This window comes from Eretmochelys imbricata, chromosome 9 (genome assembly GCF_965152235.1).
Source record: "Eretmochelys imbricata isolate rEreImb1 chromosome 9, rEreImb1.hap1, whole genome shotgun sequence".
NCBI classification, from domain to species: domain Eukaryota; kingdom Metazoa; phylum Chordata; order Testudines; family Cheloniidae; genus Eretmochelys; species Eretmochelys imbricata.
In genome coordinates, this window is record NC_135580.1 from 68,088,192 (window position 1) to 68,232,370 (window position 144,179).

The window sequence follows — 144,179 nt, forward strand, 5'->3', positions numbered from 1 at the left end:
GGCAGAACAGGAGCATTCCATGTTAATGATTTTCTCTTTGTTCCTAACATGGAGCAGCATGCTCAGCTGTCAGATACTTCCCGGAGCTTTGAAAGGGGAGGGGGTGCATGTTTGCAGGGCAGCAGAGATCAAAGCAGTGAGCAGAGTGATCATGGCAGGCATTGTGGGATACTGGCGGAAGCCAGTTATGTCGACAAAACAAACAGTGGTGTCTACACTGTTGCTTTGTCGCTTTAACTTTGCCAAAAAAGCTTATGCATCTCCTTGAGGTGGGTTTATTTTGCTGGCAAAACACCAGAATTTTGCCACCAAAAGTTGTGTACACACCTCCACTCTTGTCAGCAAAAGGCAGCTTTTGTCAACAAAACATGTAGTGTAGACAAGGCCTCTTATTCTGGAAGTGAAAAATCCACACCCTTGAGCAGAAGTTAAGCCACCCTAACCCCCAGTGTAGACAGCACTGGGTTGATGGAAGAATTTTTACGTCAACCGAGTTGCTGCCTCTCAAGAACGTGGACTGTTTACACCGATGGAAGAACCCCTCCTATCAACGTAGGTAATGTTTACACTGAGGTGCTACAGAGCTGCAGCTGTACCGGTGTAGCATTTTAAGTGTAGACAAGCACTATAGGATCAGGCCAAGGTTTCTTCATTGATTATCCACTTTACTATTTGAGGGAGAGAATTTTTCTATTATAACTTCTATTGTATTTACTTTACCCCACCCTGATACTGCATTGTTAAAGCATTTTACTTTTGTAGATGCAATAGTGATGTCAAAAGCTTCGTGTTTCCATCTTGTTCTGTTTCTTTTGAAAATCTTCCATATCTGTTTTTCTAAAAAATGAATACAAATCATGAACTTTTGAAACCATGATATAAGCCAGCAAACTTCAAGTATGAGATAATTTCAGGTGCCTAAGGAAGGGAGGTAGGAGATTGGGAATGGGTACAATCAGGGTCCAGTCATGCTTAATGGATTTTTTTTTTAAGTAGTTCTATTGGAAGGAAACGTAAAATCTCAAGAGTGAAAAATTAGGAATCAACAAGTACGGTAATTAATACACATCCTCACATCTCACTCCACATTGATTTCCAAGAAAAAGCCTAGTTTTGTTAGCAACATCTGTAAGCACAGACTCCATTAATCCTCTCTAACCACACTGTATTTTAAATGCACATGATGTTCTTAAGAAAAGATGCATTGATCAAAACTGGTTAAATACGAGTTTGTCAACCTGATCTCCTAGAACTGCTATTGGGTGGTGGTGCAGTGTGCAGCGTACTAAATTTAATTGTTGGTGTTTGACTTTATAATTTTAGTCCCGAGTTAGGCCTATTATCTCCACTTTATTTTAATACTTTGTCTTACACGTTGACGTTTTTCCCCCTTGCTGCATGTAAACTGACCTTGTTCATTTTTTCCATGTTCCCATGATTCTGACCTCTTGCTCCTTTTAACTTTCCTAGCTAATTGTCTTCAATTTGTTTTCACTGTACATCTAACCTTGTTTGAGGACTGCCTTTTTGACATCTTACAGGAAATCTCTTTGCTCTGATCTATGTATTGTCTGACTTGTGTGAAATTGAATGTAAAGAATTAGTTAAGTGCTTCACATTCACAGTAAATGTCTCCTTCATTTGAACTGGAACTTTACAAATCCAGAGCTAATATGTCCTGGAATCTGCACCCTTTAGAACAGGGGTCGGCAACCTATGGCATGCGTGCCAAAGACGGCACGCGAGCCAATTTTTAATGGCACGCTGCTGCCTGCCGGGGATGGCAGACAGTAGCGTGCTATTAAAAAATCCTGCCTGGCCCGGCCTGCTCTTCTCCAACCCCCCCCGCCCCACTCTCTCCTTGCAGGGCAGGCAAGCTTCCCCCCTCTCCCCGCCTCTTCCCCCAGCGTGCTGAGTTCCTGCCCCTCCTTCTTTCCCTCCCTTCAGCCTATCAGCTGGCGGCTCTTGCTACGGAGAGGGAGAGGGACAAGCAGAGCTGCAGCATGCTCGTGCTCTCTGCTCCGGGGACCTTGGTGAAGAGCTTGGAATCAGCATATCCCCTCCAGTCCCCTGCCGTGAGCCGCTCAGGGCAGGGGGCTTGGAGCACCCCCACGACCCCAGCCCTCTGCCCTGACTCCTGCACACACACACCCATTATCCCCCAGCTAACGTACCTGTTTCTCATTACTTTCCTATAGCCATCTGGCCTTGCCCCATCACACCTTAGACAATATGTCTACACAGTGGCAAAAAAACAACAACCCTGTGACAGTGACTCTCAGAGCCCAGGTCAACTGATTCATGATTGCCCTGTGGGCTAAAAATAGGAGTGTAAATGTTAGGACCCCGGGCTCTAAAATCTAACCAAGGGGGAATGTCTCAGAGCCCAAACATGTACAGTGCTATTTTTATCCCCAAAGCATAAGCTTTTGGGGGTTTGTTTTTCTTCCATTTGATCTTCAGAAATTATGGTCTTCTCTGATATCACCTTCTCTCTGTGCTCTGGCACCCTGAAGAGCTGATCTATATTTCCTTCCAATACAGAGATGGTCAGTTTCCTGGTAATGCCATCAGGGGAATTTCAAGCTAATTAATGGATATCTTTGTGAGGAAAAAATCTTCCACAAATTATGAGCTCTGTTATTAGCACACTTCTGTCAGTCTTCCACCGTTCTGATTTTGAGAACCAAAGCTGTGCTTGCACACTACTCTATCCACTCCATTGTTGTCCTCCCCAAACTTGGTGTTGCAGTCCGCCATTACCAAGTAGATGTCATGCTTAGTAATATTGTCTGCCAGAGTTTGTAGGCAATTGTAGAGTTGATCTTTGATCCATCATCATAACATTCCCTGACAAACGGTGTACAATTGTCACGTTCATGTGTCATGTTCTGAAACTTGGTGAGAGCAATCGGCCATTAATTGGCTACCAGTCTGAGTGACTCTCCTGCTTTAGAAGTCATAATAAATGTTACTCTCTCTGAGCGGCAACCATATTGCCTCCCCAACTATAACAGAGCTTTGTTTTGTTTTTATAGTATTTTAAAATCTATATATGTGCACAGTATATATCCACAGGTGTTTGTGTTTATATTTATATATAGTTATTTAGAGGTTCAAAGCAATAATACAATGAATACTATTACGATTTTAAGAATGACTTTGTACTTATTGATTTCCAAAATTAAAATATCTGGGTTTTTTTTTTTGGTTCGTTTTTTAAATAACTTTTTTGTTTAGGGGATAGTGCAGTATTTTTACCTGTCATGTTTGAGACAGACCTGTTATGCTCCTTTGTTCCCTCTGAAAAGGAAAACTGGGCTTCTCCTATTTAAAATTCGTAAGATAAATCAGCTTTCCAAATTGCCTTAATTGATTTTTTTTATACACTGCCCAATCAATGTTTCTAATCAGTTACTGTCTTATCTACTTGTTACAGTAGTTTATAAAGGAAGACAAAGAAAATCATGTTTAAAGTGCTCAAGGCTTCATATGTTCTTTTATGTGTGTCATAGACATCTCTACTTAATTTGTACAACCTAAAACAATTTTTAAAATCCAAAACCTAGTGCTCAGTTCAGTGTTTTTCACCCTCTCTAACTAGTTTTGAGTTTTGATAGTTTCCGATCCCAGACATCTTATGTCATAACCTGAACAATATAGTTAGTCAAAAATCAAAGTAGCATGTATTTGAAGATCAACATGCATAGTATTGATTTGATTTATTTTTAATTAGTTGAATGCCTCCAGATGATAGCGATAACAGTCTATGAAGCCACAAATGCTGAATGATCAAGTTAATTAATAGAGAGCAATGGATGAATATAACAAGGTTGACAAAAGCTTGTTTTTCCACCCTCATTTGGGGATGGGGAGGAGAAACTGTATGAAAAGAGAAGTGCTGGAGTACCTTGAAAGGTAATGAAATTCAAAATGTGTGTTATAGGAACTGGTCAGTATTGAAATATTGTAGTGGGGAAAGAGCCCAATTGTGGAGAATATTCTCATGCAGAAGCATTGAGACTTTCTCCTTCAGATCGCTTGTGTCCATGACTCCTGCTATCTCTTTGTAGTTAACTAACCCTGAGTATCTGCCTTTTCTGACCATCCCCATTTTGCTATTCTATGCCCACTCGTGTTCAAGACCACATATTGCTGCCTCCATCATCCCAGTGAAGTGATTCAGATGCCTTTTAGAACTGGACATACTTTATTCTCAATTGACAAGGGCATTTTTGACAACACCAGGAAGAAGTTCCAGCAGCAGCAATCCAATTTGGGTAACCTGTCCAGCAGTGCAGAGTATTAACAAGTCCATTTCACTTGACTTTTAAGTTCTGCCCTACATCTATTTAAATAAACTATGTCTGGATCAAGAAGTATTTTGGAAGAATAGACACACAAATAATTTCTACGGGGAAATGATTACAGAGAAGTTAGAATTGCTGACATTCAAAGGGGTTGCTTTGAGGTCAATCTGCTTGAAGAGGTTGAGAACCTTTTCTCTACTCCAAGAAATTCATGGAGTGCAAGAGTCTCTTCAGTAAAAGAGGTGATTGATAGACCTCAAGACATACTAGGTCAAATCCACATACGTTATGCTGGCACTGTAGTACAGCAGTAGGGGTATTGGAATGGTTCACTTGAATATATTCATGGTTTTTTTTGTTTTTTTTTTCTTCTTTTTTAAGAGTCATTCTCATCCTATCTGTTAATGATTCTAGTATGTCACTAGATAAGTGCATCAAATTTACTGGGCAAACGGAAGAGCCCCCTCTGTCCTGTGTATGGGCTTGGCTTGTGTTGTATAACCTGCGGTGCATACCAACAGATAACTGGACTTGACTCCGGGCCAGTGAGCAACTCTTAAGTGAGTTCAACATGCTTGTGCATCTGGACTAGGGTGACCAGATAGCAAGTGTGAAAAATTGGGACAGAGGGTTGGGAGGTAATAGGCACCTAAGTAAGAAAAAGCCCCATATATCAGGACTGTCCCTATAAAATCAGGACATCTGGTCAGTCTAATCTGGACTTATTTATTGCCAGAGGAATTAGATTTTCACTTGTACACTTTTAAAAATTGCATCTCATGGTTAAAGTGGCAAGGTTAACGTCAATTTTGTCCAATGCTATTCTTTCTTAAAAAGAACCATTACATTTACGATGACTTCATTCCTGGCACCTTTTTATTAATATCAGACCATGCAGTATAAAAAAGCAAAACAATTAGTTGTTCTATGCACACATATTGACAGCTTTTTTTCAATATGCCCATATATGATGGCAAATCCTGCCAAGAAAAAAAACTAACTTTCTTCTGAATTAAGTTACATAGAGAGAAGGAAATTGGCTTCTGTTAAGAAAGTAGATAATTAAGTTGCTACCGGTGATTGAGGAGTAAGGTCCAGTCTTTGCTAGAAAAGATTTGCTAGTATACCTGTGCTGTTTTTGCTGGTATAGCTTAAACCATAAATATTCACCAGACCAGGGGCTTAAACTTGGATCAACCACAACCTAGGGGAGCCACTAATCTACAGAGGCATTTTTATACTGCTTGGCCCAATGACTATTGAAATGTTTTATACAAAGTGGAATAGCTTCAACAGAAGACGCTGATAGAGGCCTTTTCCAGAATACCTTATACCCTGTGATCAGGGCATATCTAGGTATGTGGGGACCTGGATTCAAATGGAGTAGGGAGTTGAACCTGGGTCTCAACCATCCCAGGTGAGTTTCCCAACAACTGAGTTAAAAGATATACGAGGGTGTATCTCCTCTTACTAACATTTTGTGAATCTGTCCCTTTTAAAATACTCAAAACCAAAATATTTCAGGTCCAGTAAAGTTTTATTCAAACCCAAAATTGATGTTTTGTGTTTTTTTTTTCAATTTGCTAGCATTTTTTGGATTTGATTTTTGGTGGTGGTTGGTTGTTCTGAGTTTGTTTGAAACTGCCAGTGAACCAAAAAAAGTCTTATTTATTATTCTATATATCATGACCCTTCTCATGTATATAGGGAAATGAACCTAATTTTCCTGGTGAAATTTCAAACCAACTATGCCTACCTGTGTTCCTCCTCAGTTTCAATAAGTTACAATTTGCTACTTTATCTTGCGGCCTAAGCAATTATGTAGTGTTAAGTGTGCTGTTAAAAACTGCAGTGTTCTACCACAGAGCTGGCTGCATCACAATGCTGAGTTAAGTGACCTGATGTATTCTGTACAAAAATGTTGTACAGAGAAGTTAAGTTTGAGAATTGCACATGAAAGGTGTTATGGGTAAAAATGTCCATATTTTAACAACAAATATGTGTAAGTAAATGCATGCTATTAAGGAGAAATGCATTTGCTTCTTGGGCTTGCTCAGCTGTCAGTGGAGATGCTGGGGGAAATTTACAGGGATTGGGAACAAGGGGAGGAGAGATGTAGCACAATAATCAGCATTTTCTTTTTGTAGTTTGTTGTACTAATAATAGGTCAAGGTTGAAGACAGATGTGTTCGTTCTTCTGCAATTATATGTGCAACCAAAAACCAGTTTTGCTAACTCTTGTGGTTTTTTCATGAGTCATGTGATATTTTTGCATCTGTCTTAAAGTCCTGGCTGCTAGAGTCATGTGAATACACCAAAATATCAGCTTTCATTTAAAAAAAAAAGTTAAGTGTCTGGCTTACACAGTTGTGGAAAGAATCCAAATGCAAATAAAAAGGACCGAAAATTTATTATTTTTAAAATCCCCCTGAGTTTTGTGTCAGTCCCATGCTTTTGGGGAGTGATGCATGATGTTAGAGGTTTGAAATTGACAATATTGGAACAGAGAGACAAGAACAAAGGAAGCTTACAGATATCACTGCAACAGAAACTGTTAGCATATGCTGTCTTGAACTGGGAAAGTACAATAAATAAATAAATAAAATAAATATTCTTCTGAGAATGTTGCCTGCTTCTGACTCTGCACCGGGCTAGGGGGAATGAGAAATACTCAAGTTTCCGTGCAACAACAAATTCTTTAAAGAGGGCACATAAGGTTCTTTGTACAATGGTATTGATATTGTACAGAAGTGTACTTCCAAAAGTAAAGCCAGGCATCCTGACAGTAATGCTCCTTTCTGGTAAATCATACCTCATATTAGTCAAAAAGAACATGTCACTTTAAACTGGTTTCAATGTAACTATTTTTTTTAAAGTATGGTTTCCAGTAATTTCAAAGACAACTTAATCGTATAAAACTCACAGCAAGTTAAAGTACATGAATGTGACAAATGAGCAAACATGAATGATGGCCAATTGAGGGAAGCTGTGCCAGCAGCTCTGCAAATACTGAAGCATGGCACATGGTGTGTCTTGATGAGATAGAGTGTGATGATTTTTAGCAATAAAGAGGGGTGACCGCAAAATGTAATGAGGTGAGAGAGGATCTGGTTTTAATTTCTTTAGATCCTAATCTATTGTTTAAACAACTTCTTCGCATCACATTATGTAAGTATATCTTGTGCACTTCCGTGGTATGGCCCCTTTAGGTGGATGTATATATAAAATGTCTCTAGAATTAATAAAGACCTTAACTATACACAGCACATCTAACAAGTATATCTTTAGATAAATCATTCTAAATCCACAACTATTTTCATACCCATTTGGCTTTGTCTCTGACCCAATGGTATCACATTTTGATATTGTATCCTTAAACCTGAATTCTTCTGTGTTATCACTAATAAAGCTCTTCCTTCTGTTATAAACACACATGCTTCTGTGCTCTTGGACAATGTTACTTGTCTCTTGGGAGTGGGTGCCATTTCACTTATGGCTGTCTTCAGAGTTTTCTGTATATGCTCCCTGATGTTTGTAGAACACTTTGGGATTGATAGATGGTACAATGAAAATATAACTATTTTTAGAATAGAAGAGAAATATATGATGCCCCCATAATGATCCCAAATTAGCCCATCCAACTCTTTGAGACAACCAGCAGGTACATTCTTTTGAAATGCTTTTTCACATAGTAATTGGAGTAGGCTGTCCTTTGAATTCGTATTCATCCTCACTGAATGTGCAGTGCAAAGAAAGAAGTCTTTGTGGGACCTATTAGAAGCTCACTATAGCAAGCAGCTCTTAAATCAACAGTGAAAAATTCCAATAGCAGTACAACTTGAGCATTAAATATAAGGGGATGCAAGCATACGGATAAGCTTTATCTGTTCGTGTTCTTAGTTAAGTAACAGCTGCTTATAGAAGGAGGTACTCTAAATTTCCACATTCTAAAAGAGCCCTATTGTCTGAGAATAAGATGATGACTACTCCTCCACAATCCTCATGGTTTTTGCTCATTTCATGAACAAGTTGATATAGAAGAGATTTGTGAGCTACAGGAATAATGGCTTTGTGTCAGTGATCATATAGTATAGGAAAAAATCCACAAGTTAAGGAAATTATTCATATAAACAGTAAGGAATATTTTTCCCCACAAGGTATGAATTCACTTCACAGCCATCCATGCTCAGGTACATGAAACTACAAGAAGAGCTAAAGGATTCAAGCACCAGCTTCTATACTGTATGGTTAGAGATCAACTGCACTGTCCTAATAGAGAGAGTTGTACATAGACCACCCTCCCTTCACAGATACAACCAGTGTGTCCACGTTCCTGTAGTTAAGAAGCAGTTTATTCTGAGGATAAGAACAGAATACTTGGGACACCTATTGAGGTCAACATTTTAAGTACTAATTCACCACACTCAGTGTCCGTGTTCATAAAACAGTTAAGGGAGGCAATATATTTTCAATGTGAAGTGGCCATTTCTGTAACTCATCCATCAGAAAAAAACTATTACACGCAAGATGGAGGAGCAGCCCAGCTATTAGAAAGAAGTGTTCTATATGAACAGGGTGCAGGAGTTCAGTTAATTGTGTAATGATCCATTCCAAAGTGAGCTCTTTGACTCTTCACAGAAACAGAGAAGAGAAGGTTAGAATCATGTGAGTGTGCTTCTGGTGTATGTATTGGATAAGTCGCCATTCAGTAGTAGTGCCAGGATACAGTCACTTATTGGGCATTTCCCCAGTAGTACAAGGTGGTTTGATTTTCAAATTCAGATGTGCTTGATGTTGAACAAGCTAATAATTATGGTCAAGGTTATCTCTGAGTTCTCCTTTCTTACATCATGTCCATGTCTCCCTTCTGTCAAATCTCTGAATTTCTGTCTGGATTCAGAGTCAAAACTCCTCTTGTGTTTGACTACTTTCTACCAGATCTCACTAACAAGAAACGTTGCATGAAAAATGTCAGCATAAAAGGAGTGTTTCTTGCTGTGAGCCTCTAAACCCCCAGCATCTCGGGCATCCTTTTTTCTTAAAGCACACAGTCGCATAGACAGCAAACAGTTCTTTTTATGGAAAGAGTCCTCTGAACCTGCAGAGAATGGAAGCAACAGAAACTCTAAAATGAGTAATCAGACAAGTGCAGTCTGAAGCTTGATGCTTCGTAAAAGAACTGTTGGAGTTGGTCCACTATTTCTACCTTCACTATAACCCGAAGTTTCCAACTTTCACCCAATCAGTTTCCAGCAGTTTTGTCCCTAGTATGATAGCAGAGCTATCTCTCCCTCCTAAGGAAAAACCACCTACTATCTGTGGGCCATTAACTTTTATTCTTTTAAGGGCATACATTTGTAGTACATCAGGAGCATAACCATAAACAAAATATTTCATTGGTTGGATTCATATCTGAATAATCCAACTAAAGACAAGGTGTGTGAGTTATTTTCCCCTTTATGAAAAATCTGTGTAAATGCATGAATGGAAATATGGATGGCTATGTGTTCTGATGGTTAGACCAAGGAACTTAAGTGTCAGGACTCCTAAATTCTGTTCTTGGTATTGCCACTTGCTCACTGAGATATTTTGGGAAATCAATTAACATTTGTTTGCCCCAGTTTACTAATCTGTAAAATGGTTATTCAGTTCACTTAACTGTTTCACTTTTAACTGGGAAATCTGCTGATTCAGACCTTTCCAGGGGAACCAGTTAAAGCTTGATTAATTCTGAATGAATACCAAAGACTGCTTCTCAGTGGGGAAAGCCATTGCTACATAAGTGGGTTTTTTTAGGTGTGTCTATGTTTGTTTGTTTCTCTACTTCTTTGCTAATATCAATTTTCGGTATTCACAGAAAGTGTGTTCAAGTGCCTTTTCCTGTCTGCTAATATGGTCCTTCTATCTCTCCACAGTAACACTGGACACTGTGAAGGCAGCATGCTCAGTTCTTATAAGGGAATACCTCTTCTCAATGCTGCCGACATGTGAATAGTGACTCCAGTGATAGAAATCTGTTCAGTAAGTTTACAGGCTTGCTGCAGATCAACAGCTCCTGGGACACAGTATATTTCTGAAACTCCTCCAGCTAACTGGGAATGCCACTGTAGTGAGACCAAAGCTCATCCCAATGAAGTGGATGCTAGCACTAGTGATTTGGTCCAATGTATTGTTGATCAGTAGCAAACAAATGTTTTAGATGCAGCTTCTTCTGACAGTGTCTCAGGATTGCATGTATGTTTGGTTCAAGACAAAACATGAACAACTTCAATCTACAGTCAGTTTTGTTCCCTTTTCATTAGGAAAATGGCTTTTTTTAAAAAAAAAAAGATGATAGATGTGTATATGGGAGAACTCAGTTTCTCCTTACATTACAGATAAATGTTTTGTCCTTGTGAAGTTCAGAAATACTGAAATTGGAACTTTCGAGACAGGCCTACACTTCAGCTCTCCATGAGGAAGAGAGAGGCTATTTAACCTAAAAGGGTTTACAGATTCCTTTTTTTTTTTTAACAAGGCCAGCTGAAGAAGAGGTGTTTGTTAGAATGCTTCAATTAGGATAGCTCAGTTAGGAATGCCTTTTTGAAGATGTCTGTTACAAAGGCAGTTGGGCAAATTTTTTTGGCCAAACAGTTGATTTGCTGAAAAATGTAGTTTCAGGTCAACCAATATTATCTGTGAGTTTGGGCTGCATTTGGTGAATAGTTTCAGCTGGAAAAAAAAAAAAGAACTTTTAAAAAAAAGTCGAAATGTTTCAACTTTTAGTTTCAAAACTACTTTATTTAGAAATTTAGCTAGATTTAATGGTTAAAGGGTAATAAGCACCCAGAATGTAACACAACATTTTATTTCAGGTCAAAGCATTTTTGAAAGGTTTCATTTGCCCAAAAATTACTTAGTTTTTTTTTTCATTTGAATGAGAAAATGCCAAAATCTTCCATTTTCAATTGACAAGAATTTTTCCAATCTTATTTTCCATTTCAGCCATCAGCAGAAAGGGACCAAGGAGGCCTCGTTTAAAAAAAAAATAAAATAAAAAGTGAGCACTTCAGCTTCCAAAATTTTAAAAGACAGTGTCTAACATGAGATGGGCAAGGAAGGAGCATGAAATTATGGGCCCCATGTATCAGATTTATATGCTTTAACTCAACAAAATGTGAGTGAATGCATGCACAAACAAAACCAAGAAAAGGAAAAAAAACAAAAAAACAACCACCACAAACTGTGCATTCTTTCCCCATCAGTATTAAAGATTTGTGACTACATGGCAGCATTTACACTGTATGAACTTTATTTCCCAAAAGCATCTGGTTTCCATTTACAAGCTGCATGGAATATTCTTTCTGGAATTAGTTTGTATATTATTAAGATCAATCAGGGAAAGGAATTTTTGCATGAGAATCTATATTAAACTGCTGATTAGTATAGATTATATCCTAATTAAAAAAGAAATTACCAACCCAATAAGGGCTAGTAGGAAGGACTAAGAATTTCTCTCATAAGCATCATCTCTTATTTGTGCCACTATACAGATGAAGTGTTAGGAGAATACAACTGCTTTTTCATCATTGTATTTTTCTAAATTATGTTTAATGATGTTGGGATTAATAATCAACACTAGTAAGCAAAATGCAGTGTGCACAGCTGAATAGATAAAGCCAACTGCAATTTTAAATATTTATACTATGCGTGTTTACCCTTTTAATTTAAGAACAACTAGCCTTTGCATTTTACCTGCTTGATGATTGAGGGAAAATAAAATATAGATCAGCAAATAATTGCTGAACTACGTTATTGCCAAACTGAAAATAGATGAATATATGGACAAATGATCTAGATCCAGTTGAACTATATCCCATGCTAGAAAAGTCAGCATATAGTCTCTATACAAATCTTCTTGTCTAACAAACAAATCACGAACATGATTGTACAATGAAATCTCCATTGTATGGGGTTACACGAAAATGACTCTTGGAGCAAATGCACAAGGCTGATCCTACAAATATTTACACAAACAATTCATTTTAGACTGGAGAATAATGCCATTGGCTTCCTTTGGATATTTTATATGTTTAAGATTTTGCAGGATTAGGTCTCATGTTCCTTGTAATGAAATAGAGAGAACCTGAGAAGACTGCTTTGACTTCAGGCTCCCATTTTCAGGATCTGGACTAAGCAAGCAGCCAAGATTCAGTGGATGTCTCAAGCCATTTTCTTTCCAATATGGAAAGGTTCAGTGCAAAATTGTTTACTTATGCCTACATTAATTATGTATGTCCCGTTTAAGTATGGAATTGGCAAATATTTGAGTCCTAGACAGTACAGATAAGTATTAATCCAGTCAGTGCTTTTTGATTCCCATCTGTGTGTATTTTTTTTTTAAGGCTTAGAACTGCATTCAGTTAGCAATTAATAGGTGTGTAGCAATTAATAGGTGATAACTGAAGCTAGTGTCAACAGACTGAAAAGTATTGTGGTTTGAGAGGCAATTTTGATGTCAATGTATGGTGCTTTGTTTAGATTCACCAAACTGGATAGTTGTGCAAATTCCTTTTATACAATAAGTTCTCTCTGAAAAACTGCTTGACATGAAGAATCAGCTATGTTACAACTTTCAAATCTTTCCAAGAAGCAAGGCCTAGTCATTAGCTTGCTGCTATGGTACCAGCCAGACAATTTATTGTTAAGTGCTTGTCAGTAGAGAAAAATCTGCTTTTTTCTAGCAACTCTCAATGGCACTGACATTTACTCAGAGTAAATCTAACATGGATTGGTTCAGAATACCACAGCATGACAGCCGTGACATTTACTGCTGCCATACTTTGACCAATATTGTGATGATAAGGTCTTGGATATCCCATTGAATTGGTGACATATAATTTCTAACCTAATGGAAAGTCTATTTACTTTTTCACTAAGGCCTAAGAAGAAATTAATTAAGGATCCTTCACTTGCTTCTTGATGTATACGTCATGGAGGGGGCATTAAATTCCGCCCCCCAAACCCATTTCCCCAGATGTTAGAAGTACAAGTTAGTTTCTTTCCTTTCCTTTTAGAGTCTACAAATTTGTTTGCCTCAGGCATGCTAAATTTTTAGATCACTGCATGCTCTCCAGATAGTATGAGATTATTATAAAAAGAAAAGATTATGTACACATTTCATTTTAAAACTCTTCTGCATGGGACCATGAATTGTATATAAATGTCAATGAGCCCCTTTGTGCCTCAGGGTTCCCCTTCTATCATTAACATTTTGATAGTGCTCTGTCTGTCACAGGTGTTGTAAGGCTGTAGTCATTAATGTTTCCAAGGTGCTCTGAAATCTTCTGATAGAAGGTGCTATACAAGTGCCTATTATTCTATTCTTTTATTATCCAAATATTTTCTTTGGTTTTTATTATTGTAAAATGATACAAATAAAACATGCAGTCCCTTCCTACTTGTTTTTTCCCTGCACCAGCACAATATAATAAGCAAACCTACTCCATGAAGAAAAGGAGTACTTGTGGCACCTTAGAGACTAACCAATTTATTTGAGCATAAGCTTTCGTGAGCTACAGCTCACTTCATTGGATGCATTCAGTGGAAAATACAGTGAGGAGATTTATATACACACAGAACATGAAGAAATGGGTGTTTATCATGCACACTGTAAGGAGAGTGATCACTTAAGATGAGCTATTACCAGCAGGAGGGCGGGGGGGGGAGAAAACCCTTTGTAGTGATAATCAAGGTGGGCCATTTCCAGCAGTTAACAAGAAGGTCTGAGGAACAGTGGGGGAATAAACAAGGGGAAATAGTTTTACTTGGTGTAATGACTCAGCCACGCCCAGTCTCTATTCAAGCCTAAGTTAATTGTATCCAATTTGCAAATTAATTCCAATTCAGCAGTCTCTCGTTGGAGTCTGTTTCTGAAGTCTTTTTGTTGAAGAATAGCCACTTTTAGGTCAGAAATCGAGTGACCAGAGAGATTGAAGTGTTCTCCGCCTGGTTTATGAATGTTATAATTCTTAACATCTGATTTGTGTCCATTTATTCTTTTACGTGGAGACTGTCCAGTTTGACCAATGATTAACTTCTCCCCTCATCTTCCTTGGGCCTGCTAACCTTCATTATCTCCATCTCTGACAAACCCACTATGTTTATATTTCCTCCTATCAACTCCTGAAGTCACTCTAACCTTGCAGAAAACACACAAAGTGCCTGTCAGGATCACAGCAGGTCTGGCTGTCTTTGTGCTTGCTTTGGTCTTTGACTTTGGTGAATATCAAAGGAAAGTGTAGGTCCACTATTTAATAGGGAAGGAGAGCTAATAATAGATGACAGCAAGAAGGCTGAGGTATTTAATGCCTAGTTTGCATCATTCTTCATTAAAAAGGTTAATTGTGACCAGATACTTCACACAATTAATGATTATCAAGGGGGAAGGAATGTAAGCCAAAGTAGAGAAAGAAGAGGTTGAAGAATATTTAGATAAATTACATGTATTCAAGTCAGTGGGGCTGTATGAAATAGAGCTTAAGGTACTTAAGGAACTATCTGAAGTAATCTTGGAACCATTAGCAATTTATCTTTGAGAATGCTTGAAGCATAGGGGAGATTCCGGATGACTGTAGAAGGGCAAACATAGTACCTGTCTTTAAAAGAGGAACAAAGAGGACCTGGGGAATTACAGACCAGTCAGCCTAACTTTGATACCTGGAAAGATATTGTAACAAAGTATTTGCCATTTGTAAGCACTTAGAGAATAATAGGGTAATAAGTAATAGCCAACTTTTTTCCTGTTTTTTAAAAACAACAACAACAACAACAATAAAAAACAACAAAAAAACCAGATCATGCCAAACCAGATGAATTTTCCTTCTTTGACAGTGTTACTGGCCTAGTGGATAGTTGTGAAGGAGTAGACATGATGTATCTTGATTTTAGTAAGTCTTTTGATACAGTCCCACATGACATTATCATAGGGAAACTAGGGAAATGTAATCTACATGAAATTACTGTAAAGTGGGCACAAAGCTGGTTGAAAGACCATACTCAGAGTAGTTATCAATCATTCACTCTCAAACTGGGAGGGCATATGTAGTGGGGTCAGTCCTAGTAAATATTTTCATTAACGACCTTGAGAGTGTGCTTCTAAAATGTGCAGAAGACACCAACCTGGGTGGGGTCAAAATGACCTTGACAAATTGGAGAATTGGTCTGAAATCAGCAAGATGGAAAGTCAATAAAGACAAGTGCAAAGTAGCACACTTGGGGAGAAAAAAAATCAAATGGATAACTACAAAATGGGAAATAACTGGGTAGACACTAGTACTGCAGAAAAGGATCTGGGGGTTACTGTGCATCACAAATCGGATGAGTCAACAGTGTGAAGCAGTTGTGAAAAAGACTAATATCATTCTGGGGTGTATTAGAATTATTGTATATAAGACACATGGGGTAACTGGCTTCCTGAGGTACAGCCTCAGATGGAGTATTGTGTTCAGTTCTGGGTGCGGCACTTGAGGAAAGAGGTGGAAAAATTGGAGAAAGAATTCAGAGAAGAACAACCAAAAATGATAAGTTTAGAAAATCTGACCTATGAGGAAAGGTTTAAAAAACTGTGTGCTCATGCTTGAGCAGAGGACTGAGAGGGGACATGATAAGTCTGCAAAGGAGTGTTGGTTGGTTGGTTGGTTATTCTCCATGTCCACTGTTTCTTGTCTTACCTTCAATCAGCTTCATCTGCAGCAAGGGAGATTTAGGTTAAATATTAATGAACAATATCTAACTGTAATGTTGGTTATACACTGGAATAAGGGAGGTTGTTGAATCCTTGTCACTGGAGGTTGGCTGTCAGGGGTGTCAAGGTATACTTGGTCCTGGCTCATTGCAGGGGGCTGGACTGCATGACCTCTCAAAGTCAATGATAGTTCAATCTTTACAGGCCAGACAAATTTGATTGGTCCCAGTTTTTTCTTAGCAGTAAGCAATAGTATATATGTGCCTTATTTTCTAATTTACATGTTCTATGATAAACCAAGTAATAATCTGTTAATGGACATTGTCAGAGATGGGATACTGGACTATATGGATCCTGTGGGGCATTTTCTAGTTTCCTAAGATTTTGAAACTCCAAATATATGTAGTACCAGGTAACTTCAGAATTGCTTTTATACACTTGTTTTGACACACACAGACTAGAATAAAATAAAATTCAACTGCTGACTCTACATGATTGGAAAGGCAGACACCTTCTGTCTTTGGGGAAATTAAATCTGTGCGCAGAAGCATGTTTATAGTTCAAGCTTAATGTCCAAGTTATAAGGTAGTCCGTAAGGCTTGGTAATATCAACTTCTGGATGAGAGAAACAGTCCCAGATTGAATGAATTCCCAAACCCTGTTTATCATGCACAAAGTTAACTCTCTTTCTTTCTGTCCTGCATTGTAACAACCATTAGGTCTCCTTCACATAAAACAGGCTTGGTTTTCTTTTTTCAGCATTTCCTTCTGTACTGTTGTACCTATTGACCTGACTATACTGGAGATCAGTATATAAATGTAGCTCTACTAATGTACCTATAATGGTGCAAACCTCTAATGTAGATTTGCTGCAGTGGTATAAAACAAAGCTTCTGCCATCATGGCTTTACCCCAATTTTAAACTTCCTTGTAAGTTGAAAGGAATTGGAAATAATACATTCAGGGAGTCCTTTGCTCACCTCAGCTTCTTCTGGTTTCTTTTTCTTTTTCTCCTCTTTTCTTCCCACTGAGACTTTTACACAGGATGGCTGTCGGAGACCCTGCTTGTAGCATGAGGTGTCTGTTTTCCCTTTATTTTATCTCATTAGGGTCCATCAGTAATACCCTTCCTCCAAGGCACATCTGTGGAAGTACCTTGTGGTGGGAAGTCACAACACTATAAAAAAGTAACCTGGAAGGTAAAATAGTTTTTGAAGTAGCCATTGTATGTAGAGCTGTGAAGATGATTTCTCGGTTAAAAAAATACTGCTTTATTTTGAATCAGAATATAACCTGAAAATTTTAAAATTCTCAATGAAGGAAAATTCAGACATTTTCAGGTGGATCAAAATGTTTCATTTGGGAGAAAATGGAAATGTTTTAATTTTGACTTATTTTCTGTTATAATATACAATAAAATCAAAACAAATGAATTTCAAAGTAAAAAAGGAAATGTTCTATGTTTTCACCAGATGCTTGTTTCAGAATATGACCTGTTTGACAGAACCACAATTTCATCAGAATTTTTAAGTTACTTTCAATAGCTCTTGTTGTAATCAAATAATTTTAAAATGCATTGGGCCAGAGAGATTCCAGTGGTTAGGGCGTGCACCTGGGCTCTGGGAGACACCAGTTGAATTTCCCCCTCTGCCTGAGGGCGGAAAAAAAGATTAAAACAAGGGTTTCCAAACTCTCAGATAAGTACCCTAATTACTGGACTACAGCGTCATTCTCCTTCTCTCTCTGTCTCTGACTCAATGCGTATTTAATTCTTTAGACACAATGAAACAGTTTCAACAGGAGAGATTCCTGTATCAAAATATCCCATAGTTCCTCTCCCACCCTCATTTTGTGTGGAGTTAGACATGCTCAGAGAATGTCTACCAAATTGGGCCCCATAGGCCAGACAGATGAGCCAATCCTAGTTCCACCTGGTTTGAAGATTGCCTTGGGGTTTAGGCGCTGAGGCTGAAACAAGCCCAGCAGCAGCAGCAACTTAGGTGCCATGGCCTGTTTTAAAGAGAAAATTTAGATGCCAAGGTATTTGAGACACCTACAGGATTAGGCGGCCTCTGAGTAGGTTTTTTAGAATCTCAGTGATACCTAAATTTGGGACTTAGGCACCTAGTCTTTTTGTGGTGCTGGTTCTATAATATCCACCATTCATTTTCATCTTGGGTGTTTCATATCACATTAAGGAAAAGGAAGCAGAGTCCACCTCTTTTCAGAACACAAGTAAATAACTTATACAAGAGTGAGCATTTGAGTAAAATATTGGATACACCCTGTATCTCCTCAAGCACTAAGTCTTTTAATTAGGATGAACTTGATTGTACAGTTACCTGCAAACCAGAAGTGGCAAGTTGGCAGTGGCAAGTGCACTTCTTACCCCGGTATCAGATATCCTATTAGTTCAAGTGGGTTCTAATAAGTCAGGAGGAGCTGGGTCTGTACCCCATCGAGTATAAAGAGTATTGACCTTGCTCTTCAGGAAGAGCACTGGAAGGTTGTTAGGAGCAGCCAAAGTAGGGAGAAGGGATGAATGCAGGGGTGAAAGTAAGTCAAGTGACTTACCGGTTGTCATAAATATAAAGGTTTCAGAGTAACAGCCGTGTTAGTCTGTATTGGTTAGTCTCTAAGGTGCCACAAATAAATATAAAGGGAAGGGTAAACCCCTTTAAAATCCCTCCTGGCCAGAGGAAAACTCCTCTCACCTGTAAAGGGTTAAGAAGCTAAAGGTAACCTCGCTGGCACCTGACCAAAATGACCAATGAGGAGACAAGATACTTTCAAAAGCTGGGAGGAGGGAGAGAAACAAAGGGTCTGTGTGTCTGTCTATATGCTGCTTTTGTCGGGGATAGACCAGGAATGGAGTCTTAGAACTTTTAGTAAGTAATCTAGCTAGGTATGTGTTAGATTATGATTTCTTTAAATGGCTGAGAAAAGAATTGTGCTGAATAGAATAACTATTTCTGTCTGTGTATCTTTTTTGTAACTTAAGGTTTTGCCTAGAGGGATTCTCTATGTTTTGAATCTAATTACCCTGTAAGGTATCTACCATCCTGATTTTACAGAGGGGATTTCTTTACTTCTATTTACTCCTATTTCTATTAAAAGTCTTCTTGTAAGAAAACTGAATGCTTTTTCATTGTTCTCAGATCCAAGGGTTTGGGTCTATAGTCACCTATGCAAATTGGTGAGGTTTTTTATCCAACATTTCCCAGGAAAGGGGGGGGGGGTGCAAGTGTTGGGAGGATTGTTCATTGTTCTTAAGATCCAAGGGTCTGGGTCTGTAGTCACCTAGGCAAATTGGTGAGGCTTTTTACCAAACCTTGTCCAGGAAGTGGGGTGCAAGGTTTTGGGAAGTATTTGGGGGGAAAGACGTTTCCAAACAGCTCTTCCCCAGTAACCAGTATTTGTTTGGTGGTGGTAGCGGCCAATCCAAGGACAAAGGGTGGAATATTTTGTACCTTGGGGAAGTTTTGACCTAAGCTGGTAAAGATAAGCTTAGGAGGTTTTCATGCTGGTCCCCACATCTGTACCCTAGCGTTCAGAGTGGGGGAGGAACCTTGACACCGGTACTCTGGGGCCACCTCTGGGCCCCAGAAGGGGCGGGGCCTAGGGTGGAAGGGGCGGGGTTGAGGGGGTCAAAGCCATCCCCAATCCACCCTGTAAGGTAAGTGCTCCCCTCAACCGGGGTAGCAGCAGCAGCCCGGGGCTCCGGGGGCTATTTAAAGGGCCCGGGGCTCCCCTCTTCTACCGCCCTGGCCCTTTAAATAGCCACTGGAGTCCTGGGGAAGCAGCGGGGCTCCAGCGGCTATTTAAAGGACCGGGGTGGCAGAGGCAGCTGGAGCCCCAGCCCTTTAAATAGCCCCAGGAGCCCCTGCTACCCCAGGGCTCCGGGGGCTATTTAAAGGGCCCGCAGCTCCCCTGCTTCTACCGCCCCTGTCCTTTAAATAGCCGCTGGAGCCCTGGAGTAGCAGCGGTGGGGCTCCAGTGGCTATTTAAAGGGCCCGGGTGGTAGAAGCAGGGGAGCCCCAGGCCCTTTAAATAGCTGCCGGAGCCCTGCCGCCGCTACCCCAGGGCTCCAGCAGCGGGGCTCTGGAGGCAATTTAAAGGGCCTGGGGCTCCAGCCACTGCTGGGAACCCCAGGCCCTTTAAATTGCCCTCTGGGGAAGCCGGGCTGCCCCAGTATGGTGCACCGGCTCTTGCCAGTATGCCGTACCGGGGCGTACCGGCTTACTTTCACCTCTGGATGAATGCAACTTTTACTTGGAGTTAGATTCTTAGTAAAGCTTAATCTTAGCAAGAGGGATATTTTTTTGACTCTCCATTGTGTTTGGACTTTTTGTTTTTGAGCAGCTTGGCAAAGGTACTTGCTTATATCAGACTAGCAAAATATTTAAATATGTAAATAGAAATACATAATCTCAAACGCTACAGGTTCTCAAAGTAAGATTTTTTTTCTAACGATTTGGGTTTATGTTTTGAGAGAGATACATACAAGGAGAAAATAAAAAAAAATTGCTCATTTTTCGATAGACTCCTAGTTCATTAAGAATTAGTGATCTACTAATTTTACATACAATCTTAATGTTAGTTGCAGGTCTCTTCACGCATATTTCTATATAAATGATGACTTGGCTAACTGTCAGAGAAACAGAATGACAAACATCTTCTTAAATTTTGTTTAGAATTGAAATGTTTTTAAACATTCCCAAAGTTCTGTTACAGAATTGCAATACGTTACTTTTAAAAGTGGAATTTCACTATCCATTGTGGAACTGGCCCCACCAGTTCTAAATGTATTATCTGTGCATGGCCAATATCATCAGCATCCACAGAGGCATGCGTAACACAAGAACCAGAGAAAATTGCTTGCGTTCGCTCCCCACCTCTCTGCAACAAAATAGGTCTATGAAAACCTTTGGATATTTCAGCAGTATGAAAATGAGATTATTTTCACGTGGTGTGCAGTAAATAAAAAAGTTTTTTTGATTACGGTAACTGTAGCTTATTCACAGCAGTAAGGACTGTGAACAAACTGTGATAATGTTTGTGAGTATAGGGATGGGTGAAACTGTTGAGGGGAAAAAAGTGACTTTCTCTTTCTCAGTGCTATTTCTACCTCCTGACACATTTAAAGCTTTTGAAATGTTGATTTAACCTATTATGAACCGTTTCCAGAAGCAATTAGATTGCCAGATCTCAGCTAGGATTGAAACCGAAAATACTGAAGCTACATGGAAAAAAAAAAAAAAAAAAAAACCTTTGTGTTCATTCCGGTGGTAAACAAGTAGTGCCAGAAACTTCAAACTTCACAGGAAATTTTCTCACAAGACAGTTAACTACAATTTGCAGATTCAAAGGGTTTGCTTGCTTCAGATAAAAAATGTCTAAGTAACCAAAATTTGTACATCCATACTAACCAAATCCAAATTCAAAACCTTTTGAGCATCACCTGTTGCAACTGTAGATTGAGTTGTCTAAACTCTTTGGGGAATAATTCAAAGTTCTAGCCTTGCAGTCTGAGACCAGAGCTGCTACAATTATGTAGCATTACACATAACTGTTTAGCAACATTTGCAAAAGTTAAGGCACAAAACTGCGCCCTCTCTGAATGTCTGACTCTAAAAACTGAAACAGCATTTCAATGCTTGTATGAATTTGTACTAGATGTTAAAAATGGTTACACCCCACAAGGCTGAAATTACTTTTTCTTCTGATTCCTTGCTTAACTGAGTTTTCCTGAATGTTAAAACTGTTGTGCAAATTGCCAAGAAAACAATTTTTTTCAGGTAATATGACTTCACCTCCCTCTCTCTATTTTCAGACTAACTCTAATCACTGTGCTAAGCTGTGACAGAAGAAGCTATTTAGAATCAGTTTGTCAGACAGCAGTTTTGTTTTAATGGCTCTTTTAAAGTTTGTGAAAAGCCTAGGACAAACTGGGGGTACTTAGGCACTGAAACCCTTTTTTTAGACACTTAAAATAGAGTCTAAAGTTAGCAGTGAGCATTCAGCACCTCTGAAATACAAGCCTCTATTTTTCAGGTGTCTAGATTTCGGCCTCCAAGTTGGGAACATTTAGGCTAGATTTATTTATTTTTTTATTTTTACTTATAAAGAGAATGCAGTTCTGTCACACTCTCTCTCATAAACTGCATTTAAATGGCTTGTGGTGAGCCTCTCTATGACTTTGATGCCTCACTCATACCACAGCTTCATTTGTTAACCAACAGAGCAGGTTGACACCTTATTGCTTCTCATAGTGACACTGAAAAGCTGCTGCTTCCTCAAATACTGAGCTTTGTTGTATTTTTCTATTTTTTTCTTTTTCCCCCAGAACACATTGGACAGCTTGTAGAGATTTTGCTGTATTTTACAGTATGCACATTTTTGATCAAATCTATAAGCTAGACAGCAGCTGTCTTTAAATAGTTAAAATGTTTACGTTTCTGTAACATATGTAGAGCAAATATTCTTTAAAGGGGACTTGTAATAATAAATTATAATAAAGGTTATTATAATGTAATATTCATAACACTGTGGGATTAATAAGCCACCTGCCTTGTTTGTAGGAAAGGTGTGTTTTCTGTGGAACCCATGACTAGGAGTATACATTCGATTCAATAATCTTATTGCATATCAATAGGAATGCTGGTTGGGCGTACACAACTGCCTGAACTATTCTTATAGTGTAAAATGTATCCTGCGTTTCCTAACTTGTGAATGCAAACTCCTGTGGGATTTATGTATGTGAGTAAGTGCCCTACAGTCTATCTGCAATGCCAGTGGACTCAAGTAAATATAATTTCATTTGCAAGAGTGGATCCAGGGCAACAAACCTTCCCAGTAGAGCCCTTGTGTTGGCTCTTAATGGCACAACAGCAAGAGCCTACTTCTTCAGAAAGATGTCAGTGGGTGCTGGGAATGGCACTATAGGCATTCAGAGTGACAGTTGAGAAAAACAAACAAACAAAAGAACAACCTCAGGCAAAGCAGTACTGAACTCTGGTGGGAGAGCTCAAAGGAAACTTATGGCTACTCTGCGTCCCTGATTCAAAGGCCACTAAAGCCAAATAACAGAACTGAACCCGTCAGTAGTACTACTCGAAGTTTCTTTGATAGCAACTACGTAGACCTGATTCACCGCTATGTTACATACACCAACATAAGTGACGAGTGGCTTTAGAATTCCTAATTTTCTAGAAGAAAATTTGGGAGACTACCTCATGGGTTGCTATGGTAAACTGCTTGGAGATTTCTCTGCTGTTTGCACTGTCCATTTGGAATATTAGGGCCCTCTTCCCACAAATACTTGAGTTTCAACTGGCCATGCGTACTCTTTAAACACACACATAAGTATTTTCAGGATCAGGGCCATTTTTTTGCCTGCTGTAGCCCTTCACTCTAGGCTAGAAGAGGCAGTCTGCTGAGGAACATGTCTTGTGTTGCTCAATAACTCCTCTCACTGGTTAAGGGCTGGCATAGAGTCCCTTCAGTACTCTTTGACAAGGAGAAAAAGGGCTTGATGGGGGAGGGGACAGAGGGACCACATCGGAGTTCATCCTTTATAAGAAAGGTAGAATGTTAACAATATAGTTTAAATTCATCGTTAATACTTGATTTATTATTAGCTGTTCTCAACCATTTCTTAATACTAAAGGATAGAAAAAAATCATAACATTTAATTTCAGAAGCCTTCCAAAAAGCAGAGGAATCACATGCAGATAACATATTTTGAAGCTTCTCTTTAAACTGTTCAGATAACATTTTCTTCTTGGCATGAGTTATAACTTCAGTTCCAAGCTGTGTAGTTCATTTTCTAGATGTCAAGAATTAGTTATGTCCTGATGAGGTCTAATTATTTATGAGTTTAAAAAATAACTCTGGCTCAATAAAGTGTGTTGAAGCAAAGGTTACTGTCCTTCATGGTTTAAGATAATCAAATTATACACAGGACAGTGCGGGTAAGGAGAAACAATTATCAGTCATGCAAACACAATTAAAAACAGTTTTGAAGCTTGAAGAACATTTTATTACAGCTTTTAAATAAGAATATTGTCATAATGTACAAAGTTGCTAAATAATCAAACCCCAGTCTATTTACTGTAATCTGTTCACAGATATATTTGCGTGCATTTTCTGTTTGCTCAAATATAGCGTTTGGGGGCTGGGGATGAAATGCCATACTAGTTCTCACATGGAGTTCCAATCGTGCAAGGTAGACACAGGAAGAACTGATGCATAAGATCAACAGCTAATTTGGTCTGAATATTTCTGGGGAGGAAGTATAGGTAAATGTTTGGCACACAGATGTTTGCTAATGAAAAAAAAAGAGAAAATAGTGACTCCAGCAGTTTGTTTACTTGTGTGTCAGTTCAGAATACCCAATTCCATTTAGTTTTATTTAAAATAGTCAAAAAACATAGCTATTCAAAAGCTTTGAGATGTGCAACAGTTTATGTAGTCATGTGACTTTATTTTTGTTCCTATTGACCTTCCTCCAACCTCGTCCCTAATCTTTGCTTGGAACACTGATTGTGGCTTGTCAGGGCAGGATTGTCATGTCAGAGTTTGAACAAAGAGGTTGTAGTCTTGATGATGACCTCTAAGCATTGCTGTGATACAATGAAATAAAAGGTTTCAGAGTAACAGCCGTGTTAGTCTGTATTCACAAAAAGAAAAGGAGTACTTGTGGCACCTTAGAGACTAACCAATTTATTTGAGCATAAGCTTTCGTGAGCTACAGCTCACTTCATCGGATGCATACTGTGGAAAGTGTAGAAGATCTTTTTATACACACAAAGCATGAAAAAATGGGTGTTTACTACTTCAAAACCAGACTCCATCGAGAGACTGTTGAATTGGAATTCATTTGCAAATTGGATACAATTAACTTAGGCTCAAACAGAGACTGGGAGTGGCTAAGTCATTATGCAAGGTAACCTATTTCCCCTTGTTTTTTCCTCCCCCCCCCCCCCGACGTTCTTGTTAAACCCTGGATTTGTGCTGGAAATGGCCCATCTTGATTATCATACACATTGTAAGGAGAGTGATCACTTTAGATAAGCTATTACCAGCAGGAGAGTGGGGTGGGGGGAGAGAAAACCTTTTATAGTGGTAAACACCCATTTTTTCATGCTTTGTGTGTATAAAAAGATCTTCTACACTTTCCACAGTATGCATCCGATGAAGTGATCTGTAGCTCACGAAAGCTTATGCTCAAATAAATTGGTTAGTCTCTAAGGTGCCACAAGTACTCCTTTTCTTTTAATGAAATAAAAGGTGAAGTTCTGCCCTCATTGAAGTCACTGGTAGTTTTACCATTCACTTCTCTGTTGCCAGAATTTTACACGTAGTGACTCAGGTAGGCCTGAGTCTGTTATATGCAAGCTTGTATCAGAGGATTTGACGTTCCTATGAATAAAACCCACCCTCTCTCTCTCTTTTTTTTTTTTTTTTTTTTAAATGTATAGCAATGTTTTATCTGGAAGCTTGTTTTTGTTTTGACTGTTTGGATTTGTTAATTGCATTTTCAGACAGTTCTCACTTTGCCTTAAACTGCTAAGATACTGACTAACTATTTCATATTAGATTGACATGCAGCTGACCCATGTTTCCAGAATAAGTTGTTTAATTTATCTGGCCTATTTAAGGGCATGCATTTTTCTGAGAGTTCAGGGTTCTTTTGTTAAGGGGGAGTGGCAGGCAATGTCTTTAGTGGAGGCATCTTGTCTGAGATGACCGTTGTGACAAAAATCATGTTGCTGTAGAATTTAAAAGGTGTTGTTCATGGCCTAAGCTGCCAATTTAGGCCCTATTTCTTACCCCTCACCCCCACCCCCATCACTTATAATTGGACTAATCAATTTGTTTCTACTTGACATGATTAAATAAAGGCATGCCAGACACTTTCCCCAGAGTTACCAGGGCAGGGTTAACGTATGCAGAGGCCAACAAAGGCCAGGCCACAGAATCAAGGAGCTGTAACCAATTCCTTAATGGGCCCTCCTACTCCTCGCTTTCGTGAATCAAGTAGGTGAGAATCTGGCCACAAATAGTGGCTTAAGTTCAAAGGGAAGTTTATGGGGGGGAACCCCTGTTAAAACTATGGAAGTGTTTGAACTCTGACATTTCCCCTTGGCCACCTTTAAACTGTATTTAAGTGTCCTCATAGCCTCAATGCATTTGAGTTTAATGGTTGCTTAACATACTTGAAGGTATCATGTTATTCCAAAGTGCGTGTTAAATCAAAGTGCGTGTGTAATTGTGATTAGTACTGAACATAAATGATCGCAGATATAATTAAGCTAGTTAAAAGATTAAGAGGATATAACAGTTATCAAAGGAAGCAAGACACTCTTAAAACATTTTTATCACCAACAGTTAGTTCAGGGGGTTGGCCACCATGCTGGCCAAGGGTGGCTTGAAGATGTGAAGTTCAAAGAACTATACTTTGTGACATAAGCTTTTGGAAATACTAAACCCATTCTTTGAACAGCAACCTGACCTCACAGCTGATGAAGGGTATGCAATACATTTTTAAGCCAAGGGGGTGGTCCTATCTGAGGATGGGGCAATGGAATTCACATTTAACTATCTGCAAGTAGCAGGAGGAACAGTGGCTGATAAGTTTGAATAGTAGCCATGTGGCATTTTCCCCTATTCACCTCCTCCATTATTCAGTGTTATAAAGTCTGATTACTCAGGATTTACACAAGTGAACTAAATTTCTCCCTCTGCCAGACCAGAGACCATTTTACAACATTACGAGTTTTTTAATCTTTTCAGTATCTGTATGAGCTTAATTCAAAGTCCTCTGTAAAAAGAATTTGGAGCTCAGAGGATATATCTATATCCAGACATTTGTTTTTAGCACTGCTTTCTGACCATATTTCCAGAGCATAGGTATTTAATCTGTACGTGCTATCCCACAGCTCCACACTTATCCTCTTCAATTTCTGTTTCTGGTGCGAGTCGGAGAACTTAATAACACAGAATTTGTGTATCCAATAGTCTACATTCTAATAATATTCTACAGTTTGATATAAAAAGTTGTATGCAAAATATGCTCCCTTGACGTGGGAGGAAGGAAAAGCAACCACTGTTGGTTTTCATTGCATACTGATACTAAAGTTATTAGAACATAGAGAAAGACCAGCAGAAAGGACAACTGTCCCAGCAGCAGCAAGTTGTTAAGAGGGTGAAAAACTACAGAATTTTTAGTCAGTTAGCACGTTCTTAGATTGTAGCATTAACACTAGAATGTCACAAAGATTAAAGTTCTAGTCAGGATGTGCTTTATCAGCTGCCAGAATCAATTGCTTTTGTACAAAGATCAATGCTGAAAACACACATGCGCCTAGATGTGTGCTCTTAAATCCAGATTTCAGAATCAAGAACAAGTGGCTTTGTACTCAGAGGTGCTGATCACCTGCAGCTCCCAATGACTTAAGTAGTTTTTGTGGGTGCCTCTGGAATTAAAAGAAAATCTGGCTGCTTAATGAACAGTGATTTATTTTAGACAACCAAAAACATTGGCCTAAGGATGCATGTTTTAGAAATACTGAGCACCCACTAATTTAAACAGAGCTGATATGGGTTGAGTTAAAATGTTGTTTATGTAACAAGTGTAACAGCTGCCCTTCATTCAGGTGAAACTTAAGAAAAAATAGTGGTCTCCAAGAAAAGGCATACTGTCAGGAGATCCACTACTTAGGCAGAGGGATTTTAGCATACGAGTGCAAGACAGCACACAGACAGACGCGGCCTGGACAAGCAGTGTGTGTGACCCTGATCCTAAGAGAACCGAAGAAAGTGAGCATGTGTGTCTGGGCAAGCTGGCTTAAGAGGCTTGGGCTGTAAGCAAACAAGCGATCTTCTGTTTGTTTTTTCCAGTGTTTGGGGAAACATGACTGTGTCCGTTCCCTGTAAACAAACAAGATGGCATAAAAAATATGCAAGACTCTCCCATCAGTTTCTTCTCCCTCAGGGCCCAGAGCTATGACCAGCTGCTTGGGTCAGAAAAGGTAACAGGAGTCAATAGGAACTGCAGGTACACAGCACATATGAAAATCAGGTCACAATTGCCAGTTTAATCAGGGAAGAACATTCCCTAGTTATGAATTTTAATTTTTTTTAGAAATGGCATTATATAACTTGGGCAATGTATAACTCTGCCTCTGGTTGACCTGTTCTCATCTTTCATGGTACATGGTAATGAATAACTTGATGTTACAAATTATGCACAGTACTCCATGTAACATTGGTAGTGTAAACCCTGTATTACTGGTGGACTCCAGATTTTATTGGAAATCACCTTCAATCCCCAATGATGATTCCATATTAAGTGAGCTTTACACACTTCTTCCGTACGCTTGTGTTTAATAGGCATGTAACCAGACCAATTCTCCCCACACACCCCTCACCCTGTAGAAGAGTATGTTGTAGATTAGAACCACAGGTATCTTATGGCCCACTTTTCGGTATTCTTTTTGTGGAATGGAAGAATCTAACAAACTTCCATTTTCCTAGGGACCACAAGGGTCATCTAGTCTAATCCCCTGCCAAGCTGTGCAGGATTTGTTGGGTCTAAACCATTCAAGACAGATGACTATCCAACCTCCTTTTGAAAACCTCGCATGAAGGAGTTTCCGCAATCTCTTGAGGCAGTTTGTTCCATTGTGTGGTGCTCTACACGTACAGGGTGACACATACTCCTGGGCAATAGAGAGCACAAGTTATAGGTGCCATGTATGATCTATTTTGATGGCATAAGCACAGTATTGGCAACTCCAAGCATTCAAAAATAAAGAGACTGTATTCAAAATCATGGGATTTAAAAAACAAACAAACAAAACCTTTCAAGTTCTCTATTTGGCTTGTGTTTTTTGTTTTTGTTTTTTAAATCTTTAAGGTATTTTGAGTCATTTTTCAAGTCTTTGTCTGCAACCGGGAGGACTAGAAACCCTTTTTTGGGGGGAGAGGAAAGCTGTCTCTCTCAAACTTAGCTTCATAGACCTCTGATCGAAAAGAAAATATATTCAATATATTTTTAAGAAATGTATTCAAAATATATTCCACAGAAATAACTTCTGTGTATACATGTTAAGGTAGTTATTCATGTCTGTTATCTTAGGAGTTACATTCAGTTAATTTTGGAAACTCTTATTTCTTACCTTTGTGGCTTCCAAGTTAATGCATCTTAGACCTCTAAGTTGTTCAGAAATGAGTATTACACTGAGCTGAGGGCTGGAAAGTGCAACCTTCAGGGGGAAATCCACATTTTTGGATAAAATAGCAAAGGTTTTTTGTGGCAGGTTTTGTGGCAGACACAAAATATGTGTCTGTAGGTGCTCCAAAGTTGAGCATGCCAGGAGTATTCCCTGCCATGATTGGTCACTGGTGCTGGAGGCCTCGACAAAGGTGAAGAATAATGTAATTCAGAACAAAGCTCTGCAATTTCTCCTGGCAGCCACCACCATTTGTGGGCTCTGTGCATATATATGTTGTCATACGTGCACACTGAGTGTCACTAAGGCCGTGTCTATGTTAACAGTGCTACAGTGGCATAGCTTCAGCGCAATTCCTATGGCACTGTAAGCCCATAGTATAGACTCAGAGTAGAGTGATGGAAGAGGCTTATCAATCACTGTAGGAACACCACCTCCCTGAGTTGCAACAGCTAGGTTTATGAAAGCATTCTTCCGTTGACTTAGCTGTGCCTACACTGGGGTTTAGGTTAGTGTGGATATGGCATGCCTGGGTGTTAATTTTTCACACCTGTGAGTGCCTTACCTATGTTAATCTAAGTTTTTATACTAGGCCTCAGTAACTACTTTAACTCGAAGAAGAGAGAATGCAGTGAACTTCTTCTGAGCTGTGAGAAACACGAAGTCAACATTATTTAAAAGGAGTAGCTTTTGCTTTTTTTGCTTTTGTAATTAAAAGCTCCTCTATAACTACTAGACCAAGTGAAAAATCCAACAGGCCACCACGGTCCGAATAGAGAAGTTTTCTGAAAAATAAGATCCATGAGAATGGTATCCTACTTCTACAGGTTGAGAAAATACGTCAATCTAAGCTTATTTCTCTACAGTAGGGTTTTTTTTTAAAAATTATGGGCTTTTGAAGCCATTTTTATGGCAATGCTTTCTGAGTTGGAGTCTTAATCCTTTCTTTTAAAAATATCTCATGCCAAGCATTAAATATCCAACACTTCACATTTAAAAAAAATATTTTTGACAGTTTGCAGGGTGAACTGTTCTTTTTATCCTGTCCTCATATCCTGTTGCTTAGGTAATACACCACTAATGACCTCCCCAGAATTAGTCACAGTTTGGAACTTAGACTGTGGTCTTACAATTTGTCTTCACCCATATAGTTCTTTTATGTAATACTTCAAAACATTTATTTCTTGAAAACCCTCTTGCTCAGCTGTTCAATAGCTTCTACATCTAAGGATGCTGATTTCTTTCCAATCAGTGTTCTGCTACCATTTAGCCTGTCTTTCAGGAAAAGTGAATTAAATTTATTTAAATTAGAGTCTCATTTTCTTACATTGTATCTAATTGAACATTCATTTCATTTCATTTCCTCAAAAATCCTTAAGGATAAGACACAATGTCAGAATATTTGCTTAACTGAATGTTGGGATTATGAGAGAGCCAAAATAAGTTAGTTTTTGGGATTTATTGAGATGCTGCTCAACACATCTTCAGTTAAGTTGAACTACTTGTGTCACTAAGTTTACCCCTTGGTTGTTGACATGATGCAGAGAATTTGTCTAAGTTTTCTGTTCTAGACATAGCAACATTTGTGAATTGTATGACAAAATAGGTGAGGATTGCACTCGGTTACTTATGTAATGCCTATAACAATAGTATCTAGGTGCTGAAGTTCAGCCAAAGGGCATAATTTTCCAGAGGAAAATGGGATTTGATTTGGATTAGCTAGAGTTCATTCACTTGCAATTAAAATGTCTTTTCTTTGGGTTAATAATATAATCCAAACTACTGAATAATCTTGGTAACCAATAATTAGACTGTAGGCACTTTGGGGAAGGGACTTTTGTTTGTGTTTGTAAAACAATGGGACTGGGATCTTGATTGGGTCCTTTAACGGTGCACTTCTTATGGCCTATTGAGATTCATGTCTAGGGAGAGATACCTGGCTTGGAGCACAGGACTGCCAGGAGGGTATTATATATAGAAATCTGATCTTAGTCTGGGTGAGTTCAGATCTAGATGAGGGCTGTAAGGTTTAGTCCGAGGAAGGGTGCTAGCAGACATGCCTTGAGTTAGTTTCTTTATTAATAAACCTGATTCCAAAAGGGAAAATTAAATTGGAAAAAGCATCATTTGTGTGGCATTTGACTAGGAAGACTGTAACCTGGGGCTGTGGACGTACCTGCTGTCAGACTGAGGAAGCCACTGATACAGTTCCTTTGGGTACCACCATAATGTAAATGAGAATAGTAATTGCCTTACTTTCTATGTGAGTGCATGATAAACTGCTCTCACAATCTGTAGATTTATTCTCCAATCTGCTACATATCATTTTTTTTGTTTTATGGATATGGTATGGGTTGGAAGGAGCATCATATAGATGGTACCAGCTGGGGAGCGAAGCCTGATTGGCCCTGTAGTGGCTGCTGAAATTGGTGGAGGGGCAAGAGACTGAGATTCTGGGTACCTGTTGTCCAGCAGATAGTTTAGTTAATTATTAGACTAACTGTCAGCACAGGTGATATAAATTGGAAAAACTGAGTGAACAGGGCAAATGGAGTCAGGTTTTTGTGTGTAATATAATTTCTCCTTGCCTTTATTGTGAGGCTTTTTTTCACTGTGTCTTTGCATGTGTGTGCTTAGTACCATGGCAAACCTAAGTAAGAATCCTTTTAACTTTTTATTAAAGATACAGAAGGAAAATTAATTTACACTTCAAAGGTTTGAAGTAAAGATTTTAACATTTTTGTTCCCTTTCCTTTTAGCGGAAGAATGTCAAATAAGGAGGTTTTCCTTCTAAAAACTGTCTTTTAGATGGTGGTAACTTTCCTTTTTGGGGAAAAGAGGAATGTAGTTGAGATGGGCTGAAGCTATAATTCCATTTCCTAGAAGATAAAACAAGACAAATATTCACAAAAACAGGGGGAAGGGAGGGAGAAGAAAAAACAAAGATAAAAGATGCTGCTGCTTCATTCTCTGGCGTTGAGACTCACTGGGAACCGTACTGCTTGAAAAATACAGGCATCGCACACCATCTTGTTAGCCATTCCAAAACCTGGCAAGCTGGTACGAGCATCGAGCATTGCTATTAGCTTTGCTCACAGCAGTGTTGCAAAATATACAAACGAAGGCAGACCCTTGTTAGACAGAAGGTAAAAGGAGAGGCATAGGAAGAAAAAGAAATAAGGTGGGGAAGAAAAAAGACACACAAAGGGTGGTACTGAGTGAAGGAACAGTCTAACATTCCAGGTGCTGTTTGGGATTGAGTCGAAGCTAGTAGAGGTGAAAGTGTCACGTAGGTCCCTCTCTCTAGGCTGATCTAATCAGGACATTTCTCAGAATCAGGTCCCAATGATGTTCTGGTAGATTGCAGCGTTCCAGCAGATGGTGAGGGTGGCAGCCATGGATGGTGATGTTTGCTCCTTTCCTAGTCACTCTTCTCACACCCAACAGTTGTTCTCAAGCAGGTTTTCTTTTTCTGCTAATTTTCCTGCTAAAGTCTTTTCTTTTTAAGACCCTGGGAAAGGAATGATGAGTGGAACAGACCATTCATTCATTATTTTGCTCATTAGCCATAATTTCCAACACACCAATTTTGGTCCAATGACTTCCATACTTTCCTTGTTTACTAGGCATGATCTTAACGCAGCCCTTGAGTTATAGCCATAGATCTTTTTTTGTTTGGACTAATTTAGTCTGTCTCTGTTTTGCACCTTTTCCCATCAACAGGTGGTATGGTCACTGTGATATTTTATGAATTTCTGCTCAATTTACTGTGGTGCTTACAATTAGGGTAAACTTGCAGGCCCAATTATCTCAACCACATTTTCACTCCCTGGAAGTTACAATATGTGTGTGTGTGTTTAAACATAACTCATGGTGTAGGCTAATATTTTGGTGTCATCTATTGTATTCTGCGACTGGGGAAAAAATCTTGAGAAATGATACATCCAGCAAGCCCTTATGTCCAAGCCGTCTGTTTCCTTAACTTCCAATTTGACTTAGCAGTTGTCACGGAAGCCCTATTCCTGGGTGCTTTGCAAGTTTTCTTGTATACAGCTTACTTTGCAGTATACCACTTGATACCTTTCCATGGGTTTTGAAATTGGTTACATTGTAACCCTTTTATTCTTTTTTATTACTTTCCATTAAAAAAAATCATCATGGCTTTTTAAAGTGTTAATATTTTCTTGAAGATTTGGAGGTTGTCCAAGAAAGCCTGGGGAAGGGGAGGGTTAGGTGCTCCACTCACATTGGTTTCTTTCAATGAGAACTGAGTGCCTAAAATCCCTTAAACCCCTGTTAAAATTACATTTATCCATTTCTGGGCCATGGTGAGAGGAAAATCACACACTATTTTTATTGTAAAATGTTCTGACTATGTTTGGCTAGATGATGAAAGTAAGTGGCTAGAAGTTTGTCAAGTAATTAGTCCAAAGAGCAATGGGCATCTCCCCAAGCTGGAAACTAAAGGCTCGTGGAGAACAAAGTTATGAGATATTGAGGACTTTGACAATTGGGTGGGAAGGCACTGACATGTAAACATATGTGTAGAATTCAGGTATGAAATGTTTGTGGCATATTAGGGAGGCTGAGACAGGCTGACAATTCTGTTAAGTTGCTAATAACACTATTATTATTATTTCTTTGTGTCAGTCACTCCTCAAATGAAGAAAGAATGACCTTCTTTAAAAATCAAAGGGAATTTGTGCTTGTCCACTGAGGAATTATGCAACACTTTTTTTCCGTCTGTGTTACTTCCATTTAGTGCCTGATAAAGGCAACATCACATTTTACTGGAGAATTTTTGGCCACCAAACCAAAAAATATCAACTATTTCCACATCTCTACTCAGGGTACAGGCTATACACAGTCTGATTAGAAGGGAGAAAGCCAGAGCTCCATAACCTGTGTCATAGTACTTGGTTGGATCCTATGTTGAGTGAAGTTCTGGATGGTTCTGAACATCCACTGAGGTAATATTATTACTATGATTGTATCTGTGTTTTTGTTTTTGCCAAGTGATTGCAACATATGACCACCAGGAAGACCTTTGCCATTTATTATGCCATACATCCTAGGAGCCCTAGTCAAGGAGGACCCCAATGTGCTAGGTGATGTACAAATACAGAACAGGAAGATGGACACTGCCTCAAAGAGCTTAGAAAGCCAAGAGATGACCAATGATACAATACAAAAAGATGGGTTCTTAATGTGAAACAATGAGAGAATATTGGTCAGCCTGTCTCAGCCCACCAGTGGTCTAACCTTTGTCAAGTTTATTGTAGGTATGACTGCCTGTACCCCTGTGTTCACTCTTTCACAAGATTATAGTAAATTTTGTATGAAGTATGCCTTGAAGTATCATTTGAAAACTCATAATTTGCTGATCATTATTGTCCTGGTAAAATATGTGTGGCAACTTTGTATGTAAAGTTAAGATTCATCTGTATGATATAACTAAGACATGTTCCAAGTCTGTGGAGTGGTCACAAACCAGTTCCCAAGAGGCAGAAGGCAAGCTGACACCTCAGCCAGATGTCATCAAAATCAAGTGGACCATCACCTGGTTAAGTGGCCACGCTTTGGCAGGAAAGAGGGTGTGGGCAAAAATTCTACATCTTGACAAAGAAACAGCTTGGGGTTCCCATCCACACAGATTTTCTGTCTCCTGAACCTCAGCTGGAGATGATTCTCAAAGAAGAGAAAGAAAGAACTATAAGAGGGGAGAACAGATGCCCCCAATTATTCCTCCCTTTTTCTCTGCCACAACACCTGAAGATCGAAGGAAGCAGCATTATTTTCTATTAATAAGCTTCCTACATTTGTATTAATGAATCTGCCCCTGTGATCCACTAAGCCTTGCAGAACCTTTTCAGTTCACATAGTCACTTGCCCCTTATGGTGAGCAAAGTATTGGGATATGGGTTCTATCGATGGCCCCTGCACTGTTTGGAAACCCCATCCTCTGAAATCCAGCTATTATGTCTGGAATTTTAATTTGGCAACCACTCGTGGGTAGATCCCAATATTTGTTGCCTCACAAACTTGAAATTTTACATGACAGCTCATCAGGGTAAAATTTTCTGGGATGTTGGGGAGGAAAACTAGTCAGGAGTTTGAAAGTTACTGTTCTAAAAATATGTTCCTCTTGCTAACTGATTACTTTAGAGAAAACTTTCTTGGTTCACCATACTTCCAAATTAGCTTTGCTTCAAAATTCCAAGTTTTTTATTGCTGGCCTTGCTGGAAAATCCATTTTTGTGGTTTTGTTTTTTTCTGGGGTGGGGCTGGTTAGCGATATATTGATCCCACACTATATGAAATAGCTAGAGGTTCAGAGCAGGGTGAAATAGAAGGCAAAGGAAATCAGGAGAGAGAACCTGAGAGAAAAAGGAACTGTCCACTTCTCACCAACCCAAGGAAGCAAAGAAGAGAGACCTGAGTTAAATCCTTAACTGTTCAATTCCAAACATTCTAAGGTTTTGGGGTTTTAAAGTACCGAGAATTATTGATGTTTCCTGTTTAGTGTGGTAGTTGCATTCCTCACAAACCTCGATGTGAAGAGTGTTTCAGTGTAGATATTATCTATGCCAATGGGAGGGGTTCTCCCATCTGCATAGGTAATCTACTTCCCAAAGAGGCGGTAGCTAGGTAGATGGAAGAATTCTTCAGCCAGCCTAGTACTGTCTATATGGGGACTTTGTTAAGTTGACCTATGTCTGTCAGACATAGACTAAGCTATATCAATAAGATGTACATGATTTTCTAGGGTAGGCCACCTATCTACAGACCAAAAGGCCAGGTATGACTGCTGAATCCTAGTTTTCAATAACCAGACAATCTGCATTCTTTTTACAGAAACTTGCCAACACAACTTGATTTCTAAGGCTCTGACAGTGGACTTTCCAACCCCAAAGTTCTATGCAAAGGACCTATAGTTGTCTGATGTAGCCTACTTCCATAGGGCAATAGCAACCCACTTCTGAACTAATATGGTTTCCCTGAATAAAATGTTCTGGTGCTGGAGGTTTAGTGCAAGTTCCTCAAGCAGCTCCATGAAGATCAGTTTTCTCATTTGGAAGTTCTGAAGCCACTGCTGGTCATCTCAGGCTTCCAAAGCTGTGTGATTCCCACCCACAGTGCTGGTTCTCCTGCACCAGAAGTAACAGTCCATCCAAGTAATGGCACAGTATGTCCCAGCTTTTACTTTGTGAGCTGAATGAGTAGTAATTGACTCTCAAAGTCAGCTGTCTTAGTGTCAGAAAATTCCATCCAGCATTCACCAATTGCCTACTCCACTAAGTAGTTCCACAGGGAGGAGCAGAACCAGATAATCATCCCATTGTGCCATGTCTTCCACCCAGTTTGGAGCAGTGAGGAGCAAGGTGATCAGGAATTTCCATTGCAAATGTGTGAAGGCGGGGGACAGTACCAACAACCCACAGCAAAGCAATTCCTACAGGGTCTCCGTATGATGTACAGAACCTTGGGATATCACCCATGAAATGGTAGCACTAACATCGTGTAACAGCACCAGAATATGGGTATACATATGTATACAGTGTTATACCCATGTCTAGCACATCATATGTAAACATTCAGTCCAGGTATGGGGAGCATACAATAGCATGTACATGATTCAGTACTCAAGTATACATGCTATTGTAGGCATAACTTATGACTTTCAAAAAACACCATAGGAAATAGAACTCTTACATGCTTTAAATGGCCATTCTTGTAAGCTATGCATTAATTTTTGAACTAATAAAAAGGAGTACAGTAATTTTAAAATTATAGATTGTCTGTATCCAATATCCTATTTAATTTAATGTTTTCATAATCAGTATCCATAGAAAAACAAAGCAATCAAAAGGTTAGAGTATTTTCATTACTTAACCACAAGACCTAGAGAATGTTTTTGCATTAATAGGTATATCATAAATATAAAGGGAAGGGTAAACCCCTTAAAAATACCTCCTGGCCAGAGGCAAAATCCTCTCACCTGTAAAGGGTTAAGAAGCTAAAGGTAATCTCGCTGGCACCTGACCAAAATGACCAATGAGGAGACAAGATACTTTCAAAAGCTGGGAGGAGGGAGAGAAACAAAGGATCTGTGTCTGTCAGTACGCTGCTTTTGCCGGGGATAGACCAGGAATGGAGTCTTAGAACTTTTAGTAAGTAATCTAGCTAGGTATGTGTTAGATTATGATTTCTTAAAATGGCTGAGAAAAGAACTGTGCTGAATAGAATGACTATTTCTGTCTGTGTATCTTTTTTGTAACTTAAGGTGTTGCCTAGAGGGATTCTCTATGTTTTGAATCTAATTACCCTGTAAGGTATCTACCGTCCTGATTTTATAGAGGTGATTCCTTTACTTCTATTTACTTCTATTTCTATTAAAAGTCTTCTTGTAAGAAAACTGAATGCTTTTACATTGTTCTCAGATCCAAGGGTTTGGGTCTGTAGTCACCTATGCAAATTGGTGAGGATTTTTACCAAACCTTTCCCAGGAAGTGGAGTGCAAGGGTTGGGAGGATTTTGGGGGGAAAGACGTGTCCAAACTACGTTTCCCAGTAAACCCAGTTAGAGTTTGGTGGTGGCAGTGGATATTCCAAGGACAAAGGATAAAATTAATTTGTACCTTGGGGAAGTTTTAACCTAAGCTGGTAAAAGTAAGCTTAGGAGGTTTTCATGCAGGTCCCCACATCTGTACGCTAGAGTTCAGAGTGGGGGAGGAACCTTGACAAGGTATATAAAAGCTTTAGAGAGAAGTTGCCATTTTTCAATCAAGTGATAATTACCATAGACTGTGTGTGTTCAGTGATAATTACTGCTTTGATGGCAGAACTCTCAGATGAAACTATATAATTTGATCAAACCAGGAAAGCAGGATTATTAATCATTGACTCTGACGTCATTATGATCTACTGCTTTAGTTTTACTTATGTGTAATTACAGCAAAACAGAACTTCGCTATGTACTTCTCTGCAAAGAAAATATTATCACAGATGTTTCATTTATGGAAATTAAAGTACATTAAGAGAGGTTTAATGACAAGCACGCTGTTAAATACTGTGTTGTGCACCTTCACATATGCAGATTGTATTTCCTACTTACAGGAAGAAATGACTCTTGAAAAGCAGTAGAAAGATTCCTTCCCACCGTCCAACCTAGAGAGCTCTACTTTGATTTGTTTTCCTGATAAGAGTGAGAAGCATTCATTTAGTAGTGTGAAGAATGGGCAAAGTGCTGGCTTGTTGTATCCATGTTTAATCCTTTGATGATCAGTCTGAATTTCTTGATGTAGTACAGTAATGCAAAATGCATTATATTTCATCTGTCAGTAGCCTCTGACCTCCCCACCCCTTGACATCAAGGGATAATGACATGCAAAGTAGGTAAACAACATATGCTTGTTAGATTTCTAGAATTGAAATTGGCATCTGGGGGCGAATAGGGGAGAGGGTGTTAAATATTCCATAGCAGAACTGCTCCTGCTTTGAGTATTTATGCTAGTCAGCTGCCCACAAGAGCTGAATAACATAGTCAGACAGAAGCTTTAAGTTTAGCTTTTTCTATTATCCCCATACAGGAGGGATAATCAATGTGAAGAAATCTTTGTTTTGCATTTCATTTCACGGGTGGCAGCTAGAGAAGCCTGCCAGCTCATGATAAGAGATTGCACTTCCTCAAAATGATCAGAATAAATTATTTTAATGTCTAAGATTTCCCCCCTCCTCTCCCCCCCCCAAAAAAAAAAATAGAAGACCGCTATTCTGGAAGAAATTCAATCCTAGAATTCTACTGCAAAGCAAGGAGAAGGAATGTTAAGAATATATACTGTTTTCTGGCAGTTGCAACTTTCTGCTACCTTTCTGGGACCAGTCAGTTTTCCTTTTGAAACATCAGTTGGTCTATTATTACTGTTGACTGTCACATGAGTCTCGAGGAGTAGAGAGGTTGCGCTGCACAGACAGTCCATGGGATGGCAGGAGAATGGGAGATTTGCTGGGCCCCTGATTGAAAGTGGGCCCAGCAACATGGAGGAATGGAATTGTAGAGGCTCTGGAAGGCATTTTGAAAAATGGGGAACAATCAAGCAAGATCTGAAGATGCGCGAGGACTTTAATCTTTAAAATTTTTGGTTCAAGGAAAGGATCAATACTTGGGGATGTTTATTATACAGCTAGCAAGGGATGTGAAGGGTAACCAGAAGGGTTTCTACAGGTATGTTAGCAACAAGAAGGTGGTCAGGGAAAGTGTGGGACCCTTACCAAATGCGGACGGCAGCTTAGTGACAGATGATGTGGAAAAAGCTGAAGTACACAATGCTTTTTTTGTCTTGGCCTTCACGGACAAGGGCAGCTCCCAAACTGCTGCACTGGGCAACACAGAATGGGGAGTAGGTGAGCAGCTCTTAGTGGTGAAAGGACAGGTTAAGGACTATTTAGAAAAGCTGGACATGCACAAGTCCAGATCTAATGCAGCCAAGAGTGCTGAGGGAGGTGGCTGATGTGATTGCAGAGTCATTGGCCATTATCTTTGAAAATTTGTGGCGATTGGGGGAGGTCCTGGATGATTGGAAAAAGGCAGATATAGTGCCCATATTTTTAAAAGGGAAAAAAGAGAACCCGGGGAACTACAAACCAGTCAGCCTCACTTCAGTCCCCAGCAAAATCATGGAGCAGGTCCTCAAGGAATCCATTTTGAAGCACTTGGAGGAGAGGAAGGCGATCAGGAACAGTCAACATGGATTCACCAAGGGCAAGTCATACCTCACCAACCTGATTGCCTTCTAGGATGAGATAACTGGCTCTGTGGATATGGGAAAGCGGTGGATATGATATATCTTGACTTTAGCAAAGCTTTTGGTATGGTCTCCCACACTATTCTTTCCAGCAAGTTAAAAAAGTATAGATTGGATGAATGGACTGTAACGTAGTGTGACAGGGTCGGGCCAGATGGCTACAGGAGAGTAATTTATTTTTTTCAGCAGGAAAGAGTTTTATTTGCATAACACTTAAAAAGAATCACCAAGAAGAATAAAGCAAAACTATGCAACAAAACAAAAGCAAACGCAAGGTACAGCAGCCTTCAGGAGGGAGAAGTGTTCAGGCTAGCCTGGGCCCAGAGCGGGGGGGCTTCCTCGACGCTCATGGTCTTCCACCCCCTCGAGTTACCTAGTGCCACACCCAATGTCACCGATAATTCCTCTCCTGAGAGTGCCCGACAAGATGGGCACGGCTGCGGGGTGGGCGGTTTGGGGGTGGGGAGACGTACACCCACATGTGATAGGACCCCTCCTAGGAGACAGTGATGACGGTATCCACAGCGGCAATGGCTGGGGCTGGGGTCTCTCGCTCTTCCCCTCAATCAAAGGGTCAGACGGAGGGAACCGGACAGTGTCACCAAGCAGAGAACCTCGGACAGCGCCCACCGCTCCTCGAAGGCGTAAAGGGAGTCGGTGGACGCCGCCCAGAGGAACTCTGCCCAGATATGTGAATGTACTGAGGATCGGAAAACGGCCCTACAGTCGCAGGACGCTTCATTGGCCAACCTCCTCTCTCTGGTTTTATAGACGGCTGTTTTAGCTAGGGCTAGGAGGAGGTTAACCAGGAGATCCCGCGACTTTGTGGGGCCACAGATGGGGAGTGTGTAGATAAAAAGGTGAGGGGAAAAGTGTAGCCAAAAGTGTAATAAAATATTTGTGAGGAGCCAGAAAAGGGGCTGCAGTCTGGCACACTCTAAATATATGTGTGCCAGGGTTTCCCTCACGTTGCAAAAAGGGCAAGTATCCGAGATGGGGGTGAACCGTGTCAAAAACACACCCGTGCTCACAGCTCCGTGGAGGAGCCGCCAACTAATGTCCCCGACAGGCCTCAGGACCAAGGTGGAATACAGGCTGGCCCACCGGGGCTGATCACCCTCCAAAGGTGGCAGGAGGTCCCGCCACTTTGTATCAGGGAGGGACAGCAGGGCGTGAAGGGTGTGAAGCGTGAGTGTGTATAGATGTTTCCGTGGCGCAATTTGGAAGCTGACCGGCTGCAGTTTGTGCAGCCGGCTCTCAGTGAAAGGGTGAGGGGTTTGTTGGGATCTACGGGGTAGGGGCCCAATTGAAAGGTCCGGCGGGCCTGGGGTAGAGGGTGGGCGGGGTGCGCCCTCACGCAGGGCTCGGTTGAGATAAGCCTGAGCAGCGGGCGTCAAGGCAGCCTTCACCTCCTGAAGTACGCGCTGGGGGGTACGAGGTCTGGAGAGCCCCATGTGCCAAGCAAGCATCAGGGGATCCAGCCAGTCTCCCCGGTCGTAGTCCAGGAGGTCTCCGACTCTCGTGACTTCCGCCAGAACTAAACTCTGGCACATCGAGCGGGACTCCGCCACCTGCAGACGAAGCTGGGGGTTGTGCAGCAGGGCTCCACGAGGAGATCTGCACCCATGGTGGCCACCACGGACCTGGTCGTTGAAAACAGTTTCCAGGTCCGGAGGAGGTCCTGGTAGAAGACCGGCAGCCCGGAGAGGTCTCGCGGAAAACCTCTCGGACAAAGATAAAAGAGCTGCCGGTCGTATCGGAGCCCTTGGAAGCGGCGCAGGAAGGCATGCGCCAGTATGCTCCACCTCGAACTACCTGCACTATAAAGGGGCCTCTGCAGGGCCTGGAGGCGGAAGACACAGACCTGAGTGTGCAGACACTTCAGGACCTGCTCTCCTTCCTTCAGGGGTAGATGAAGAACCCCAACAGGGACCCAGTGCAAAGAACCAAAAGAACTCTAGAATTGATGTCCGGAGGTTGGTCAGGAAACCTGGGGCCAGGACCAGGGTGTTGAGCCAGTACCACAGCGTGGACAGGACTAGCTGGTTAAGCACCAGTGCTCTCCCTCGGAAGGAGAGACATCGGAGTAGCCTTGTCCATTTCCGGAGCCGCTCTATCACCCCGCCTTCTAAATTTTGCCAGTTCTTCGGCGGAGAAAGGTGCGTGGCAGAAAGGTAAACTCCTAGGTAGAGCAGTGGACCCGCGCTCCACCGGATGGTCTGAAGCGTGGGTGGGAGGGAGCTCACCCGCCGCCAGTCCCCCACCCCACCAAGCCAGAGCTCTTGACCCAGTTGCCTCAGGCGGAGGAGGCTGCCGAATAGATGGCCTGGCAAGCCTCCACCCATGCCAAGTCCCCCGGATCCTGGACCATGAGGAGCACGTTATCGGCGTACGCCGACAGAACCAGCCGCAGCTTCGGCTCCCGCAGCACCAACCCTGTCAACCTCCTTCGGAGGAGACAGAGGAAGGGCTTGATTGCCAGAGCGTACAGCTGGCCCGAGAGGGGGCACCCCTGCCATACTCCTCGCCCGAAGCTGACCGGTTCGGTCAGGGTCCAGTTGAGCCTAACCAGACACTCCGCAGAAGCGTACAGCACCCGGAGAAAACCCACAAACTGAGGTCCGAATCCAAATGCCTGCAGAGTGCCCAGGAGGTACCCATGGTCCACTCTATCGAACGCCTTCTCCTGATCAATAGACAGGAGGGCGAACGACAGACCATCTCTACGCCTGAGTTCCAAAAGGTCTCGGACTAGAAATAGGTTGTCAAAAATGATGAGGCCCGGGACAGTGTAGGTCTGGTCTGGGTGGATCACGTCCGCCATCACGGACCCTAGCCTCAGTGAGATTGCTTTCGCTACGATTTTGTAGTCCGTGCTAAGGAGCAAGACGGGACGCCAATTTCATAAATCGCGGAGGTCCTTCTTTGGCAACAAGGCGAGCACCGCTCGCCTGCACGAAAGAGGGAGGACCCCGCCCTGCAAAGACTCGGCCCAGACAGTGGCTAGGTCTGGGCCAAGGATGTCCCAGAACACGCGGTAGAACTCCACGGTCAGCCCGTCCATGCCCAGAGATTTATTGGTGGGCATGCAACGGAGGGCTTCCGAGAACTCGGACAGGGTGAGAGGCAGCTGTAGTCGGTCTCAGTCGCCCACGCTGACCGTGGGGAGTTCCTCCCAGAGCACTCTGCAAGCGCCAGAATCAGTCAGATCTGGGGAGAAAAGGCTTGTGAAGAAGTCATGGGCCCTCCCACACATCTCCACTCGATCCATGAGGGGGGTGCCGTCTTCTCCTAGAAGGCAGGTGACGTGTTTCTTGGACCCCCTCATTTTCTCCAGGGCGTAGAAGAAACGGGAGCCGCGATCCATCTCCCGAAGGAGGCGGATGCGAGATCGAACAAAGGCACTTTGGGCCCGATGGTCCTCGAGGGCCCAGAGCTCCTCCTGCTTCTCCCGGCACGCTCTGCAGAGGAACGGGTCCTCGGGGCTGGCGGCCAGACGCCTCTCCATCTCTAAGACCTCCCGTTCCAACTGCTCTATCACTGCATTTCTCCGTTGGCTGGTGCCCTGGGTGTAGTCACGGCAGAGCTTGGTGCACACCTTCCCTAGATCCCACCATCGCTGCGCCGAGGGAAAGGCACACCGCTGCTCTCGCCAGGCCAGCCAGAACTCCCGGAAGGACGTCATGAAGCCCTCATCCTCCAACAGGCTGTTGTTAAAGTGCCAATAGGCCAGCCCCGGCCCCTCTGCACGGAAGGAGGCTGTTATGGTGGCTAGATGGTGATCGGAGAAAGGGGCCCGCCGAATGTTAGAGGAGTGGGCTCGTGAAAGATGGAAACGGGGTAAATAAATACTGTCTAACCGAGAGTGATGTGAACGATGGGCCTCCACCCGGACAAAGGTGAACGTGGAAGTGTCATCTGGGTGGTGGTCATGCCAGACGTCCACTAGGGAGTGATGTTCGACTATTCCTCGGAGAATGTTTGCGGCGGCCAGGCTCAGCTCGGCGGCTGAGCGGTCCTGCTCCTTGAGGGTGGTGTTAAAGTCCCCTCCCAGGACCAGGCACTCGTGAGAATCTAGGGTGCCAAGGGAGTCGGACACCCACTGATAGAATTGCGGCCGCTTCAGGCTCATTGTCGGGGCATAGATGTTAACGAGGTTGACCACGAGCCCCTCCATATGGACTCGGAGATGCAGCAGGTGGCCCGGCACGGCCTCAGTGACCCCTAGCACCTCGGGCCGTAGGTTGGGGGAGAACAGAGTCGCCACTCCAGCTTGTTGAATTTTGAAGTGGCTAAAGTAGACCCCTTCCCCCCACTCCAGCCGCCAGCTGTCCTCGGCGGTCAGATCCGTATGAGTCTCCTGCAGGAAAACCACAGGGTACCCCCTTTCCCGAAGATAAGAGAGCACCTGGGACCTGCGGAGAGGCATCCTACAGCCCCTGCAGTTCAAAGTTGCAATAATGAGAGGCATCATGCAGAGGGCTGGGGGGTGGGGGTTCCTTGTTGGCGGGGGTGTTTGCGGCCCCCAGCAGGTTGCGGAACAATCCGTGACCCATCCCGTAAGTGAGTAAATCATCACGAAAGCTGCGGGCCCGCCCGTAGGCCGCAGCACCGTGCCTTCCTTTCCCTCTACCCTTCTTTATAAGGGCCCTTGTGGCCTGGAGGATTTGATCAAAGTCCCCCCATAGCTGGAGAGCTAGCTGTACCCTGTTGCAGGAGCCACGGATGTCTTCTAAAAACTCCCGCAACGCTTTTCGCAGCTCATGGGGGGGTGGGGTTGCGATTTCCCTGTTATTCCCTGGTGGGGCTCTCGGTGCAGCCTCATGGTCCGCTGAGGCGGGCAGGCAGGGTGCGGACCACGGACGGGGCGTCTGACAGGCTAAAGTTATTAGGTCCGTCTCAAGCCTTGGGGTAGAAGGGGATGGCGGAAGGAAAATTGTAGCTTCTAATGGGTTGCGGCAGGAAAATGCAAAGGCTGCTCCTTGGGGGGGATCTGCAAAAAAAGGAAAAGAAATGACCCCAGGGGCGGCAATAGCATTGCAGGAGGAGGTGGATTGGGCAGGAACAGGGGTGGGGGTGGGGGCAGAGGTGAAGCTCTGGGCTTTGGGAGGCAAGCAGCTGAGGCACCTCCTGAACAGATTCGAGGGTTAAGTGGGGGGAAGGAGGCTCCCAGTGATGCTAGGCGCAGGCTCTGTGGTGGATTTGGCAGCCACGGCATCAGGTAGTGGACCACCTTCTGTAGGGTGCCCACCCGGGAAGGCGGTTAGGGGGAGGGAGCATGGGGAAAGGGGGACTGGGGTGAGTTTGCCCAGATCGAGGCCAGCCGGCAGTAGGTCATCCTCTCCCTGGGTGACCAGGGTCAAACCTAGGGCCTCGATCTCCTCATACATGGAGGAGAGGTCGTCTTCTGCTACCCCAGGGGTCTCCCCTCTGGCGCCCGCTTCGACGGTCGCTTCGGTGTTCGCGGGGGGTTCGGGTGATATTCGGGCAGAAGGGGCTTCCTCAGGGGTCTCAGAGGGGAGGGTCTCCCGTGGAGGGGAGATCCTACCTTCCAGTGGTATTTTGTCTTCCCCCCCCCCGACACTGGTGGATGGATCTCACTCGTGGGCATAGTGGAAGGCTCAGTGTCAGTGCCTCCCTTCCTGGTCTTCTGGGGGGCCTCCGCATTGGATGGGTGCAGCGGAGCTCAAGCCTTCTGCTTGCCTCGCTTCCCCTGGACTAGGGTCCAGCCCTCCATAGCATCATCTGGGGGCTGGTTAGCAGGGGTCGTGTCGGGGGGCAGAGGTGATGGTTCAGGGGCTCGTGGGGGGGGTAATGGTGAAGCAGCATGGGGGGGGTTCTCCTTGGGGCGGGCCCTCTCCTATGCCCGGTAATATCTTTGCTGTACCCTTCTCCATAGGCTCTGCTGGATTGTTAACAGCAAGGGCGGGGCTCCCTCGCTCGTCTGGGCATTGTAGGGTAGGTGTCTCTTGGGCCCGGGCGGGAGCAGCGGTGGATTGAGGAGGAGGAGAGGTGGTTTCAGGTGCCTGGCGGCCAGGGGTGTCAGCAACAATGGAGCCGATGTCCTGCCGGGTCTCGGGTGCCCCTCCCCACCGGGCCAAGGGGCAGTCTCTTTGGACATGCCCCGCTGATCGGCAGTGGTAGCACCGGGCCTCTCCCATGGAGTAGTAGACCCGATAGCGGGCTCCCTGGTAGGGTACTAGGAAGGACCCCTCGAACGCCTCTCCGTCATGCGCCGGCGGCGGCGGTAGAAGTTGCACTTGTCGGCAGAACGAGAGGACGTGACGGAGGGTGGGGTCCTTGCAGCCCAACGGGAGAGGGCTGATGACAGAGACGGGTTTCCCCAGGGTGGAGAGAGTGGGTAACAGGGCAGTATTGGGTAGAAAAGGAGGGACAGAGGTCAGGACTAGGCAGGCGCCCAGGTCCTCTAGCGGCTCCAGGGGGACGAACAGCCCCCTCCACCGCCAGGCCCTTCTCTACCGCCTCCTGGGCGGCAGCCTCCGATGCTAAAAAAAAAAAAAAAAAAACAACCTTCCCGTACATTTTGGAGGCTGCCACAATAGCCGTGGGTTCTACCACCCTCGCCAACGGCTGCACGTATGTCTCCACGTGGGGCGAGGCGGGCACCAGGAGGCAACAGACGCCGTGCTTCCTGGTCATGGTGGGAAAGGGGCCCCGGCCGCTATTGATGGTAGTGGAGGCGGTGGATGGGCAAGATGACGATGTGGGGGGGGGGGGCTGCCACCTCCCGGGCATATGCCCTGGGGGCCGGGGGAGGGACACTCGCAGAGCTGGTGGAGGGAACAGCGGGGAGGGATGTCATGGTCGATGATGAGGCCACAGCGGTGGGGGCAACCCCTGCCATGGAGGGCCTGATGGTTGTAGTGGGGCCCTTTCCCTTTTTCACACCCTGGACTTTCCGGCTAACCGGGGGGGCTCTCCTAGAATCTGGGGGGGGCGGTGGGCGTAGCAGCGGCAATAGTCGCCCCAGTGCCTCCTGCTGCCGATGCCCCAGTGGGGGCGGTGGGAGGTGTTTTGGCAGCAGTGGTGCGGGGGGGAGGCTTGGGGGTTGGGCAGGGGTGTAGGTGGGGGAGGGGCAGCTGAGGTTGTTAGAGGGGCCTCGCCCCTCTCATTCCCTGCCATCGTGAGCAGGGAGAGACAGGGAGACACCAGAAGGCGGAAGGGGGAGGGAGAAGCAGATTAACCACTTCTCCTCATTGGGCTGCAGGCCGGGGAGGGGTGGGGAAATGGGTCAGACTGGACAGAGGGAGGAAACAGGAGTTGGGGTCAGGTAGTAGGGGCAAACTGTGGGGTGGACAGTCCGGGCCAGGGGGGACGGGAAGTGGACCCACGCGCATTTGTCCAAAGAGTCTTGTTTGGTAGGTTGTCGTTTCTGGTCCAGACGGTGGAATCAGGGAAAGCAGCTGAATCCAGAGGTAGATGGTAAGTTGCCAGCAGGGACGGACGGCGGGGGGGGCCGTGACGGTTGTAGTAGTGTGGGGAGGGGCACCTATGGATTGGGGGGCTGCTCCGTGCCACATCCCCTGTGCCCCTACAAACGCAGTTAAGACACAGTCAAACTCCCCCCACACGAGAGTACAGTTCAAAAATTACTCAGTCTTATGGCCCCCTCCATGATGATTTGTAGCTTCCCTGGGCGGTTTTTTCTGTCGGCTATCTCCCTTCTGGTTTTGTAGCGAGGCTTTCAGCAGGCCAGGAATGTTGGAGAGATAAGAAGATTCCTCTCGGCCATGAACATATAGCAAAACGGTTGGGTCTGGGGGCTTCCACTCCCCTCCTCCGGGGAGCGGGTCGGCAGTCCTCCCCCCCTCCTCTGGGGGTTTCAGCTGGAGCAGTAGCAGCGTCTGAGGGCAGGTGTGCGGGGGCTGGCAGCTAGCTGGCAGCTGACCAGCACTCGAACGGCAACAAAAAAAAAAAACAGCAAAAAAAACAAAACGAAGGAAAAGCGTCTGGCCCGGTTGGGGGCCGGGGGGGGGGGCGGAAGCTGAGGCGGGGGCAGAAAATGAGAAAATCCCAGGCCAGGGGGCTTTAGGAGAGTAATAGAAGGCAGATATATTAGCCCCAGGTTAAGGAGGTCCCATTTCCCTGGGTAAGGGAGCAGGGAAGGTTCCAGAACAATCAGGAACCTTCTGGAGACAATTAAGACAGGCTGATTAGAACACCTGCAGCCAATCAAGAAGCTGCTAGACTCAATTAAGGTAGGCTAATCAGGGCACCTGGGTTTAAAAAGGAGCTCACTTCAGTTTGTGGTGCGTGTAAGGAGCTGGGAGCAAGAGGCACTAGGAGCTGAGAGTGAGAACGCATACTATTGGAGGAATGAGGCGTACAAGCATTTTCAGACACCGGGAGGAAGGTCCTATGGTGGAAGGTCCTATGAGGAAGGTCCTATGGTGTTGGGAGGAGGCCATGGGGAAGTAGCCCAGGGAGTTGTAGCTGTCGCACAGCTGTTCCAGGAAGCACTCAAAAACAGCTGCATTCCACTGGGCCCTGGGCTGGAGCCCGGAGTAGAGGGCGGGCCCGGGTTTCCCCCAAACCTCCCGACTCCTGGTCAGACACAGGAGGAGTTGACCTGGACTGTGGGCTCATGAAAATGGCCAAACTGAGGGCTGTTGTGAAGCTCCAAGGTGAGCAATTCCACCAATAAGTGCAAGATCCACCAAGGTAGAGCAAGAACTTTGTCACAGTGGATAGAAAGCTGGCTAGATTGTCGGACTCAACGGGTAGTGATCAATGGCTTGATGTCTGGGTAGCTGGTATCAAGCGGAGTACCCCAGGGGTCGGTCCTGGGGCCAGTTTTGTTCAGCATCTTTATTAATGTTCTGGATGATGGAATTAATTGCACCTTCAGCAAGTTTGCAGATGACACTAAGCTGGGGGGAGAGGTAGATATAATGGAGGGTACGGATAGGGTACAGAGTGACCTAGACAAATTGGAGGATTGGGCCAAAAGAAATCTGATGAGGTTCAACAAGGACAAGTGCTGAGTTCTGCACTTAGGAAGGAAGAATCCCATGCACCGCTACAGGGTGGGGAATGTCTTGCTAAGTAGCAGTTCTGTAGAAAAGGACCTGGGGATTACAGTGGATGAGAAGCTGGATATGAGTCAGCGGTGTGCCCTTGTTGCCAAGAAGGCCAATGGCATATTGGACTGTATTAGTAGGACATTGCCAGGAGATTGAGGGAAGTGATTATTCCCCTCTATTCGGCACTGGTGGGGCCACACCTGGAGTATTGTATCCAGTTTTGGGCCCCCACTATAGAAAGGATATGGACAAATTGGAGGGAATCCAGTGGAGGGCAACGAAAATGATTATGGGGCTGGGGCACATGACTTATGAGGAGAGGCTGAGGGAACTGGCCTCATTTAGTCTGCAGAAGAGAAGAGTGAGGGGGGATTTGCTAGCAGCCTTTAATTACCTGAAGGAGGGTTCCAAAGAGGATGGAGCTAGGCTGTTCTCAGTGGTGGCAGATGACAGAACAAGAAGCAATGGTTTCAAGTTGAAATGGGGGAGGTCTAGGTTGGATATTAGGAAACACTATTTCACTAGGAGGGTGATGAAGCACTGGAATGTGTTACCTAGGGAGGTGGTGGAACCTCCATCCTTAGAGGTTTTTAAGGCCCAGCTTGACAAAGCCCTGGCTGGGATAATTTAGTTGATGTTAGTCCTGCTTTGAGTAGGGGATTGGACTAGATAACCTCCTGAGGTCTCTTCCAACCCTCATATTCTATTATTCTATTATATGGAATTTGTCCACCCACCTCCCATATTCTCTGAGCAGGCAATCTTGTTGTTTGTTATAGTTCTTAAAGGAAGAGTAACTGCCAAAGAGCCAAAACGAGCACTGTAGCTGATGTTTGTAAAAAAGATTAACATTTACTGTGCATTAGAGATGATGTTATAAACTGTGACAGTGGTCACCCTTGGCTAAAGAACCTTATTCTGGCTTCTGAAGTATTACTTTAACATGCCTAGATAGCTGCCTGACAAATACCTGGGCCTGTTAAAAAGGCTTCCAGAACTGGTGGGAGTGTTCCTAAGGAGACCAACACCAGCAGAATGTCTGCCTGCCTGCCTTCCTCTTCAAGCCTAGGCGGGAAAGGAATGAGTAGGGAAAGGGGGCCAGATGGGAAGAAGCGGCTTGAGACCCAAGATCTTCTGATTCAAGAAGAGAGTGACTGTTTACCACCCAACCCCAAAAGGATGTCGGTATTACTGCTGAATACAAGGAAGGTAAGCCTACCTGAATTATGACCTGGGCCAAAGGGAACTTTGGAGAGCAGCCCTGTTTGTATTAACATCCAACCTCCAAGAAGAAGGGTGGACTTGAGGGGCTAAAGAGTCTGTACCCTGAAAAAGAGTTAGTAACCCAGGCACAGGAGGAATCTTGATTTTTTGATTACTCTGGTCTGGGAGTAAATCAGTACAAGAGTTCAAAGGAGCAGTGAGCCTGCAGGGCTGTACTGTGTCACAAGGGGGTGTGCTTGAGAACAGTGCCCTGAGATACATTGGGGTCCTGTTTTAGGAGATTTAGAACCATTTGCTTAGGTGAGTCTAAAGCCTAAAGAGTTAGGAATGAAACCGAGCAAAGTGAATTTCCCTAATGGAGATAGATACAAGATTAGACCACCTACATGAAGGTGGAATTAAGGTTGACAGTACCTATCAGTAACTTAAGGGTTAAAAAGAATTCAGGGCTATTGCAGTGATTCCAGAAGCAAGCATTCTAAACCCAGAATGATTCAAATTGAAGCTTATATTTAGAAGAAATCCAAACATCTTAATGTAAGAACTGCACCCAGTATAGGCACCCAAACAATCTTGAGCTGGCCCTGTTGTGGCGTCATGTGATCATACAATTACGATGCTAGTGTTTGTGATCCCACACATGGGTCAATATAGTCCTTTTCATGAAATACCACATGTTGAGTTGAAGCTTCAGATTGCGGTCTTGGCTCCAGTAAGGAAGAAAACCAAACTGCAGCATCGCAGCATGAGTTACCAGCTCCTGGTGGGATTTGTCTTTCACTTCAACTGCAGAAAGTTAGCTCTAAAGCTTTCAAACTGCTTTCTGACTGAATTTGTGTAGTGTGCGAGTGTAACAGATGAAACTCCATGGGTCCTTTCTGCAGTTGGTGCTACCAAAGGAACTTAAATTGTATATATGAGAGAGAAACGGATATGAATGTCTGGGCTATATATGAATCCTTTTAAAGACAAAATGAGTCACAGTAAGTTCCAAATGAGCCAAAATTTGCTAGATTTGAAACTTCACTGTTGAATAATATCTAGGCTCGGACCACTGACGGTCTATGAATTGAGTCTTCAAAAAGAGTTAACAGTCCAATTTAATAGCAACATTTTTCTAGCTCCCGCCCCCCACTTGTTTCCTTCAGCCTGTGCCAATGATGTGGCACACAAAGGATAAATACTGTGTAGCCTAATAAAATCCCAACACATTGCATAATATGGGTTACGTATTAAATGTTAACAATAGATGTTCTGTTAGTAGGGTATTTTACTAAAACAATGGAGTCAAGGGCTTGCATTGATAGGGTAGGTGAAGAGGTGAACTGATGGAGCAGTAGTACCTAGAGACACTATGCCTTTGCAAAGCATAGTGAATGTATAGAACAGCATACTGAACAGCATCAGTTGCATCTCCCAGTGCTCTCTCAGGGCTCTAAACTGGTATTCAGGAGGTCAACTCCATCAGATATCAGCTTTCTGGTGGTGTTTAAACTAATCCTTAGCTCCAGGAGGTACAGTTATCCATGGCTGCTTCTCACCCAAAGTAATGGGAAGGGGATTCCCTGCATACTTCTGCTGGATGGTCAGAATTTGACCCAGGTAGTTTTGATTCTCAATGGTGGCAGTTATTTGTGAATCCTATAACAAACCTTGAGTTAATTAAGTCTGCCAATCATCTAGGCATTGCTCATGATCATGTTTATTTTAGATGGGCATAAGTGATTGCCTCATGCTCATTTGTTTTTTACACACTGTGTAGTGTTGTGTTAACTAAACTCCTACTCCCATATCGCCATAAGCTTAAGTGAAAGTGATCTATTTGGTTATGAATATGCATATTTGTGTGCAGTGAATGTGACCTGAGTAAATAATCTCTTCTTTAAAAGGGTAATAGGCCTTATCAGTCTCCATTCAGAGAAACTGCAGGCCTGGAAAATGTGTGATGTGGATATTTAGTTTTTATGTTATGTTTCTCCATCTGTCCTGTCTTGTGGATATGTCAAAAGGATTAGGACAATTTCTCCTGCCTCAAAAACAGCTCGTATAAGCATGCAATAAGAACAATTTTGGAAAAGCTATACTCAGGGAGAGTCATCAGGAAGAAAGTTCATGCATCTCTAACTCATGTCATTGTAGTTGTATGGGATAACCAATAACAGTTCAACATTCCCATTCTTATTAGCATTTTAATTGTCGAGGGATTATCTGCAAAACAATACAAGAAACACCAGTAATTTAGAATAGTTATCCCCTGTATATACAAAGCTTGATCTTTTGAAAGGACTAAACTATTGCCAAAATTGAAACTCAAGAAATATTGTAAAGTGAGAAGTCATAAAGTTTTCTCACATTGCAATACTGGTAACACTTTAGATTACGTTTTAACATTAAAAAAATCAGAACATTTGCATTTTGTTTTACGTTTTGCACTTCATTCTGTTTGGAGCAGTTAGCTGAGAAACTGGCAGATACACAGCAGTGTTTCCTATGTCCCATGGGAGTTTGGCAAAGCTTTGTTTTGCCATCATTTTTTTTTATAATGCCACATTGCCTGTACCATGCCAGAGAGCAATCCAGATGGTGCTTGATTTTCAAGGAGGCCACAGTCCTTTAAGATTTGCCATGATAATGATGACACAGAGAATATGGTTGCAAAACTAGTTCTCATTGGTTCTCATGAAACTAGTATGATTCTGCAGTATTTGGATTGCTAGAGCTGAAGATGAGCCCTTGCTTGAATTGAACGCAACAAAGAATTCTGTATTGGTATTAAGATTTGTCAAGTCTGTGTTAATTCCCATCTACCTAAAATTTACCACCCAAGTTTGGGTCCTAAATGTCTTAACGCTATTTTAAGTCTCTGTAAGCCTGACTGTACTCTCCTTCCAGTAAACTTCCCACTGGTGTGAGTATGTGATCAGTCCTTTAAATGGATCATTTAGGGCATAATTCACCACTTCATTACTTGAGTTTCATACTGGTGAAACTCCACTCATTTAACTGGAATTTCTCCATAGTAGCAAACAGTATGTACACAGAAGCCAACATTTTTGCACTGGGGTACCTAAATTAGTAGCTTCAGTGGTATTTTCAGGGGGATTGAGTATCTTACATCTCCCATTGACTCCAACTTTTGCCTGAATAGTTAGGTGTCTGACTTTTATCACACAACTTTGAAAGTTTTGGCCATATTTTTTTTCAGTAGCATATTTTGATTATGGGTGTACTCAGATATCAGATGCTCTAGCTGACAGATAATTACAAGCTTACTCTTAAGGGTTTTTCTCCTCATTGCCTTTTTATGGTACAACAGATGCACAGAAGCTGTATTAATTTTAAGAAGGTGAAGTTATACACTATGTGTGTAATATATTACACACACACAACTCTGTTAAAGGAACATTATTAAGGTTGCATTGTAAAGTATTCAAAACCTAGGAAATGCCAGAATTAAGGTTGCCCGTGCAACTGGGACTGTCTCTGTACAGAAAATAATAAATTCACTTCTTGTTTACTAAATCTTCAAAAAAATAACTTGTAACACTCCTCCCTGCAATGGCCTACATTTCCTCTTTTACAACAGGAACAGAGGCTTTAGATTAGCAAATCTAGTCCTTTTCTTTTTAGAGCTGCCAAAATCTATCAACTGCTAAGAAGTGGCAGCATGTTTTCAGAGTCAAAAGTACATGGGACATGTATTTCTTGGGTAATCTGTTCAGCTATCAAGCATGGGGGAGTGGGGGGAAACTATAACCATCCTCCCATGTTCTTGGATGTTTATACTGGCTACTTAGAGAGTCTCTTAAATATGGTAAGGGACCAGTGCATCTTATATTCAGAATGTTAAAAGTTGTTCCATCTTCTCGTCATCATTGCTGTTCTTTATAGTAATGTGTACTATGGAACTTTTAGTGCATGATAGCTGGGTCTACATGGCCAGTTAGTGCAGGACAGACTAGTACTCTGTACATTCATACCCTGGTTTGCCATGCACTAACTAGCCATTTAGACAAGCCCTTAGTTTATCTTTCTGCTTTCACAGTTTAAAGCGCAGGATTCTACTGTAACCTGTCCAGAGGACATATGGACAACAGCTTTATAGTATCCTTGTGCATCATGCATGTTGTAACATTCTGCTGTCACTCTTGAAGGAAAAAACTCTGTTCCAGTTATAGTTTATATAGTGTGTGTATAATTAACTCATTTAGCCATCACAAAAAAACAGAGTCTACAAAAGTAAAAAAATGGTAATTATTTGAGGGCTTTGTTTTCTTGGTGCTAGTTCTTGCTAAGATTGCCTGCAAGTGGAAGATAATAAAGGTTTTAATGGCCACTCAATAGAAAAATCATGGTACTAACTTTATGCTGATAATATAAGTACCCCCAAACCATGCCATGAAGCATCTGAGACCGTGTTAATGTTATTATGGTGGTTAAGACTTTTGTGCAAGGTACTAAGGGATTGCCGACATAAGAATGTTTTAGCAGATGGACTGATATACTAGTACAGTTAAATTGATAGTATTATACAAATTTAACTCCCTGTGTGGACACGCTCATTCAGGTCCGAGTGCCTTTTTGTGGTTTAGATTAAACCCCTTCCAAAGTGACATAAGCCAAATTGAAAAATGAATCTCATGAATCTGAATAAGAGTACCCACACTGGGAGTTATACTGGTATAATTTATACCAACATATCTTTCCTGTGTTGACAAGCCCCAAGACGATAGCAAACATTGTAGGGGGAGGAGGGATAGCTCAGTGGTTGGAGCATTGGTCTGCTAAGCCCAGGGTTGTGAGTTCAATCCTTGAGGGGGCCATTTAGGCATCTGAGGCAAAACTTGGGGATAGGTCCTGCTTTGAGCAGGGGGTTGGACTAGATGACCTCCTGAGGTCCCTTCCAACCCGGATATTCTATGATTCTATGATAGTGTTGACCTTGAAAAAGAAGTTAACTGGTTTATTTTTTCAAACTGACCATTGTCACTGAGTGCTTCACAATTGTTTGCTAATGAATGACAACTTGCAGCTGCAAAGTTTTGTATTTTTCAATATTTTCACATGCTATACTCAGTGCACTTTCACAGATACTCGCTAAACTGGAGTAGCATAAGCTTTTGGCCAGAGGCTGCTGTTAGGCTGGTAGCATTACTGTTTTAATTTCAGATTTGAGGTCTGTTATAGAATCCGAACACTGAGGCCTGATCTATACTTCAAATGTAGGTTGACACCCCTTGTCCCATAGCTATGCTGACCTAGCCCCCAGGGTAGATGCAGCTATGTCAACAGAAGAATGTTTCAGTTGACATAGGCCTGGTGTACACATTATACTACCTGGTTAAGTCGACAAAAGGCAGCTTACGTCGACCTAGCTGTGGATGTGTCTACTCTTAAATTTCACTTCTGCCAATGTAACTGCCCCATTATACTGACTTAACACTACCTTCACCTTCCACCATGGTAGGACACTTTCCCATGCCACTCAGTGATTACTTCAGCAGGCACCATTGAAGTAAATAGCCTTAGCAGCATATTGTCCCGGGTGGCATCACAATGTCAGCAGCAGCTATGCTCTCTGCTTCTGTTACCCTCAGGAGTGAGAGATCAGCTCAAAGCGCTAACACCTTTGGAAAACAGTGCCAATATTCTGTTCCACTGCCCTATATGCAAATACTCATGCCTGAGCACTTTTTCCCCAACTCCCTCCCCTTCAGGGCCATATGCACCATGGCTGGTGCTGTGACTGGTGCCATGTTGTATCAATTCCAAGGAGAAGAGAGAATGTAGTGCTTACAGCTTGTGGGGATCAGGAAGAACGAATTCAGTATCCTAAATTTTGATTTCTGTCATAGATACACTGACAATGTTACCTCAGTGTGTGGTGTTGTATCTTCAGCTGCTGGTATTGTGGCCTTTAGGGTCTCCCCCATCACAGCAGTGGAATGCCTGAGCCAGATAAGGAGGAGAAAGAAGAGGACTTTGGATGACATGTTCCAGGAGATCCTGCAAACCAGTGTTGCATCAGAGAATGAGCACAGGGACCAGAAAATCACCCTGGCAGACAGCATGGACAAGGACAGAGTAGAGAGGAGAAAGGCGCAGGAAAAGGGGAGAGACATGCCTCAGGAGATGCCTGTGTTTCTGAGACAGCAAACAGAGATGCAGTAGACTCTGATGGACCTGCGGATTAAACAACCCCATGCTCACCTCCTTCTGCAGCCCATAAGATAACTCTGTATCAAGACCTCCCTACCCTGCCCTACCCTACCCTACCCTACCCTACCCACGTTCCATATGGCATCAAGGGTCAGTGCACTACCCTTACCACTCCACTGGGAGACATTAAAGCAAATAACAGCTTCACATACCCTGGCCTGTGTAAGACATGTTTGGTGTATATGTGCCTGAAATTGAAATAACTGTTCTTTCCCCAACATAAGTTATGGTCCCTTAATTTATTAAGTTTTAAATGTGGTCATCTTTTATTACCTGGTTCATTTTACAGAATAAAATTCTATTTTTGGAACAAAATTCATCTTTATTCACAGCATATGCTTTCTGGTGCTGAGCAGGTCTGACACTCGCCAATTTCCTGTTGCTTTTATTTTGTCACAGAACCCAGACATCCTTCATGGACAAGGTTAACAAGTGCATTAGTAGTGTTATATTTCTACACACACACCACTCATTACAAGATGAGCTGCAAAAGAACAAGGCCAGGTAGACCACACTACAGCAACACATGCTACTCTGGATCACTATTAAAATGGTCTTTCAAAGCCTCCCTGAGCCGTATAGCTCTGCACTGAGCTCTTCTAATAGCCCTTGTATCTGTCTCTTCCAATTCAGGAGACAGCCACTCCCACTCCACCCCGGTGGAAACTTTTTCCTCTTTGCTTCAAGGATATTATGCCGGACACAGCAGGCAGCTATAACCATGGGGATTTTTTTTAATGAGGTCCAGTCTCACAAGTAGACAATGCCAGCGATGCTTCAAATGACCAAAGGCACGTTCAGCTGTCATACTACACTGCTGAGCCTGTAGTTGAAGCATTCCTTGGTGCTGTCGAGGTGGCCAGTGTACTGCTTCCTGAGCCATAGGAGCAATTGGTAGGCTGGGTCTCCCAGGATCACTACTGGCATTTCAATATTCCCAATAGTAATCCGCTGGTTGGAAAAGAAAGTCCCTGCTTGCAACTTTCTGAACAGTCCTGTGTTCTTAAAGATGCATGTGTCATGCACCTTCTCTGACCACCCCACACTGATGTTGGTACAGCATCCCTAGTGATTCACCAGCACTTGCTTCACCATAGAAAAGTAATCCTTTCTGTTGATGTATTCTGTGGCAAGGAGGTCTGGTGCAAAAATAGGGATGTGAGTGCCAGCTATTGTCCCACCACAGTTCAGGAAGCCCATTGCTGCAAAACCATCCACTTTGTCCTGCACATTGCCCATAGTCACAGTCCTTCATTGTAGGAGGCAATTAAAGGCCCTGCACCCTTGCATCACAACAGCCCCCATGGTTGATTTCTCAACTCCAAATTCATTCCTGACTGATTGCTACCAATCTGACATTGCAAGTTTGCCCAGTGAAATCATCACTTGCTTCTTAACTGTCAGTGCAGCTCTCATTTTGGTGTCCCTGCGCTGGAGGGCTGGGGCAAATTTGGCACATAGATCCAGGAATGTGGCCTTGAACATCTGAAAGTTCTGTGGTCACTGCTCATCATCCCAAATCTGCATGACAGTACCATCCCACCAGTCAGTGCTTGTTTCTCAGGCACTCCAGCTGCAGCTGCTCTGCAAACCATCTCCAACAACCTTGAATTGTTTCTTCCTGGGTCTCACAGGAATCTAGTCTCCAAGGAATCGTCATATCCCCTGTGGCTCTTCTTGCAGTTCTACAAATACTGTAAGATCAGGCACCTGTGCTCGCAACTCTCCTCCCAGTAGTGCAGAGCTATGAAGGATCCATGCTTCTGTTCCACATGGTGGACAGCAAGGAGGGACGTATGGGTTTGTGGGAATTTTGAAAAGGTGTGAAATATTACGCGATGGATAGTACTGCGCTATTGGAAGCTGAACCCATGCGCCCAGTCACCCCTGCACAACTCATTTCGGCCCTGTCAGGCATTGCTAAAACTTTCCTAAATGCTCTGCGCTGTATGGTGTTTAGCTGCACAGTGGGATAGCTACCCAGGTGTGCTGCACTCCACATCAATACAAGCGCTCCTATTTGTAGCATTCATACAAGGTTCATGCACTTGGCAACATTCAGGGCACACCCGGAGTGTTGTGTAGGAGCAGTGCACACACGGCTCCTCTCAAGGGCATGAACCTTGGAATCTCGCCCAGATGACATGAACCGTGGGAAGCCTCCCAGGACTGGGCTCAAGGCCCGAGAGCAAGGAATGCGGTAGATAGAAATTGGTAAATAAGAATGTTAAACAAAGCCAGTGTATTCCTTTTATCTGTTGAAGAATGTAATGCGCGGGGGGAGAGAAAGAATAAAGGAGAGGGTGGAAAGCTGACAGGAGCAGCCTGTTGGCAGACCAGCCTGCTTGCTTGCTTAAAGCTTTGTGCTGTCTTGTATTTGAACCGCAACAACTGGCGCCCAAACGTGGGGCCCTCAGCACTCACCTCGCCCAGCAAGGGTTTCAGACGCGTCACTCATCCGCTTTGTGGATCCCGGTGAGTATTTTTCGTTGTGGTAAGTAAGGAAAGCTCCCTCTCTGCTTTGCAAGTGCAACACCGCAATGAGCTACAATATTTGCTGCGTAAGGCTCAGCATGATTGCCCCACTCGAGAACTTACTCTCCTGCTACAGGAGGTGAGTGCCCAATGTCCGTGGTACCCTGAAGCCGGAGCCCTTAAGCTAGCGGACTGGGAGAGGTTGGGCCAGACATTGCACAAAGAGCCTCGGGCGCCCGTGCAGGCTTTACATGCCTGGCACCTCTGCAGTGACGTGATACAGCGTGTAGCCTCGGAAAGGGCCTCCCTCACGCCAATAGAGAGAGAGGCTGGTGATCTCGCCACTCCCATCCGCTCCTGCAGCCATCCCTCCCCCTGCTTCGCCCCCAGTGCCTCAATTACTGCCGCCTCCTTTGTCTTCCCCACCGGAGCCGGTGTGTGATCACCATCCCCCGTGGGGCCCCATGCTCCGAGGCCCCCCGGGAGGTCGTCCGCGTCTGCTCAGGGGCTTTCGTTGGTGCAACAAATGGTTCACGCAGCGAAGACTCGCCCAGATCTTACAGCAGAGGAATTAGCTGATCTGGTCTCAGTTTGCCCGGTGACCTGGCAGGATGATGGCCAGGGCAACCAGCTTGCAAACTGGGTCACTTTGCCTTACTCGGTGATCAGAGAGGTAAAGAAAGCGATTCGCGAGTTCGGCCTCACTAGCACGTAGGCACGTGGTCTCCTTGAAGGGCTAGGTACTGGGTACACCCTGGTCCCTGAAGATTGGAAGGCGCTGTTGCGCATGATGCTGACACCCAGTCAGTATGTTATTTGGCTTAATGAGTATCGGCAGATGGCGGAATGCCAAGCCCAGGTATATATAGCGCAAGGTGTCACTTATGAGCAGTTAGCAGGGGAGGGCCAGTTTGCTACCGTTCAGATGCAGTCTCAACTCCCTCAGGGTGTCTTCCCCATTATTTCCGCCTGCGCCCAGCATGCTTTCCGGAAGGTCCTGGATTCAGGCAAGCCTACAAAAAGCTTTGCCAGTCTCCGTCAGGGTGCATCAGAGTTCTTTATGGATTTTCCCAACAGATTGCAGGAGGCTATCCTCCGACAGGTGGATAACCCTGCAGCAGCTCAGGAGATTCTGTTAAAAATGGTGGTTGAAATGCGAACGAGGATTGCCACCGTGCTCTCCAGGCGGCACAAGCCGCTGGCGTTCTAGAGCTGTCGGACATGCTGCGGGTGTGCCAAAACATCAGCACACAAGCACATAAAGCTGGGGTTTTGGCCGCCACCCTGCGGAAAAGCGGGAAGGAGGGGAAGCGTTGTTATCACTGTGGTAAGGAGGATCACTTTCAGTGGGAGTGCCGCTCATCGACGGCACCCGCCCGCCCCTCAAAGAAGTGCCCCAAGTGTCAGAAGGGCTATCACTGGGCTAATCGGTGTTGTAGAGGGTTGGGAAACCGCAGGACGGGTCCCCCCCTGAACCCAGGGCCAAACGGGGGTGTTCCCCACTCAGACAACTGTTCCTCTGCCTGAAAATCCATAGACTCCATGAGGGCGGCGACTGCCGGAAGTGCAGGGCTTGATTTGATTATGCAGGAGGACGCTGATTTTCAGTTGCCGGGGGAGGTTTGTGCCATACCTACACAGGTGACGGGACCTCTCCCTGCCGGATTTGTGGGTCTGGTTCTCCCTCGCTCACACGCTGGGAAACAGGTTTTTTTTTTCATCCCAGGGGTCATTGACGCCGATTACACTGGCGTTATTAACGTTCAGGTGTGGACCCATCTTCCACAGTCGCTCCTGCGTGGACGGTCAATTGCACAATTGATTTTAGTCCCCTATCAGGTGCCAGCCACAGAGGATCGAGCCCGGGGCAGAGGCGGCTTTGGATCGACGCTGTCTCAGTCGCCGACTCACGACACGTCCTCTCCACTTATTGCTCTAACAATGTCGCTCCGCCCCTCGAAACCTCAGTTAACACTTCTTTTAAATAATTTTCCTTTTACAGGGCTGGTGGACACTGGAGCTGATGTTACGGTGATTCGTGATCTGGACTGGCCGGTCAGTTGGCCAACAGTTCCTTCTAAAGAGTTGTGGAGGATCGGGGGTAGCAAACCTGGGCGCCAAAGTTTGTCTTGGGTCATGGTCTCTAAAGCAGGAGGCCGTGCCCTTGCTACAATCCGCCCTTTTGTGCTCCCTGTCCACCTCAATATTTGGGGCCGTGACTTACTTGTAAAGCTGGACACCACCCTCGATATTAATATATAATGGCCCAAAACCCTCCCCCACCCACCTTGCCTTCCGCATTACCATTGGTATGGCAATCCTTAGAGCCTGTATGGATTGACCAGTGGCCCCTCCCCCTAGAAAAGCTGAAAGCGCTTCATTTGCTTGTACAACAACATTTGCATGCACAGCGCTTGGAGAGCTCCACTAGTCCTTGGAACACCCCGGTGTTCGTTATTAAGAAAAAATCTGGTGCATGGAGGCTGTTACACGATTTAAGGGAAATAAATAAACTCATCCAACCCATGGGCCCCTTGCGGTTTGGGTTGCCAAACCTGAATTTAATTCCTCAAACCAATCAGCTTTGTGTGTTAGATTTAAAAGATTGTTTTTTCACAATCCCCCTTTGCCCACAAGATCGTGAAAAATTCGCGTTTATGGTGCCAGAATATAATAATCAGTGACCTTCTCAAAGGTATCAGTGGAAAGTCTTGCCCCAGGGAATGCAAAATAGTCCAACCTTGTGTCAATTTTTTGTGGATCGGGCCCTCACCCCTTTTCGTGCCCGATACCCCACACTAAAGGTCTACCATTATATGGATGATATTTTGCTTAGTGGTCCCCAGGTCACGGCACAACAGCTTGAATATTTGTCCCATATTCTCGGCCAAAATGGCCTGTTAGTGGCACCAGAAAAAATCCAACGCTCTTATCCCTACAAATATCTCGGGCATAAGGTTTTACAAACCTATGCTGCCCCTGTTCGCCCGGAAGTGGTCCTACTCCAACCCCTAACCTCATTAAATTACAGCAAATTTTGGGTCATTTAAATTGGATTTGACCCTACTTCTGTCTCCCCACATCGATGCTGCAGCCGTTGTTCGAGCTCCTACGTGGAGCTTGGGCACCGGGCACAGTTATTGCCATCACTGAGGAGCACATTGCCTGCATTCGACAGATCAAAATTGAGTCAGCAGTTTGTGGATAGACTCACTGAGGTTTGTCCCCTGCGGTTAGTTCTCCTTGCCACCCCTCATACGCCTACTGCGGCTCTGTTTGTACCTCGTACAGACACAGCTGTCTCTATCATAGAGTGGATATATTTGTCTTCCACTCCTCCTTGGAATATTTATCCTTATTTAGACACTCTCTCTGACCTTGTTCGTAAAGCCCGCCACCATGCAGTGCAACTCACGGGCACTGATTTAGTTGCCATTGTTTTCCCCTTATCACGTAGTGAATTTGATTCTTTGTATCACACCTCCTTGGCCTGGCAGGTTGCTCTTTGTGATTTTGTGGGAGAGATTTCTTATAATCCCCCAAAAGATCCTCGGTTGGTGATCACACAAAAGGTGCCACTAATTGTACATCGTCTTAGCCGCTCTCGACCTATTGTTTCAGCTATCACTCTTTTTACTGATGGCTCTCTACATCGCGGTGTTGTCACCTATCAATTAGGTGACCCCCCTCGTTGGCATTCTCGTTTTACGCTGCCTCAGCGTTCCGCGCAGCGCTCAGAACTGGCTGCTGTTATTTTGGCCTTTCAACTTTTTGCTGATTGTCCCTTTAATTTAATTGTGGACACCCATTATGTTTATCAGGTAATTGATCATTTACCCCTTGCTCTCATAACCCCTCAGATTGATGCGGACCTCCTCCGCCTGTTTTTGTCCTTACAGTATCTCCTCACCACTTGTAATTTCCCTTATTTTGTTGCTCATATTCACAGTCATACCCCTCTGCCTGGGCTACTTACTGAGGGCAATGTGCGCGCCGATCGCGCATTACGTGGTCAGGTAAATTCCCTTTTTTCTGACCCCATTGAAAGCCATTCTTTTTTTCATCAGTCTGCCTCTGTTCTGGCCCGACAATTTCACATTCCTGCTGATCATGCACGTTCTATTGTGCGTTCCTGCCCCCACTGTGCCGCTGCTGCCCCTACCTTTTCTTATGCTGTTAACCCCAGAGGTACTGCAGCGAATCATCTGTGGCAAATGGATGTCACTCACATGCCACAATTCAGCCCCTATTCATTTTTACATGTTTCCATTGATACCTATTCGGGATTCCTTTGGGCGACCCCACAGCGTGGGGAAGCCATTCCCAAAGTTATTCACCATTTGCTAGCCTGTTTTGCTGTTATGGGTCGCCCGAGCCAGATAAAAACGGAAAATGCCCCAGTCTATTGCTCCACAGCCCTCTCCACCTTTTGTGCCCAATGGGACGTCCGTCTCAAACATGGGATCCCTTATAATTCCACAGGCCAAGCCATTGTTGAACATGCAAATCGCACACTAAAAACCTTGCTCGACAAACAATTAAAACAAGGGGAGCTGTGTCTCCGAACCTTAGGAGACATTCAGCAACAATTGCATGTCCTTTTGTTTACTTTAAATAATTTAACACTGAATACAGATCAGCATACCCCCGCGGATTGGCATTTCCATAAGTCCGAGGTATTGGAAAGACCGCGTGTCTATTACCATCAGCTGCCCGATCTGCAATGGTTGGGCCCAGTACCTTTAATTACTTGGGGTCAGGGATATGCTGCTGTGTCTCTACCTGCAGGACCGTTGTGGGTTCCAGCCCGGTGTGTGTGACTGGCACTGAAACAGCATGGCGCAGCACCAGGGGCTGTCAAACCCCATACCGGAGGTTCAGCTGACGTTGGAGGAGAACGTGGTGCCTCCTGGGTCGACAGTGGCGGGACGGAGACGGAGGAGACGTAGCGTCCCAAGCCAGCCCGTGACATGGGGAGCAGTGAAAGCATTGGTCGCCGTGGCTCAATGAAGCCTGGCAGCAAACCAACAGCCAAAGGCTCCTGAGACTCTGTTTGTGGCCATTCTCACCCAAATCACTGCTAATTCTGTATTGATTGTGTGCCTTATGTGCCTGCTATTTCCTGTAGGGGTTGACTTGGGAGCGCCTCCTCCGTTACGGGCCCGAATGACATATAACCTATGGGAAACATTGGCTTTAATAGTAAATGTTACCCACTTTTGTTTATCTGATTTTGTAGCAGCTGAAGAATTGTTAGGTACGTGCCTTATTCCAGTATGTCATCACCCTGAGGCAATAGGGAATGAGACGATGCTCGCTGCTTACGCGAACCTCTCTTCCCAGTACTCTAGCATGGCTAATTGGGGCCCGGCCAAATACATTTTACCTGCTTGGGCTTATTTTTTGCTGTTGCTGTGTGCAATGTATTTCCTTTTTGTTAAGGCGTTGTCAAGACCTGCCCTGGCAGGCTCCACGAGTTATGACCATGTTTGTCCGGGAGTTAATTGGCTTGCAAAAGCAAATTGTTGGCTACCATGAGATGGCCGAGCACAAATAAACAAAAAAGGAGGGGATGTAGCATTCATACAAGGTTCATGCACTTGGCAACATTCAGGGCACACCCGGAGTGTTGTGTAGGAGCAGTGCACACACGGCTCCTCTCAAGGGCATGAACCTTGGAATCTCACCCAGATGACATGAACCGTGGGAAGCCTCCCAGGACTGGGCTCAAGGCCCGAGAGCAAGGAATGCGGTAGATAGAAATTGGTAAATAAGAATGTTAAACAAAGCCAGTGTATTCCTTTTATCTGTTGGAGAATGTAATGCGCGGGGAGAGAGAAAGAATAAAGGAGAGGGTGGAAAGCCGACAGGAGCAGCCCGTTGGCAGACCAGCCTGCTTGCTTGCTTAAAGCTTTGTGCTGTCTTGTATTTGAACCACAACACCTATTGAGGAAGAATACTACTGACATGAGAAGCGTAGTGTGGAGACGCACAGGCGATGTAATAACTGTGGTGGTTGTATGGCTATGTAACTTAAGTCAGCATAATTTTGTAATGCAGATGTGGCCTTAGCTACTGTTATTTGGGGAGATGGTGTTCCTACACTGACAGTTGAAACCTCTTCTGTCAGTTTGGGCTGTGTCTACACTATCAGGTTGTGCTGGCATAGCTGCCATGACTTAGCTGTGCTAGCATGGTCTTTGTAATGTAAACATACCATAACTTCACATGCAAGGTTTAGCTTGAGAGGTAATAAATAAAAATAAAAGACTGAACCTTAAGCCATACAATACAGAGCCAAAGTAAAAACTTGTTTTTGATTCACTGACCCCTGTTGCATTTTTGTACAGCTTATTAAATCAGATTCACGTGCAAAATTAGCATTATGTTTTTCTTGTGCATTACTTATTTCAATTTCAGTCTGTTCATTACATTGTTTTCTCTCCCCCCAGACAGTGTATTGGAGTTCACTATTGGATTGCAAATGACTGTTACCTTGAGAAGCTAATAAATCAGTCCCTTTCATTTTCAAACTGTCATCTTAAATGCAATTATTTTGACACTGTCTCAGGTTCCTCATGACATGGTTTGGGTATTTAACAGCAGGGATAGGATCTATTCAATGGATCCCCACCTCTGGCATATTTAAAGCCAACCGATCTGCAGAATAACAATAAAATGATGCAATCAATATATATTATGGGCCCGATGGAAAGTGCATTGAAACCAGTAAAATTAGACATTTTATATAGTAGTTAATAACTTAGCAAGCACTGTGCTCCATTCTTTCAAACACCAGTTTTAATCATGCTGGTGGAGCTGCAATGCTTCTGAGAATTAGATTAATTTTTACCAGTACTTCACTTCATGAATGTAACAAATATTGTAACTGGGGTTCATGTAAACCCAGTTAGACTAAAAAGGCAATAACCACAGTTTTTTGTAAATATAATCCCAACTAGTAAAAAATGTCCATAATGAAATGTAAAGTCACATGTAACTCTGATTTGAGTGTTGTGGAAACTTTCATGCTATGAATGACATATGAACCTGGGAGGTGTGTGACTGCTTTGTACTGAAAGCATGTGACACTCACAGCTTTCAGTGGGTTTAAAGAAAACCTGGTAAAATTAGACCATAGGAAGTGAGGTGTGTTTGATTTACAGGATAAAACAAACCCACAAAGCCATATTCCGTGCTGCTATAATTGGGTGCAGCTCCATTCTGTGCTGCTATAAATGGGTGCATCTCCCTTGGTTGCAGGGTAGTCTTATTTACACCAGTAGAAAAGATGGCCTACCATTACAGTGCAATTCAAGTGTGAAGAATCCATGCAGTATAAAACTAAGGGAAATGTTACTGTGATGCCTTGCAACCAAAACCACTTAATTTCACACAGCTCAAATTATAGCCATTAGAGAGAGAATTCTGAAATGATGTGCCATTCGTCAGGCAATGTATGACATAATGATCATTAACCATGTTGTGTGATTTCAGGTTGGGAGAAGCCATAGTTAATTACTGTAGTTGTGTAGTCCTGTTCCTAGCATTACGGTTGAAATTTCCCTTGAGTTTAAAGAAATGCCACACAAATGCCTCTCTGAAAGTTTATATTCTCATGATAAAGTTCTAGAACATGCAATAGGTACATATGACACAGCAAAAAGATTCTCCAATTTATTTAAACTTCACTACTCTGTGTGGGAAAAATGCCAAAGTTCTTGCAGTAAGTAACCTGGCTAAAACAAAACAAAACAAAAATAAAAAAAAAATCACCCACAAACAGGTGAACTCTTGTGGCTCGGTTGTTCCTTCTATATAGTACTAGATTGCAACTGTTGCTGTGATCAGAAAGTAGCCTGAAACTAAAAAGCAGTTTCAACAACGTATGAACTTTTGCCCCAGATCAGTAAAGCACTCCTAAATCAAACAGCACTTAACCATGTGCTTAAGTTTCACTGAAGATAATAGGACTCAAGCTCATCCTTAAAGTTAAGCAAATGTGCAGGTGCTTTTCTGACTCAATGCTATATGCTCACAATGAAGACTGAGTAATTCTCCTCTTTACCTGTATCCTTAGTAAAAAGTAAGAGGTCACTTGATTACATTTTTTCCAGATTTGCTGCTCTTTAAATTTAAAGGCAATGCTTCTTTCCATGACAGCAGTCATTTTCACAAGAGGTCTAGTTAAATAGTGTGGCAGTATTTTTTTTTTCAAAACCTGTGTGATTTCATAAACATTATATGCGTGGAGATAAGTTAGTGAGCAAAATTATATGGGTGACTTCGTGATGGTGTCAGGAAGGAAACTATTCCATGCAGAGCATTGTACAGCTGGGGTTGAGCCTGCAAACTTCTGCTTGTGCAATTAATACCAGCACGTACTTTGAAAGAGTTTGTAGGTTCAGCAGCTTCTTCAAGTACGCTACTTCCTTCCCCTTCCCACCAGAAACATGAAGTATTGTGTATTGCCCTGTCAGAATACATAGATTCTCTCTTGACTTTGAGCATATAAATAATTCCATGAAATTCAGTGGAATTACTCATGATGAAAGTTAAGTCTGTGCCTAATTGTTTGCAGGGCTGGGCATATAATTTTTAAATGCTTGTTGGCACTTGAAAACTGATGCAACCAGACATTACGCAGTACAGTTTCTAGAGGTGGGCCATTCTAGTGTTACTACTGATAATTTCTGATAATAGACTTGAATATTTACAGCAAAGAAATAAACATTGAAAATTATTATATTCAGCAATAATGTTTTAATTAAGAAAATTATAAAAAATTCTAAGTGTGAATAATTATTGAACAACTTTGGTGCTTAATTAACTGTTATATTATGCTACTTTATTAGGCTGCAATAATTAATCCATTAGCAATTCTATTGGCTCAGATAAAGAAACTAATTACTTTAAATCTTCATGCCTATGAAGAGATGAAATGCATTATGATTATCATTAGAATAATTTTTACAGTAGTTTGGATAAGTAATATCCTGTTTTATTTTGCTTGTTAGAAAAGCTATTATAAGAGCATAATCAGTTTCTAATGGCAAATAGCACAGGACAATTACATAATGTAATGTGTGTTGTATCTGAAAACTCTATTTTAGTCTAATTTAACAGACTTAAATTTTGCCAGTATTAATAGGTTTTTTATTTGAAATATGTAAGCAGTATACCTCACTGTTGCAAATATCAGATGTACTGTACCACAGTGAATTGGGCACCCGGAGATAAAAGGCCATAGCAGAATTTCATTATCAAGCTAACTTGTCTTATAATTTAATATTTTTAGCTCTGTTATATTTAATTAGCTCAGACTATTAATGTGGGGATAGCTATCAAGGTACCATTATGGGAGTGATAATCCAAGTGAGATGATATTGCATTAGTTTGTGAATGATTATGCTAATACAGTACTTGTGATAGGCTTCTCAGTTGAGCTGGCTAAATTCTGCAGTAAAGCAGCTGAGCATTTGGTTGTTCAATAATTATTACATTATTATTGTTTGTTATTTAGATTACTATAGCATCTCGGAGCCCTAGTCATGCCTCAGGGGCCCCCACTGCAAAAAAGTCAGTCCCATTCAAAGAATTTACACTCTAAGTATTAGACAAGAGACAACAGATGGATACAGACAGATGGATGGGGATGGAATGCAAGAATATGAGACCATATTGGTCAGCATGAAAAGCAGTGGTCTCAGCACACCAGCAGCCTAACTGTTGTGAAGTTTATTGTCAACATCATGCAAAGGAGAGGGATTTGAAGAATTATAATGAGGTAACTCTGGATGTTTGCAGGAAATCCCTCCCAAGCCTGAAGGGCAGTGTAAGAAAAAGCACAAAGATGTTTGTTTGAAAATTTAACAAAAGAGCTGGATTCTCAGGCTGACTGGAGGTGGAACTGATATCTTAATATTGAATAAGAGATGGTAGGTAGGGAGGGGATAGGCCACACAAGGCCTTGAAAATGAAGACAAGTACCTTATGTTTGATGTGATAGAGATGGGGAACTAATGGAAGTTTGCAAAAAGAGAGGTGAGAGCCATGACCATAACTGGATTTAAATTGACCTTTTTCTATACTTGTCATTTTTGCTAATTATATTTATGCTTTCAATAACTAACCTGAGCAATTTGTGTCAGTTTCTTAATAAATAGCCTGCATCAATGCAGGCTAACTGCCTCATAACAAAATTGAAGTAGTCCCCCAAACACCTTATATCAAAACGTGTTTTAAAGCTTGTGGTGTACAGGTTAGCTTGTGGTCAGTTGTTTTTGTTCTCTCATCATGGGAAAAGCAAAAATAGGTGACCCAGGGTCACCACTTGTCCTACTTTTATGCTGGGCACAAACATCTGCCCGTAGGCCTCTCTTTGCTAACATTATCCTAACTCCCTTTGTGTGTATTCCATACTTGTCCCATGCCATGTTTCAAGTTAATAAGTTACAGCAACTTCTATCAGTATTATACCCCACAGTATTATTGCCTACCAATGCATGCCTAACTGTATTAGTGGTTCAGGAGAGGGAAGGGTCATAGATAAACAGTACTGAACACTTTTATGATCTATAGGATTTTTTAAAATCCTTATAGCCACAAAGTGGAGAACTAACCAGTTGTAATAGAAAAAGAAGAGTATAGTAGATACCCCACCTACTGTCCATATTTTATTCTTTAATCATACAAGGGCAGAATGGGTCACTTGAGTGACATTATGCTTGTTAAACTGTCTTTTTGAATAGTCAGCTGCCTACGAGTCTTGCTATTTATAACCGTGAAATAGGCAGCTGTTAGTAGGAGAAATCCTTCCATTTTTCTGCCACTATTAAATACTTATTTTATCAAGTAGCATGTGTTGAAAGGGATATGGAATTGCAGAGTTGGTACAGCAGGTTAATGCACTAGAATCTCCTATGAAAACTGGGTGTAAATTTGATTTGACAGGTGAAATCCATTTGTTAATCTTCATCCTTAGTCCTAATGGACATTTTTTATGTATATAATAATTTCCACATAATTCAGCACAATTGGTACCATTAGCATCCTCTATTAAGGTTAGTTTTTCTGAAAGTCAGGCTAGTGTAGGTCAAGACCGAGGTGCATTAGCAGGGCTGTTTGTGACCTCACTCTACCTTGCTTTTAGCCATTATTATCTGCCTTTCATTTTCATAACCACTAACGCAATCAGATTTCGAGTGAATAAACTGAGAGGAAATAGAATCTTCACTTCATACACTTCAACAGATGCTTTAATTTGTGTGCTGAAGACATTAATTTGAGTGGATTAGTTATTCCTTTTACAGACTATAATCTAAAACATGAAATGTGTGCAGAAACATATGATGGCTATGTACAATTTTAGATGTGTTAACTGAATTTATCCTACTTAAAGCTGGGTATAGCAGGTTGTTAACTTCTAACTAATTCTATATTACAGAAATTCTTCCCTTCTAGTCTCCCCACAACCTTATTTATTTATTTATTTTTGGAGCATTTGGTATGACTGTGAAGTCTATTCGGATGTGACTAATATAAAGTTACCAACCATACAAGGGCAATTTGGGGTTGGTTCGATGGAAGTTTCTGATCTTTGGAAGTAAGTTCTAAGGAGACAGTTGAGATTTCCAGTAGTGTCTTCTGTTTAAATGATTCCAAATGTAATGAACTCAAGGAAAGCACACCACTTTCAGGATGCTGCTGTCACTTAATTTGGCTTGTTGATCAGACATACGCTGAATGACATGAGTGAAAGGCATATTCTTTTATTCTCCCAGATTCATTTCAAGCTATTTGATAAGGAAGGAGCTTAGGATCTCCATGGAAGAGGCATTAGTAGTCTATACCCTGTTCTAGCTCTGTCTGGGGTCTTGCAGAGGGGGCGGCTTATGTTACACTGTCTGGAGTGGCTCATGACTGTGAGTGTCTACCTCAGGGCAGACTGTCAAAAGCAGGGCAGACACCCCAAACTGGTGGCATATTCTACTAGATCTCACCAGCCCAGTACCAAATATGAATTCCTAAAGTACTACAATACTGTTTGTGATTCCATTATAAGACTATTATATGATTATAATAAAGACTATGATTATAAGACTATTATAATGGAATCACAAACAGTCCCCTTGGACACTCCAGTCTACTTTGCTACCCAAGCAAGCTGGGCTATGTGATAAATGGTCACTTACACCAAAAATCACAAATAGTTCAAGTTAATTCCAAGACCCAAGAGGCCAGTCACTCACCCAGATCAAGTTGCGTCCTATATCTCTTGATGAATACAATGCTGGTATCCAATTCTATACTAACTAAAGGTTATAGCTAAGGAAAAGAAATGAGTTATTGAGAGGTTAAAGCAAGTAAAATATATGTACAATTGAATCACAGTATGTAATTCCACATGGTAGCAGAGATGTAGTAATCTTCCAGTTTCCCAAGTGTCTCAGGGCTACCCATAATCACTCTGGGGATCACTGTGTTCTTCAGTTATTCCTCCCTATTAGAATCCAAACAGTCCAGAGATGAAGAATTTTTCCTTTGTATCCATCCTTATACCTTCTCACAGAAAACAAATGGAGAAGGTCCCTACCCACGTGGGCATTTTCTTTGAGGACGGAAATTGAGGAAAGCATTTAGAGTCTTTGATCTGCGATCATCTCACACAATGACCACTTGTTTTGAAATTAGCATTTTACTGTTAAAATTTTTCATTTGCATTGCACAAGCCTTTCTCCTTTGGGTTATTTAGTTACAGGTGTATATACAATATAAATGTTTGCTATTACATTATAATGAGAAACAGAGACGTAAAAACAATGTACGTAATATCTTGTTAGTTTCATGAACTTTGAACACCAAATACATTCTTATTCATTTAACAATCACTTTGATCTAGACTAATATGCAGGTGAATTGCCCTGGTTTCCAGCTGTGCATTTGTAAGTGTTTAGTGAGTCTTGGGGCTTTGGCATGAGCTGAAACCTGGTCTGCCACTGTCACAGCTTAGACAAGCCCCATGTGGGTCCTCGTATTCTGTAGCTCACTGTCTAAGCTATTTGGTGACAGGGTAGTAAGAGATCTTCAATGTGATAAGTTAGGGAAATTTGCACACATGAAATGTTGGTTAAATTTCAAGAAAGTGTTTCTGCCAGTGTTTCTAGTGGACCACAAAATGAATAGCTTGATGGCTTGACAAAGCCCTGGCTGGGATGATTTAATTGGGTATGGGTCCTGCTTTTGAGCAGGGGGTTGGACTAGATGACCTCCTGAGGTCCCTTCCAACCCTGATATTCTATGATTCTATGATTCTATGAATAGTCCAGCAGTTAACCCCTTAACCTTCTTAGCTTTTATCACATAAAAAAATTCTGGGATACTTATTCTTAGGACTAGAGGTGGGGCAACCAACACTTCTGTTTTTCTAGAGCTACATGAAGTCTGAAAAAAATTATGCTCAACTTCTTTTGGCATTTCACATCCCTCTGCAATTGGCTGCAGATACCTTTTGTCTAGTAGACAGTAATAGCTCACGTTGCTTCAAGGGCAAGTCACTCATCCTCTGCCTCACTTTGGCATGTAGCAGCTGCGTAAAGTAGTTTTGGCACCGGCCTGCAAGGTAGGAAACCTGTATTGCGATTGTGTGTGTGTGTGCACACGCGCGCACACCTGTACTTCTCCTGAATTTTGCCTCTTCATAGAATCTCTTTACTACCAAATATTTATTGGGTATCGTGGCCAGAGGCCATGTACTTTTAAGTATATGCATAATGCAGAACACTGAAAGAAACATTTAGTAAAAGGAGGAGAGTTGGAACACTACAGTGATTAGTTATCAGATTTCATTGGCCAAATTGGGCTAATGTTTGTGGGGAAAGCCCTGGGGAATCAGGGAAGTTTTTGCAGGGTGGACTGGGCTGGCACTTTTACATGGTTCAGCCCCCTGTATTCCAAGTTATCCAACTGTGGATGATGGATTTGAACTTGGACCAGCAGTTGGGTTAGGTGAACGTGATCACCTGTTAGTACCCTGGAGTGGGACTTATAAGGAGAAGCCTCCTCCATCAGAGAGAGAAGGGGAGAAAGATGCAAGGGGTCCAGAAGGGAACCAGGATTAGAGATGACTGGGGAAAAGGCCTAGCTGGACCTACTTGCACGGAATGAAGGAGCAAAAGCCTCAAGAATTAGAAGCTTTAGTAAATGCCAGGGAGAATGACCTTCCTTTTTTTTTTTTTTTTTTTTTTTTTGCAAACCGGTAAGGGGCTAAAAAAACCCTGTGGAGTAGGAAAGCCTTGTTTGCTTTAAGTTGACATTTGAACTATGGTGGTATTTTAATAAACCAGACTCCAAGAAGGGGGGTTATTTGGCATAGAAGCAGCTGAGTGCTCTCATTAGGAAGCACAACAAGCAGAAACTAAGGCAGCAGAAAAATCTCACACTGGATTGGTTAAACCTTGTTACAGAAGGCCTTTCGAGGCAACTCTGCTGTTTGAATGAGGAAGTGGAGGTTTGGCTACGCCACGTATAAGCTATCAGGTGTCTTTAAAAGTTAATATACTTCAAAAACAGCAATTAATAAGTGGGGCCCAGTCTGCTAAAGAATGGGAAATGGGCCTTAAATTCTTCCCGGGCAGTTCTGCTACCAGAGCAGGAGACTGAGTTACCCAAATCAGGATGAGGCTAGCAGCAGGAACCCTTTCCAGATGTGTTTAAAACATTATTCCTCAGTTATGGAACTAAAAGAGTGACAGATCTGGCAGCCAGAATGTTCACCAGCTGGGGCTGTGTCCAGGAGAGCAAAGGAAGTCTGACGCCTTTTGTTCCTCAGCCCGGCTCGAAAGGGAAAAATGACATCTGAACATTATTGTAATGCATTTTGAGAGTGTACATATATGAGGAAATCATGTAGTGTATTTTCAAGCTGTGACTGTATTAAAATACCTGTGTTTTAAAGTTCCTCTTTATATGTTCCTCTTGACAAAGCCCTGGCTGGGATGATTTAGTTGGTGTTGGTCCTGCTTTGAGCAGGGGGTTGGACTAGATGACCTCCTTAGGTCTGTTCCAACCCTAATCTTCTATAATTCTCTATGTCTTGCTGTCAAGGTACTCTCCCATGAACAGCAAGAGCAAAAGATTTTATTGAACATGAACAACACTGGCTGTCTAGCTACAACCATGTAATTCAGTAGACAGTGTAAGCAAGTGCACTGGCAGTCCTACTGCAAAGGAGGTAAGTGCACGGGGAGTGCAGTAGTATGACACCTGTTCTACAAGTTCACATCAGGGTCACCATGCCTGCATGAGGGTGGAGTGTAGAGGGGACAGCTGACCGTGTGCACTTTGCTCCAGGGACTAGGGCAGAGAGGTAGCAACCCAAGCAACCTTCCAAGGTACCTGACTCCCCTGTTACAGGGGATATGGCCCATTATCTTTTGTCACTCTTGTCCCTCATTCTCTCCAAGTCTCGTAACATCTTTATGTAAGCTCTTTAGGGCTGGGATAGGGTCTTAGGTGCCATAAAGGCATACAATCATGCTACTGAGCTGTTTTGAGGTGTTGTTCATTACCCTCAACTCTCAATGGGAATTGAGGGAGCTCATCACTTTACAGAGTCAGGCCCATCCTGAATCAATCATAATGATGATTGACAAAGTCAGTACCGTAGAACCCTGGCTTGCTAGGAAGCCTGTGTAGGACTTACAAAGCTACTAAGATGAACAAAATATGTTAGTTTTAAAAGTTAAACAATTATTTCTTGATATTACCAACAACTCTGTATTATCCCTGCTTTCTTCATCACTACTGCTGTCCATGCAGCCTTCAATAAGGACGGAGTAGGAAAGTGTTGTTGGCACTTTTCCAAATCTTATTAATTATCTGTACCTGTGACATTGTCCTGCTGTTAGTCATTAACCTCGCAAAACTTGTGCCAATGATGGGGTCCCAGATATGCAGCTGCTCTGTAGGAGTTCATCACACAGGCCGCCTACATACTCAGGTCCTATTTATTAGAGTATAACAAGCAACAGATGCCAGGTGAGGAGCTGATTTAGATTGAATAAATTCCACTAAATCAGATGTCCTTGTTAGTACAGCACCATTGTTAACGTGTGAAAATTACATTTTTTTTAAAACAACTATTATAGAACAGGTTTCAGAGTAGCTGCGTGTTAGTCTGTATTCGCAAAAAGAAAAGGAGTACTTGTGACACCTTAGAGACTAAATAAATTTGTTAGTCTCTAAGGTGCCACAAGTACTCCTTTTCTTATTACAAAACAGACTATTGGGATATTTTTTTCAGTTTAGTGTCCAGTCTATACCAGCATAGCTACCTGGACTTGTTTTCAGTGGAAGGAGGGCCAGGTCCATGACAGTGCAGCAATATGGTAATTTGGACATTACACGCAGAAGAATCTCTTCTCTGTGTTTTTAGTCCATCAGGAATGGATGTGAAGTTTTCAGGAGTCTGTATTTTAGCCAGCTCTATAAGGATGTGCTCGAAGGTGAGTGATCTTTAAGAACAAATTAACAAAATAGTAACTACTGTATGGCTCATGAAAGATAAAGTGACATACCTCTATATACATGAAGCAAAGAGCAGTTTCAGCTAATCCACTGCCTGCCTCAAAATTAATGTCATGGTACATTAACATTAGCTGCGAACTTAATTCATGCACTAATGTACAGTCCCATAAGAATTCAATTTGCAAACATCTCTGTGTTCAATCAGTTCTTCTTATGTACAGTAGACATTTTAAAAACAGGTTTCCAAAGCAAAGCCATTTGATACTCACAAGGTTTAATAAATGCTTAGGAAATTGTGCACTAACATTAACTAAATCTGTTTAGGCTGTAGTATTAAGAGGGGCAAAGATTCTGAGGTGTCATGTTCCTGGAAAGACTATCAAGATTGGGGGATTTGAATGAGTTAGCAGCTTATTGAAGAGCTGGGAAATAAGCAGTACCAATGTTCTTTATCACCATTCTTCATACTGGCCATTTCATGAATCCAGGCTAGCATGTCTATTGTGCTTGTAACGAACAGTGTTTGTCTACACTGTTCATGGATACTTGCGAACGGTGTAGATGGAATAGCACCAAACTTGAGAACTCACCCACTTGACCTAGAGTGAACTACCTTAGCTTTAAATAGTGGGCTGTTATATATGGAATCTAGTGGGAGACCTCAGATGTGCAAAGCCAGTGTATTACATAGCCACTAGCGATGGCTGAATCCTTTTAACTGAAAAGTTTGACAAACACTTTGACACACACACAAAAAGGAAAGTTTTCACATACTCGGTTTTGGTTGGTGTGTTTCCTTTTCTTTTTCTTTCTCCTTTTCTAACAAACTTCAGAAGAAAACCTTTGGAAACTTTAATTTTGTTGTGTTGAGCAAACTCTAATTCCCCTCACTCACTCACTTCCACCTCCTTTGCATTAGTGTGGGATGAGTTGTAGGAAGAAGTAAAGTAGAGAAGAAGTTATCCTACCAAAAATATACTTTTCAAAAAATTTTGAATTCTTCAACTAGCTTTAACAGCCACTTCTCAATTCAAAATTACAAGTACAGCATATAGAATTTAATGGCATGTTTTCTGGATGTTAAAGATGCTTCTCATTACCATTATAGTATGTCACTTAACTACAGAGCTGGCTGGACAGTGGAATTTCTCTTCCATGGGAAATTCTGATACTTCAAAATCTGCTTGGTTGTTTTTGGAACAAAAAGCCATTAAATATATACGCATAGTTTAATATGTACAATTTAAATGGAATAAAACTAAATGAATCTAAACAAAATGTTTTTATCTCACTGAAAGAAGTTTTGACTTTAATGAAACAAAAGGAGGGTATAAACAAATTGTTTTGACTTTCTTCCATTGAAAATTGTCTGAATAACCAAGTTTCCATGAAACATTTTAATTTTGACTAAACTGCATTTTCCTATGGAAAACTATTTTGCTTAAACTTTTTGAGCAGCTCTACTTTGCGGATGAATGTCCATCTTTTTCAAAGGAATAGGAGGTCAAAGTGAAGAAAATGACTGCCTGCCTCTCTAATCTGTTTAGCGGCTCTTCCATCCCTGTACCCAACCCCTTATTTATTAAGGTTTTCGTTGATATGTTCCCTGAATGGTACTGTAACTATATTTCTCGCAAGTATATTTTACCTTAGCTAATAGGTAAATAAGTGCTATTAACCTCATGAGTCATATTGTTGGAACTCACCAAATGGTGCTGTTGAAGCTGGTCTAGCTAGTTCTGTTTCTGAAAGCACAGAATTCTGTGTTAAATTCTGAAGTGGTTGTCAGTTGTGCCAGAGTTCTTTATAGATCCTAACCATGTGACCAGTAAGATCTGTTCAGGCCAAACATGACCAAATTGTTCCTGGGTGTAGAACTACTGACTACAGGTCATCTACACAAACCAAATATTGTTATAGGGTGCCAAATGCATTAGTGTTAGTTATACATTTCATTTCTACATCTGGTCTGTAGCTACAATTGTTCCAGAGATCCTTGGGCACTGCACCCGACCCATTATCCATAGTTTTGCAAATCATTAAGCGTATCTGTAGTGTAAGTGCTGGCTAATTTTACAGTACAAAAAGAAGTGCACTGAAGGAGATTTGTATCCCTAAATGTCACATTACTTTATTTCATGGTGAACCGCATCCAACTTCTGTTCAAGTCCTGAGCAAAATGCCCATTTACTTGAGTGGGAGCAGAAACTGGTCCTATATGTATTTTTCAAGTAGTTAATAACAGAGCCATATCCCGCTGTCCATTGATGTCATTAGGCATTCTGATTAGAGTCTGCAGAAAGTGGCTAATGTATGTACCAGTCCTTTTATGCTATTTTTATTTTGACTTTCTCTTACAATAGACCACTTTAAAAAAATCAGAAATATCTAACATTGGTAGATATAGTACAGATTGCACTAATCAATAAGAGCTTCCCTAGACCTTTTTTGTTGACATGGGGATTGAAGAGTTTGGAGTTTCATTAACTGGGCCAATAGAAATGCTAATGAGAGAAGTTATCTCTTTCAGAAATGGAATTGTTCGATAATATGACCATTACTTGCCAATGTAAAATAATTACTGTATAAACCTTCTGCACAGTTTTAAGGAGACTAATAAGTGACAAGCCTTTTGCAAATAATAGCCAACAAATAAGCTTACTTCTGTCTGTAATGCAATATTGTTTTTGTTTTTTTTTTAACTTTCTCTGGCACTCATAAATAATTGAATCATAAATACATCTCTTTAGGAGTGATTCGCTGACAATGTACATCTAAATGTATCAAACTATCAGGAGAATCTAAATGATCACTTAGTTAGTTACATGACCAGAAGAATTAGCGTATAGGGTTTAAGACTATTAGCCAGAGCTGAGGCTCTTAGTGAAAACAAGACTCCCATGGAAACAAATAGGTAACAGGCTCAGGTCCTATGTGTGCACTTGAAATGCATTTACTAAAATAGAAGTCTAAAGCATGCATTGCTTTACGAACAAATAGGTGTACTGCAGTGTAACATCTGGAAATGACTCAAACAAACAATTTTCTATACTTCTCTACTTTGCATGATTTAATTAGCTAACTAGTTTGTATGCTAATGCACATTTAAATGGTTAACATTTAATGAACACAAATATGACAAGAGATGTTCAAACTTGGTACTGTAACCAAAGCACCTATTGTACGTGCATAGGTTTTAGCAAAATAGAGTGGAGAAGGAAACAAAAGTATTCTAAATGCTGTACAAAGCTGTGAACATGTAAGTCTGTTCCTTTCAGACGATAACTGTCTTAACTTTGTCAGTGATCCTGGAGGAACAATTATTGGATTGAGTGTTTGTTCCATTTAATAAGGGTCCTTATTAATTCAAAATTTCAAGTAAGTCTGATTGTTCCTAGAAAATGAATGTCCTTTCTAGTCAAATGATAAATAATCTAAATATAGGTGTGTTATGGGGGAATTAAATTCTTGCTAAATGCTTTTGTATTAGATAATGTTTTGTGAGTCAAATAGCAATTGATGTAGCTTTTCCTCTTTGATTCCATTCTGCTCATTCTTAATTTTTTTTCAGCTGAGAGAAGACAAATTCTTATGTCCAGACACATTAAGGAAAGTGAAGATGCTCACTAAGCCTGTATTGAATCCATTTATAGTGACTATCTGTAGCAAGTATAGGAAGTGTTTTTAACTCTTTTACTTCAAGAAAACTTGGAGACGATTCCTGCAGCCCATGTGAGGGCTTAAGAAACCCTGAAGACAACAGAGCCATTTTAGTTTCACTGCATTTGAGGCAGAGGAGAGAGAAAAGCCTGGATGCTAGAGAGCTCTGCTCTCTTGGGACCTCTTATACCACAATGAAAGAGTGAGAGGGGAAGGTGCGGCAGTAGCAGCATCTCCGCCCTGCCTCTTTCGGGCTTCTACCCCCACCCTTGAGCGACGCTGGGGACCGGCAGGGCAGGGCAGAGTAGGGTGGGCTGGAGCCGGGTCTCTCGCTGCTGCAGGCCCCCCACTAGCCCTCCAAGACACCCTGGATCCTGCTTCCCGCTGAAGTGTGGGGCCCCCCAGAGTGTGGTAAGCCCAAACATTGGTGGAGCACGGGCACCACAGGCCCATATAACTTGCCACCTATGCCGGTGAGAGGTTACACTAAAATTTTAAGCTATTCCTGACATGTGAAACAGCCCCACTCTCTGCCGAATAATTGGGTGAAACTGTGCTCTGCTCTTAGCAAGCACACATATCCAAATGAATCTGGTTTTCCCCCTAGACCTCAGGCACCACCGCTGCAGTGAAACACTTGTGATCTGGAGAGCACACTGAGACTACATCTATGCTTCACATCACCGGCATCGGCCTGTAGGTTGTGTGTAACTACATGCTGCAGTGGAAAGCAGTGTGTCCACTCTGCAGTGTATAGCTACATGTGTCAGCCTAAGGCTCTGGCACGAGGGAGGCAGTGGGGAAAGGCTTTAGCAGCAGGAAACTGCTAGACCTTGTGCCTGCCACCTCCACTTTGCCAGAGTCTTTCCCCACTATTGGAGCCTTTCTCTGTGGTGGGGAAAGGCTCAGACAGCCTCCAGGCAGTGGAACACTACACTGCTAAAAACAGCAGTGTAGACATAGGAAGCATGGGTGTGTAGAAAGCCATGTAAGATGCATATCATAAGGCTCTGGTGTGTCTTTACTCTACTCACCTAAGCAGTGCCTCACCGTCTACATTGCTATCTATACCCATGCTGGGCGGGGCGGCATACAATATATGTACTCTACACACCACTGTAAGAAGTGTGCACTATTGATGTATGCTGAATATTGGATGTTATTGAGAATCCTGGAGTCTCACTGTTTCTAGAATTAAAAATTTAATTATATATATGTCAGGGATCGGCAACCTTTGGCACGCGGCTCATCAGGGAAATCTGCTGGCGGGCCGGGACGGTTTGTTTACCTGCAGCGCCTGCAGATTTGGCCGATCACAGTTCCCACTGGTCACGGTTCGCTCTTCCATGTCAATGGGGGATGCAGGAAGCGGCGCAGGCTGAGGGATGTGTTGGCTGGTGCTTCCCGCAGCCCCCATTGGCCTGGAATGGTGAACTGCGGCCAGTCGGAGCTGCGATTGGCCGAACCTGCAGATGCTGCGGTTAAACAAACTGTTCTGACCCACCAGCGGATTTTCCCTGACGGGCCGCATGCCAAAGGTTGCCAATCCCTAATATATATATTTATTTATTTTTACCAAAATATCATTAAAGGCTGGCCCAATCCTGGTGAAGCTGGATAGAAAGCCAGTCACCCTAAAAGCTAATGTGCAGAATCTAGTACACAGATATCAACATGGGTAAGAAATTTTGGAGTTATAATTTTATTATCTGCTGATTTGATATCAATCCTTATAACTGACCAGCCACTTCAGATGCTCCTCGTGAATAGCAACAAGAACGTTAAATTCACAGATTTAATGTGAAAGTTATGATGCTTCGGTCTTAAAGGTTTTATGAAATGGGCCGAATAGATGTTGAACAGTCACAGGCTCGGACTATACACGTCACCTTGAGCCAAAGAGTTGCAAAAATATTGAAACCTTAAGATTTTAGAAACAGAACTTTTAAAATCTGATTAGTCAGACTTGACCAAAGACATCTTATTGGTAAGCTCCCCATGTAGGGATGATATGAATTTGTACATTGACCATGTAGTTTAAAAATATACTATTTTTTACCTTCTGTGGTTTCCTCCCACTGGCTGCCTTACCAGTAGAGTATACACATAAATCTGTGTTCCGTTCCTCCTCTCATATGTCTGGCTTCTCATGGAGGAGTAACCATTGTGTAATATCTGTTTACTATCAATGCTGTATCTGGAAAGCAGCATTGGGACTAGTAGGTTTGGCATTTAGATACAGCGTATCAGTGTGTAGCCTGCTGAGTGGAGAGCAAATCAAGTAATTTTTTTAAAAGTAGTTTACTTCCAGGAAGTTCACTTTGGTCTTTGATGCAGTCAGTTTTAACGGAATGGCCAGATTTATATTGCTACGCTGTATAATGAAATTGCTAAGCCTTCATTATCTGAATAGTGCTGTGATTCATGCTAGCAAGTGACTAAGAATTATAAAGCTGGGGGAAAGAAATGAGCTCTTATGATGATGATGGCTCTTCAGTGTTCCAGTTATTATATGGAGATATACTGACGAGCCTTCATTTGACATCAAATTCTTCAGATCTGAAAATACAGTCGATGCCAATTTCTGTGTCTCGTTTAGGAAGCCGATTTTAACTATTTTTTTTCTGAATTCAGTCCTCAGTTTGATACATTATCCCACTATTACAAATATCCTCAGAATATTTAACTGTTCTCAATAACTAATGGTGCCATAGAGAATGGTACAACAACAAATGATAGTTCTGATTCTTCTACTGTTTGGTGGGATGCAATTCTGGATTCGTTAATAGTTTGAATGTTAGCAGATGATTGAGTCACTTCTCCCCCTTTCATTGTCTGTCACTCTTCTTCCACAAACTAGAACCCTGATATAAAATCTGTCAACAGTATTCTAACTATATTGCAACAGAATTCCTCAAGAACCTTGCAGTTTATCACTGCTGTTGCCATCTTTCAATGACCAGTCCTCTCAAACAGGAAGCGAACTGATGTTTATCTTAATCACTTTGGCTAACTTTGGGCAACTGTACAGAAGGAGTTTAGAACTCTGTTTAGAGTTTAGAACTCTGCCATGAATAGAAAATTATAATAGACCTTATCCAAGGGATGCTAATATCGACTGTTATGCATGTACTGTTGAAATCAGTATTGGGTGAGAGCCAGTGATGAGCTGCCAAAATCTTAACAACAGGCTCCTTCGTCACCCCACAAGGAGGTCGTTGCCCACCCCTGCCCCCCGGGACTCCTACCCCATTCAGCCCCCCTGCGTTCCTTGATGTCCCCCCCCCAGGACCCCTGCCCCATCCTTCCCTGTCCCCTGACTGCCCCCAGAACCGGGCAGGAAGATCTCGTGGGCCACCGTAGTGGGTGCCCACCCCACCCCACCCCTAAGAGCCAGGGGCACCTGCCGGGAGGTGAGGTGGGGAGTCCTGGCGGTGCTTACCTGGGGTAGCTCCCAGGAAGCATCTGGCAGGTCCGTCTGGCTCCTAGGGGCCGGGGAGCAGGGGGAGCGGCTGCTCCCCCACTGATCACATTAAAAGTGGTGCCTTAGGTGCCGACTCCCTGGGTGCTCTGGGGCTGGAGCACCCATGGGGAAAATTGGTGGGTGCAGAGCACCCACTGGCAGCTCCCTGCCCAGCACCACGCCCAGCCCCAGCTCACCTCTGCTCCGCCTCCACCTCCTCCCCTGAACGCACCACTCCGCTCTGCTTCTCTGCGTTCCCCTCCCCCCCCGGCTTCCCACGAATCAGCTGTTTGCGCGGGAAGCAGGGGAGGGCTGAGAAGCAGGCCACGGCTTCACACTGAGGCCGAGGGTGGCGCAGGTGAGCTGGGGCGGGGAGCGGTTCCCCTGCGCCCCCCTCCCCAGATTACCTGCTGCGGCACAGGTGGCCCTTTCCTCGTGCCTCGCCCCCGCCCAAGATCACCTCCACTCTGCCTCCCTGGGCCTGAGTGGGAAGCTGCCGCTTGCTTCTCAGCCTGCCCCGGCTTCTCGCGCGAGCAGCTGATTTGTGGGAAGCCGGGGAGCGGGCGGAGAAGCAGAGCAGGGCGGCGCGTTCAGGGGAGGAGGCGGAGGTGGAGCGGAGGTGAGCTGGGGCCAGGGGTGGGGCGGGGAGCTGCCGGTGAGTGCTCTGCACCCACCAAATTTTCCTCTTGGGTGCTCTGGGGTGGAGCACCCATGGAGTCGGCGCCTAAGGCGCCACTTCTGGCTGGTTAAATTTAGAAGCCCTTGCGGAACAACCGGTTCTAAAAGGGCTTCTAAATTTAACAACCAGTTCTAGCGAACCAGTGCAAACTGGCTCCAGCTCACCACTGGTGATAGCACAAGTGATGAGAGTGTGACAGTATGAATGTGGATGTTGCACAGGGAACATTTAGCTGTGAGTAATCCAATTGACCACTGGATGGCACTGTTAAATATAATATGTCTCCTGGAAGCTTATTGCTATAGTGCACAAACTTTAGACTTAGAGGACATTCTAGAAATGACATTTAGCCCTGGTCTACACTAGGACTTTAGGTCGAATTTAGCAGCATTAAATCGATGTAAACCTGCACCCGTCCACACGATGAAGCCCTTTATGTCGACTTAAAGGGCTCTTAAAATCGATTTCCTTACTCCACCCCTGACAAGTGGATTAGCGCTTAAATCGGCCTTGCCGGGTCGAATGTGGGGTACTGTGGACACAATTCGACAGCATTGGCCTCCGGGAGCTATCCCAGAGTGCTCCATTGTGACCGCTCTGGACAGCACTCTCAACTCAGATGCACTGGCCAGGTAGACAAGAAAAGCACCTCGAACTTTTGAATCTCATTTCCTGTTTGGCCAGCGTGGCAAGCTGCAGGTGACCATGCAGAGCTCATCAGCAGAGGTGACCATGATGGAGTCCCAGAATCGCAAAAGAGCTCCAGCATGGACCGAACGGGAGGTACGGGATCTGATCGCTGTATGGGGAGAGGAATCTGTGCTATCAGAACTCCGTTCCAGTTTTCGAAATGCCAAAACCTTTGTCAAAATCTCCCAGGGCATGAAGAACAGAGGCTATAACAGGGACCCGAAGCAGTGCCGCGTGAAACTTAAGGAGCTGAGGCAAGCCTACCAGAAAACCAGAGAGGCGAACGGCCACTCCGGGTCAGAGCCCCAAACATGCAACTTCTATGATGAGCTGCATGCCATTTTAGGGGGTTCAGCCTCCACTACCCCAGCTGTGTTGTTTGACTCCTTCAATGGAGATGGAGGCAACATGGAAGCAGGTTTTGGGGACGAAGAAGACGATGATGATGATGATGAGGTGGTAGATAGCTCACAGCAAGCAAGCGGAGAAACCGCTTTTCCCGACAGCCAGGAACTGTTTCTCACCCTGGACCTGGAGCCAGTACCCCCTGAACCCACCCAAGGCTGCTTCCTGGACTCGGCAGGCGGAGAAGGGACCTTCGGTGAGTGTACCTTTTAAAATACTATACATGGTTTAAAAGCAAGCATGTGAAAGGATTACTTTGCCCTGGCATTCGCGGCTCTCCTGGATGTACTCCCAAAACCTTTACAAAAGGTTTCTGGGGAGGGCAGCCTTATTGCATCTTCCATGGTAGGACACTTTACCACTCCAGGCCAGTAACACGTACTCGGGAATCATTGTACAACAAAGCATTGCAGTATATGTTTGCTGGCGTTCAAACAACATCCGTTCTTTATCTCTCTGTGTTATCCTCAGGAGAGTGAGATATCATTCATGGTCACCTGGTTGAAATAGGGTGCTTTTCTTCAGGGGACACTCAGAGGAGCCTGTTCCTGCTGGGCTGTTTACCTGTGGCTGAACAGAAATGTTCCCCGCTGTTAGCCACGGGGAGGGGGGAGGGTTGAGGGGGTAGCCACGCGGTAGGGGGAGGCAAAATGCGACCTTGTAACGAAAGCACATGTGCTATGTATGTAATGTTAACAGCAAGGTTTACCCTGAAAGAGTGTAGCCACTGTTTTATAAAATGTGTCTTTTTAAATACAGCTGTCCCTTTTTTTTTCTCCACCAGCTGCACGTGTTTCAATGATCACAGGATCTTCTCCTTCCCAGAGGCTAGTGAAGATTAGAAAGAAAAAAAAACGCACTTGTGATGAAATGTTCTCTGAGCTCATGCTGTCCTCCCGCACTGACAGAGCACAGACGAACGTGTGGAGGCAAATAATGTCAGAGTGCAGGAAAGCACAAAATGACCGGGAGGAGAGGCGGCGGGCTGAAGAGAGTAAGTGGCGGGCTGAAGACAGGGCTGAAGCTCAAATGTGGTGGCAGCGTGATGAGAGGAGGCAGGATTCAATGCTGAGGCTGCTGGAGGACCAAACCAGTATGCTCCAGTGTATGGTTGAGCTGCAGCAAAGGCAGCTGGAGCACAGACTGCCACTACAGCCCCTGTGTAACCAACCGCCCTCCTCCCCAAGTTCCATAGCCTCCACACCCAGACGCTCAAGAACGCGGTGGGGGGGCCACCGGCCAATCAGCCACTCCGCCACAGAGGATTGCCCAAAAAAATGAAGGCTGGCATTCAATAAATTTTAAAGTTGTAAACTTTTAAAGTGCTGTGTGGCATTTTCCTTCCCTCCTCCACCACCCCTCCTGGGCTACCTTGGTAGTCATCCCCCTATTTGTGTGATGAATGAATAAAGAATGATGAATGTGAAGCAACAATAACTTTATTGCCTCTGCAAGCAATGATTAAAGGGAGGAGAGGAGGGTGGTTAGCTTGCAGGGAAGTAGAGTGAACCAAGGGGCGGGGGGTTTCATCAAGGAGAAACAAACAGAACTTTCACACCGTAGCCTGGCCAGTCATGAAGCTGGTTTTCATAGCTTCTCTGATGTGTACCGCGCCCTCCTGTGTTCTTCTAACCTCCCTGGTGTCTTGCTGCGCGTAACGAGCAGCCAGGCGATTTGCCTCAACCTCCAACCCTGCCATAAACCTCTCCCCCTTACTCTCACAGATATTGTGGAGCACACAGCAAGCAGTAATAACAGTGGGAATATTGGTTTCGCTGAGGTCTAACCGAGTCAGTAAACTGCAACAGCGTGCCTTTAAACGTCCAAATGCACATTCTACCACCATTCTGCACTTGCTCAGCCTGTAGTTGAACAGCTCCCGACTACTGTCCAGGCTGCCTGTGTATGGCTTCATGAGCCATGGCATTAAGGGGTAGGCTGGGTCCCCAAGGATACCTATAGGCATTTCAACGTCCCCAACAGTTATTTTCTGGTCTGGGAATAAAGTCCCTTCCTGCAGCTTTTGAAACAGACCAGAGTTCCTGAAGATGCGAGCGTCATGTACCTTTCCCAGCCATCCCACGTTGATGTTGGTGAAACATCCCTTGTGATCCACCAGAGCTTGTAGCACTATTGAAAAGTACCCCTTGCGGTTTATGTACTCCCGGCTTGGTGCTCCAGTGCCAAGAAAGGGATATGGGTTCCGTCTATGGCCCCACCGCAGTTAGGGAATCCCATTGCAGCAAAGCCATCCACTATGACCTGCACATTTCCCAGGGTCACTACCCTTGATAGCAGCAGATCTTTGATTGCATGGGCTACTTGCATCACAGCAGCTCCAACGTAGATTTGCCAACTCCAAATTGATTCCCAACTGACAGGTAACTGTCTGGCATTGCAAGCTTCCACAGGGCTATCGCCATTCGCTTCTCAACTGTGAGGGCTGCTCTCATCTTGGTATTCATGCACTTCAGGGCAGGGGAAAGCAAGTCACAAAGTTCCATGAAAGTGCTCTTACGCATGCGAAAGTTTCGCAGCCACTGGGAATCGTCCCAGACCTGCAACACTATGCGGTCCCACCAGTCTGTGCTTGTTTCCCGAGCCCAGAATTGGCATTCCACAGCATGAACCTGCCCCATTAGCACCATGATGCATGCATTGGCAGGGCCCATGCTTTCAGAGAAATCTGTGTCCATGTCCTGATCACTCACGTGACCGCGCTGACATCGCCTCCTCGCCCGGTATCGCTTTGCCAGGTTCTGGTGCTGCATATACTGCTGGATAACGCGTGTGGTGTTTAATGTGCTCCTAATTGCCAAAGTGAGCTGAGCGACCTCCATGCTTGCCTTGGTATGGCGTCCGCACAGAAAAAAGGCGTGGAACGATTGTCTGCCGTTGCTCTGACAGAGGGAGGGGCGACTGACGATATGGCTTACAGGGTTGGCTTCAGGGAGCTAAAATCAACAAAGGGGGTGGCTTTACATCAAGGAGTATTTCAGGCAGGACTTCACGGAGGGTTCCAATAAGAAATGGTGCACCTAAGTTAATGTTCTTATTGGAACAATGAGGTTAGTCTGGCCTCTGATTGATACATGGCTAGATTTACCTTGCTGCACCTTTTCTGTGATTGACTGCAGTGTGACCTAGAGGAATGAGTCCCCTAGACAGGGGAAGGGGGGAAGCAAATGAGTACAAAACAAATCTGGTCTATTTCTTGTTTTGATCCACTCCATCTATCTTTTACATCTTTGGCTGGCAGCAGACTGTGCAGAAGGACTGCAAGCCATCCACATCTCATGGCTGCTCGACAGAAGACGGTGCAATACGACTGCTAGCTATCCTCATCTCTTGCCTGCTCGGCAGAAGATGGTACAATATGACTGCTAGCCATCCCCATCTCTTGCCTGCCCAGCAGAAGATGGTACAGTACGACTGCTAGCAATCCATATTGCCTGCCTGCTCACCATAAGACGGTTCAATAGGACTGACTGCAGGACTAAAGAGAATGACCTGGTCAAGTCACTCCAAACTTAGTCCCTGCGCCTATGTCTGTCCAGGCGCTCCCGGCCGACGTGGCTAGGAGCACCTCGGACATGACGAGGACGGCTACGAGTCATATTGCACCGTCTGCTGCCAGAAGGCAATGGGTTGCTGCTACTGTGTAGCAATGCAGTACCATGTCTGCCAGCACCCAGGAGACATACGGTGACGGTTACCTGAGCGGGCTCCATGCTTGCCGTGGTATGGTGTCTGCACAGGTAACTCAGGAAAAAAGGCACGAAACAATTGTCTGCCCTTGCTTTCACGGAGGGAGGGAGGGAGGGAACAGGGGCCTGACGATATGTACCCAGAACCACCTGCGACAATGTTTTAGCCCCATCAGGCATTGGGATCTCAACCCAGAATTCCAATGGGCAGCGGAGACTGCGGAACTGTGGGATAGCCACCCACAGTGCAACACTCCGGAAGTCGACGCTAGCCTCGGTACTGTGGAAGCACTCCGCCGAGTTAATGCACTTAATGCACTTAGAGCATTTTCTGTGGGGACACACACACTCGAATATATAAAATGGATTTCTAAAAAAATGACTTCTATAAATTCGACCTGATTTCGTAGTGTAGACATACCCTTAGAGTAGCTGAGTGCATTGTCAAATATAACAATTTTTTAAAGCTAACACATAATAATCCACAATTTAACAGAATTGGTATTAGAATTAGCGTATTAGGTGACCTACAAAGCCGTTTCAACAGCACATGCATCTTGTTGGATACTCCATTAACATACCAAACTCGGTAACTTTGTTTTGTCATAGAACTAATTTTCAACTCTTCCTGAATTAAGCTGTTTTATCTAGGTACTTGTATTGCCCCCACAATCCCCACCAGGGGGTTTGTGTGTCCCCCACAAGTAAAAACAAATAATTTCTTTCCTTTCCTGATATAAAGAGGACTTATGGGGTTGTTTTAAAGAAACTATATAGATGGGATTGCAGCAAAATACATTTTGCTGTTGCTGCCTTAACATAGAACTACAGAATTAAAAACCAAGTTAAGATCACAATTCCCCCTCTTGTTCTAATTCAAGATTACAGGTGCCATTATAAAGTTAGTGTAGATGTTACTGTGTACTCTTTTGAATAGTCATACACAAAAACTATTCTCAGTAAAATTAAAATGTAATCATTTTCATCCATAAGGACAGAAAGATGATGGACCATTCCTTTCTGGCTTCTGCAAAATGATCAGGGAAAGAATCACAGCTATGAGAGACACAAGCATGTGTTTTTTAGGCCTTGTCTACACTACAGGAGGAGATCGATCTAAGTTACACAACTTCAGCTTCGTGAATAATGTAGCTGAAGTCGACATACTTAGATTTACTTACTGCAGGGTCCACACTATGAGATGTTGACTGGAGATGCTCTCCCGTCGACTCCCTTTGCGCTTCTTGTTCAGGAGGAGTACAGCGATCGGCGGTCGATTTAGCAGGTCTTCACTAGACCTGCTAAATCGACCACCAATGCATTGATCGCTGTGTGTCGAAGCCCTGATAAGTGTACACAAGCCCTTAGGCAAAATAACAAAAGATAAACTATTTTTACAATGTACTGAAAGTCTATATGAAAATGTAAAACAAATCACACATGTTTTAATACATTCCATGTTCTCAGGCCTTTTGTACTTTCACAAAGAGCAGAGTGTGTTGGGTAGCAGTTCTATATTTTGCCTGAACATTTTTAATTAAGGGTTGTTTTTTTTAAGCAAAGAAACGTTGTTATAAAAAAAATGTATCTGAAAGTGTATGTTTATAATAATTTAAAAATTTTTAGTTTGGACATTATTGCTACCATTGTATCAACAATATTGTAGTGAAGTCAGAACTTCATAAGGGGGAGTGAGGGAGAGTAGATCGTTGGTTCAAAATGTCTTCCTTGGTGCAAGAGGGGAATAGTACAGAAGGGAAGCTACAGAAGATATATTTATATGTTAGCAAGCATAGATATTGGTAAAGCTATGCTTATTTTATTTTTGCTGGCTTAAGCTTTTTGTACTGCTGTGTGTGGGTGTAGCAGGGTAGGCACCTGCTCGGGCCCAGAGTGGTTTAAGATAGCCCTGGGAGAGGGCTAGGGTAGAAGGAAGGCAGTGGGGCTGATTGGGGGCCACACCCCAATCAGGGCCCAACTGGCTCTATAAAGGCTGTGAGCCAGAAGCCCAGGGAGAGTCTCCCTCTGCCTGTAGAGGGAGAAGGGCCTGACTGCAAGGTGCTGAGCAGGACATCTAGTTTGGAGCAGGACTGGGGAAAGGCCAAGGGATCTTGGGAGCTCTGGCCTAGGAAAGCCCCAGGCTGTGGGCCTGGTAAGGTCTATTAGGTACAGGGGTTGCAGGGGCAGTCATGGGTAGGCAGAGGCAGCAGGTCCAAACCCAACCTTGCCTGTGATGAGTGGCTCATACTACAGTCTGCCCCAGGGCATGGAGGCTGGCTGGTGACTGGCAGGAGCCTACAACTGAGGTGAGGTAGGGGTAGTGGGTGTGGGGGTCCCCTGGGAGGGGGAGACCCAGAATTGTGGAGTACTACCAGGGGGAAGCACCTAGTGAAAGGGGTACTGGGGTCCTTGGAGGGACACGGGAGCCAGCAGCAAGGCGAGACACTGGCCTGAAGAGGGTTCTCCAGAGGCTGGAATGCTAATTCCCTGAGACAACCAGCAGGAGGCACCACTGGTGAGTCTGCGCCCAACTACAGTGTGGGAAAAGATGATTTTGACCATGACTGACTGTCCCACCTCACTCCCTCTTGTAATACACAGGGGCTTCTTTTGCTAAGAGTAAAACCAGCATTGGCTTCATTAGATCCAAGGTCAGGCCTCATTCCTTGCTGTTAATCCTCACAGTACATTAAGAGATGGGTGGTTTTACTAGAAATGCTACATGTAGTAACGATCACATCTGTGCATGGTCCTGAGAAGTGTGTGAGGAAAAAACTGATGTACCTCCTGCATGCATTCAAGGGATTTCTGCATAATACAAAATGTGCTAAGCAAAACTGAGAAGTAGCTGAACAAGTTTTATGCAAAACATGTTCATTGAATCCAATGAGTTACTCATCTGACTGCATTTGTTCCTTTTTGATTGCTTTTCAGTTTTTGTTACTATTAATGTTTGGAGGGGGATTTGTCATCCTATTTCTGGTTGACATATATTAGCTGTGTGTGTGTGCTTGGAAGCAAGGGTGATAGGCAGGAAGGGTGTAGCAGGGTGTGAAAGCCAGTGGTAAATAATAGGGTGATCACTCACCATGTAAAGAGGAGAGAGGCTCAAGCAGTGTCTGTTTGGCCCACTGCCTGAGGACATTTTACATTGGTTCCATCCGCAGAACAGGAAGCGAATTGTCTGCAATAAGAACTTGCATCAGGCAGCAACCCCTTTATGGAACCATCACTGTATTTGACACATGGAGATGTATGGTCCTGTTGCTAGCTGGTAGCCTGCCAGCATGATGTCTATGCTGTTTAGAGGGAGCATGGCCTTCAGCCCCATCACTATTTTCAGTGAGAAGCCAGGAACCAGTAGTAGCCCTTGCTAGTCAGGCAATACTGGCAAAGTAGTCATCTATAAATTACAGACCTGGGTAAGTTGCTCCGCCACACACACAAAGTGACTTCTCAAACACAAAAAATACATGAATGATACTTTCTACATAGAAGAGTTGAGTCACGTGGCTCCCTGACCACATGACTTAGCTGGCAAATAACAGCTCCAGCACCCAATTTGGCATCTAGAACACTTGGAGTGATCTCTATTAACTGCTTAAGAAATGCTTGGGCCCTAACAGTTTCTTATTAAACGATGCATGCAAAAATTACACCCAAACAGGTTGATAAGTGTCAGTTAAGACCATTTGTGGACAGAAAGAAGTGCTAAATCAGACTAAATTGGTTGAAACAAGGAAGAATCACTAACAAACATTTGCTGAACTGTTCTTAATACATTTATTATTTGTATTACTATAGCACCGAGAAGTCCCAGACATGCTTTTGTCCCAAAGAGTTTACAATCTAAGTATGACATGAGACAACAGGTGGAGCTAGACAGATAGTGTCGAGGAAAAGGAAACAATGAGACCATTTTGGTCAGCATGATAGGCTGTAGTCATAACACACTAGCAGCCTAACTGCTTCAAGATTTTTTAGGCATCATGGAAAAGGAGAAATAAATTTGCTTCATTTGCAAGAGACTAATCTTGCATGAATAAAGTTAACACCACGGGTACAACACTTTCATAGAGTTTGTGTTGTTGTTTTCAATAACTCTATGAAATATCTAGTAAGTGTGTTTGTTATAGTGCCCTTTAGCTGAATAAAGAAAAGGAGTACTTGTGACAGCTTAGCTGAATAAAGAAAAGGAGTACTTGTGACAGCTTAGAGGCTAACAAATTTATTTGAACATAAGCTTTTGTGAGCTACAGCCCACTTCATCAGATGCCACAAGTACTCCTTTTCTTTTTGCGGATACAGACTAACACAGCTGCTACTCTGAAACCTGTCATTTAGCGGAATAGTTACTGCCTCTCAAAATGAGGGTGGAAAATATTCTTATGCCAGGGTCTGCAAATAGCCTATTAAAGCAGTGGGCTTGGGGCAGCGGGGAAGCTCCTGCACATTCGACACTCACAGTAGAACATTTTTTATGTCAAACATCTTATGGTGAGCAGTCAAACTCAGAATTGGCTTATTTTTTTCATTCACTATGTGATGTACATTGTTTGCTAAAGCTCTGAACTGAATACACTATTTCCACTGACAATTCAATGTTTTACAGATTCAGTGGTGGGAGATGGGTGTGGAGATGGTTTTTGTGATGATTTGGGGGATCCACATTCTGGGTCTAACAGATTGCCCTATACGGGATTGGGAAGGAATTCTCCCCCTCCCCCCCCCCCGATCAGATTGGCAGAGACACTGGGAATTTTTCACCGTCCTCTGCAGCATGGGGCACAGGCCACTTGCTGGTCTGAACTAGAGTAAAGGGTGAATTCTCTTGTGAAGTCTTTAAACCATGATTTTAAGACTTCAGTAACTCAGAGGTTATGGGCCTATTGCAGGGGTGGGTGGGTGAGGTTCTGTGACCTGTGATGTGCATGTAGTCAGACTAAATGATCATGATTCCCTAAGGACTTCAAGTCTATGAATCAGCCATATGCTTTCAAGAGTGGTGTCACATCCCCCTCAGACTAGGAGCAATAGATTGATTAATATGAATAGCTCCCATTCCAATGGGAGCACTGGAGGATGATGGGATGTGGCCGCATTCCAGGTGAAACCAGTTTTCTCCAACTTCTCTGCAGTGGGTCAGCATATGAAGCAGTGGAATTTCCTCAGAAAGGGGAAACCAAGAAACTAGGTCTTGGTGCTAGCCTTTAAAACCACAAAAAGAAAAGGAGTACTTGTGGCACCTTAGAGACAAACAGTAGCTGAGATAAAAGAAAGGAGAGGGACATGGTTTTGTAGCAGAGGGGTGGCTCTTGACTGAGGGACCAGCCGAGGAACAAAGAAGATGGCTGTGGGGAAGGTGCGGGGAGGGGAGTGAGAGACTCAGGACATACAGATGGGGACATGAGCATCGGTAATGTGGGGGAAGGGGAAAAAGAGAAACTGGGAAGGTAACAGCTGCAGACACAATTGCTTATGTAGAAATCCCAGTCACCAAGGATGGATAGACAAGCTATGGTTACGGTAAACTCACTACTTTTTGGAGCAAGTGTTGATCTGCTCAATGTCAGGAATAGGACAGTTTCTTGAAATCAGATATGGGTGGAGAGTATCCAAGCAAAAAACTGAGGTTATAGTAACCGAGAGTAGCCTACAGCTGTCTGGAACACACAGCATTTTCATGGTTCCAACCGGTAACAAGTTTTCAGTGTTACACACTGGGTGGAGTGGGATGGCAGAGAGAGGAAAATTTGGGCACTTTACAAGCATATTGATTGGTGGGAAAAGAACCAGTGGGTTACTGGGCTTGAGCAACTTCGAACAGCACTATCAGAGTTGGGATCAAGATGTGGAGACTTAGGAGGCTCCTCTAGTTGAGGGTAGTGAACCAACAAGAAAAAAGTGGCCAGAAAAGAGAGAAATAGAGTGAGAGAGAGAGTTAGTCAACTAGATGAGAATTGCAAGTACTTGTGATGATCTGGATCTAAGTCTTTATTTAGATGATACTGACAATTGCAACTTGGAATGTACGTTCCAGCCTGTGTGCACCAGAGTCAAATAATCTTTCAGTTTTTAGTGGGGCCAGGTCTGGGTTAAGCGGGGATCCAAGAAACATGATGAGCTCAGAAGGACTAGAGGAAGATCCATCTTTTTAGTCCACCGGGCCTGATACTTATGATGGAGTAGGTATACTGTTATGCAATATCAGTGCAGAGGGTGGTAGAACTGCAGCTGGGAAGGGAATTATTAGCTGATTTCTGTTGTTTGGGTATGAAGTATTGTTGTCGTCATCTACATCTTGCAGTGTCAGAAGCTGAGGAAAGATCTTTTTATTGAGGTTGCTTCTTTTTTTACTGATGTCTTGACAGTTGTTTTTTATGAAGGGAGGGGTAATTTATGTAGCTGCTGTGATTGACATAGTGAAGCAACCTAAAGGATTATGAGCTGATGAAACTTACAAGCAGTGTATGATGCTGTTGGGTTAAGGATGTTTTTGGGCATCCACATTTCAGAAAGAAGGCAACATTTACATTTTTAGAAAGTTATTGCGCAATCCATTGGGTACAAGTGACAGCTACCTCAATAACTGAACAAGGTGCAGAGCAGCCTGACGAGTTTTTGGACCACTGCTTGGTCTGAATTGAACCCAGGAACTATGTAACGGAGACCTTTGTCTGAGGTTATTGGAAAACAAATACTTAGTAATTCAGTTGCAATTAAAAAGGTTGAAGGCATCTTTATGGAACGAGAAACAGTTTAGGAGTTTTATGCATCCCAGATGGCATGATGGGGATTGATCAAGCTGAGACTGGCAATCTGTGTACATCCCTTTTCAGGATGTCTGTATACAACTGATTACAAACATTATTTAGCATTGCAGAGCCATTTGAGAGCTTCATAATCTACTGAAATCTGGGGGATGCATAGAAATAAGGATCCTAGAGGAAGTTAAGAGGGAAATGGTTCAGTGTTGAAGGAGAATGCTGGAATCAGTTAAAATTACAAAGGACATTATGACAATAAGTTGGGCAGCTCCCTCTGATATGTTTGCAAGATCGAAGGAAAAGAGACTACAGTGGGATATGGTTGGGTCAGTACTAGTACCCTAGTACTGGACAGGTCTGTAGGGACCTGTTGGCTTGTTGAGGATATGTCCTGAATATTACAGTGAGATAAATCTTCCCCCCCCATTTCCAGAACCAGTTTTTGAATAGTATTGCAGGTTTTCTAACATTGGCAGAGGAGGAATGGAATTCGCTTGTGAGGCCAGTTGAGGAAATGGAGGTTAGTGCAACTGTATTGTCCCTGAAAAGAGAACTACCAGGGACAGACAGTTTAAGTGTGGAATTTCTGTGCTTTCAATGATGCCTTGTCTAGAGGCACATTGGGAACGTTCTTTTGTGAAGTCCTTTTGCTTTTTTTCTTTTCCCCCTAAGAAGGGGGTTAGGAAGATACCAGGAATATTGAAGGCCTATTGGATTACAAAATGTTAGCTTCCATTCTTGCCAAGAGATTGGGGAAAATAGCAGAGAAATTATTGCATCCCAGTCCTGCTAATGCAGTTAAAGTTTGTGCAATGGCATATGCTTTGTGTAGTTTGCAGGAAGTATTTGAAATTTTGAAACAGGGAGAATGGCAGGATTTTGTTTTGGCTTTGGATCTGGTCAAAGCTTTCTATAGAGTGAAACTGCCTACCTTAGAAGAGTTGGTCCCGTCTCGATACAGGACTTGTCTATGTGATCAACTAGTTCACAGCAAGCTGGGGTGTGAATCTAGCCTGCTGCAGATTAACTGTCCATGTGGACCCTGCTGATATGTGTTAACGGTTTCTTAGAGCGCTTTGAGCGTACTCCCATTTCAAAAAGGACCGTATCCTCCCCCATAGTTTGCAAACTGGCTATGGATTGTGTACACTGACTCTCGATGCATCATTTTATAAATGAGTTGAGGGGAAAGGTTATATGGACACATTCTCGGGTAAGACAAGGTTGTCTCTTGAGTCTATTGTTTTGTTTTACTTTGGACCCTCTATTGGTGGCAGGGTATGGTAAGAAAGGATTTGAGTGTAAATGTATGGATTGAAAGAGAGATGTTTGACCTGTACAGACGTCACAGTGCTGGTGGGCAGTGGATAAGATTGGGATATGTATTATTGACACCTTAAACAATTATTCAGCTGGAGCAGTAATCAACATGAAGAGCAAGCCTTTGTGGGTGGGGACTTGGGGATATTTTGGAACAAAGCTTCAGACGTGATTTGGTTGCTGAGTTGAACTGGAAGAAGTGGTTTGCCTCCTGCCAAGTTAAGGAGATTCAGTGAAAGAGATGCACCCTGACTTTGGCAGAAAAGTTGAAGTTGGTTAAAACATTGCTGTTTCCTCATTGTATTTATGTGATGTTTATCCTACCCTGTGAAAATGGTTGGTCAAAGTGAAAGGGTGATTTTTTTTTTTTTCAGATGCTCTGGGGCAATAAGCATAAAGTAGTGTCGTCCCAGTCAGTTAAAGAAGGGGGTTTGGGAATGATATGCCCTGAAGGTTTCTTGATATATATTCATAGGGTTTGTGCAGCTGCAGATAGGGGATAGCCACTTAATCTCCTATATTACGGGAAGAAACAGGGGAAAGGGGGCAGGAAATGGGGGTCAGACCATAAAAGGGTAGTTTATTCCTGCAACAGCCCTGCAAGCTCCCTCTTACACAGCTTGCTCCAAGATGTATTTCCCCAGCATTTGAGATCATGGTTTGCAGTTTAGAAAATCACTACCAAAGGGTGCTTAAGGACTATTTCTCAGAATGCCATTTAGTGGTACTGAATTGCCCAGAAGATTGTCTCAATGGGGCATTGTTGTACTTCTGAAATACTAGCATTCCCTTCAAATACCAGGATATAAGGTGGTGGATATTCAATGGTAAATTGTGGGTTAGAGGTAACCTATGCCTGGGAAGCACATAGAAGAAGAAGGCTGCTTCTAGGAAGCCTGTGTGGATCAAATGAGAGAATGGAACACTTTTTTTTATATTCTGCTCCTTTAACCTCTGCATTTGGGATCTGGTGATCTCAAAACTGAGAGTCCCGCTGTTGCATGGCCATGACTTTTAGACTTCTGGAGCTTTTCAGGGATCAGAGGATTCTGCATCTACCTCAATAAGCAAGGTCAGACATTTGTTGCATATTTTCTTTCAGACTCTTGCTCTTAATACTACCTATGGGAGAGGGGGGAGCTGCTCACCTGAAAATCTAGTTGTTTAGTTGCTGGTAATGGAGAAAAAAAGGAATGGGTTTAGGGGAATGGTGGGTATCATAGGGACCTAGAATACCAGATTCACCTTCTAGTTTTCAGAACAGACTCTGGGATGGGGAGATTTTGGGTTGTTTCTTTCTGCATCTGTGACTTGCCCTGATTGTGACAGAAATTTTTGGTTTCTGCTTTGAAGTTTTTATTTAAAGATGACCAGAGAGATTTGGGGGAGAAATCATGTGCTGGAGAGGGAGTTCCTGGACACTCTAGAACAGTGGTCCTCAAAGCCGGTACACCACTTGTTCAGGGAAAGCCCCTGGGAGGTCGGACCAATTTGTTTATCTGCCGCGTCCGCAGGTTCAGCCAATCACAGCTCCCACTGGCCGCGGTTCACCACTCCAGTCCAATGGGGGCTGCGGGAAGCGGTATGGGCCAAGGGATGTGCTGGCCGCCCTTCCCACCGCCCTCATTGGCCTGGAGTGGCGAACCGCGGCCAGTGGGAGCTGCGATCAGCCGAACCTGTGGACGCGGCAGGTAAACAAACCGGTCTGGCCCGCCAGAGGCTTTCCCTGAATAAGCGGCGGACTGGCTTTGAGAACCAGTGCTCTAGAAGACTCTAACCAAATCCCAAAGAATGTCCAAGTGGTGAGGAAACCAATGTGGGGAGCGACATAGAGATGATTTATTGTTTTGTCCAGGTCTGTATCTTTTATGATATCTAAAATAAAGTGTGTGTGTGTGTGTGCGTGCATTTCAACTATCATGTGTTCCTGGGGAGGTAAACTGTAACCCAGAGTGCCCACAAGGCTGGAGCTCTGAGGAAGGTGCTTAAGGGTGTCTGAGGGTGGGGGGTCAGCTTCTACAAAGAGGTAACGGACAGTCTTCCCAGGAAGTGTGTCAGAGGGGCCAAAGAAAAGAGACTGTGCTGGAGTCTACCCAACCCAAGAGAGGCCTAAGAGCGCACAGGTCTAGAGTGGTGGGACTGAGAGTGCAGGGAGTGAACAGGTGAGCCTGATCACTTGGAAACCAATTAGTCCTCACCTCCCCTTCAAGGTAATTATCTAATCAGGCTGGGTGAGAGAGAGAATTATCCTTCTTGGCTGATGGGCTAAAGAGGCACAGGAACAAACTGCAAGGAGAGAGAGGAACAGGGCTCTGTGAGCCCAGCTCCACAGAGGCCTCAGGGAAGGGAGACCTCAGGTCCTGAGGAGAAGGCCAAAAGCACAGATGATATTGTAAATAGACTGTTGCACGGGGACTGTAGTGGTGGTGTCGGTGGAGGGAACTCAAATGGCACTGGGAATGCACAACCAGAGGAATCTGTGAAGTTTCTGCCGGTAAAGAAGACAGTAGCGAAGGCGCACCTTGTTACAAGGAGTCAAACACTGCAGCCTGGTGAGCGACCAGCAAGAGGACCTTCATCAGGGCTGTGGCAGTTCATGTGAGTGCAGAATTCTTACAAAGCAATTAGACTTCTGAAAAAACAATAGCTGAGGGCCTGTCATGAGGTAGGAGGGTTTTTTTATGCTCTTTCTAGACTCATTTTCTCTATATCTAAAACGAAATAACAAGCAGTTGTGGTTATTCAAGTTACTGATAGATTTCAAAGTCCAGATTGCGAGTATTCATGTATCATTTCATCTCTGTGGTGTCAGTTGGGGAGGCAATGTGGCTCACACTATAAGAGCATAGTCTGGGCTTTGGGTGAACTGGGTGAACTACTCCTAATTCTGCTGTGTGACCTTGGGCAAGTCACTTTACTGCATCTTTTATTTTCTGCATGTAGACAGTAAGAGACAATCCCTATTCAAAAAGAGCTTACGAGTACAGCAAGTAGCACAGAGAGGCCCCTATTTCAGTTGGTCTCTAGATGATATGATGAAGATCATTTTACATCAGTTAGCTGAACAGAGCAAAACAGAGTGAAACTCACCTGAATGTTCCATTTCCTGCTGTCTACGGGTGTGATAAGAATACCACAGTTATATCTTCATCCAAATGGAAGTCTCTTCTACCACACCTCTGGCCAACATAAAAGGTTTGTTTTTTTGTTTGTTTTTTTTTTTCCCCTGGTAAAGTGGGGATATGTTGCTATGTGAATTCCATGAAATGGCCTAACTTCATTATCATGCACATTGTGTAAAGAGTTGTCACTTTGGATGGGCTATCACCAGCAGGAGAGTGAATTTGTGTGGGGGGGTGGAAGGTGAGAACCTGGATTTGTGCTGGAAATGGCCTAACCTGACGATTACTTTAGATAAGCTATTACCAGCAGGACAGTGGGGTGGGAGGAGGTATTGTTTCATATTCTCTGTGTATATATAAAGTCTGCTGCAGTTTCCACAGTATGCATCTGATGAAGTGAGCTATAGCTCACGAAAGCTCATGCTCAAATAAATTGGTTAGTCTCTAAGGTGCCACAAGTACTCCATTTCTTTCCATGAATTTCTGTTGCTTTTGTACCTGAGAAATGCTGTTCATCTTTAATGGAGGTGATTCTTTTGTCATGGAAATGTTCACTAACTAGGAAATTCAAAATGCTGATGTCACATTATAGTATCTATTCACAGATATTTGTAGCCATCATGAAAAGCTGCTGTTCTGAGATACAGTGAGATAAGTGAGGTACCTTCAATTAACATATTGGAATAGGCAGAATATGTGAAGAGTGATTTAAAAATATAAGTAGACCATATATGCAAATATTATATGAAAATGGTGGTTGTTCTTAAACATAAAAATGTTGTAGCCACTAGTCCATACACCTTTTAGAGTCAGACAGTTTACTTTGTTAGTTAAGCAGCTGCTACAACATGTGTAGCAACTGTTTAACCTTTTTAGTATTCATTACATATTATAAATCTGTTTATAGTGATGTGAAGGCCTTCTGTTTGTATATGGTGAGATTCTTCATATCATTGCAATCTTAGTAGTAATCCTCATTTTTATATTTTTATACACACCAGGGATTGGCCAGCACATCCCTCGGCCCGCGCCACTTCCTGCAGACCCGATTGGCGTGGAACGGCGAAATGCAGCCAGTGAGAGCTGAGACTGGCCGAACCTGCAGACTCTGCAGTAAACTGTCCCAGCCCACCAGCAGATTTCCCTGATGGGCCACGTGCCAAAGGTTGCCAATCCCTGAGATAGATTACTTACACACACATACACACACCCCATTTATCCAGGCAAGGACACTATTTTCACTGATGCCCAACACAGCAATGAGAAATTCGGTGGTTTTCTGGTTGCTGTCCATCTTTCTTTATGAAAAGAAAGGGGATAATTCCCAGTGCTTGTTATGTTTCTTGCACTAACTTAAATTAAAAAAAATTAATGTTCAAGGTTTGGGGGAGCTGTTTGAGTGCATAAGGTGTGCATCTCGAGCAAGTTTCTGCTCTAAAAGTACTTGCCATTGGGAAGCTTAGACTTGAAATTAGACGAAGGTTTCTAACCATCAGAGGACTGATGGTATAGGACTGGAATAGCCTTCCAAGGGAAGCAGTGGGAGCAAAAGACCTATCTGGCTTCAAGATTAAACTCGTTAAGTTTATGGAGGCGATGGTATGATGGGATAACAGGACTTTGGCAATTAACTGATCTTTAACTTTTCATGGTAAATAGGCCCAGTGGCCTGTGATGGGATGTTAGATGGGGTGGGATCTGAGTTAGGACAGAGAATTCTTTCCTGAGTATCTGGCTGGTGAATCTTGCCCACATGCTCAGGGTTCAGCTGATTGCCATGTTTGGGGTCGGGAAGGAATTTTCCTCCAGGGCAGACTGGAAGAGGCCCTGGGGGTTTTTCGCCTTCCTCTGTAGCATGGGGCACGGGTCACTTGCTGGAAGATTCTCTGCACCTTGAAGTCTTTAAACCATGATTTGAGGATTTCAATAGCTCAGACATAGGTCAGGGGTTTATTGCAGGAGTGCGTGGGTGAGATTCTGTGGCCTGCATTGTGCAGGAAGTCAGTCTAGATGATCATAATGGTCCCTTCTGACCTTAATATCTATGAGCAATACAACTAGGGCTGTCAATTAATCGCAGTGAACTCACACGATAAACCTCAAAAAAAAAAAAAAAAAAAAAAAAAATCACAGTAAGAAAAGGAGTATTTGTGGCACCTTAGAGACTAACAAATTTATTTGAGCATAAGCTTTCATGAGCTACAGCTCACTTCATCGGATGCATCTGATGAAGTGAGCTGTAGCTCACAAAAGCTTATGCTCAAATAAATTTGTTAGACTCTAAGGTGCCACAAGTACTCCTTTTCTTTTTGTGAATACAGACTAACACAGCTGCTACTCTGAAACCTGTTATTAATCATACTGTTAAACAATAGAATACCAATTGAAATGTGTTAAACACTTTGTGTTTTTCTACATTTTCATGTACATTGTATTCTGTGTAATTGAAATCAAAGTGCATATTTTTGATTATAAATATTTGCACTGTAAAAATAAAACAAAAGAAATAGTATTTCAGTTTACCTCATAAAAGTGCTGTACTGCAATCCTTTAGTTGTGAAAGTGCAACATACAAATGTAAGGTTTCAGAGTAACAGCCGTGTTAGTCTGTATTCGCAAAAAGAAAAGGAGTACTTGTGGCATCTTAGAGACTAACCAATTTATTTGTTTTTTTGTTTTGTTTTGTTTTTGAGTGGAGTTATGTAACCAAAACAAAGTGAAACTTTAGCGCCTACAAGTCCTCTCAGTCCTACTTCTTGTTCAGCCAATTGCTAAGACACAAGTTTGTTTACATTTACAGTAGATAATGCTGCCCTCTTCTTATTTACAATGTCACCAGTAAGTGAGAACAGGTATTTGCGTGGCACTTTTGTAGCTGGCATTGCAAGGTATGTACATGCTAGATATGCTAAACATTCATATGCCCCTTCATGCTTCAGCCACCATTCCAGAGGGCATGATTGCTTCCATGCTGAAGATGCTCGTTTAATAAAAAAAAAGTGATGATAAAACTTGTGCCTGAACTCCTTGGGGGAGAATTGTATGTCCCCTCATTCTGTTTTACCCACATTCTGACATATATTTCCAGTTATAGCAGTCTTGAATGATGGCCCAGCACATGTTGGTTTTAAGAATACTATCACTGCAGATTTCACAAAACACAAAGAAGGTACCTATGTGAGATTTCTAAAGATGGATGAGTGTGCCCCGTCACACTCATCCTGTACCGGACGGGAAGGGCTTAACACCACATTTTGGGCTGAGGGAGCCACCCCCCCTTCTCCCTACTGGGCATGCTCCAGGTGTACCAGTATAAAAGAGCAGCCCAGCTCAGTCAGGGGGAGACTCCAGCATGGAAGGACATGTGTCAGGAGCTCCTGCTGAGGGTGCCTTCCAGCCTGTGCCAGAAGGAAGTGGAGATGTGGACCACAACCTCAGACACCAGCAGCCCACAGAGCCCCAGGGAGCAGCCAGTGCGGGGGGGGGGGGGAACCAAAGAGATCCCAGTGCCTCCAGTAGTACAACGTCCAAGACCACAATAGGAAGTGACCCGGGGCAGTGTCGAAGTGGTATCTCCCACTGAGGTAAGCTCAGCGTATTTCTGAGGGATTCCTCACTGAGCTGGTCGTTCCACCATTGCTAGGGTGCTGGGTCGGGGCTCAGTCGAGTCGGGTGGGTCTAGCCCTCCTACCTGGGCTGACGGCCCTTCTGCCAGTGGTCCCCATAGACTCTGGCCATTGGCCCACACTGCCTGGACAATAGGGGTGTATTTCATAGACTCTGGCCACTAGACCACACTACCCTGAGTGAGGGGGGATATTTGTATGTACTCTGTCCATTGGCCTGCACTGCACTGACAGTAGGAGCATGTTTGAGCTCTGGTCATTGGCCATTTGAGGGGTGATTCTATGAACTCTGGCCATTGGGCAACTCTATCCCACAGCTAAGCCCAGATGTGAGGACTTGAGCTGGGGGAAATAGGCACATAATGTTTGTGCACCTGCTTCTGTTCCCCGAGGAAGGCTGGCACACTCACCCCACACCAGACAGGGCCCACCTTAATCATGTCACAGACTCAACTGAAGGTTTAAGAATCTGAAGTGCCTTCTGAGAGGGATGAGGTGTGGAGCATGTTTTCAGAAGTCTTAAAAGAGCAACGCTCTGAGGAAACTGTACAACCTGAACCACCAAAAAAGAAAATCAACCTTCTGCTGGTGGCATCTGACTCAGATGATGAAAATGAATCTGCATTGGTTTGCACTGCTTTGGAAAGTTATTAAACAGAACCCGTCATCAGTATGGACGCATATCCCCTGGAATGGTGGTATGAATCACGATGGGACATCTGGCATGAAGGAAGAAGGGACATCTGCCACATAAATATCTTGCCCTCACTATATAAATGTATAATCTGACCCAGAGCTGGTAAATCTTCTTTTGCACTTAAGGAAATCCATATGGCCAACGCATGATTGTGCCTTTGGGCAAACAAATGACTCCCCCCACCCCACCCCCCAAAAAAAATCACTACTGGCTTTGCAGGTATGTATTAGTTGGAGGCACTTCACTTTCAACTGATGGGTGAAGAAATGCCACTCAGTAGTTTTCTATTTCCTTTTACTTCTTTATAAAGGAGTACCACACAGATCTTAAACTCTCCGCATTAAAAAAGGAGATAAGAAACAGTTTGTTAGACCTTCATGTTTAGTTATTTATTTGTATTACTTTAGCATCTCACAGACCAGGATTCCATTTGTGCTAGGAACTGTACAAACACAGAACCAAAAGATGGCCCCTGCCCTGAGAAGGTTACTACTTAAATAGGCAAGACATGCCTATTTCCCCACTCTGTGACTAATGCACAAGCAGAGTGAAACATATGATTGTAGCAAGCATCATGTTGTTGCTATGTTTGATTATGGGTATAGTTAGGAGTGGATACGCTGAAGGAAAGTGAGGTGAGGGGGAAAGAGAAGGGGAGAAGAGGGCGTAAAAAGGAGTCCTACTGAGGTGAAGAGGCTGTGAGGGGGAGAAGAGGGGACAGTTGGTGCAAACAGCCAATCAACAACGAGCAGAGAAAGTCTCTACTTTGGCTGCTTGTGCCCCTATCAGCAAGTGCTCCATATGGTAGGCCAAGAGAAACACTGTCTGGGTCCTAGTGCTGCTAGAGTGAATGGACAGGGTGTTTTCTATACACCGTTCTGGGTACAGAGGATGGCTCCAGCTAGGCCCCATTGGTCCCCCTTACCCTCTCCAGTGCTGCAGTCCCTGCATTGGCTACTTCTGCCACTACTGGCTACAGCCTCACTATTAGACACTGCTTAGTTTTTCTTTTTCTTTAAGAACAGACTATCATGCTCTTCTGTTTTAGGCAGCCAGTATAATTTGGGTGATAGTCTGGATTTGACACCCATTGCAATCCATCATTTGAACAGCTCATTTTACAATGAAAGCACTAGCCCAGCTGCTGTGGCCATTTGCCTCCAAAGATGAACACCATTCTTTGAAATACTAAGCAACATTTCTACTAACCAAATTTTCTGGATCACCAGAACTGTGTCCAGAAACAATTTCAGAGCCACTTCATAGTGGCAATACAGATAATGTCATTGTTCATCCTTCCCCTATAGTTAGCGAACTGGAGAATATTTTATTCATGCTTGTTCTATTGCTTCTGTTATTGAAGAACTCCTCTTCCAAGTGCAGTGGAGGCTAAATTCCCTACAGTCCTTTTGCTTGTATCCTCATTGCAAAAATGACCTTAATCAGGTGACTACTCACAATTAAACTCTAATCCAGCAGTTACAACACCACAAGGTCTTTTCTACTGGCCTTCTCGTATAATACCTTAGTTGCAGGTGGTGGCTCTTAATAGCACTGCATATTCCCAGAATGTTTTCAGCCAGTCACACTGTTTCCTCTTGGCAGCTCTTCAAGGTGTCAGCTTTATTTTGATTCTTCTTTTCTGTGCTTTAGGAGTTCATGGAGATTGTAGCTATGCTCTACAAACACTTAAATTTTTTTGTACAGGTTTAAGTTAATAAAAATACTGAAAAGTCAGAATCAATTAAAGGGAATAAATTTCAAACATAGTAAATAGAAAATATTATCACTAAGTCACAGACACAGCCCTCATAATCCTGTTCTTTAGAGTAAATTCCTGCTTAATTGCCATGCACACATAGATATAAATATGGAAACTTGACCATTAGCTTTATTTCTAATTTCTATTGCAGCATCTTAGTCTGGTATAAATTATTTAGTTTTTTATTAGAGATGCAGGAGAAGCATGAGTTACCGCTACCCACATGAGTTACCATTAAAACTAGTGGAGTCCACTTAGAACAAAGGAATTGTATATTTCCTCATACAGGCTGCTTTTTGTTTAAAGTGTGTGTTGTTTTTTTTTTTGTTCTGAAAAGTGACTATCTACAATGATGGCATTGTTGCATTCTAGATCTTTTGTTTAAAAGAGTCATATAAAAAGTATTCAGTTTACAAGTAGAAAGCCTTTTTTCTCACTAGCTGCTGTCAAAGTTTGACTCAGACTCACAATTTATCAGACCACTCTGTTTTATTAGCAAAGCTGCTCTGCTAATACATTTAGAAGTGAGCCCCCTGTGTGGGGCTTGTCTCTTAATTTATACAGTTTTTTTGGAGAACAAGTTACAGAGAAGTTACAGACAAAAGAAGAAAAAGATTTTAGTCACCACCCTTCGAGATCCCTGAGACCAGTCACGTATCTTCAATTACCTGCCACCCTTAACAATCTCCTTTAACAGTTTCCAGTTCACTTAACTAATTGCCCGTCACACCTTCCATTCTGATGCCTGCTTCTTAGACGTGCTGGCTCTATCTTAATTGCTTCTCCATTCAAAAGCTAACTGTCCCTACATGTGCTCCCTCAGATACTTTGTAACATGTTTTGGCATGCCCTCTTATATACAATGTATCCAGCATGTCCGCTTATACAACTTTATACTTATACAATGTTATACTTCCGCACTGCCCAACTCAAAACTCATGTTGGAAAGGAAAGCGGGGTGCTAGCTGTGTTGCACGTCATCACAAAGTTTCTTCAAGCCAATGATGCTCTCAATGAGAGATGTGACAACTCCATTGTCTATACTGTAATTGCACAAGTATATCTGATATAAACTTAACCCAAATGTTTGTTTGGGGACAAGAGCCTTCACATTCATGCATTCTTTATTCATTCATCACAGAAATAGGGGGATGACTACCAAGGTAGCCCAGGAGGGGTGGTGGAGGAGGGAAGGAAAATGCCACACAGCACTTCAAAAGTTTACAACTTTAAAATTTATTGAATGCTAGCCTTCTTTTTTTTGGGCAATCCTCTGTGGCGGAGTGGCTGATTGGCCGGTGGCACCCCCACCGCATTCTTGGGCGTCTGGGTGTGGAGGCTATGGAACTTGGGGAGGAGGGCGGTTGGTTACACAGGGGCTGTAGTGGCAATCTGTGCTCCAGCTGCCTTTGCTGCAACTCAACCATACACTGGAGCATATTGGTTTGATCCTCCAGCAGCCTCAGCATTGAATCCTACCTCCTCTCATCATGCTGCTGCCACATTTGAGCTTCAGCCTCCTCTTCAGCCCGCCACTTACTCTCTTCAGCCCATCACCTCTCCTCCCGGTCATTTTGTGCTTTCCTGCACTCTGACATTATTTGCCTCCACGCATTCATCTGTGTTCTGTCAGTGTGGGAGGACAGCATGAGCTCTGAGAACATTTCATCATGAGTATGTTTTTTTTTTTTTTTTTTCTTTCTAATCTTCACTAGCCTCTGGGAGGGAGAAGATCCTGTGATCATTGAAACACATGCAGCTGGTGGAGAAAAAAAAAAGGGACAGCGGTATTTAAAAAGACACATTTTATAAAACAGTGGCTACACTCTTTCACGGTAAACCTTGCTGTTAACATTACATACATAGCACATGTGCTTTCGTTACAAGGTCGCATTTTGCCTCCCCCCACCGCGTGGCTACCCCCTCAACCCTCTCCCCTCCCCATGGCTAACAGCGGGGAACATTTCTGTTCAGCCACAGGTAAACAGCCCAGCAGGAACAGGCTCCTCTGAGTGTCCCCTGAAGAAAAGCACCCTATTTCAACCAGGTGACCATGAATGATATCTCACTCTCCTGAGGATAACACAGAGAGATAAAGAACGGATGTTGTTTGAACGCCAGCAAACATACACTGCAATGCTTTGTTGTACAATGATTCCCGAGTACACGTTACTGGCCTGGAGTGGTAAAGCGTCCTACCATGAAGGACGCAATAAGGCTGCCCTCCCCAGAAACCTTTTGCAAAGGCTTTGGGAGTACATCCAGGAGAGCTGCAAATGCCAGGGCAAAGTAATCCTTTCACATGCTTGCTTTTAAACCATGTATAGTATTTTAAAAGGTACACTCACTGGAGGTCCCTTCTCCGCCTGTCGGGTCCAGAAGGCAGCCTTGGGTGGGTTCGGGGGGGTACTGGCTCCAGGTCCAGGGTGAGAAACAGTTCCTGGCTGTCGGGAAAAGCGGTTTCTCCGCTTGCTTGCTGTGAGCTATCTACAACCTCATCATCATCTTCTTCTTCCCCAAAACCTGCTTCTGTGTTGCCTCCATTTCCATTGAAGGAGTCAAACAACACGGCTAGGGTAGTGGTGGCTGAACCCCCTAAAATGACATGCAGCTCATTATAGAAGCGGCATGTTTGGGGCTCTGACCCGGAGCGGCCGTTCGCCTCTCTGGTTTTCTGGTAGGCTTGCCTCAGCTCCTTAAGTTTCACGCGGCACTGCTTCGGGTCCCTGTTATGGCCTCTGTCCTTCATGCCCTGGGAGATTTTGACAAAAGTTTTGGCATTTTGAAAACTGGAACGGAGTTCTGATAGCACGGATTCCTCTCCCCATACAGCGATCAGATCCCGTACCTCCCGTTCAGTCCATGCTGGAGCTCTTTTGCGATTCTGGGACTCCATCATGGTCACCTCTGCTGATGAGCTCTGCATGGTCACCTGCAGCTTGCCCTGCTGGCCAAACAGGAAATGAGATTCAAAAGTTTGCACTTTTCCTGTCTACCTGGCCAGTGCATCTGAGTTGAGAGTGCTGTCCAGAGCAGTCACAATGGAGCACTCTGGGATAGCTCCCGGAGGCCAATACCATCAAATTGTGTCCACAGTACACCAAATTTGACCCAGCAAGGCCGATTTAAGCACTAATCCACTTGTCATGGGTGGAGTAAGGAAATCGATTTTAAGATCCCTTTAAGTCGAAATGAAGGGCTTCATCATGTGGACGGGTGCAGCTTTACATCGATTTAACGCTGCTAAATTCAACCTAAAGTCCTAGTGTAGACTGGGGCTTAGGGATGAGGAGACCTGACTACCAGGAATTTCACCGAGAATAGCTAGATTGTGTATTAGCCACAAGCCCTCAAGAAGGGGGAGAGCTTCATAGAGGCAGGACACTGGCTGCTGGTTACTTCAGGCAGCAGGCCGTGCTCCACCCTGTGACATTGCATTCTATATGATTTTAGGAAAATATGCTAATGAGTGTGAATATAATGTAACTAGAATATGCTTCATGCGAAAGATCTCTTGTAAGGTATCACAACAAAGCTTATAATCTACTGAATGTGGTCATCCTATTTGTATAAATGTATCACTCTTGTATCTGAAACTAGAAATATGAAATATAACTGAGGGCCTATTGTAATTTATGCAAAGTGTGGGCCATTAAGGGTGGTTTGGAATCTTGATGGCTCCCATCAACCAGGACAATTGACTGTGGATGGCTCTGGTTTCTTGCAGACCTTTCTGTGAGTCAGGCTGGGAGGAATGAGGGCTTGGAGTCTTACAGTGACATGTGATCATGTCACCTGAACTGGAATCCATCTTTAACTTGGTGCTTTTCCATTTAAAAGGACGGGTGGGAACCCAAAAAAGGCCAAGGAATTCCCGCTTTATGCAAAAGATATATAAGGGGGTGGAACATAACAAAGGGGGCTGCAGTCATGAGAAATCCCCTAGCTACCACGTGAGCTGGAACAAGGGTTGTACCAGGGGAAAGGATTGTGCCCAGACTAGGAAGGCATCCAGTCTGTGATAGGAGCTTATTGAAACATCTCTGAGGGTGAGATTTTTATCTGTATTCAGTTTTCTTACTGTATTAAGTTTAGACTTGCGTGTTTTATTGTATTTTACTTTGTTCTGGCTTATTACTTGGAACCACTTAAATCCTACTTTCTGTATTTAATAAAATCACTTTTTACTTATTAACCCAGAGTATGTATTAATACCCGGGGGGAGAGGGGGTACAGCTGTGCATATCACTCTACCAGTGTTATAGAGGACGAGCAATTTGAGTTTACCCTGTATAAGTTTTATACAGGGTAAAATGGATTTATTTGGGGCTTGGACCCCAGTGGGAGTTGGGCATCTGAGTGTTAAAGACAGGAACACTTCTTAAGCTGCTTTCAATTAAGCCTACAGTTGTTAGGGGATGTGGTTCAGACCTGGGTCTGGGTTTGCAGAAGGCTAGCGGGTCTGGCTCAAACGAGGCAGGGCACTGAAGTCCCAAGTTGCCAGGACAGGAAAGCAGGGGCAGAAGTAGTCTTGGCACATCGGTTGGCAGCCCCAAGAGGGTTTCTGTGATCCAACCCATCATACACCCCTACTCCCAACCCATTCACCAGAGTGATGAAGAAACATTACGCTGCCCTGGCAACGAGCGATGAGGAATCACTCCCAATGGTGGAGGAGGAGAAGCCACGTACCACCAAGGCTGGGAGGATATCGGCCACCACTCTCAGGAGAAAACATAGGGTAGTGGTGGTTGGAGCCTCTCTTCCAAGGTAGATGGAGACACCCATCTGTCAGCCTGACATGGCATCTTGGGAGGTGTGCTATCTGCCAGGGGCCCATATCTGATATGTTACGGAGGGATTGTCGAGGATCATCCAGCCCTCTAAGTACTACCCCATGCTACTCATCCATGTAGGCACTAATAATACTGTCACATAAGACCCTGAGCAGATCAAAAGTGACTGTAGAGTTCTGGGAGTAAGGGAGAAGGATCTGGGGGCACAGGTGGTGTTCTCTTCAGTCCTTACAGTCAAGGGTAGGGGCCCAAGCAGAGACAGATGCATCCTGGGGAGAATGCCTGGCTGTGAGGATGGTATCACCAGGAGGGCTTCAGCTTCCTTAACCACGGGATGTTCTTCTGGGAAGAAAGACTGCTAAGCAGAGATGGGGTCCACTTATTGAGCAAAGGGAAGAACTAACCTAGTGAGGAGGGCTTTAAACTAGGTTTGATGGGGGCAGGAGGCAAAAGCCCACAGGTAAGTCAAAAACAAGGAGACCTGGGGAAGGGTCACAATCTGTGGCCAGCATGGGCGGTTATAGCTGGGATAAGGGAGAATCAAATCAGTATCTTAGATGTCTGCATACTGATGGGAGAATTATGAGAAATAAGTGGGAAGAACTAGAAATGCTAGTCAATAAACAAAACTATGACATAGCATCACAGAAACTTGGTGGGAATAATACACGACTGGAATATTGGTATAGAAATGTACAGCTTGCTCAGGAAGGACAGGCAGGGAAAAAGGGAGGAGGTGTTGCCTTATATATCAAAAATTATACACTTGGACTGAGGTTGAGATGGAAATAGGAGACTTGTTGAAAGTCTCTCTGGATAAAAGGGTAAAAAATAAGGGTGATGCCATGGTAGGGATCGAATATAGACCACCTAACCAGGAAGAAGGGGTGGATGATGCTTTTTATAAACAACTAACACAATCATCTGAAGTACAAGACTTGGTGGTGGTGATGGGGGACTTCAACTACCCAGACTTCTGAGAAAATAACACAGCAGGACACAGATTATCCAACAAGTTCTTGGAATGTTTTGGAGACCATTTTTTATTTCTGAAGTTGGAGAATGTTTTAGATTTGATTTTGACAATTAGGGAGGAACTGATGGAGAATTTGAAATGGAGGGCATGTTGGGTCAGTGATCATGAAATGGTCAGAAGGAAAACAGCACAATAAAGAATATGGATTTCAAGAAGGCAAACTTTAGCAAACTCCGGGAGTTGACAGGTAAGATCTCATGGGAAGCAAGTCTAAGGGGAAAAACAGTTCAAGAGAGTGGGCAGTTTTTCAAAGAGATGTTATTAAAAGCACAAGAACAAGCTATCCCACTAAATAGGGAAGATAGTAAGTATGACAAGAGACCACCCTGCCTTAACCAGGAGATTTTGAATGATCTGAAACTCAAAAATTCTACAAAAAGTGGAAGTTAAGTCCAGTTACAAAGGATGGATATAAATAAAGAACACAAGTATGTAGGGACAAAAAGACTGCCTAGGAAGGAATCTAGGGGTCATAGTGATCACGAGCTAAATATGAGTTAACAATGTAACACTGTTGGAAACAAAGCAAACATCATGCTAAGATGCATTCGCAAGAGTATTGTAAGCAAGACACAAGAAGCAATTCTTCCACTCTAATCTGCACTGATTAGGCCTCAACTGGAGTACTGTGTCCAGTTCTGAGCACTACATTTCAAGAAAAATGTGGACAAATTGGAGAAAGTTCAGAGAAGAGCAACAAAAATGATTAATGGTCTAGAAGACATGACCTATGCAAATAGACTGAAAAAAATGTTTATTTAGTTTGGAGGAGAATGAGAGTGGACATAACACTTTTCAAGTAAGTAAAAGGTTGTTATAAGGAGGATGGAGAAAAATTGTTCTCTGTAATCTCTCAGGATAGGAGAATAAGCAAGGGGCTTAAATTGCAACAAGGGTGGTTTAGGCTTGACATTAGGAAAAACTTGCTAACTGCCAGTGTGGTGAAGCACTAGAATTACCTAGGGAGGCTGTGGAATTCCCACCATTGGAGGTTTTTAAGAGCAGTTTAGACAAACACCTGTCAGGGATGGTCCAGATAATACTTAGTCCTGCCATTAGTGCAGATGACTGGACTGAATGACCTCTCAAGCTCCCTTCCAGTCCTACAATTCTATGGTTCAGGATAGGGTTTAGAGGTAATATGAATGCTGTTATGTAAAGCTTTTGTGAAGGATGAGGTGGATGTGAGAGGCTTATTAAACCTTAACCTTGAAGTGTTTAACTAGGTTGAAGGACAGATGCTTGGAAGTGTAGTTTTACTCTTCGGCATATTCATTTAAATGCATATCTAATTTTTGGACCAGCCTTTCCAGGCAAACTATTTTTTGTTAACATTGATTTTGAGTAGCTTCAGATTAGCAGGAATTAAATAGCCAACGATGAATTCTGTAGGCGCATAATGTCACCACATCCACTGTAAAAACATCTTAAGCTCTAGTTTAGAAACCAAGATAACCAATGATCACCCTTCAGAAAAGGTGTTTGTATGAAGGCTCAGCTTTTGCAGCCCCTAGCATAATTCTAGCAAATGTATGCTGAGCAGTACAGAGAGCACTGTAATAGCAAGTTCATCATGGTGCTCATGGAATTTCACACTACAGAAGTTGCCAAGGCCATGTCTACACTACCCGACGGATTGGCGGGTAGTGATCAATCTATCGGGGATCGATTTATCGTGTCTAGTGTTGATGCGATAAATCGATTCCCCGATCGCTCTGCCGTCGTCTCCGGAACTCCACCACGGCGAGAGGCAGAAGTGGAGTCGATGGGGGAGTGGTGGCCATTGATCCCGCACCGCAAGGAAGTGATTCTAAGTCTAAGATACGTCGACTTCAGCTACGCTATTCTCGTAGCTGAAGTTGCGTATCTTAGATTGATTTCCACCTCCCCCCCAGTGTAGACCAGGCCCAAGAAAACTAAGTAAAGTTAATATTCTTTTTCAGCCACAAGTCTATTTAGACCTTTTACATTCAAAGTTCAAAAATACTTGTACTGCAATAAGTTATTTAAAACATGATCCACTTACTCTAATTTTTTTTAAAAGATCATCGTAACACATACGAAAGAATTACTCATCTTCCATACATCACATTTCTCATCCCTAAGGAATCTCTAATAGTCATTGTAGCAAAACAATAATATAAATACTCAAGCTACTTATGACTGTCAACATCATTTATATTGTTTTAGTGACAGAAATAAGCTGCTTAGAAAAGACCTAAGAATTAAACTGCTTAATCAAATCAGTACAAAACTTTCAGCATGTAGAAGGCTGCCTGCATTGTTTGTTTTTTAACTGCATAATGGTTGGGTATCTTCACTTTACCTCCTTTAAAAATGTATTTAAGTGGTTGGTACCTTCATGAAATTATTCTTTAATCTGGTGATTTCTTTCTCTCTCTTTTTAGAGAGTAAACCACAATCCCTTCAGGAGCATTTTGTAAAATAGAGTGAACTTTGTAAGCATATTACATAGTACATGCTGTCTCCATAAACAGGCATCTTTTACCATTCCTTCCAGCACTATTGTAGAGTCATCTGTCTTATGCTCGAATTATATTATAGCACACTTTTTTTCCACACAAACATCCTTTGCCTTGGACAAGATGTACTGTTTGCTGTTACAGAAAGGTTTAGTGAACTGAATTATTAATTATCTCAATGCCAGCATTATCAAACTCAGGTTTAGGTTCTTAATGAAAACAACTTTAAAAATAAGTTTAGTACTGCTTACTTTCTGGATTAAAAAAAGTTGCTGGCCTTCTGGAAAGTTGAATGTTTGCCTTAAGTGCAACAATTATGCATTATGCAAACCTGCTGATAACAAAAGTATTTTGGAAACCCCAAGTGGCTGGTGTGCGTACCTTAGGAGGTTAGGCTCAGATGTAAAAAACCAAAAAAAAATATTTCAGCCATATCTATTGGAGCTATGATAAAGGAAAGTAATAGTAGTTTTAAAGTTAATAAATAACATACATTCAGTGCTCATGAACAGTGCCAGATGGGCCATACTGGAAACTGAAGTGTTGGGTTTATCTACAAAACAGGTAGTGAAGACATGGATTTCCCCACGCTAACCACGTAGGGGGTGAAAACCTTCCCCACATGACTGTAATACGGCTAACATTTAACATGGTCTGGAGAGACTACCTCTGGGTCAGCAAGAGGATAATGTAAATCCCCAAACCTATACAGTCCAAGACCTAGGTCCTGAAATGGCCAGCAATGGTCAAAGCCAAATGTGATAGCCATTTGATATGGACACCTATCCTTTAGGACTGAGACCACCACTGATTTCTGACAGCTGTCTAATCTTAACAAGTAGTCACTTCTGAACTGGACAATATTCATATTAGCAGCTTTGAGGTGAAATGCTGATTTTTCAGTTTACCAACCCCCGAGATACATAGTGTGACAGGGCAAGGCCAGTTGGCTACAGAAAAGTAGTGGGAGATAGATATATTAGCTCCAGGCTAAACAAATTCCTGGTACCAGGATAAGTTAAATGGCAGCTGCTCCAGGTCAGTTAAGAACTTTCCAGAAGGCAGGGAGAATGCTAGGTTGATTGGGACACCTGAAGCCACTGGCTGAAACTAGTTAAAAGCCTCCCAGTTAGGAGCTGTGGAAGGAAGTTGTGCTGTTGGAGAGATTGAGCAGTACCCACGTATTGGGCACAAGGAAGGAGGCCCTGAGGTAAGGGTGAAGTGGAGCTTGAGGAAGTGGGGGCTGCTGTGGGGATGTAGCCCAGGGAATATACATGTACTGTTTCTAAAAGGTCAGCTACCATAGCTGATACTATTAGGGTCCCTGGGCTGGAGCCTGGAGTAGAGGGCTGGCCCGGGCTCCCCCCTTGCCCTCTTCCTCCCGTTCCCCCCCCCCCCCCCCCGATTAATCACTGAGACTGGGAGAAAACAGAGACTTTGCAAGGGAGGATAGCTTCTCCTCACCTCCCTTGTTGACTTATGATGAAAATGACTCAGTAGATTGTGACCCTTTTTTCTAGAGAGAGAGAAGGGCTACATGGAGGGTCACAGTAAGCCTCTGAGGCTCGCGAAATCCACCAGGAAATGTCGGACCCACCGAGACAAGGTCAGAGCTTTGTCACAATAGGTTTCCTGGGTATCTATAGAAGTCACTGATCCTACCTTTTATTTTTTAAATGAAAAATCAAGCTATACTAATACAGGATGGCTTGTACTTATACTATGTCTCTTTGGGGAGTATTTACTTCTTGACACGTTCTATATCAAGGATCCAAAAATCAGGAAAAAATGACTAACTTGAGAAATAATTGTAATCACTTATCTGGGGGATTTACATAAGGCTACATCCAGGGTATTTTGATATTTTTCACCTTGGAATGGACAGTTATGGAATGACCTCATATGAGACCTCTCTTCCTAATCCCAGGCATTGGTTGCCTTATGCCCTGAAGCATGAGGGTTTATTTACCTTTATTTTTTTTTATCCTATCTAATGTAACTGAATGTTCTTATTCATATAAAAGTCTATTCCTCCTTCTTCTAAATTCTATTAAGCTCTTGGCTTGAATAGCTCAGAACACAAGTTAAATGTGTCTGCATTTACGCTGCAAAGCAATATGGCTTGAACCCTGGGTCCTGGCTTGACTCAGGCTTGGACCCTCCATCTCCCTGGGTAGGAGACCTGAATTAGCACAATTTGTGTGTAGATGGACCTGGGGGGTGGGGGTGGGGGTTAAGGCTTGAGCCTGAGTTTGAATATTGCAGGTAGCCATACCACTCGTGTTTTAAATTCTCATTTAACCACAAACCTTTCAAGCAGCTAAATAAAACCCAGCTTTTCAAATGTGTTAATCACCCAGAAATTTCCTTTGTGACACTTATGGCTAGATTTAAAACAAACAAACAGAAAACTTCCTGAGGTACCTAGATGGGAGCTGAGCTCTTTAGAAAATCTGTCCCCAGGGACTCTGCTTCCAGATATGGACATCTTTAATAAGCAGTCTAACTGCTACATTTGGACAGTCAAATAAGCATTTACTCAGAGAAAACAATTAATGGTCTAAGTGCTTTTTAAAGTATTGATTGGCAGAATATGGATTTCCCACCAAGGCTCTCATGTTTCAGAATCTGGGCCCTGGATCATTGGAACAAATATAGGGGTTCCCTTTTACTCCTTATATGTCATAATTTAACACTGTGCCTTCTTTACATGGTTAGCAATATAGTAAGTTTGTTTATGTGGGGATAGGGGATTTCTAGTGAACAGTTACTTTTTATTCCTTATTTTTAGTAAATACTGCTTATTCTGCATTTTTATGAAGATTTTGGGGGTCATGCTCAAAGCCACATGCTTGACAATATGTTGGACTGGGAAAGTAACTCTGGAGCAGTCTGAGTTTCCACAGTGGTGTTCTGAATCACTCTGTTTTCTTCAGAGTGCTGTTGGTGGAAGCACTGGTGCTGTGTTGATTTTGATAAATGCATGTTGCACATGAATGAACATGAAGTTCATCTAGTTAGGAATGGAGCTATTTCAGTCAATTAGAATAGTAAGTGTGGTACCCCTGAATTTTCAAGCTGATATTTCAACACCCTAGCCTATTTCCGTGAACCGATGTGGAATGCTGGCAGCCAGATGCCAGTTATTGCCCAGGCTGCAGGCGTTAGCTAAGAACTGACAACCTCATAGCTGGGGACCAGGTATTAGTCTTATAAGATTGTATTTACTGTTTTGACTCTATGAAATGCTTGTATGTTGCTGCATGCATTAATCTCCCTGATAATATCTACATCCCCTGTTAAAAGGTAATATTTAAGTGTTTGCTCGAAAACTGAAATCCGCACTGTCTGGAGAGAACAATACCAAGTGTGAAATACTAGTTGGCTACAGGAGGTGTTATCTCCTGCCTAACAAAAGAAGGCCCAAAGATACTAGATGAGCCATTATGGAAAATCAGAGGACAAAAGACTTTGTTGATTGGTCCCCCCCACACCCATGGGGAGGAAAAGTACTCCTGAACTCATCCCACCATCCTGAACTCTGGGGAAAGGGAATGAAAATCTCTGACAAGAGGAAACAGCATCTTTTGAATGTTTGAACTTTGAAGGGCCAGAGATTTCTAAACTGAAGCCGGAGATCATCCGGGTCTTCTCTGAAAAAGACTTTGATCAGAGAGATCACTACAGCTTATGTCACTCTCTTAGGATTTAGATGGTAACTCATTTGTGTAATATATGTTTACTTGCTTTAACCTAGTTAATAAATCTTTAGATAGATCATTACATGATTGACTACAGGTGTTGTCTTCAGTATAGGATCTAGAGTACCAATTGATCTGGGGTAAGTGACTGGTCTCTTGGGATGGGAAGCAACCTAAATGTGGTGTGATTTTTGGTATAAGTGACCATTTTCACTAAATCCAGTTTGTCTGGAGAGTCTGAGGGGATTGTCTGACTCCCTGGGGAGACTGTTATAGTGATCCAGGAGTTCACATTTGTTACTGGCTTGGTGAAATCTAATCATAGAACGTAGCACCTGTTTATTTAGGGTGTCTGTCCTGTTTTTTGACAGTCTGTTCTGCGGCAGGCACTCTCAGTCGTGAGCCACTCCAGACAACATGACACTGATGATAGAGAGGCCAGGGCTACACTTAGGCCTTGACTACACTTGCAAGTTAGAGTGCATTAAATCAGCCTCGGGTGCCCTAACACCTGAGGTGTCCATACTGGCAAGGCACTTAGAGCTCCAGGACTCTGCAGCTGGAGTGCTCCTGGTAATCCACCTCCATGAGAAGCATAAACCTTGCTCCGCCCTGGCTGAAACGCCTGGGTGTCAGTGTGGATGACATGTTGCATTACTGTGCTGTGCTTGGCCTCAGGAAATGTCCCACAATCCCTTGAAGTCAAGTGGCCACTCTGGTCATTCTTTTGAACTCTGCTGCAGGCATGCGGATATCCCCTTTCAAAGCTCCCCGTCTGAGAGCCGGCATGCTTATCTGCTCCGGGCCAAAGCAAACCATTAGTGTGGAATGCTGCTGCTGCCCAGGCAGGGTGTGTGTGTGGGGTGGGGAGCTGATCGGGTTTCCCCCCTGCTGCTGTCTGAACTTAAAAGACCGCGTGCTGACACACACTCTGCCCCCCAAAACACAGTCTCTTCCCCCCAAATACACACAACGCACTCCCTGTCACACTCCACATCCCCCCCAATTCGAAAAACACGCTGCAGCCACTTGCACACTGGGATAGCGTCCACAATGCACGGCTCTCTGTGGCGTTGCGAGAGCTGCTAATGTGGCCACGCCACTGCGCTTGCAGCTGACGGTGTGAACACACGGCAGCATTTTCCCTGCTGCTGTCTCCAAGGGCTGGTTTAACTCCCAGCGCGCTACATCTGCAAGTGTAGCCGTGCCCCTAGATAGACCAAACAACCAGTATTTTTTCTTTAATCTCACACATGAGAGCAAGGTAGGTAGATCTTGTCATCTAGACATATGTCACTTATAAAAATAAATGCATACTTCCCCCTCCTTGTTTTAGTACGATTAAACATGAAGTTGATTGCTGGCTGCAGAGTTGTTCTTCCCAGATCCTATTCTCTTGCCCTTTGCATGGGCTGCCCATTGTTTTACTGTTTTGTAATTAGTTTTAAGGTTTTGTTTCAAATTTTTTATTTAATTTTCAGGGAGGATCAGTATGCAAGGCTTTGATAGGCAGCTTGAACTAAAAGCACCGGAGAAGGAGTCAGTTTAGGCATTTTTAAAGAGGCTTCTTTTACCTTGCACGTATGTAATGCATCACTACGTATTGTGCTGTGCAAGATCAAACCCAAAGGAGTAAAGAACCCATTTGGAGAAGAAAAACAAATGTGCAAAGCACCTTCTCAATCTCCACAATTATGGTAGACACAACCATGTATCTCTTTGCCCACCCTTTTATTTTCCAGACGGTAGAATGCACTGTGTGCGCTCAGCTGGGGCTATGCTCCTCTTTTTTTTTTTTTTTCTTCTGCTAAAATTGCTCACTATTGTCACCCCCTCATGCAACTCCTATGGTAACTGTGATGCTGTATCGAATATGTGGAACACTTTGATATTGTTGATACCGTTGTTATAAAATTGAAAGGAATCTGACCAGATATGCCATGTAAGATATCTCTGAAAATGTTATGATTTGCCAAGTATGATGATCTTGTTTATATGTTTGTATCCCCTTTTGTATTGTGAGTTAAATTTGCATGGTATGTCTGTATTTCAAAATTTGTGCTGTTTCTTGGTGACACCCCCAGACAGATTGGCATCAGCATTGCCTAGTCTGTTTGGCCTTCCCAGGGTCATCACCTGTACAATGAACCCATTGAAAGGAACTAGGGAATACACCTTATGAGTCAGCAAGGCATGTGGTATGAGAACTCCAAGACTTTTCCATGCCATGTGCTGGGCAGCTTGTGTTTTGCGACCAAGGAAGTACAAGCCATGTGGCAAAAGGCAGTTGCATCATCTCCATTTTGGATCCATTCCTACTTCTTACCTCTGGAGTAACTTTTCTACAAACTGAAGCTCTGAACAAAGGACTGAATGATCCATCCAAGCTGTGGATGTGTTCCAGGGGGATTTTCAAGTCAGCAAACTCACCAATATTGCTGATATATGGACTTTGAAGTCTCTGTATGTATCTGAGCACTCTATCATTTAACAACTCTCTTCTTATTTCTTTTTTTATAAACCTTTAGTTTTAGACACTAAAGGATTGGCTAGCCATATGGTATTTTGGGTAAGATCCAAACTAATATTGACCTGGCAATGGGGCTGGCCCTTTGGAGTCAGAAGAACATTTTGTATAGTGAGCAGGGTTTTTAAATACCTTCTCACTGTACTGGACGTGTGGTCTGATTGGGAGCCAGAGCACTGGAATGCAATAAAAGAGGCTGTGTGATTTCTTTTTTTCAGCTTCTTGATAACCAGTCACTCATTGGTGAGTGTAACTTCAGTGTTACTCCCAAACTGGTGGTTATCTGCTCTCCCTTTTGCAGTCTGCCATGCCCTGGGCACCCCTGGGTCACAGTAGCAATGGACAGAGCACTAACATAGAGATTTGGGTGGCTGCTGGCAGTAACCTTCCTGTTGTCTAAACTTACTCAGACCATCTGTAAGCAATAGTACGGTTGCTGTCACATTGTCCAGAATAATGTGCCCAATGTTGCTACTGCAGGCAGAGTGAACCCAGAAATAGCAACAATAGCCTTCTCTACCCGACAGAAACTTACCACTGTAAGAAAGCTTTCACTTGTTTGTAAAATATTTCACCAGACCAGCTGGTTCTTAACAGAACTGGGTTTTCAGCAGACTTAAGAACAAGTTCAATATATATCAGTGGTGGGCAACCTGCAGCCCATAGGCCACCTGCGGCCTGTCACAGTAATTCTCTGGCAAGCCACCAGACAGTTTGTTTACATTTTCATGGCTGCCCACAGCTCCCAGTGGCTGTGGTTCACTGTTCCCGGACAATGGGGGCTGTGGGAAGCAGTGGCCAGGCCCGTGCTGCTTCCCATAGCTCCCATTGGCTGGGGAACAGTGAAATGTGGCCACTAGGAGCTGTGGGTGGCCATGAAAATGTAAACAAACTGACTGGCAGCCCACCAGCCGATTACCATGATGGGCTGTAGGTTGCCCACCACTGGTCTATACCATTTCCATCTGAAATAGGTTAGTGCCAATGTTAATGTGTAAAAACTGAAGTGATTCTTCCAGTCATCTGCTATTATCCCACAAGGGCAGCACTGGCCTTTCAAAATCCCCTAGAATCCATTCCTCCTGGACTGCACTGAGGATCTATGGGATAGTTACACAGAGGTCATTGCCACTGTTTTAGATTACTGCTAGCATGCTGTGATGCATGGCTAGAAAGGGTTAAACATCCTGCAAAACAAACAACTCAAATTTGATTCTTAAAGATGTGGGGCGATAATGGTTGTGTTTTTATGTATTTACATATGTATGAGTAGGGTAGACAATGTAATCAACAGTCCCTGTCTATGCTGTACTCTGATAATTCAGAAATCAAAAGAACACCCTAGCATTTAAATGAATTGTAATCACAGGATATCTCTGTATTCATCTTGTGATGGGTTGGATCACAGAAACCCCCTTGGGGTTGCCAAGTGATGTGCCAAGACTCCCTGCCCCTGCTTTCCCTGCCAGCCTGGGACTCCAGCACCCATCTTGTTGAGCCAGACACGCTAGTCTGCTCCAACGCAGACCCAAGGTCTGAACCATGTGCCCCAAAGCTGCAGACTTAACTGAAAGCAGCTTAAGAAATGTTCCTGTCTTTAACACTTAGATGCCCAACTCCCAATAGGGTCCAAACCCCAAATAAATCCGTTTTACCCTGTATAAAGCTTATAAAGGGTAAACTCATAAACTGTTCGCCTTCTATAACACTGCTAGAGAGAGATGCACAGCTGTCCCTCCCCCCCACCCCCACCCCGGTATTAATACATACTCTGGATTAATTAAAAAGTGATTTTATTAAATACAGAAAGTAGGATTTAAGTGGTTCCAAGTAGTAACAGATAGAACAAAGTGAATTATCAAGCAAAATAAAATAGAACATGCAAGTCTATGTCTAAGAAAACTGAATAAAGATAAAAGAAAAGGAGTACTTGTGGCACCTTAGAGACTAACCAATTTATTTGAGCATGAGCTTTCGTGAGCTACAGCTCACTTCATCGGATGCATACCGTGGAAACTGCAGCAGACTTTATATATACACAGAGAATATGAAACAATACCTCCTCCCACCCCACTGTCCTGCTGGTAATAGCTTATCTAAAGTGATCATCAGGTTGGGCCATTTCCAGCACAAATCCAGGTTTTCTCACCCTCCACCCCCCCACACAAATTCACTCTCCTGCTGGTGATAGCCCATCCAAAGTGACAATTCTTTACACAATGTGCATGATAATCAAGTTGGGCCATTTCCTGCACAAATCCAGGTTCTCTCACCCCCTCACCCCCCTCCCAAAAACCACACACACAAACTCACTATCCTGCTGGTAATAGCTCATCCAAAGTGACCATTCTCCCTACAATGTGCATGATAATCAAGGTGGGGCATTTCCAGCACAAATCCAGGTTTTCTCACATCCCCCCCACCCCCATTCACACACAAACTCACTCTCCTGCTGGTAATAGCTCATCCAAACTGACCACTCTCCAAGTTTAAATCCAAGTTAAACCAGAACATCTGGGGGTGGGGGGGTAGGAAAAAACAAGAGGAAATAGGCTACCTTGCATAATGACTTAGCCACTCCCAGTCTCTATTTAAGCCTAAATTAATAGTATCCAATTTGCAAATGAATTCCAATTCAGCAGTTTCTCGCTGGAGTCTGGATTTGAAGTTTTTTTGTTTTAAGATAGCGACCTTCATGTCTGTGATTGCGTGACCAGAGAGATTGAAGTGTTCTCCGACTGGTTTATGAATGTTATAATTCTTGACATCTGATTTGTGTCCATTTATTCTTTTACATAGAAACTGTCCAGTTTGACCAATATACATGGCAGAGGGGCATTGCTGGCACATGATGGCATATATCACATTGGTGGATGTGCAGGTGAACGAGCCTCTGATATTGTGGCTGATGTTATTAGGCCCTGTGATGGTGTCCCCTGAATAGATATGTGGGCACAATTGGCAACGGGCTTTGTTGCAAGGATAAGTTCCTGGGTTAGTGGTTCTGTTGTGTGATATGTGGTTGTTGGTGAGTATTTGCTTCAGATTGCGGGGCTGTCTGTAGGCAAGGACTGGCCTGTCTGCCAAGATTTGTGAGAGTGTTGGGTCATCCTTTAGGATAGGTTGTAGATCCTTAATAATGCGTTGGAGGGGTTTTAGTTGGGGGCTGAAGGTGACGGCTAGTGGCGTTCTGTTATTTTCTTTGTTAGGCCTGTCCTGTAGTAGGTAACTTCTGGGAACTCTTCTGGCTCTATCAATCTGTTTCTTTACTTCTGCAGGTGGGTATTGTAGTTGTAAGAAAGCTTGACAGAGATCTTGTAGGTGTTTGTCTCTGTCTGAGGGGTTGGAGCAAATGCGGTTGTATCGCAGAGCTTGGCTGTAGACGATGGATCGTGTGGTGTGGTCAGGGTGAAAGCTGGAGGCATGCAGGTAGGAATAGCGGTCAGTAGGTTTCCGGTATAGGGTGGTGTTTATGTGACCATTGTTTATTAGCACTGTAGTGTCCAGGAAGTGGATCTCTTGTGTGGACTGGACCAGACTGAGGTTGGTGGTGGGATGGAAATTGTTGAAATCATGGTGGAATTCCTCAAGGGCATACCCACCTGCAGAAGTAAAGAAACAGATCGATAGAGCCAGAAGAGTTCCCAGAAGTTACCTACTACAGGACAGGCCTAACAAAGAAAATAACAGAACGCCACTAGCTGTCACCTTCAGCCACACTATCAGAGGCTATAACATCAGCCACACTATCAGAGGCTCGTTCACCTGCACATCCACCAATGTGATATATGCCATCATGTGCCAGCACTGCCCCTCTGCCATGTACATTGGTCAAACTGGACAGTCTCTACATAAAAGAATAAATGGACACAAATCAGATGTCAAGAATTATAACATTCATAAACCAGTCGGAGAACACTTCAATCTCTCTGGTCACGCAATCACAGACATGAAGGTCGCTATCTTAAAACAAAAAAACTTCAAATCCAGACTCCAGCGAGAAACTGCTGAATTGGAATTCATTTGCAAATTGGATACTATTAATTTAGGCTTAAATAGAGACTGGGAGTGGCTAAGTCATTATGCAAGGTAGCTATTTCCTCTTGTTTTTTCCTACCCGCCCCCCCCAGATGTTCTGGTTTAACTTGGATTTAAACTTGGAGAGTGGTCAGTTTGGATGAGCTATTACCAGCAGGAGAGTGAGTTTGTGTGTGTATGGGGGTGGGGGGGATGTGAGAAAACCTGGATTTGTGCTGGAAATGCCCCACCTTGATTATCATGCACATTGTAGGGAGAATGGTCACTTTGGATGAGCTATTACCAGCAGGATAGTGAGTTTGTGTGTGTGGTTTTTGGGAGGGGGGTGAGGGGGTGAGAGAACCTGAATTTGTGCAGGAAATGGCCCAACTTGATTATCATGCACATTGTGTAAAGAATTGTCACTTTGGATGGGCTATCACCAGCAGGAGAGTGAATTTGTGTGGGGGGGTGGAGGGTGAGAAAACCTGGATTTGTGCTGGAAATGGCCCAACCTGATGATCACTTTAGATAAGCTATTACCAGCAGGACAGTGGGGTGGGAGGAGGTATTGTTTCATATTCTCTGTGTATATATAAAGTCTGCTGCAGTTTCCACGGTATGCATCCGATGAAGTGAGCTGTAGCTCACGAAAGCTCATGCTCAAATAAATTGGTTAGTCTCTAAGGTGCCACAAGCACTCCTTTTCTTTTTGCGAATACAGACTAACACGGCTGTTACTCTGAAACCTGAATAAAGATAAAAACTTCACTGTTAGAGGAATTCCAGTAAGCTTCCTTTTACAGACTAGTCTCCTTCTAGTCTGGGTCCAGCAATCACTCACACCCCGTGTAGTTACTGTCCTTTGATCCAGTTTCTTTCAGGTATCCATGGGGGTGGAGAGGCTATCCCTTTAGCCAGCTGAAGACAAAATGGAGGGGTCTCCAAGGGTTTAAATACTTTCTTTTGTGATTGGATACCCCTCCCTCCCCCCTGTAGAAGTCCAGCTACAAGATGGAGATTTGGAGTCACATGGGCAAGTCACATGTCCATGCTTGTCTCAGAACTTACAGATAGCAGCAATGGCTCACATGCTAGCTTGAACATCCTCATGCTCTTATGTGGATTGGAGCCTCCCAAGATCCATTGTCCCTTAAGTGCTTCTTGATTGGGCACTTAATTTGCACATTCCTTTCTCAAGAAGCTGACCAAATGCTTTACAAAGGCTACTTAAAAATCAAGCTAGTATCCAGCCAGCATTCATAACTTCAAATACAAAATGATACATGCATAAAAAATAGGATTAATAGATTCAGTAGATCATAACCTCTACAGAGAGATGGCATATGTAGCATACAACATATTATAGTTATGTCATATGTACATTCATAAGCATATTTCCATAAAGCCTTATCGGGGGGCGCCATTCCACATCTTTTTGAAATGTATAGCAAATCACCTGTGAATGGTGAAAGGGCAATTGGCTTGTTCCATGTTAATTTGTATAGCTAAGTACCGGTGGTGGACCCCCTTCAAAATCATCTTAATTACCTTTTGTTCCCAGAGGAACTCCAACTTGTCAAAGAGAACATAAAATTATATAAAAGATCCTTGGGTCCTGATTCTGTCATCTCAGATCTGCTTAAGCTTCATCCGGGGGAAGTTTGAGTTGCAAAACTGAGGTTCCAGTTGTGCTGGTATGCCCTGAATATGATATTTGGACATTGGACTATAAACTATTTCTAAAAGCACTCTTTGCAACTACAAAGCTCACCGTCTCTGCTATGTATCTGAACTTCAAGAATTAAACTCATGTCTGTCCGTCTATTGATCTTTTAACCATCCTCTCTTTTGTTTTTTAATACATTTTAGTTTAGTTAATAAGAATTGGTTGAAAGTGTGTATTTGGGTAAGATCTGGAATGTTCAGTAACTTGGGAGGTAATGTGTCCAATCCTTTGGGATTGGTAAAAACTTTGCTTTCATATGATGAGATTTTTCAGAAATCATCATATTTGACTTAAGTACCTGTATGGAGGCCTCAGGCTGGATCACTTTAAGGGAGCTGTGTTGTTTGAACTTCTGAGTAACCAGTAAGGTACTTAAGAACCTGTTTTATGCTGTCTTGGTAGATCTAAGTATTGAATTATCCAGCAGCTTTGGGGTTTGTCTGCCCTATTCTTTGCAGTTCACCCTAATTGAGTGACCTCAGCTGGCCCCGACTGAGACCCTGGTCACACGTTGATACAGGGCAACCCTGCAACCATGTGTGTTTTTTGTTTTGTTTTGTTTTTTTAAAAAGGTAGTGAGAATGTGTAGAACTCTACATACCCAAACCATGTCATTACAACAGGTTCAATAACAGACAGTTCAATCCTCTTGTGTAGAAGGAGTGTGTAGGACATTTGGAGAGCGAAGAGTAGTGTAGACACAGGTCTTAGTGTAACACATACTTTTAGTGATGCTGTCTGTACCTGATATTTTAAAGTTTTTGGACAATAAATGTACTTTAGCCTTACAGACAAACTGATGCCATTTGTTTGCATTCTTTGCTCCATCTGGCAACCTTGTGAAGAAAATTGCAGTCCCCATTACACCCCATTGGGCATTTTCTCAGGGAACAAAGAATTACTTCTGGTTGGTGTTTCCTGGTACAAGGGAGTGATACCCACAGTGTTTTGCAAAGAAAACTTCTGTTGAGTAGAATGCAGCATTCTGCGGAGTCCTGTGCAAAATTGGAAACAGATGCTCTCCTATAAAATGCACATTCTTGGCTCAGTCAAGTTGGCACACAAGTGATCAGGCTGGCTGTGGTGTCTTTGTCTAGTGGAGTGAAAAGTCCCTTTTTTAAAAAGAGCACAAAGGGGTAAAATTGTATAGGAAAAGCGATGCTGAAACAGGAGCAGTTCTTTTTAAATAAGAATGCAGAAGGCAATTACTATGCATAAAGTAGGACCTTGTTCCTGTCTATCAGTCAAGTGACAATGTAATGAAATGATTAGAACACAGCTGGTCAGGAAACATTTTTCCTGAGGGGTGGGAATTGATTGACAAACTAACACTGTTAACTTTTGCCAGTGTTTTCCTTGGAAATGTTTTGCATTTTTGTTAATCAGCATTCCTGGTTAATAAAAGCCAAACATTTCTGATGAAAGCATAAACTTTTTAGTGAACTTGGTTTGCTGAAAACATTTTAATGAAAAACTCATATAGAGCAGGTTGAAAGTTGATCTCTTGCTCCCTGGGCTGCCAGGTACTGAGACTTGCTGCACAGGAGTTTTGCTTGCCTACTGGAGTGACCCCTTATGGATGACACTTGGTGCAGCACTGATAAGTTTTAGAAATAGAAACTATATTACCTAGGCCACAGGGGCTTATGAGAGCAGTAAATCAAACCACAATGAGTGGGTTCCCATAATATATAATCCTCCCCCCTCTATATTAAAAAATAGAAGGTAAGGTGGCTCCTTTCTCTGATCCCCAATCACTTACAAATAGAATACAGGGGGGCTGAAGAAGAATGTCTAGACCTTAAGGGCCAAATGATTATAAACAAACTGTGAACATGCAAGTTTTGCTTGAGTCCAGCAAGTAATTCTTCTCTTTAGGCCAGTGGTTCTCAACTGTGGTCCACCGCTTGTTCAGGAAAAGCCCCTGGCACGCCGGGCCGGTTTGTTTACCTGCCGCATCCACAGGTTCGGCCAATCGCGGCTCCCCACTGGCCACGGTTCGCCGTTCCAGGCCAATGGGGGCTGCGGAAAGCGATGCGGGCCAAGGGATATGCTGGCTGCCCTTCCCGCAGCCCCATTGGCTGGGCACAGCAAACTGCGGCCAGTGGGAGCTGCAGTCGGTCGAACCTGCGGATGTGGCAGGTAAACAAACTGGCCTGGCGCGCCAGGGGCTTTCCCTGAACAAGCAGTGGACCACAGTTGAGAACCACTGCTTTAGGCTAAGGCGCAAGAACAGAGCTGCAAACTTCATGGCTGTTAAATACCCTGCTACAGGGGAGTTTGGCCCACAGCCGTCTTATTCCTCCCCTGGCCCTCTCCAGTCTTCTCCCATCCCCTTAAATAACTTGTGGTCTAGGGCAAAAGGAGCATATTGCACAGGGCGCTCAACGTACTTTTATTGCTTCAAGACAGTGGAACCACATCTCGTCCTCTGTGTTCAGTCTTTAAACAGCCACGGAAGATGGGGGCAGGATTTCCCCCTTAGCAACTGGCAAACAGTACAGACTGAGGGATCATTTCACTTGCCTCAGATTTTCATCCATGTCTTTGTTACTCTCTGAGGCAACATGCCTTCCAGCCAAATTATCCTGTATTCTGTTTCTAACAGCAGTCTACCTCTGCTATGGAATTCCCTTTTATATCAATTTCTGTGAAAGACTTATACTGGGATGAAACCCATAATACACATTGGGGACCTGCAGTAGAATCTTCCAATACTAGGTCCCTCTATTCACTGCAAAAACACATTGGAAAAGAACTGGATGCTCTGTTCCCAGGGGTCTGTAGGGCCAATTGTACTGTAAAGTAGCAGAAATATGTGATCCTGCTTAGAGTTTGATAACCTTCATGGTTATGAGAGTTTTTTGCTGTGTTTGCAGTGCTGAGAGAGTCCTGGCTCACTCTTCATTCTCTGGATTGTAGCAGTATTGAGACACAAGGTGGGCGCTTGCCCAGCATTGTGGCTGCCCCAGCACGCAAAGTGCTCCTATGGATTCTGGCTGGAATGTAAAGCTTTCCTCCCTTGGGATTTAATTCCATGGCTGTCACAGATTTTCAGCTGCAAACACACCTACACGGAGGCACGGGCAGGTGTTGTCTGGCCCGTACACTTCAGCTCTGTAGGCCTCTGGTGCAAATCGCTCACTATTTTACATTTAAGTTGTTACATGTTAAGTTGTTACATTTTATTAAAGACCTACAACTTCCAAAATCATAGAAATGACTGAAAATGCAAGTTTTCTCCAAAGGTTTTGTGAGATCTTGCCAATGTTATTCTGAGGGAAAACACTGCAGTATTTCTTTCGTCTGCCTAAAAGGTAGTTTCACTGCTATTTGGAATGACTGAACATTTTACCTTTTTCTAGCATCCAGTGCTTTTTCAAGGTGTGTTCTGACTTCCACTGAACGAGGTAACCATGACTGTATTCTGTCATTGCTAATGTCCTCATGCTTGCCAGCTGTACTTCTTAAGGCCTTTAACTGAGTGACTTTATTTGCAGCACACATGCAAATGAGCTTCCAGGCTCCAGATGTCAAATACTGGGACAATAAAAATTGTCAAGTGTTGACATGGGACAACATGCTGCTGCTGTCTCCAGGAGATCATGCTCAACTAACTAACACAACATTAGGAATAGTTTTAGAAAGAGATGGGTTCTAAGCAAATATTACCCACATTTAAAGTTGTTTAATTTACATCAATTTCTGCAGCTGAACGATATATAAATATTCATGATTATACCACTGTAGTTTACATTATGTGATGTTTGATGAGATGAGAGAGAGATCTGGCATAAATATTTTAACTCTTCTAAATATGCAGTGAATTTGATTCCCCTGTGATATGGTACTCAAAATCCTATGAACAGAAGAAAACTTCATTGTAAAAGTTCTATTAGTAAAGGTAATGACTCATGCAATCGAAAGATATTTACTACTGGATTATCCAGGAGTGCAATGAAATTGCTACCTATTTCTTGTATTTATGTAGCTTCTGTGCTCTTAAACCCTGGTTAAAATGTGAGGGGAAGAAATTGGGTTCTATAAACATTGTCATTGCCACGGAGTTACCTGCTTTCCATTCTATCTACTTATATATGGTGATGAGGACCATAGAGAGTCATTAAATTCTCACTATGTACGTGTACACTATAGCAAGCAGAGTCTTAACTAGTAAAGCAGACTGCCAGCACCTACTTCCTTGGCAGAAATACTTTCTTAGTCTAATGAGCCTGATCCAGCATCCATTCAAGTCAGTTGGGAGCCTTTCAGTTGACTTGAATGAGCACTAGATTGGATCCTGATGCAATACATTCCCCTGTTCAGTATTACCCATGTCACTCTCATCAACTTCAAACTATCTTTCTGTAGCTGGCACAGAACTGTTGCTACAGCTGGGTAAGAAACAGTTTTCCCATCCCACAAAAATGTTTTGAGATAGATAGATATATTTTTAAAAAAAGAAGCTCTTGCCCTAAATCAGATCAAAAAGTTGAAATGTTCTCAAACCAGAACTCGGGGCGGCGAGAGAAAGAAAGGTCTTTTTTAGTCTACAGTTACTAATGTCTCAAAATGAAAATTTGACTTGAAAGAATAAAACGTTCCAGTTCAAAAATATTTAAATGAGATATTTCAGCAACTGTGGGTCCGTCCCTTCCCCAAAGTTTCAGATTGAGAGGTTCATCAAAACTTGGCTCACTTTAGGTTTCAGCAATTCAGCTTTGTGAGTGTGTGTGTGTGTGTGTGTGTGTGTGTGTGTGAGACAAGTAGTAAGTAGAAAACCAGACCAGCTGTATGGGCGCCAGTTTTGGCAAACACATCTGGCATTTGACCACCTATTCCTCTGATGAGAGCTTCAGTTCTAACGTCTAGCAGTAGAATTTCTGGCTGGAAGATGGTCAGTGTTGAAAAACTATGCTGCTTCTGCATCCGGTCACTTTAGGTCTGGTTGCAGACCCTTAATGCTGCCTGTGACAGTCTATACCATTAGGTTCACTACTTTTACAAAACTATAATAAATTTTGTACAAAGTATGCCTTTTGAGGTATTATTTTAAAATGTCAGAATCTGCTGAATATTCTTGTCCTGGTAATATGTGTGAGACAACATTGTATGTAAAGTTACAAGATTCTACTCTTTAACATTGTTATACATGCTCCAAGATTAAGAAAACCAGGCCCAAACCAGTTTCTCAGGAACAAAGGACAGACAAGCACCCAGACAGGTGTTAAAAAACTATCACCTGCTTAAGTGGCCATTCTCCCGCAGGGGGAAGGTGTGAATAAGAAATTTACATTCCATCACAGGGAGAGCTTAGACCTCAGGTCCACAAGAGACTACTTGTCGCCTGTACCCCAGCTGGGAGAGTGGTATAAGAATGAGAGATAGTGGCCTTCAAATCAATTCTCTCTCCCTGCATCTCTACTCACGGCAGCTACAATGCTTGAAAGACTGAACTGAGGAAGGGGTGGTCCTGGCTGGAAGGCTTTTCAGCCAGTAAAGACTACTGTAAACATATTGTGAGACAAAACCTTTTTGCTTTAAAGTTCGCTTAGCTTGTTAAATTAGGTATTCACTTGTGTTTTACTCTTTTATTTGTCTTGTAACCAATCCTGACTTTTACGCATCATTACTTGTAATCACTTAAAATCTATATTTCTGTAGTGAATACATTTTTCTTATTGTTTTATTTTAGCCAGTGTGTGGGAAAACTCCATTTGGGTTGGTCCATATAATTTTCCTTTGAAGGAATGAGGGCTTTTCTAGGGGCTGGTATTGTTCAGGAGGGTTTTAAGCAGTACAAGATGCACATTTCTGGGGGAAAGTCTGGGACTGCTGGTGTTGTTCTGCAGTTTAATTCGTGAGTGGCTAACTAGTAGTACTCAATAGTGTTTAGCTGGGAGTGATTTTACATGCAAGAGGCTGTCTGTGAACACGCCAGGAGTGGATGTTCTTACAGCAAAGTAGTGTAAGAGGCACCCCAGTTTGGAGAACTGAAGGGACACAGCTGTTCAGCAATCCAGATGTACCCAGGGCAATGTCACACTGCCTCTTTATGTAGATTGCATGTAAACCTCAGTTATGCAAAGAGCTCTGTCAAGGTTCCTCCCCCACTCTGAACTCTAGGGTACAGATGTGGGGACCTGCATGAAAAACCTCCTAAGCTTATCTTTACCAGCTTAGGTCAAAAACTTCCCCAAGGTACAAAATATTCCCCCCCGTTGTCCTTGGACTGGCCGCTACCACCACCAAACTAATACTGGTTACTGGGGAAGAGCTGTTTGGACGCGTCCTTCCCCCCAAAATACTTCCCAAAACCTTGCACCCCACTTCCTGGACAAGGTTTGGTAAAAAGCCTCACCAATTTGCCTAGGTGACTACAGACCCAGACCCTTGGATCTTAAGAACAATGAACAATCCTCCCAACACTTGCACCCCCCCTTTCCTGGGAAATGTTGGATAAAAAGCCTCACCAATTTGCATAGGTGACCACAGACCCAAACCCTTGGATCTGAGAACAAGGAAAAAGCATTCAGTTTTTTACAAGAAGACTTTTAATAGAAAATAGAAGTAAATAGAAATAAAGAAATCCCCCCTGTAAAATCAGGATGGTAGATATCTTACAGGGTAATTAGATTAAAAAAACATAGAGAACCCCTCTAGGCAAAACCTTAAGTTACAAAAAAGATACACAGACAGAAATAGTTATTCTATTCAGCACAATTCTTTTCTCAGCCATTTAAAGAAATCATAATCTAACACATACCTAGCTAGATTACTTACTAAAAGTTCTAAGACTCCATTCCTGGTCTATCCCTGGCAAAGACCAGCATACAGACAGACACAGACCCTTTGTTTCTCTCCCTCCTCCCAGCTTTTGAAAGTATCTTGTCTCCTCATTGGTCATTTTGGTCAGGTGCCAGTGATGTTACCTTTAGCTTCTTAACCCTTTACAGGTGAGAGGAGCTTTCCCCTGGCCAGGAGGGATTTCAAAGGGGTTTACCCTTCCCTTTATATTTATGACACGCCCCCCAAATCTCAGCTAGGGTGAAACACTGGCTGGGATTTCTTCCTGGAGCTCTAGGAAAAACAGAGTTAATAAGACACATGCATCTCTAAATATACTACCAAGTACATAAAGACTAACAATATTTTCCACATCTCAAGGACGATTTTAACCAGTTGATTCTGGAAAACTTTCACGGGAGAGTGCATCAGCCACTTTGTTAGAAGCTCCTGAGATGTGTTGGATGTCGAAATCAAAATCTTGGAGAGCTATACTCCACCGAAGAAGTTTTTTGTTAGTTTCTTTGACGGTGTGAAGCCACTTCAGTGCAGCATGGTCGGTTTGCAGGTGGAAACGCCGTCCCAAAACATATGGGCGTAGCTTTTCCAGAGCGTAGACAATGGCATAACATTCTTTTTCAGTGACTGACCAGTTGCTTTCCCTCTCAGGCAGTTTTTTGCTGAGAAACACTACAGGGTGGAATTCTTGATCAGGTCCTTTCTGCATTAAAACTGCTCCCACACCACGCTCGGATGCATCTGTGGTTACTAGGAACGGTTTGTCAAAGTCTGGGGCCCTTAGTACAGGGTCAGACATGAGTGTCGCTTTAAGCTTGTTAAAGGCCTTCTGACACTTTCTGGTCCACTGAACAGCATTTGGCTGTTTCTTTTTGGTTAGGTCTGTCAGTGGGGCAGCGATTTGGCTGTAGTGCGGTACAAATCGTCTGTAATAACCAGCCAAGCCTAAGAAGGATTGAACCTGTTTCTTTGACTTTGGGACAGGCCACTTTTGGATAGCATCCACTTTGGCCTGTAGGGGGCTGATAGTTCCTTGACCCACCTGGTGTCCAAGGTAAGTCACTTCTGTTTAGGCCTATTTGACACTTCTTAGCCTTAACAGTTAGTCCTGCCTCCCTTATGCGCTCAAGGACTTTGTGTAGATGTTCCAGGTGGTCTGCCCAGGAATCCGAAAATATGGCCACATCGTCAAGGTAGGCGACTGCATATTCTCCTAATCCCGCTAGGAGACCATCTACAAGTCTTTGGAAAGTGGTGGGTGCATTTCGCAGCCCGAAAGGGAGTACATTAAATTCATACAGCCCGAGATGTGTGATGAAGGCTGACTTTTCCTTGGCAGATTCATCTAGCGGTACCTGCCAGTACCCCTTGGTTAAGTCCAAGGTAGAGATGAACTGGGCCCGTCCCAGTTTCTCTAATAGTTCATCTATGCGGGGCATTGGATAGTTGTCTGGGCGAGTTACAGCATTTAGCTTACGGTAGTCCACGCAAAAACGTATTTCCCCATCTGGTTTGGGAACTAGAACCACTGGAGATGCCCATGCACTTTCAGAGGGGCGGATTACACCCATCTGTAACATATCCTGGATCTCCCGTTCTATAGCAGTTTTAGCTTGAGGAGACACCCGGTAAGGTTGGACCCTAATTGGGTGAGCATTACCTGTGTCAATGGAGTGGTATGCCCGTTCAGTCAGTCCTGGGGTGGCTGAGAACGTTGGCGCGTAGCTAGTGCACAGCTCCTGGATCTGCTGTCGCTGCATACGCCCAAGGGTCATGGAGAGGTTCACCTCTTCCACACCACCAGCACATTTCCCTTCGTAGTAGACACCTTCAGGCCACTCAGCATCATCTTCTCCCTGGGCTGTAAACTGACAAACCTTTAATTCTCTGGAATAAAAGGGCTTTAGAGAATTAATATGGTACACCTTAGGCTTTCGGTTGGAGGTGGGGAATGCTATGAGATAATTAACAGCTCCCAGGCGCTCCTGGACCATGAATGGCCCTTCCCACGATGCTTCCATTTTATGGGCCTGGAGCGCCCTTAAGACCATGACCTGGTCTCCTACTTTGAAGGAACGCTCTCTGGCATGTTTATCATACCAGGCTTTTTGCTCTTTTTGAGCATCCTGTAAGTTTTCTCTAGCAAGGGCTAAAGAGGTTCGGAGGGTGTTTTGTAGGTTGGTTACAAAGTCCAGAATGTTAGTTCCTGGAGAAGGTGTAAATCCCTCCCATTGCTGCTTCACCAACTGCAATGGCCCCTTAACCTCACGGCCATATACAAGTTCAAATGGGGAAAACCCTAAACTGGGGTGTGGTACAGCTCTGTAGGCAAAGAGCAACTGCTGCAACACTAGGTCCCAATCATTGGAGTGCTCATTTACGAATTTACGTATCATGGCCCCCAAAGTTCCATTAAACTTCTCCACCATGCCATTTGTTTGATGGTGGTAAGGAGTGGCAACCAAGTGATTTACCCCATGAGCTTCCCAAAGGTTTTTCATAGTTCCTGCCAGGAAATTAGTCCCTGCATCTGTGAGGATGTCGGAGGGCCAACCTACCCTGGCAAAAATGTCTGCTAGTGCCTGGCACACACTTTTAGCCCTGGTGTTGCTTAGAGCTACTGCTTCCGGCCATCGGGTGGCAAAATCCATGAAAGTCAGTATGTACTGCTTTCCTCTGGGTGTCTTTTTCGGAAAAGGACCCAGAATATCCACAGCTACTCGCTGAAATGGAACTTCAATGATGGGGAGTGGCTGGAGAGGGGCTTTGACCTGGTCTTGGGTTTTTCCCACTCTTTGGCACACCTCACAAGACTGGACATAGGTAGAAACATCCTTGCCCATTCCCTCCCAGTGGAATGACCCCCCCAAACAGTCTTTGGTCCTGTTCACCCCAGCATGGCCACTAGGGTGATCGTGGGCTAAGCTCAAGAGCTTGGCCCGGTATTTAGTTGGAACTACCAACTGTCTCTGAGGATGCCAGTCTTCCTGGTGTCCACGAGAAAGAGTTTCCTTGTATAAAAGTCCTCTTTCTACAACAAACCTGGATCGATTAGAAGAGCTGAGAGGCGGTGGGTTGCTCCGTGCCGCCGTCCAAGTTCTCTGGAGGCTTTCATCTGCTTGCTGTTCGGTCTGGAACTGTTCCCTTGATGCTAGAGACATCAGTCCCTCATGGGATTGTGGACCTAGGCTTGGTCCCTCTGGAAGCGATATAGGGGATGGAGCTGTTTCTGTTGACTGTGAACCGCTCTCCACTGGTGCACTATGTTGGGATTCAGGCTCCGGCTGAGCCTCTTGTGTTGGGTTATCGGCTGCTGCCAGTTCAGGGTCGGTGGGGCCCTCTGATGTTGAGGTTGCAAGTACTGGATTCAGTGCTGACACTGGGTCTGGTGTTGGTTGTTCGGCGGGTTCCGGTTCTGGGACTGGTTCCATCTGGGTCTCTGGGACTGGATCCACTACTGCTGTTGCAGACATTGGCCTGGGGTCCGGGTCCATCACCTCTGACCGGGTCCTGATAGAAGTTTCCGGAACAGAGCTAGGCCTCACGGCTTGTTTAGCCTGGCTGCGGGTGACCGTTCCCACCCTCTTGGCCTGCTTCACATGCTTCGCCAAGTCTTCCCCCAACAGCATGGGGATGGGATAATCATCATAGACTGCAAAAGTCCATGTTCCTGACCAGCCCTTGTACTGGACAGGCAACTTGGCTGTAGGCAAATTGAAAGAGTTGGACTTGAAGGGTTGAATCGTCACTTGGATCTCTGGGTTGATTAAATTGGGGTCCACTAAGGAAGCATGGATAGCTGACACTTGTGCTCCGGTGTCCCTCCACGCGGTGACCTTCTTCCCGCCCACATTCACAGTTTCCCTCCGCTCCAAGGGTATCTGGGAAGTATCTGGGCCTGTGGACCTCTGGTGTGATTCCGGTGCAATGAACTGTAATCTGTTGGGGTTCTTGGGGCAGTTGGCCTTTACATGCCCCAGCTCGTTACATTTAAAACATCGTCCAGCTGACGGGTCACTGGGGCGAGGAGGGTTGCTGGAGAATGGGGTGGCAGGACGATAAGGGGTCTGGAGGGTTCTTTGGGAGGTAGGTGGGGCCTTGGGCGGCCCCCGGTAATAGGGTGTGGTCTGGGGTGGTCCCTTCTGGTCTCCGCTCCAACTGCGACCAGTTTTCTTCTTCTCTGCCACCTCCACCCATCTGGCTCCAATCTCTCCTGCCTCGATTACAGTTTTGGGTTTCCCATCTAGGATGTATCTTTCTATTTCCTCAGGAACACCCTCTAAGAATTGTTCCATTTGCATTAGGAAAGGCAAATTTACTGGAGATTCAACACTTGTTCCTGATATCCAGGCATCCCAATGTTTCACAATGTGGTAGGCATGTCGGGTAAATGACATGTCTGGTTTCCACCTTAGGGCTCTGAACCTCCGACGAGACTGCTCGGGTGTTATCCCCATTCTGACTCTCGCCTTGGATTTAAACAGTTCATACTTGTTCATGTGTTCTTTAGGCATTTCAGCTGCCACCTCAGCTAAGGGTCCACTGAGCTGCGGCCTCAGCTCTACCATGTATTGGTCAGTAGAGATGATGTTAAAGGCAGGCCCTTTCGAAGTTTTCTAAGAAGGCCTCAGTATCATCACCTGCCTTGTAGGTGGGGAACTTTCTGGGGTGGGAAGTGGTACCTGGAGAAGGATTGCTAGGGTTTGTTGGTATATTCTGCTGGGCCTTTATCCTCTCCACCTCCTCCACATGCTTCCTCTCTTTTTCCTTCTCCTCCTCCACATGCTTCCTTGCCTCCATTTCCCTCTTGTGGGCAGCCTCCTGTGCCTCCTTCTCCAGCCACATGAGTTCTATCTGTCTTTCATGTTCCCTTTGTTTTTCCTCAGCCTGAAATTTGGCTAATTCCAGCTGTAGTCGAGCTGAGGATTTGGTCATTCTAACCTCTCTGTTTTTAACTAACTTTACACCCGAGGTTTAGAAATAAACAAACAAAACTTGGCTGTAAAATTTTGCTGTGCTGGAATAGAATATTTATTCTCTGATAGTGATTGTCAGCCTACAGAAAAGACAATTCCCTTGCTCTGGGCCCAAATTAAAGCAAAAAACCTCCAACTACTTGGAAACCTGCTTACCCAGCCCAAAGAAAAAGCAAATGGGTAGAACACACACCCCCTATTTACTTTTAGGAAGAAAAGAAAAAAAACCTCTGGGTTGGAAGACTGTGAATTTCCCTGCAGGAGTTAAGTACCCTGCCTCCAGGCAAAGAAAACCTGCAATTCACAAAGATAATCCCCTTTTGTCTCTGCTTGGCCACAGTTTCAGCTTTCAGTTTCAGCTGCTTTCCAAAGGAAAAAAAAAATTCCTTTTTAAAATCTGTGTTTCTAGTTCAAAAAATCTCAACTGGATCTCAAAATGATTTCAGGTTAATCCCACCGCTATGCCACCATGTCAAGGTTCCTCCCCCACTCTGAACTCTAGGGTACAGATGTGGGGACCTGCATGAAAAACCTCCTAAGCTTATCTTTACCAGCTTAGGTCAAAAACTTCCCCAAGGTACAAAATATTCCCCCCCGTTGTCCTTGGACTGGCCGCTACCACCACCAAACTAATACTGGTTACTGGGGAAGAGCTGTTTGGACACGTCCTTCCCCCCAAAATACTTCCCAAAACCTTGCACCCCACTTCCTGGACAAGGTTTGGTAAAAAGCCTCACCAATTTGCCTAGGTGACTACAGACCCAGACCCTTGGATCTTAAGAACAATGAACAATCCTCCCAACACTTGCACCCCCCTTTCCTGGGAAATGTTGGATAAAAAGCCTCACCAATTTGCATAGGTGACCACAGACCCAAACCCTTGGATCTGAGAACAAGGAAAAAGCATTCAGTTTTTTACAAGAAGGCTTTTAATAGAAAATAGAAGTAAATAGAAATAAAGAAATCCCCCCTGTAAAATCAGGATGGTAGATATCTTACAGGGTAATTAGATTAAAAAAACATAGAGAATCCCTCTAGGCAAAACCTTAAGTTACAAAAAAGATACACAGACAGAAATAGTTATTCTGTTCAGCACAATTCTTTTCTCAGCCATTTAAAGAAATCATAATCTAACACATACCTAGCTAGATTACTTACTAAAAGTTCTAAGACTCCATTCCTGGTCTATCCCTGGCAAAGACCAGCATACAGACAGACACAGACCCTTTGTTTCTCTCCCTCCTCCCAGCTTTTGAAAGTATCTTGTCTCCTCATTGGTCATTTTGGTCAGGTGCCAGTGAGGTTACCTTTAGCTTCTTAACCCTTTACAGGTGAGAGGAGCTTTCCCCTGGCCAGGAGGGATTTCAAAGGGGTTTACCCTTCCCTTTATATTTATGACAAGCTCACTAACTTTACTAAGACTGTGCTGGTATAGTGGTTTGCCAACATGACTTTTTGCATGGTTTATTGCAGATCAGGGACTTGGATTTCTATAAGAGGTGTCACCTGTGATACTTAGCGTCTTTAATCGCTTATCAGACATTGTTACTTGTATTTAGCATCTATGCCAGACATGGTGAGGAAGGACAACTAACTTGATCTTTGCTGCTGTGTTTGTGTGTAACCTAGCAGAAAAATCTCCACTAAGAAATTGACTTGATGATGATGGAATTATTTCCAAAAGTGAAAAAGAAAATAACAATTCTCATTTTGCCTCTATGCCCTGCTGGCCTACTGGTTCTGTTTGAAGATGACCACACAATATAATTAAATATTATGGGTTTTGGTTTTTTTTGGATACTGGATTGAAAGCTCAAGTAAATAGCCACCGCCTTTGAAATGCCTACCTGTAATGGCATCATGGTGCCAAGTAGAATATTCAGACAGCTAGAGACCTAGAAGCACTTCATGAGAATGCGAAATCAGTCAGTGCTACACTTGGCTGATGCAGCAACGCAAGGTGTCGGACACTATCAGGTGGTCGAGGGACATCTACATAGAACACATCACCAGACATTGACAATACCAGGAGAGATGAGCTGGAGTGCTGATGAGATGTGAAATCAGAAAGTAACTGAAATACTTCCCTGGTGGATTGTATTTTCCAATGGACAACCTACCCTAAATTCTTAACTACTGAAGGACAATCTTCACTTGTTGATATATTTTGCTTTCCACAACAAGCTCTCTGTACAACTTTTTATGAGTGATGTAACCCAAATACTTGGATGCACCTATCTAAATCATATTATTAAATTTATTCACCTAAAGTTGGGTTATTGCTGATTTATGCACCATATGTACTTTAGGACTTTTAAAACAAACTTTGTGGATAATCTAAGCATTATACCTAAATGTACAAACACTCTTTTCTTTAACCTGTGTACTACATAATTTTTTAAGATTAGCTTTAGTAATTTTTTTATTCCTGCAGGATTGGAAGATATAATCATTTCTGTGTGGTGGAGGGGAACACCAGAAAAAAACAGCAAAAGCTTCCACAGATTTAGAAACACAAGTGTAACCACTATATGTCTCTCAATACTTCTGTGATGTAGGTGAGGTGTTTTTTTTTTTTTTTCCCTTTGTACAGATGGAAAATAGAAGTTCAGCATCTTAATTGTCTTACCCCAAATCACTCACACTGCAACAGTCCTGGGATTACTGTCCTGGGCTCCTGCCTCCCAGTTATATAATTAAGCCCTCCTTGTACCCTGTGACTTTTTTTTTTTTTTTGGTCGTGAACCTGTGTGAAAACCCAAATAAGAAAACTCCACCTTAAAGAATCATACCTATTCTGAGAAAGAGAGGTTTTATCAGAGCCTGTGAAAAGTTGGCAAGAAACCCAACTGCTTTTTTATTGTCATTCATGCTGGAAAACAGACTCCTTCAGATTTTGTGGTGGAAAGTTTTTTTGCAGACATCTTTACTTACTGTGAAGGAATTCTCATTTTACAATTTTAAACTGGGTTGTTGATGTTCCATATTAATTTCTTCAGTTGACTTAAGTGCTGAACTGGCTTGTATGTCTTGGAAATCTACGCTATTCTCTCTGTAAACAGAATTGTTGTATAAGAAGGCATAGACAACATCGGGGATGGTTAATAATCAGCACCCAGGTACCATGGTGGTGGGTATTCCTGGCAGTATTTGGGCCTCTAAGTAATTTCACTTTTCATAAATACCTACCAAAAATAATCAATCCGATGAAGTGAGCTGTAGCTCACGAAAGCTTATGCTCAAATAAATTGGTTAGTCTCTAAGGTGCCACAAGTATTCCTTTTCTTTTTGCGAATACAGACTAACACGGCTGTTACTCTGAAACAAATTTTTACAGGAAGTTTCCTGTGGTGAGAAGTATTGCTATATTATAATTACAGTGCATAGCTTGTTAATGATGTAGTGTGACAAAGACAGTTTGTTGTCATACTTGTCATTACTATTAATGTGCTTTTTGAAGGCATAATATAATATAAAGCTTTAGTCCCAGCCTGTTTTTAATCTTGTATTAGTATTATTGTAACTGTAATTACATACCTATAAAACCAAACCAGAGATGCAATTTTTTGCTTCCCTTTTAAGAGACAATATAATATTTTCTTCTACTACCTTAATGTTGTGAAAACCTTACCCTGAGCTTTCAGAGAAAAGGAATGTTTCAGTAATTGGATAAGTTTGTGACAACTTGTTATACTTTATTAATTATGATTCTTAATGTAGAGGAAATGACATATCTCTGTGTTTTGAATTCAGTTGCCCTAACAAAGCTAATTGCTCCTCAAGAGATGCCAACCTGGAATGTGCTGGGAGTGTGAAATGAACAGTTGCTGACTTTAGTATCTTATTTTCCAGTGAGTTACCATTTTTCATGTAATTAGCCCCAATGTTCTTCTTACATTAACAGATCAACTAATAATATGTTACGCCTTAAACGCCAATAACAAGGAAAAATGTAACAAGGAGCATTTTCAAAGGGCACCAGCTCATTACAGTAAGAGCACTGATAGATACAACATAGTTAACATTTAGACCTTCACAAAAGCATATTTACATTGCATATACCATTCTAATAATGAATTGTACATTTATGGATTTGTCTTCTACTTAGCCTAATAGTCAGTTTGCTGACCTGAGTTCTCTATTTCAATTGTTGCATGGTTTCCAGAAATCTTAATGAAGCTTTCAGTCACATGCTAAGGAGGAGAAAGCACTCCTTTTCCATACACATACTTATCCAACACATACTTAGTTGAAATCCAGGCCAGAGCAATTAAAAGATGTTTGGGGTGAATGAAGGCCACGAGTGGGGTGTGCAACTATGCAGAGCTCTGAACGGGATGACAAGAAGCTTGAAGCAGATCTCAAAGCCAGAGAAGGGATTCAAAGAGAGGGAAAGACTAAGTCTAAGAGCTAAGAGAGGCAGCTTTTTAAAGCATCAGAAATTTGAATGGTTTGGAGGGGTGCAAAGTGAAAATGCAGTAGTCAGGTGGAAGCTGTAATAGTCAAGGCAAGATATCATAGCACTGGGGATAGAGAGGAAAAGATGCATTTCCAGAGATGCTCTACAGAGGACCAAAAGAATTTGGTAAGAGCCTAACTGCAGAAGGAAAAAAGTCCCAATAATAATATAACAGTCAATTAACACAGTGATGGTGAATAATTGACAAGCAATCTATATTAGGTTTTTCTATTTTCTAAATATTTCTTCCCTAAAATATATATATTTCAAGGACCTGATCCATCAATATTAACCTGTTTTGGGTTTATATCATTGCTGAGAAAATGCTCTGTGTGGCTAGACAGGAGCATATTCTGAACAGTGTTGATTACAAAGAAATGTATATTCCAGTCTCTTGGCAGAATTATCCCACAGTGGGTTTGAATAAAGATTTAGATAAAAAAGTCTGTCAGAAATGTTACACAGGGCTGAAAAAGTCTGTTTGTTCATGGTATGCATAGGCCAAAATCCACTGATATATGCGATCTGTTGTATGTAACTGGCACACATCACATGTCCACTGCTGTTAAGTGATCTGAGACTTACCTTGTGCTATTTCTACTCCTTTCTGAAGAGCAATTTAGTCATTAACGTTTGCTTGGCAATGAGGTATTGTACTAAAACCTCTTCCTGACTCAGAAGTATGTTTTAATGACATATTTATTTCTGTAATTTTCTGTAAAATCAAAATTGAAAACATTGCAGATATATTTCATAAAGCAATAGCAGATATCCTCATGCTCAATACACTGTGGGTGTGTTACTTTTTAGTCCATTATAATTATTTTATGATGGCAGTAGTCACTTTCCATGAGCAGTGCATTGTTGACTTGTCAAAGCTCCCCCCTTTAGAGATCAGGAAATATTGCACTGGACCATTGCCATCACAGGCAATCATTTCCCCATTTTGATGAAAATCAGTTCTGTGTATGGGTGATGTATGCAGAATGACTTCAAAGCTTATTTAACATGAAAATCAAGTGTAACCAAGGCATAAATCTTCATAGATATTGGTCTTCATGTCCAAAAGGTTTTGAAAATATTGCTTTGACAACAATAGTGTCTTTCCATTCCAGCTCTTTTATTAACATGACTTGCACAGGCAAGGATTTCTTTACAATTGATTACAGAAAATTAATGTTTCTCAGTTAAGGCAGAAAATAAAGGAAGAAATTAAGAAATGGCCAAAAAAAGATAAATTGCTTTCAAGCCTAACTGACAAGCTATTAAATCCTTGGCAGTGGTGACTTCAGCATATCCACTGCTGGCAATAAAACTGGAGCCATGAAAATGTGGCACTGATCAAGAATAAATTTCAGATACATTTGAAAAATCCACTATAAATCTTGACAATGCCTTTGAAATGGGTGTTGTAACTGGGAAAGTCTCCCCACTTGAGGGGATGATGGTGATAATATAAATTCTGCGCATCATATGTACTTCAGATAATTCCAATTAATGCAATGGTGTAAAATTTTCTGTAAAGGCCAAGAAAGTATTCCCACTGGAAGCTGATATTCCTGGCAAAATGAATAGGGAATGTTATTTTTAAAAGTGCATTTTTGTGTGAATTAAGGATGCTGAATAGACAGCCTTATAAACCAAAGTAATCTCTATTGGTGGAAAAAATAAAACATAGGCTGTATCAGTACAAGCTTCTCATGCTGCTCTAACAATCCTCACTGACCCTGAATTGCAGAAGTGAGTCTCCATGTTCTGTAAAGTTCTTCCTAGAGCTGTTTATTGAGAATGCTAACAGAAGTGGTAATTGTGGATGTCATGGGGTCTGGAGACCTGTTAACTAAACTGAACTGAAACCACCAAATAGCTGGCAGATGGTAATGACTTCCAGTCATCCTGGGCTGAGTTGGATCACTAAGAACTGGACTAACATTATCTGCCTGTTTTTACATAAGCCATTGAATAGCCATTTGTTCTTAACCTGCCTTTGGTCTTTACAAATCTAGTCTTTGGTGTATCCAGGACATAATGTATCCTGGACATAATGTATCCTTTACCATTCACTGGAGCTGTCCAGTCCTCATATATTAATTTAGAAGGAATAAATGTGCCCAAAGAGTCAAAGGTGTTAACATAATACAGTCGCTGTTCAACATTAAACAGTTTTAAACAAGGTTTGGGAATTGG